Below are 137,668 nucleotides of genomic sequence, written 5' to 3'. Positions count from 1 at the left end.
TTCTCTTCTCTTCTCTTCTCTTCTCTTCTCTTCTCTTCTCTTCTCTTCTCTTCTCTTCTCTTCTCTTCTCTTCTCTTCGTAGGCTGGCACAAGGCAGCATCTTTAATACAAGAGAACAAAACTCGGTACTGTGCTAGAAAGCACTGCCACAACACTTTTAGATGTCTCTCAAGACATTTCCATGTTTTTGTCCAGGAGGACTCAAAGTGCAATGGAATAAGCACAAACATTAGAAAATGCCTGATGACATTAGTACCCACATTTGCTGATGAAATTAATTCATACAGTTACATCTTTGCTGTATGTTTATATGAAAAACTCAGAGAGCTCATTTCCCAACATCTGCTAAACGCTGCTTCGTACAGTACGTCAAAACAAAATGAAACAGACCATCCAGTTACAGGCCAGCTAGTATATATGTTTCTATAATGCTGGTCTTGTTTTAATTATAGGTTCCTTGGGGCAGGGACCGTATCTTCATCTTTTTTCCAAATACGAACAACGAAGGCAGAGACATTCAGTATGCAATAGCCTAAAGCTGTTATTAAAAGTGGTTGAACGATGACAGGAAATTGAAGTAGACCTGGTGCAAATAACCAGAGATACAGGCACATGAAATCTACACATAAAACAGCGCCAAGTAGTAAACTCTTGGTGTGGGGTACAAAGATGCAGCTGCCCAAGTGAATGTGACGTTAATAGGAGTTGCTAGGAGAAGAGCCCACAAACCACAGCGCTGTCCCTGTGAGTCTGACAAACCCACGTTGGGAAATAAGAATAACATGTGCCAGTATTTCTTTTTCTATATATATTTAGTAATTTAATTATATGGCATACCAGTTAAAAATACCTAGCCAGCTTTTAGCCTAAGTCCAGAGGTGGCACCAGTCCTGAGAAGCTGAAGTGCTGTTTCTGTGTCTTGTTTGTGTCAAAACTGTTAGTACTTAGGTGATGTATGCCTGTGAGGATCTCCGTCTGACTATGAAAATCCCTTTCAAAAATGGCATGTAGCTGTTTCTGAAAATGTTTCAAGTAGAATGTATAAAACCATTATATCCTCAAGCAGAATGACAGCAAGAAACTAGTGAATAAGCAAAACTGTGAAAAAAAGCTAGAAGTATCTTTCCTTTATAGGCAACATTTAATAAAGCTTAAAACTCCTAAAATGCTATTTAGCATGGATTACTGTTACAGGGGCTCTAAAAAATGAAACACAGCAGCCTGTGAAATCCACATTGGACAGCAATTTCTCTCCTTCCTCCCTGGTTTTCAACCATTCCTCTCTTGCCTGGGCTTTCTGTCTCTTCTATATCCTGAAGAAACAACTGAGCAGTTGTTTGGGGAAAAGTTTAAGGTTCATCAGACTTTCCGGTCTTTTTGCTGACAATTTTGGCAGCACCAGTTCAGCCAGAACACCCAAGATGTATTGTAGTTTTGCAAGCAGCCAGTGAATTTAACTGAACGTGAAAAGACTCATATTTTGCCATATAAATGTATATATACACATGTATATACATACATACATATATAAAAATAGAAATGAATTAGCATTATGCACACAAACCCATCCTAGGTACTTCAAAGCTGACACAGCAATAGCATGTAGCTCAGTGCATGAAAGGGACCAATCTCTCCTCACCTAAAAATGTTCACTGGTTTCTTTTGAAACTACCTGAACTAATTAGTTCTTTCAGCACAATTTTGAACCGTCCTGGATATATTCATACTCAAGCCTGCTTATAAATGAGTTCACATCATGTGTTAATCCAGAATAACATTCTTTCTACACTTCATGTTTTCATCATGCCCTCCTTTTTTTCCATCCCTTTCCCCTTTCTGCTTGCTGCACAAATCCAGTTGACCTCAGATTCTACCTGTGGCTGAGACACAGAGACAGGCCAATGTACGAAGCTGAGCTCTTTGTTCCTCCTAGACCAGACTCTTTAGAACATGTTGACATGTTGAGTAGACAACCTCTGTGGTCAATAATTCATAATTACAATAAAAGCGACCTTTAATCTTAGTGGCTTAAGTTCTGTGATAAAGCCCCAACATATTTGTTGTGTTTTCTGAGTTTGCTGCCAAAAGGACAGACAAAATTTGTTCTTCCAAACTTTCTTACTGAAATGCCAACTGTGGATCAAACAAGGAATTCTGGCAAGATTGACCATATTGAACAGAAACAGCTATGGCCAATAAAATATTTTTGACTGGAAATCAAAAATCAGGATGTTATTTTTTTTTTCCCCACCTCTTGTGGTATTAGCAAGGTGGTTTTTCTGGAGCCCCAAGCGGATAGATACAATAGAATCCATCAGCACTCAAATTCTTTCACAGAACGGGCAATTTGAAAGAGAATTAAAGAGTGTGTCCCACCCTGTTGTCTGGAGAGGGGAAACCAAGCGGGATAAAAAGGGAGATTGGGGAATTAAACTGCAAACCACAGTTAACCCTAGCCTAGCAAGTTCTTGAAGAAAGTGGTCAGCTGTAACATCCTTGGTGAGCCCAGAGACAAGCATCACAGAATGAAGAAGTCACCCAGAGAATGGAGCTGCATGGCTTAACAAGTTCATGCTTATACCTGATGAACCTTAAACTTTTCCCCAAACAACGGCTCACTGGTTTCTTCAGGATATAGAAGAGAGAGAAATAAAATAATAAACGATAATAAAATAATAAACCACAAATCTTACCAAAAATGGGGATGGATTAGTATTCCATGTGCGTGGTAAGTTGATATATCTTGTGTAACACACTGTAACTGCCTTTTGCTTTTGTGGCACCATCTTAGACTGTCAATCACAGTAGATAAAGAATAAAGAGACTACTGAAGGCCAAGAATCCTCTACATTTGATCACTGAATCTACAGTCACTCTTTCAAACAAAGTGAAAACCCCTTCCATTTCCCCAGCTAATACAGGTAACAGTATTCTGTTCCACACTTGGTCATACCTTTGTCATGTACATTTTCACCTCCCGTTTACCATATCTATGCTTCAGTGTCTCTGGCTGATAAGTGGGCATAACTCTTCCCTAAAGAAGATACTGAAAATAGCTTTGTTTTGTAGGTGCTTATAAGAACCCCACAGAAATACTGCAAAGAAAATGTTATTATTGTTCATAAATGTCCTGGCATTCTAAAACGTACTATAAAATGTCTTCGTATATATGTGTTGTCAGATCACCCCAAATTCTGCATGCTTAATTAACAACAGAATTGATAACTTCCATCATGACAAAAGTTCTCTGAATCAGTTCTCTTTTCCCCACATTCCTTTGTCAGACACAAATAACTTTTTGTTAAAAGCAATTCACAGAGCTATCTCAATAATTGCAGTACATGACCTCCTGTAGAGCATAGCTTATTGTTCTCACTGCTCATTGAGAATTTTGATGCTTCCAGAAGTTCTTGTATTTCAACGTTTTCCCCTGTCCCATGCTAATTAATATCTAACTGTACATATCAACTGGTAATGTCATGTTAGGCGATTATGGAATTTTGTCCTGAAGTACTACGTGTTTTCTAACAGTATCACACTTTGGGACTTGTGAATGGTTTCTACAGAACACCAGACTTAACACAGAAACACCAACACAAATTCCTGCTTCCTATGAAATTAGCTTAACAAGGATTTGGGAAATAACCATATCATCTAGGCAACCACGACTGAAAACAGAACATTCATTCATGACAAAAAGAAAAAAGGCAATGTTGATTTCTACCAGCCATTGGGCTTGCTACACAACACAGCTGTTAGCTGTTTGGTTTTAGAAGTGTTATGTACAAGTGGTGAACGTTTTTTGGTCAGCCCACATCGCATATAGCAATTATAGGTTTTCTGTAATAATGCAAGGTTCGTATTGTAAAGAAAGATGTTGTCAGAATTAGTATAAATACAGAATAATGATTTATGTTTCAAGTTATTCTACAATGTAGAACATAACAATGTGCTGAGGTAGGGCAATTTTTCTAAAGAAACACTGTAATTAACTGAGGACAATTCTCCTGCATAAACGCAATGAAAGGAGTATTCATCAGGTGGAGTTCTCATGCCTGCTATGAACAGCCCCATTGGCCAAGACATGCGTCCTGAGGGTGGGACAGCTGAAATGAAACTGGCAGTGAAAGAGTTCTTAAAGAATATGGAAAACTTTTCCATGAAACCAAAACTACAGAGAAAAAGAACAAACTAAAGCTGCTCAGAATGTTTTTTAGACTTGCAGGGCTATCTGTCCCTGGGAAAATCTGATATGACATTAAGCTTCTGCAGGTGAACAGATGTTATTCTCTCCACAGAAATACACAGCAGCCATCTTTCCAATTTAGTGGTCAAATATAGCTATAGTTATATTCTTCAGTAACTGTCTATGAAGTTTTGTGTTGATAATTTTCTCCCTTGTTGATTAAAGTTAAAAATGTTCACATGAAAGAGTGTTTTTAAGATCAGTAAATAAATAAATCTTTGAAACAGTTAAATATAGTTTGCACATACAGCTCCCGTTACTACAAACAAATCCAATATGATAAAGCCACTGGTCGTGGAATACAAAGTATTGGGTTTACAACTGTGAATTCATTGTCTATGTCACATTTGCACTTTGAGAGCAATCAGGGCATCACCTGGGGAATTATTATCAATAGCTTCACTTGGTGAAAGAAAACAAACCATTAATGCAGTGCTTCTATTTTATCCAATTTTACCGTTACATTACATTCTTCCAATCCAGAAAAACATTAATGTAGCATATGAATGGATGGGCATGCTTTTGAGAAAAGACAATTGAATAGAAACATAGCTCCTCAAATTGGTTACAAGAGTATTATCTGTTGAAATAAGGTCAGCTGCTGTACCCCAAACAGTTCACTGCCGCCGTGGTAAATTGCACAGAGCAGAATAAACATTCCAAAATGCTCTAATTAGCTAAACTACAAACAGTTTTTTGTAAACTGTATTTCTGATTCAGCTGGACACAGAGCAGCTCTTCTAAAGTTTTATTCAGCAGTTCAGCTGTTCACTCTTGGTGCTTTTTAGCACACACATCCATTTCCAAGATTGCATCCACAGCAAGGGTGGATGGCCTGGTGCACGCAGAGGGCTGAATCCTCCTGTCCCTCTCCTATTCTCATTTCCATTTGCTAGAGCAGTCTGAGACCTACACAAGTTCTTCCCTCAGTGTCAAAGAAGCAAGAAAAGGCAATACTTAAAAAAAATAAGGGCCTAGGCAACAAGATGGTGGCAGAAATTTCGTGTAGGTAAGCGTGAAGTAATGTGTAATGAAAGGAACAACTTGAACTATTCATATACACTGATGGTTTGCAAAATCACTCAAGAAAAGATCTAGGCGTGACTGTGGACAGCTTAATGGAAACTTCTGCTCAGTGCACAGCAGTGGTCAAAAAAAGCAAACAAGATGTCAGGCTGTATTAAAGATGAATTGGAGAATAATGCTGGAAATAATAACAATACCATCAAATACATCAATAATGTATTCTCCATTTTAAGAGTAGCTTATTTTGCTTTCATTCTATGAAAAGAAATATCTTTCACAGGAAAAAGGGAATTAAAAGGGATTTAAAAGCACAGATAAACGTCTATAAAATGAAAGATTTTTAATTATGTCAGAATTGTGACTTCCTTCAAATCATCCTTCCCTAAACAGCTTACCTGCTCCTCAGTTCACTGGTTTGTAAATAAGGACAGAGGGAGGCACTTACCTTCGTCATATCTGTAGAGATGAATGAATGAAAAGTGACACAAAGAAAGGCCTCTTTTGGGCACAAAGATGTCATTTTCCTCTTATTCCTGACAAAAAGAGAAAGGGTCAGTTCCTCTCCACTCTCCCCTGAGCTCAGTACAGGGCCCAATCCAGCACCACTTCTCATCTTGTTCAGACTCAGCTTGCTGTACCCATCACCTTCTATTCAACCTTCACCTATTTCCCCAGGTCCAGTCCAGCACCTTAATGCGAGTCCTCCCCCTTTTCATCCCTTCTGTCTCCTCCTGCCCCACACCCAAAGCTGACCTACCCTCTGCCGCTCCCACCATCTTACAACAATTACCCCACTGCTCCGCACATGGTTTTATGACCCATTTTCCCTCACTGCAGGCACCGTTCACCACCTTAGCTCTCTCAGCTCTGCTGTCAGGATTATCAGCACTGTTGGCCATCCATCATCAACCTCCCCTGCAGCATCTATGTAGCGAGCAGCTGCCCCATGCTCTGCAGACCACTGACAGATGGGCACGATGTGGTTAACGTCATCGTTTACTATTGACAGTAACTTAGAAAAAATAAAACCAGAGGTTAACTTACAGCAGAAGAACCCTCCCATGCACACACCATCCATTCTCAATGCATATATTGTTTAGGTATTAATTAAAGCAGAAGTATATCTCCTAATGACTTGATGAGCCAGGCTGAAAGCTGCCCTGTGAATTACGGACATGATATACCTCAGCCTCTGTGGTTCTTACGGTAGAGTGCTTGCTGAACATAGATGTCAGATTTGGTAAATTTAGCATTGTTTAGTCTGAGGATAAGTGAGGAAAATGGGAAACTCATCTGCCCAGCAGCAGGAGGGTGTGGAGTGAGGCAGTGTTGTTTTCTGCAGAGGATTTTTATGACTGGGCTCTTGAGAGCCTGAGATGTCACTAGGTCCTTGGGCTGTGAAACCAGCAAGGGAAAAAATGAACTGATGCAGTTTTATATAACTTACAAATGCGTTTAGCATTTTCTGTGACAGAGCGAAGGGAGTCAGAAAATTTAACTGTTTCCTTTGTGAACTTTATTTTGTTTATCTGGAAGCTTGCACTGCATCAGCAGAATTGGCAGTGGTCTCATCCACAGCAGGAGCAGGGCATTTTCCCACATATTAAAATAAATTCTAATTTCAAGAAAAAGGGGAGAGAATAAAAAAAAGAAAAAAAAAATGTTATGCTGTGAAATGGCATTATTACCTCTAACAAAAAGCATATGGAATAGTAGCTTGCACATAGGTCTGGGAGCCAGGAATAAATCAGTGCTAGTCTAGACACGCTGATTCCAGCTGTGGTCCTGAAACAAGCTGTTAGTGCGAGAATTTAAGTCTAATCATAAAGATGCCCATCTGGATGATGAATGAAGGCAGAATAACTCTGTCCCATCAGAGCTGTGCTAGAGGTACTGGTATTGTGGCTGGGATGGAGGCAGGGAAATGAGGGTTACCCATTGTATTTCAATTTCTCCCAGTAAGTGACTGAGTCCACAGCCAATATCATAAGTCAGTGTGGTACATCCTACGGCTCTCCCCAGTATAGGCAACGGAGTAGAGGAAATGTCTTTACTTGGTTCTGATCCCCACTTCTAATTTAGTACGACCCCCAGCCATGATCTCTCTTGTGCTTTCTCCACAGTGGCTATAACATTTAATTAACTCATATTTATATGCACTCAGAAGATGGAAAGCTCTCTATATTATCTATTTAAGGTAATTACCTCACAAAAAGACATAAACTAACACTGAGCAGTGATGTAATTTCAGAGCGCAGAGCACTGGCAGGGAGTTGGGAACCCTCACAAACACACCTCCTCCCTCCTGCCCTTCTCCTTCTGCCTCCTCCCCTTCCCCAGAAGAGAGAACCCCTCTCCAAAGCAGTCTGACATGAAAACCATTTGCACCTCCTTCCCTATTATCTTCCTTTCATGAAGCAAAAGTGTCCTGGTTTACCTTTGCTTTAGCTTAATTTCTGTCATCCTCAACAAAACCATTTGCTCCACTACACAGACTGCATTCACCCAAGACCAACCTCCCCAAGCCCTTGCAGAGCTTATGAAAGGCGTTTTCACTCACTTGGGTTAAATGAACACTGTGTATTTTCTTTCTTCTTCCCCCCTCACCCCCCCCTTTTTTTTGGGCTAAGAGTAATAAATGAATCATTTCAACTTTGGGCAAGGAGTTTAGGTGTTGTATTTGTACCATGCAACTACATAAACACAGAAAGAGCCAGTTAACCAATGAATGGCAGGAATTAGAGGTATTGAGATGATCTAAAACATTTTAACACATTTTCCATATATTAGCCTTTGGAGTAGTTGTGTTTTGCTTTCTTACAACAGACACAAGTCAGTGAAGTCCAAAAGGAAAGTCTGAGGTTTTACATTTCTGTTTGTGGTACAGGAAAAGGGTTACGATCTCAGTGGTTGATTCAGTGAAATAACATCTCTTTTATACACATCTGCCTCGCAAGTAGGGCGGTAGTTGGAAATACCCAATCTAAAGCATTAAAGATTTGCTGGCAAATAGCACGGCATTTTCTGCTAGGGAAAAATTGTTATATTGAGTAGTCACTTAGAGTGCTCAGGAGCTACAGTCAAATATCCAAACACTGTGGAGTTGCACTGCATTCATTATTTTGTCAAGTGTTTAACACGCCGGGAGCTGACTCTGCTGTGTATTCCATGCCTAAGAAGGGATGATAATAATGAACTTAAATAAGAAGATACTTGGCAATGGTAAGTGATATTTTCTTCTCAAATTCTTTGGGCATCATATAGTCAACTGTTTTTACATGTCAGCGTGTATCATTTTCAACTGTTTTTATTTGGGAATTTAAATGAGGAGAGTACTCAGATAAGACATAAAAGCAGAGGTGTTTCACAAACTATATTTTTGCCTTTCTATACATTGTCATGGCTGTTTTGTTTTTAAGTTACGTGAGAAATTTGAAGGAAGTTGTTGAATGATCAGCCTTACTGCTTAGATGCTGTGTATGGAAGTACCTTAGTTCAGGACACATTTACTTTGCTGTATAATATTTCTCCTATTTCTCCTGACACACATAAAATCAGCAGACTGTACCAGGGAATTTTGTGAGCTTGCTGCTTCCTGCAGTTCTGAAGGCCTCTCTAAACGTGCTGTATTTGAGACAGACAAGAAACAAAATCATAAATCAAGCGATTCATTACTCAAATGCATTTAAATCTTCAAATTCTCCCTCAATAGCAATTAATCTCCATAAAAAAGATAAAGGAATTAATTTTGAAGCAGGATGTAAAGAAGAGGATATGTGATTTTTTTTTGGCTTTTACTGAAGTTCATTATTTTTCAGAATTGTTTCTAACCTTTTTGCTCATTTCAAGAGCTCTGTAGCTGCAGGCAGTACTCTTTAAATCTTTAATTTTCCTTGAAGAAGCAATGCAGAAACATACATTTCCACGAGAACTGGACAGGAGCACAATGTAATCCTCTGAAAACACACACAAATTTCCAATCCATTTTAGAATTAAATATCAACATGATTAGTGTTTCAAAACATACTTCCAAACAAGACATCCAAGTGCACTATTTACTTGAATCTCTGTATGAACCAGCCTATGCAGGAAATCAGTAAATTAGTCCAGAGTCTCAGCCTCAAAGGAGATGCATATTTGTTTAGTCATATGCTATAAATAACATCTGTAGTCTCAGGACCTTGCCAACATTATTAATGGAGAGTTCACTTAATAGTTCCCTTTATTATGGGCCTCATTAGTGACAGATTCATGCAGCATGAGCCTACAGAAAAAACATGCAGGCTGGTGTAACACACGGACACTGGTGATATATGCCCGTGCTGCCCGTGTAGCCTCATTCTTGAGCAGCTGGCATGCTCAGAGCCAAGCACACACCTCCTGGCCAGCAGCCCCAGGGGAGATGCAGTCAGCTGTTATGTTTCTGGAATTATCGTACAAAATGAACTCTGTATGCCATATATTCTGTATCATGAGATGGATTGATATAGGATATCATTACTTGACACAAACAAATACTTGTTTTCTAAGAAGAGTTGCTGTTTTATTGTCTGTCTAATTAAAAGAGTTCCATTTAATTCTCTTATAGTACTTTTTATCCCCTCTCATCCAAGAAAGAAGGTGATAGCCACAACTCGTTTCCATGGATAAGGACAGAGTTTCTGAAGTGGAAGGGAAGTAAACTTATCTAGTGTCAAATATTCAGGGTCATTATCAGAGCTGGAAGGAGATCTCCAGTACAGTGCTCTGTCAAAAACTGGGCTGGGGCAGAGTGTGACTGTTTTATGGGGTGAGTGGTATGTATTAGACACGGTTGATGAGGTTCAGTTATATGTACTTTAAGCAACTGCCAAAGATTAATGGGGAGCTCAGACTGATATTGCTAAAACCTTAGCTTCTTTTCCTCTATTTTATGCATAAAGGTCCTTCATTTTGCCCATAAACTGTGGCCCTCTCCTTCCCCTGCCCCACAAAAAATCCCCACAAAAACCAACAACCAAAAACCAACAATCAAAAACATGCAAACAAAAAAACCCCAAACCTTTGAAACTCCTATTTTTTATATGTAACCCCCTAAAATCTGGGTATCCTTACCCCCTTGAAAATTTATTTGAGTCACATCTTTTAAGGTTCACTTCCCAAACTGAAAGATAATATTTATCATCAGTTTAGAAGATGTTGAAGAAAAAAGAAAGGGAACCAGGCCAGAAATCTTGGGTTCTGGTGTTGGACAATTACTTGGGACTCAAATACCAGAAAAGACTGCTTCTTTTGGGAAATTCAAGCTGAGACAAAGGATTTTGTATTATTTCTTATAGAAAGAATATTAGATATTCTAATACTCTAGATACTCTAATACTCCTACTAAAAAGTGAGCACACGTGAGGAAAGGACACCAGAAAATGTTGCCTACATCAGCTGCAAAATTAACACAGTAGCAGTGATCTGAGTTATAACTGCTTCTTATGAAATAAGGCAATTCTTCCTAATGCTGTGGAGCTTTCCTACCCACTATCTGGTAGCCCTGGACTACAGACACTGTGAAACCAACAGTTATTTTTCAGTTAAAACTGAGAACATTACAGAAGTACAAAAATAATCAAATGTTAATAAATGCAATAAAGCTTCATGACACCTGCACCTCCTCCTCCTCACTGATTTAAAAAAAAATACTGGGGAAGTGATCAAGGTCTTTAATTTGCCATAACACTGATTTTCTAGCTCTTCAGGACAAATGTTGAAATAAGTGTCAATAAGTATCTGGACACAGAGACATTTAAAAGAAACAGTAACTAACAGTCTATCTGTGGATAGAGCAAGTTCTCAAGACTGGTGAGATAATGTCTTTCTTTACATCCAGATTTGATGCTCATCCTAAAATAGATGCTTTACCCGAAGCAGAAATTATTGCCATCGATACAGCAATTACAGGTTAAAGTTCTCTTTGTTGGATTGATGAGACCAACTCATTGTAACAACATATTCTGAGCTTTAAATCTGTGATTCTGTAGGAAAAAAAAAAGTAAGCCCAATGTCAGGAATCCTCAGGAGATCTCTCGGCCACTGTTATTTAATATCAGATGCTGCTCTAAAGGTGTAGGCTTATCTCAAAACATGGGAGAAAAGCTGTCTCCCCAAAACATGAGATTCCAGACTGCTTAGGATGCTAAATCTGGCTCCTGCATCATCTATCACACCTACAGGCAGGGTGTCATCAGATCTTATGAAGCACCAGAGTCATTCTGTCTTGTGTCTTACCAGGGAGCTATTTTTTGCGACAGATTATACAGTTTCAACCACAAGAAACCTGTGAGATAATTCAGTCTCATCTTGCTGTCAACAATAATGCTTGTGAGTAATGGATGTGGTGCTCACTATGACTCACATCAGTGTTAGAAGCTACAGCACAGCAATGAAGAGCAAGACAGCTGCCACTGGAGCTTTATGCTAGTATCTTCAATGCCACAAATAAAAACCATCAGCTAAGCCTCATTCTAATTGTCACAGCCTTAGTGATAAAGTAAAGCAGCAGAAATGTGAAGGGGCTTCAAGACTTTGTGCAGAGAAGTGGTGGCATTAAGTAGCTTTACCCCTGCCAGGCATCAGGAATGACAAATATTCAGAAGTGGCTTCTGCTAAAGCCTTGCAACAGAAGTGACAATCTATAAATGCAGTAAAGTCATCTTATTTAGGCACAGAGATTGTGTAATTCCTCATCAACAACTGAAAAGGCTAAATTAAAACAAAATTCCCCACCAAGATCCATCAAACCTAGCAACCAAGACACGACCATACGTGCTACCTATGGCATGCTAAGGGAAGACGAGGCTCAGACTTCAGTGAGACTGAGATCAGCTTTTGAAAGTGGCAAAGACGCAAATTCTGCTGCTAGTCCTCAGAGAGACTAAATATATTCATCTTTTCAGTACTTTCCTTCATTCATACCTGGCTGCTCAAGGCATAAGGAAAAATGCAGTAGCAACAAATATGACATAACCCAACACAGACTCACAATAAAATGGAAGACCAGACAGACCTAAATACACCTTCTAATACAGAACTCATGAAACATTTAGAGAAAATTTTCATATGATTTTTGTATGTAAAGTAAGTTCAGTTTTCTTCTGCCCCTTACTTTTTTGCTTGATGAATCATAGTTTTGGCAATTGATAATTCCCCTTTCATTCAACCTAAAGGGCCCCTTATTTCAGCTTACAGTTCAGGGTACTATAAATCAGAAGGAATGCAAAGTCAGATGAAAAAGGAACATTATGTGATTGGAAATGCGGAATGAGGAAGTCAAGTCATAACTTTTAAAAATATTTGCTTTAAATTAGAATGACAACATACAGGCGAGCTCACAATGTTTTTACTACTCTCGTGAACTCTGTATTGGTCAATGGCTTTACCAAAAACGGACAGACCTGGTCTTCAGTACCTGATATTCAGCAGTTTCATAGTTCAGACACAAAAACCATGTGGTATTTCTCTAAGATCAACATAATCACTTATGCATAGTCTATAGACCCAATACAAAAATATTAAAATAAATAAGCACAACTCAAAACACTTTGCTCAAAGGGTACTATTCTTGCTAGGCCTCATCTACCATACCATGGCTACAGTCAGTGTTCTTCACACTGATACTGCTGTTACTGCTCAGTTAGATATGATCTTATTGCAGTATTTCTTTAGATCACATGGGATTCTTTTCTGTAAGCAAAGCACTGGATGTACAGAATAACATATTCTGCATAGAGAATGTCAGAGCGAGTGAGAGTGTACATCATGCAACACACACAGTGGGGAATACAAGGTCTAGGAACCTTTATTAACTCACAGGGAGGCATTTCACTTGAAAACAGAAGGGGCTGCAAAGCTGGATACCATTACGAAAGAGTCAGGTAACAAAGCTTGCCAAAGGAAGTGGGCTTTTAAAAAAGGATCTGAAGAAGAAGGAGGAGATCCAAATGTATGAAAGCAGCATGTCACTGAGGGAAAGGAGGGGCAGAAGCAGATAAAAGTACGTAGGAGATAGAGGATGACATCAGTGAAGAGATCAATGAGAAAAGGATTCTACAAAGACTTGAAGAGCAGGGCATTTTTCCTAGAATAATCCTAGAGGCAGCAAATCTGAAACAAGCACAAGGAAGTATATATTTACGTAACACATGAAACTCATTGCCTCTGGATAATCAAAACTTAATGGGACACAGAAGTGTATAAATTACAGTTACTTAACACAAGATTCATTTCATTTTTAGAAGAAAATTCTTTGTGCTTCCTGGCAAAAGCAGGTACTAAGTGATGAAAGGAATTAGAAAGAGATTTACCTAATTTGACACACTGAACTACTTATCCATTATGGGCCTTGCATAGCCTCTGCTAAAACAATGCTATCCAATCATAATGTAAAAAGCTCCAGCAATTTTGGAACACACACAAAACCTCAGGGTGCCAGCCTCTTCTTATCAACAAGGCACTCAGAAGAAACTCTTCCTGAACATTACCTCTTGATTATTTTTTTCTAAGCTAATTCTATTGAAGCAATTGCCATTAGCCTTTGCTGGAAAAAGACACTGGATGAAATGTGCTTAGAGGGTGAATAAATATACCAGTTCCTACACTGCTATGTTTTGACAGATGGGAGGCAGTGTGAAAGCTTCACGACCCAAGACAGTGACTAATCCAGTCCTGGCTTAGCAGCAATGAGAAGATGGACCGTCTTGTGCAACATAACTGCTTCCTGGAATAGGCAATGTGTGAAAGTTGTGTCTGTGCTTAAGATAAAACTAATTCTTGTGCAACCAACCATAGGAAACATGCCTTAGTAGAGGGCTGGACTAGAAAATCTCCAGAGGTCCCTTCCAACCCCTAGAATTCTTTGATTCTTTAATTCATCAGTTTGCAGAGCAATGCAAGGACAGGACAAAAGCTAGCGTACCTCAAGCTATTGGCTTCCTCTGCTATTATCACAAGCATGAGGTTGGGTAGAAATCAGGCCTGAGGCAAAGTTCCATCATTACTTAGATTTACTTTGCCCAGTGCAAAAGTTCTGCTTAAATTTATATGCTCCTTTTTGGAAAAGGTTATCACCAGTAGCAACAGGCAAAATATTTAGTACCGAATAGTCTGCAAATTTGTCCTCTAGAATCCAAATCTCTGGATTTGGGAAATAATTTCAGGGGAAGAGGGATCAGCTCCTGTATCTGCTCTGGTTCCAGACACATCTTGATTCTAGGCAAACGAGAAGAACTCTCATAAGAAATATGTTCAGTGGCTCCTCTATTTCCTTCTCCCACTTCCATCAGAGACTAACACCAGATGTCAGAAAAGTGTCTCCTAACCCAGGGCAGAAGCATCACTCTACCTGGGAATGGTACTGCTGGACATTTATTTTGCGGCAAGAGTTGTTGCCCCTTCTGCATGCTCTTTTCCTTTAACTGCAGATATTATTTTCATTTGTTCATCTCTTGGGGTGAAATCTCCATCCCGCTGAAATCAAAAGCAAAACAGCTAACTTCAAAGGACTCATTTCTGCTAGCTTCTTGTTCCACATATTAACTATGCTTTAGATTTCAAGTATTTCCTTTTATTTATTTGAACTCTTCACTTTATTGGATTTTTCCTTTCTTGTCCCTTACATGAGAAGACAGTAAAGAAACCCAGCTGACTTTCCTTATAACAACTATTATTTCATAAACCTTTAACAATTCAGCTCATTTCTGTAGAAAGAGTCCACATCATTTCAATCCTTCCATAAAAAATTTGAGCATCTGATCAGTGTTTATTGCCCCTTTCCTGGTATTATTCCTTTTAGCTATGTAATGAAGATTGACCACAGGATCCAGTATTAAAGCATACCATCGGTACAACACAGCAGGCGCAGGAGAGGCTCTGTCTCTTTTTCCTTATGGCTTCTAAAAACGTGCTTTTCTGTTCACTGCTGGGCGCTGAACAATTACTGTACAGAGAAGATGGAAAAAAACTGCAAAAGGTTACAGTGAAACATCATGAAAAAAAACAGCCCCTCCTTGTGATATTTCTGCTTCTGCTGCTGGCTCTGGCAGAAGTCCAGATTCAGAATGAACAAAACTCTCAGTGGCTTAGGGACTACAGAATTCAGCCCATAGTCAGGAAATGCAATAGTACATGACAATGGGAAGAAATAATAATAAAAAAAACCTTTCCAATCCTTTCGAGCTTCCGGCTCAATCAGCTTGGATCAAAACATGGGGACTGCTGAGAATTTGCGTGAATGAGTGCTCTATTGCTAAGCAAAAACGTGTGTGTTACAGTGCAAGGCAGTTAAACGGTAAACAGTACGTAGCTCTGCTTCCTGATTGATATTTCAATTTTGTGGTACTGACAGTATAAAATTTCATTTTATTTACAAGGCCAATATTCTCTCTACTTAAGCTCTGTGAGGAACTGTTTGCTAAAGCACAAAATCATATCCCTATTTTTCCGCCTTTCCAGGAAAGCCATTTGATATCCATTGTACACTACTCAGCATCAAAGTCGCGGATCCTCTATAGGATTAGTATTCAAGAAACAGTGCTAACATTCCATATTTACTGTCACCCAGGTTAAAACTCATAGCCTGAAAACCTATTTGTTGGAAAAATAATGCCAAACTCTCTTCATCTTGTAAGCACTTTAAATATAAATAAGCCACAATTGTATTACTGGGGCAGAGAATTTCAGGGCTACAGTAGGTGCTATAAAAAGCAGAGCTTTCAGCTTCACTTTTTGTCCCAGTATGCGATTCTCACAGAGCAGATGCTGGCCTCTACTGCCCACATTTTACCTAGAATTCACAGGAGACCACTAAACATGACAATGCAAGCAAAATTTTACAACCCATTTTACACTCTCCCCTTTGTGAATTTAGTGATAGACCAATAAAACCAGAATCTTCAGGCCACTTAATATCAAGGGTAGCAGGTGCTTAAACACTCTTTTGTTGGCCATTTCCATAACTGGGCAGGGCCACGTGTACAGTTCAGGTTTTTCTCTACACTGTTGTGGAAAGTACAGAATCATAGAATCATTAAGGGTGGAAAAGACCACTAAAATCATTCAGTCTAACCATCATCTCACCCCTACCATGGCCACTGACCATGTCCCTCAGTGCCACATCCCCACGGTTCTTGAGCACCTCCAGGTAAGGTGACTCCACCACCTCCCTGGGCAGCCTGTGCCAGTGCCTCACCACTCTTTCTGAGAAGAACTTTTTCTGAATACCCAACCTAACAGCCAACTTGTGCAGCTGATTTCAATGGAAGGTAGGAACAAGTTACAATAGGGAGTTCGTAAACTGCTAAAAAATTCTCTGAGACAGCTAATGCTAATTGATTGAAATAGGGACACCTCTTTGGAATGTTCTCTTAATAAAATATAAATCCTACTCAACTCCCTGAAAGGAGGTTGTAGCAAAGTGGAGGTTGGCCTCTTCTCCCAGGTAACAATGGTAGGACAGGAGGTAATGGCCTTAAGTTGTGCCAGTGGAGGCTCAGATTGGGTATTAGGATTCTATGACTGAGAGAAAGGACATTTTAGTTGCCACTGTGCAAGAAGAGCTGGGAATTGATAGGTGGCAAAGAGTAGACTCTTAACTGATGAGACACAGCTGATCATACCCAGGGACATGGCAGAAAGGTGGCATTGACAGTGTGTACAATTCAGTGTTTTGTTGGGGGGAGCTGACACAATACCAGAATGGACTGTGAACAATTTGCAGCAAATTAAAGGTGTAATTGAGGCACCTGGCAATCTGTGGCATAGCTCTCATTTCCCAGATGCTCTGTGGAAAGAGCAACAATTTTCTTAGTTCTTGATATGATTGGATCACAAAATTGCAGTCCAGCACATAAAGGGGAAAATATGTAAGAATTAGTATGTTAAAGAGACCATGCTACTTCATGGTAATACAAAGGATTGGCATTCAGAAGTACCTCCTGGAACAGAAACTGCTTCTGAAATTCTTACTGGCTTCACGTTTGAAATATCTGCTAAAAATTACAAGAAACATGCTTGCCTTCTCAGCATCCAGCAGGAAATCCTGCATTTGATTAGCACAGATTCCCCCCCACTCCCCAGTAGGCTCAGCATGCTGGGACCCCATCAATGCTAGGACCAGAAAGCAATGGGTAAAAACAAATTACACAAACTCCTTAAATAGCCTTGTCATCTTTGGGTAGCTGGGAGCTCACTGGAAAATTTCCCCAATACTGCATCCCATTGCTTTTGTTTATCTATCCTTGCTGACATTTTCTTCAATTAGGAAACAATAGCCCCGTTCCAATGTACTGAGCAGAATTACTGAAACCAAACCACGTGACACCATCAGAGTGTGTTTTCAATTATTCACTCTGTCTTTTTTTGCCAGGCCTATGAAGAGGAACAGCCTTCTGCAGGAGTCAGGTTTGTCTGCCTCGCTGTTGTAAGTTCCTCCTTTTGCATCTTTATTTAAGAATTAGATTTTTTTTAAAACTGTAAATTCAACTCTCAAGAGTTTCTTACTCTTTTATTAGAGTGTTTCCAAATCTCTGTCTCTTCCTACTGCCTGGAAATCCTTGGCATCTGCAACAATTCAGTTCTAATAGTACTGCTCAGTAATGAATCTGATGGAGATCACAAGATCTAGATTAAAATAGGATGCAAGGTATCATGCTGTTAGCACTTCGTAACATAAAACTCATCTTGCTAGTAAAGAAAAGTTCTAACTTTCCTCCTGTATGGTTAACAGCAGTGCATTCCCATTCAGTCTGGGAGCTACATCAAATTATTTACATCTTGTAAATGCTTGGTATAATATCCAACCAAAAATTTGAACCAAATGGGCACTGCTCAAATCATTTACTTTGTTTGCAGAAGACAGACTGAGTTAAGGCTTTTTAGACTCAAAGCTGGAAAAATAAAGCTTGGGTAAAAAAAAAAAAAAGTAAAAGAGAAAGAACATTTGGTTTGCATTACAAACCACAGACAACTTCCATCAGGCATGCTGAAGGTATAAGAATGGCAAGAGAAAATGACAAGCAGTGAGTGCGCAGGAGGAAAAGATGAATGATTTGGAGAACTGACTTTGAAGTAATTGTCTGCGCCCATGATACCTTGAATTAAATTTGGTGGAATATAGCAATGAATCATAAAGCTTCTCTAGCACTTGCGATATTGTTTTCTGTGTAAAATAACATTTTTGGATATTTTTATTGAAAAATGTACATACTACATTTTTGGTGCCTCATGTATTTCTGTCACTTACGAACCAGCAGCTTTGGAAAGGATGCTGTTTTAGTTAGGACTTGGGCTATAAACTAGAGCAAAAGCAAGTATTTAACTGGAAATCTCCAGGTCTGCTGGAGATTTTTCACTGCAGCTGCTGGCTTTCCTTGAGATACCTGGTAAGTCATTCAGGGTTAAATGTGGACTTGGAGCTAACAACGCTCTGATGGGGGTGAGGGAGAGGGTAGGGGAAAAGACTGATGCAACATGGCAAAAGGGATGTTCTCGCTGCCGAGGGTAAAATTTTGCAGGAGCATTGAAGGGGGGTGGGAAGGAAGAGAGCAACGTTTCCTTCCCTGTTTCAACAGGTGCTTCTATGTGCCCTGCATCCCAGGTGCTTAGAAACAATCAGAGACACTTTTTGAAGCACTTACTACTGATGGCAGTGCTCAGTACTGATGCTCTTAAGCTCAGAAGCTTCAGGCAGAGCGAGGAAGGGCTCTGCATCTCTCCCCATCCTTCACTCTAGCATACCAGTCTCCAGAGAGCTGTATTTTGACCATTAAGCTATTAAGCCCTCTGCTTACCCATTGCTTAATGGCTCTTTTAAAATTCTCTCTCTTCAGGGAAGCAAGAGTACAGTTAATGTTTGTACAACACAGAAATCCTTGAATGAAAAATGCTATTTCTTCTAATTTTCCCCCAAAGGCAAGATTGTTTAGGTCTGAATGTACAATTCAGGCTCATTTCTGACACTGTTATTGCTTGTATCTAATAGTGATTGCCAGAACCACAGAAGGATCCACAATCTTTTCTGTAGACTTTCAAGTGATGCATGTTTCATGGCCAGTTAGCTTTATTGCTTTTTACCTAGAAGCTGAGGAGAGTTACTTGCAGAAGTTACCCCAATATGTTAGCAAGGTGTGAAACTCCCCTCATCTTGACCATCCCATTTTTTTTTCCAACTCCACACTCTGGTCTAATGGGCCAGATTTCATTTTCCTCCTCCTCTAAGATGCCCTCAGACATGCAGGAAATGCAACACCAACTTTACAAGATAAACAGCTTTCATAACTCAAATGTTGAAATTAGATACATACATGTTATGGTATACTGAAGTTTTGAGCTAACCAAAATGCTAAAAACAGACAATCAATAAAAATCTGCAAACCTTGAAGGTCTTTATGTATTAGCAGTGACAAATGTCAGTCAGCTTGTAACTAATGCAATCAATGAAAAAACACACAAAAATTGCAAGCTTGTGATACTGAATTACATCAACAATTTCTTCAGTTCTCAAAATTATTGTAATTCATTGCTCTTTTCATCTCTGCATTTCAAACCAAGCTTCACCACAGAGGCTCTGAAAACAAGCTTCTCTCAATAGTGCAGAAAGGGAGATTAATCCTAGAGAAATAATATCGCAAGTGAACCAAAAAGACCATGTGTTAAAGCTGAGCTCCATGTCAACCTCTTCCCCATCCCCTCTGCCCTCTGTATCCTCACAAACAGAGCTCATGCTGAATAGGACATCTGAGCCTACATCCCAGAAAGGGAGCGCTGGGCAGTCCTCCTTCCACACTTGTGGTTGCATTTGGCCAGGGTTGCAAATTAAGTTATTCATAAGAAGAGAGCGTATTCTCTAAAAACAAGCAAAAGATTCTGTGCACTGAAGAAAATACATTATACATTTCCTCCTGAAAAACCTACATGCAATTTTTTACTTTTATAAATCCAAACAAACTCTGATTCACACCAAATTGTGTATTTCTCCAGCAATGCCATATAGCTCCTTAACCCGGGTACTCAAGTGCATAGTGTTTATCATTTATGTATATATTTCTCATTGTAGTTACTTGTACGAGAAGATAAAAAGTGAAAAATAAAATCCTTTGGATTTCTTATATTGGTCTGGTTTGGTAAGAACTCGCAGGCCTATGTTACTTGTCACGGCTGTAAGGAGCCTTTAGAAAGTCTGCCTTCTGTTTCTGTATCACCAGTGACATTTTGGGTACAAAGTGCAGATGCTCCTACTTAATTCAGCACAGAACCAAAACCAAGCAGCCAACCTCTTTGTAAAGCATTGTGCAAACTTTCCTCACTGGTATACTAGAAAATGTCTTTTTAAATTACATCCATTTTCAGTTTTCAGTATAACACTTATAGTGTTCTTTGATTTACACAAATCCTTTAGTTTCAACAGGTAGCAGTCAGGTACTGTGAACAGAAAAGCTCTTGCAACAAATATGAATCAAAATCAAGCCAGGAAGTCAAAGTGATTCGTTTAGACTTGCTCGTGTTGAAATTTTCTTCTAGCACTGACACACATCTAACAAAATATTTCTGCAAAACTTTTGAGAAAAAAAGGAAGCCCTTTTAACAAAGCTCCCCTTTGTTATCTTAACATGCTCATTACTGTTTTCATTTTACAAAAGCTCCAACCTCTGCCACATTTTGATTGTACAGCATTTCTTCCACTTTCTCTTAATTTGGTATGCTGCATCACACACCGAAACAAACCGTTCCTGTAATGGAACACTTTTTGATTGATGTATTGGAGCCATATTCCCTTATAGAGTTCAATCCCTAATCAGATATTCACATCTAAAGTGCTTCACTGGATCTCTATATTACTGTTAAATGCGAGTCTTAAGTGAGTTCTGGTCTGCAAAGGTAGGAGCTTTACAGCTCCGGACATTCCTTACCTTCTCATGGCTAAGATCTACTTTTGCTAAGCTACTTACAAATCAGATGTGGCAGGCAGAGAACTTAACCTTGACAATTTGATTAATCTTCTTTGAATTATAGTGGTTTTGTGAATTAAACTTCAGAAAGAGCTTCCTCTTTTCAGATAATGTTAGCTGGATAGAATAATGCTTTTAAAGTATCTTCCTTTTCAATCTGGGATTTCAACATGCAAATTCAGCAGAAGCCAAAAGGAAGCAGCACAATGGAAGCATCAAAAACATTTATTAAAAGCACTCCATTGTGCTTGGGGAGCATGTGAAGAGAATGAAAAGGTGAAGGAGAATTTAGTAGAGCACTGCACAGAAACAGAATTAGCAAGTCATGAGCTATCACGTGGCTGTTAGCAGACTGAAAGGCTCTGTTGATTCGATTTATTCATTAGGGCTTTTCAGTAGTGTAGGTTATTAAGTGGGGATATATTACAACTTACATTTTATATTTCCTTTCCTGGAGGATATTTAGCTACAAAGAAGCAGAGAAAGTTACTGAAGGTATCATGCCACATAAATGGGAGAATGATAGGAAAAAGAGCAGCGCCACCAGCTCTCTGAAGATGGATCGAAAGAGCAATGCTGGCAACAGGAAGTCAAGAAAGTTTCGCTCCATTTCAAGATCACTTATACTGTGCAATGCCAGAAACAGCGATGATGGGTCTAGTCCCGATGAGAAATGTCCCGACCCCTTTGAGATCTCCACCAGCTGGGGTCAAGAGGAATTTGACTGCTGCCCTAGAGCACAACTGCCAAGCACATCAGAGACAGAAGACAGCCCACCTGATCCTCCATGTGTCATCACCAGCACAGCCCAGTCCAAGGCGGCAGCAAATGAGAACTGCAACAACATGAGAAGAAAGTTACTCATCAAGGTAGGCATTGCAGTGTATTATATTGTAAGGTTTTCCATTGCAGTAGTTACTAGATGTGTTAATTCATATTTCTCAGGAACACAGGATTCCACTCAGCGTTTTCAGAGCTTATGAGGTTGCAATGTTTCTGCTGTGTATGAGCTGCATGAAAATGTATTGGCTTCCTGACCAGGCTGTTGCACCCTGCTGATTAACGTCGCAATGAAATGAGTGGCTGCTAGGCCATTCACTGATTCAGACTAGCACAGCTGGTGCTTTCTACTTGCAATATGTATTATGCTCAACATACAGAACTGTCACTATAGAAAAATGTATGCGTAAAGCATGATACAATGAGACTTCACAAGCTACGCAAATATAAGTCATATTAATGCTATGAAAGACACAGGAGATTTCACAGGCAAATGTTCCTTCTCTCTGATTCAGGAAGGAGGGAGTGATGGCTCTAAACCAGAGATGTCACTTTCTCCAGAGATGTAAATACTACATTTTTCTTTAATCCAGAACCAACTATTTTAACCCCAGATCTCTGGCCATTTCTCAGTCTAGGCAATATATATCAGAAGCCTTTAGAAAGGCTTTCTTCTCTCTGACATATCCTAATTGCTCAGTTTCTCTCTCCCTGTTGGCGTGAAGTATAAGGAGACATCACTGTAACTGTGACATGACTTTTAATACAGTCTGTATCTTCATGGCATCTAATACCGTTCTAATACCCTATATCATTTGCTTTTTACTTTTGCAGATAGTGGATTATATGTCTTACATTATATAATAGCGCTTATATTTCTTTCACCTACTTTCTTACATATTCTATTTTATTTTAATTACCTTCAGTTTCTTACATATTCTATTTTATTTTAATTACCTTCAGTAGAAATTGATGAAACCAGACCCCTACATCTAAAGACATGGTGCCACTGAAAATCTGAATCTCTCCTTACTCCTTGAATGTCTTATTAATGATCACAGCATGTAGTCCCACATTGCAAAAAATTGGGTGATGATGTATTTCGGCCCCTGGGCAAATCTGCAGAACAAAGACAAAAAGCAAGCCAACTTTCTATTGCATTCTGATAGAAAACAAAAATAGGTGGAAATGACTGAAGTCCCAAAATACACCTGCAAAACCATAGCACCTCCTCTCATTTGGAAACAGCCAGTATACACTCTGCTGATTTCCGTCTGTGAGTAACTAAGGAGCTGGCCTCTGTCACTCTCCCTTTTCTCTTCTTAGCACAGCTGATATGTTTTCTTGTCAATTCTCGCAGCCTGCTTTCTCGTATACCTCCAAAACATGTCAGGATCCAAAAACCATTGTGAAACTCTTCAGTATCTCACTGCAGACTGTAAGTTATTTGCTTTTCTAGCTGGCAAAGAGCTCAAATAGGGATCAGGGGAACAGATTAAGTCTCATACCTAATGCTGTTGTACAGTTAAGTATCATTGGTGAGGGAATCAACCCCCTCTTAGGCTGGTGTGTTAGTGTCACTGAACGGGAAGGGTCAGGAGCCTGGATGGATGGTGACAGAAATCAGTCAGAATTAGGCCTTTAAAACTGCAGCTGGGTTGCTCACTGACACTGTAGACAACACGCACGTTGAATTCCCTTTTCAAAGCTCTCATAACAATACAGACTTCTTCAGATGCCACTTGCTAATATTCCTTCCTTCCACAGTAATGGATCAGTGGCTGTGAGAAGCCTTATCTCAGCATGCTAAATAGGACGAACTTCGGTAACAGCTACACTGACCTTATCCTGTACCACTGATGCTGAGACTTTGCCTTATATTACGAAAGCAGTGATTTCTATTTTCCATATGGCACAAGCCTGTCATAATCTTTCTGTACCATATGTCTTATCTTAAGCTTGAAAATTCTCTGTTTAAGAAAAGAGACAGCAAGTATTTTTCAAGTCTTAATGTATGACACTCTCTCTTCATCTCCACGTGACACTTCAGAAATTCACGATGTGTGATTCAGAGCTGAAGGATCCTTGCCTCTGTTCAAGAAAATTGATTCCATTCTTTCTGTGGTGTTGTTGAGGTTATCCCACTGCTCTTTTGCTTTCCATTCCCTACAGTCTTAAGTATGTCTCTGAAGGTGCTAGTAACTCTCATGCAACTGAACAACTTCATTTTTTTTTTGTTATACATGGAAGGAGAGAAGAATGGTTAAAAGTGCAGCATGATTTAATGCTCCCTGTGTGTCTCTTCCTCAGAACTAGTGGAGAACCTGGAACATCAGTCATCCAAACATTAGTTCCACTCTTCTACTTAAAATCTTAAGTATTTCATGGGATCATAGAATGGCTTGGGTTGGAAGAGATCTTAAAAATCATCTAGTTCCACCCCCTCTGCCTTGGCCAGGGATGCCACCCACTAGATCTCTCTGAGCCGTACCCACTCAATTGCATGAGATTCACTATTACATAAACCATAAGCAAAACAACATTTTGGGACTTCAACATATGTGTTAGAGGCACATATTTTTCCTTTTCTGCCTCCCAACTGCTCTTTTTGCCACACCAAAAAGCTATTATTTCATGGACTTCCCAACCATCTCGTTCTTTCTGTCTGGTTGATTGTACAAAAAGCAAAAGTAGTAAATAATACATCACTATGCACAGCCAGGCAAAGAAAACCTGGACCAAATCTTATAGTATGTAACGTATGCATTGCAAGATGTTACCTGGGAAAGAATTTCTCAGTCTGATCCATTAATCTCTCACACTGAATACTTCAGTGCATGTCCGCTACTTTCATTACATATTCTAAATAGCGAGGATTTATTTTCCTTCTCTAAATGGACTGCTAGCACTAATGAGAATGGTTTTTTAATTCATTTGGTTTCCGTGTTCCAAGATTCGCTCATATCGACTATAGCTCATTGTGCTTACAGCATGTGACATTACTTGGGCATCATCCATCCAGCCAGCTCATGGACCACTTAGCTTCTAAGATGAGGTGCACTTACTCTAGCACTGACAGAGCTGGGAAACCAGCTTTTCTATGTATAAATAAACAGATCTCCTTTATAGTTTGCTTCTCACAAAATTAGCAGTTTTTGGGTGGCCTGAAAAGAAACCAAAAAACAGCAAGCTATGTCTGATACCTGATACATTTGACAAAGAAAACTCTGTTGAAGACAGCCTTGCCTGTTCATGTCATTACTAAATCTGAGGCTTTATAGTTTGTCAGATGGACGAGAGAATATTGACTCATTCTTTGGAAAGCAGCAGTCTCACAGGGTTTGAGAGATGCTTCCAGAAGCATTCCTTTTCAGTCAAGGGCTCTCCTCCCTGCACCGAGGACAGCCTGGGAAGCACCAACGGTTACCAGTGAGTTTGGCAGAAGTGGGTGAAAAAACCATCTAGAATAAACTGTAAAAGGGAAGGACTGGTTCGTTACATAAACACTCGATCCAAGCTGATCTGCACTGCTCCACTCAGTTCTAGAAACTTCTCCTTCCTTGCTTCCCTTTGTTCCTGACCCTCTGCTTGAAGGAGAAAAAAAGCAAAAGGTTATTTTCTCCCTTGGTTGTCACAAGAATTATTTTTATTAACTTGCCTTTGTGCAGAAGCCAGTTAGCTGGCTCCTTGGTACCAGGACAAGTGTTATGGCAACAGACTGTAATGTCTTGAACATGAGCCTATGGCAAGGATGCAAAAACAAAGCAAGTAGAGGAGACTCCATTTATTTGGACATTTCTGTTTTCTCCTCCCTTTTTCTGTTTGTTCTGTCCATCTTCCCAGCCTTCTTGCTTTTGTGACATCAGGGCCATGCTATCCCCAGAGCAAGTTGGGAAAGAGGCAATAACGTTAAGACAGTGCATGCAGCAAAATGTGGGCCAGGGTACAGGCTCCCAAAAAAAACAAACTGGAACCCAGATGATGGGTGGAAAGGTCTGTCTTAAATATCTGATAAGCTGATTGTGTATCTAGGACACAACCTGAATCCCTTGCCCCGATCCCTTGCTTCATTCAAAGGCTTTCTGGCTTCTACCATTTCATTAATTGCAAAGGGAATATGCTGCTGGGAAAATGAATTACATCTACTATAAATATTTTGGAAGGACCAAGGCTTTGGCTGAGGCATGTCAGAATCAGTGGAGTCATGTCAGTTTATGCCAAAGAGACTCTCTGTTAGAAATGATGCAGGAAAAGAGGTTTCTTGAAGAAAATCCCAAAAGGCTGTGATCTCTTCATCTTCCACTTGGAAATCCCAGCCATTTCACAGCTGGGAAGGCAGAAAAGCCAAACATTTAAATTCACCATTGTACTGTTTTAATTTTTTTGCTTTTTGTGTGTTTTTGGCCTTTTTTTTAACCAGCAGTCAATCAGCTCATTGTCATATGCTTAGTTAACGGAGTCAAAGACCTTACGTGAACCAGCCTTGTATAACACTTCATTTCAGACAATCTAACTAGTGTGTCTTATGTTAAGAGTGCACAAAAGTTTTTTAGTTTTTCACAGATGCCATGGTTACCCTTACTTCAAAACAACATCTGGAATGAGATGTTTTGAGACAGGACTCTGGGCTCAAAATGTCTAATGAGAACATGAAGGGAAAAGAAATCTCTTAAATAGCAGATAGAAAAACATCCTCAGAAATTTTTCATTTGGCATGACAAAAGAAGGGGAGCAGGAGGAGAGAATTTGTCTGGACTTGCAAATTACTTTTCCAGAGCAAAGCACATGAAATATTAATTTACTCTCACCTGCAACATAAATGCATTTAGGAAGACTCTTGAACTCCCCCTTTGATTTTAATGTTTCAGCCAAACGGCTTCAGCTTAAAGACTAATTTTGTTTATAATGCACTCCTGCAGACCATCTTCACTTTGGTTTCACGGCAATGGGCAATGCAAACACAAATTTCCCCAGAGTCCTGAAGTGCTGGGTTGCAAAGCCCCTTGTAAGCAGATAGATTTTATTCACTGGCAGCAAACATGCGCTTAAAAATATGCACTAATAACGAGTAGGCAAAGTTGACCTAGAATCCACCTGCCCATTCCCTCCCTCCCCAACCTCCCAACCTTACTTTAGCAAATTTTCAGCGTTCGCTACAGAGCTATAAATCACTGTGGAAAAACAGCAGGGCACGTTAAAAGGGAGGAGAATGAAAACAAATACTGCCTTTACTCTTGGAACCATCAGCAATATTTCTATGCATATAATAATAAGTGAGACAGGAAATAAAAGACATTAAAGAACAAAACCCAAAGCAAATCGACTGCTGGCACGTGAAGTGGTCAAGTGTTTATTTTTCTACAGAACAGCTTTTCTTAATTTTCTGTCATGTTGCAATAACTTGGATGTGAATACAGCGATCCATATCCAGGGCCCAAAAGAAGTGCAAACACTGACAACATACAGATACTGCCACGTGTCCCTCCAGTCCCATAAACCTTTTTTTTTTTTTTTGAAGTAATTCACATAAATGTGTTTCAAAAACTATTGACACACAGAGCCTATTTGAAATGTTGCCTGACTTGGTAAGATGACGCCAGAGTTAAGGAAATATTGTTCCCAAGACTTCTCTACAATGCACAATGGATTTAAGTCCTTTCTTTCTAACTAAGTGCATGCAACTGATTGCTCTTGGGAATAAAATTCATATAAGTTCTCATTAGTGTCATTTCACACGTATGTCCCAACACAACCCAAAATTTCCAGCCTTGCACTTGTCCCATCCATTGCACAAAACACCTTCCCCAAAGGGCTGACACGGTGCCGCAATAAACAAACTCAGAGCCAAACACACTGCACCTCTGTGATGTCCTGGGAAACTGATGATAGCCAAACGCCTTTCTGACAAATAATTACAAAGAGTTTTATAAATACTATGTGCGCAGCAGCTGTGCACTAAGAACAAGTTCTTGGAAGGGAATAAGCATGAGAGAGGCTGGGGGTGGCCTGAAGAGGCCCACCATTAAATGAAAATTAAGACGGGAATGGACAAGAAGAACAGTTACATGAAGTTCTCTGTGTGCCTGACCAGCAGCAGAAAGCAAACATCTGTACATTTCAAGGGAGCAGAACACAATCACAAGGGCTCCTACCTTTAATATCTATCTTACATCTCTAGTGTTTCACAATTAGCACACCGTTCTTCCGAGAACCCTGTGAATTTAATGGATGCTTCACCTATGCCAAATGTGGTCTGTAATTTCTCACTGATGTATAAAACGATATTCTTTTTTACTCAAGATTGGACATTTCAAGACATCAGAAGTTATTTTGTTACCATGCTGAAGACTTTAAAGCATTGCCATGAGATGGAAAATAACATAACACAGTCCTGATTTCAAGCATATATTTCCCAAATATATTTAACCTTGGGTGAAAAGTAAATGCAGAAGTTCCAAAACCAATACTAGAGTTCAAACAAACTGGTTTAAAATGAAATCCTGTCCATACTCATACACTTACTTATTACTCACTGGAAGCACTCTTCAGGAACAAAAGAGCTTCGTAAAATTCAGACGCTCCTCATTAATGGCAGACAATCTGGAATGTAAGCAAACCCACAGAGTTAGCAAGTCAGTCGATACAAGCATAGCCCTTATCCGTTACCTACTGAATTCAGTCTGCAGTGAGTCTAGGGCTCAAACTCAAATACTTCATTCATTAACAGCCTTGGATTTACTCTGGCAGGTTTCAGAATGGGAACCAAGCTCCAGCGGCCAGCTGGGATGATAATGACCTTTACTGAAATTGCTGCAAATTCAAAGTTTGCCTTTGCTGACAGTTGGGTATAATGTGATCCCTATTGATCTGTGGTGAAAGGGCACAGTAACCCTCAGGGCTGAATGAACTCTGCTTAGGGGAGGAAGAAGCTCTAGAGATGCTAAAGAAGGTGGTTATATAGCTTTCCTTCTGCTGTCAGAGAATACAAATCACTGGAAATTGTCCATGACACTCTGAGAAGTGGACCCTGGAGCAATACAGACAGCTGACCACTGCTGTGTCTGGTGAACAAGACAGCACTGCTGACCATGGCCTGTCCTGATGTATGAAGTGTGAATCCCTGCTATCCATGCCTCAGTCATAAAGCTCTGCTGGGAACAAGCCTGGATCCAAAACACGCTGAAGACCTTGTTCACTTTGTGGAGTTTGGGGAGGCTGGTGAGGGCAGGGAAGGTGGATTTAGCTCAGAGAGAATGAATACTTGAAGTAGGAGGTGTACTGAGAAGATGGAGAAAAAATTCTGCGTTAGCTTTCCAGCTTTCTTTGTCTTTTCAGATTAAGTGTTCAAGCGTTTGTGCTGCAGGACTGTATTTCCTAGACAGAAGTGTTGTCCTTCGTATGCTTAGTCAAGCCATTCCTTGCTTTATTTACTCATGTGATTTAAGACTATTTCTCTTTCTGTATGCCCATATGCTAATGATTCATAACTGTGTTACAAATGTGCTTACAATTAGGCCTCCAGATGCGACACATAGACTACAGCAACCTCAACCAGACTGGGGAGGACAAAACCTTCCAATGTTGCAGTCATCTTTGCTCCCCTGCCCACTACTTAACAAGACAGCAGCCAGGGTGGAGCTCCTAGTGTTTTGTATACACTTATTTTTCATTCAGAGCTATCATGTTTTTTGGAGTATTTCCTTTTCTGGTGTATGTTTACTTTTCCTCCCTGTCTTTTCTTATAATAGTCAGCATAAACAAAATTTAGCCAGCTGCTATTACAAATGTACTGTCAGTTCTCTTCCCCTCTATGCAGTGTTCTTCCTCTTCCTTCTTTTATCCAGAAGCTAAAGACAACAATTTTTTAAAACACTGACTTAATCATATAATTATTCCTTCACAATGCACATCATTAAAGGCCAATTCCTGTTCCTCTTGGAGGCAATCTGGTTCTAAGATAATTTTCAGCATTTCTTCACGAGACACAATAAAAATGAATGTAACTTTTAGCATCCTTGGTACATTTTCTTTAATGCAATCTTTCATTTTTCTGAATCAGGACAACTGCATCTGCAGACTGTGTGCAACCAGAGGGAACAGCAGCTCAGGAATCAAGCTTTCTAGGAGTCCAAACTGTGCCTCTCTCTGGAAAGGTTTCTCAGGCTGCCAGGTACCTGCTGGAGGCACAACAAACAGGTACAGCACATGTGGAATCAGCAAGCTTGTTAGGGAACTATTTGTCTGCACTGATTTTGCACAACCAGCATTTAGTGACAAGTTTGGGCTCTTCTCTGCTGTTGCAGTAACCTGAATGCAAGCCCTTACTCCTTGAGCATCTACCTACATGTAACAAGCTGGCCAGCATGGGAGCTTCCAGCCAAGGAAACACAGAAAATGGGAGGGATTGTCTCACACCTGAGCTCTGTCCCTATAGATAGCACGCATCTCAGTGGCTTGAACCCTTTGGCACTGAAGACTTAAGGCAAAACAAGAGCCCTGATAGCAAAGGCAGAGTAATCATAGCCTAGGAATGGGGTATATACCCTGAGATGGAGTATATAATACATTAAAACATGTCAGAATAGCTCTGTTCAAGGCAAAGGGGAGATTGCAGTTGACTCCTCAAGTGAGGCATGTAGCACATATTTTTCTTTGCCTGTAAAATGATATTCATTAATTTTCTTCTTCTTTATTTCTTTTTAAGGGATGGATGTCTGAGTCCAAGGAATGAACTGTTAACACTAAATGGACAATCACTTAAAGACCTGTCCAGCAAAGAGGCTGAATCTCTCATTCAGTCAACAACACAGCTGGTGAGCATGGTGATGGCTAGCAAAGTAAGCATGAAAGTTGTGTTTCCCCCCACAACTATGGGGTGATTTGACAACATTTACTTGAGAGAGAGAAAGGGAATTTGTACATCAGACATTTGAAGGACATGGTTTTGCTCTTTTTGACTAAACCCCAAACCTCTTGTGGTCAGACTGGTAGCTCTCAGCATAGCTTTTTTTCCCAGATAAACAGAGGCTATGGAGAAGCCAAGGCCCTGGGAAATTCTAGCAAAGTCTGTACAATCCCTCCTTTTAGAAACACATGGCTTGCCAATGTTCATTTTCCCTTTGGAAGCTGAGAAAAAGAAGAGGTGGATTAAGGGAAGATCCACGAACCCAGAAGCCGGAAAGCAGCTCCTGTACTGAAGTAGGGTTTGTTTTTTTTTTCTTTTTAAATCTAGGATCTGTAGCTGGGTAGTTCTTGTGATAAAGGTTAACAGAATCTACTACAGAGAAAGGGAAACAGCAGGCATTACAGGTCAGCAACCCTGGGTTATCACTAAATCTTTCAGGGAGAAACTCTTGTGATCTGTTTCTTTGGATTAGACCCTTTTCACCACCCCAAACCAGATGGCACTAAAAGTTTTCCACTTGCAAATGTTGGAGGTTTGTCCCCTACCACACATTTGCCACTTTGAAGACAATAGAGTTTAGCCAGAGGTTTGTTGCAGGCTTAGGGTCTTGATCTTCAAGGAAAAAAGTTACCATCTAGTTGTTGTTGTTGTTTTTTTTTTTTTTAAATTATTACTATCTATAATAGGAACACATAGAAAACTCTGGTATAATCCTAGACTGAGGAAGTATTCCTGACTGGATCTGCTATCTGGCCTGGGTGAAGTGTATCTCCTTCCAGGACTGCAGAGTTGTGAACTGTCTCACTCAGATGTCTGCATGGTTCTGCCAAGATTTTTCCTTATTTTCTCTCCCTTAAGCAGCTGAGCGGCCAGAGATTTGTCAAACTTCTGTAGCACAGTACCACCTTGCAATGGCAGGTGACCTGTGCAACTAAAGACAAGCTTGAATCAAAATACTTAAGGGTTGAGAGCAAAGGCTTTTCAAACAAGCTAGCTTATAAAAGAAACGCTGCAAAACCAGTTCCACAACGCCTCTTTGAGGACGCTCTCTGCATTTTTTATTCTCAAGATTTCACTAGGAGGAAAGCTCTAGTATGATTCAGCTACGTGACAAATGCCTCCACCTGCTGTCAAAGAGGAAAATTACCATTTGTCCGTTCTTGAGAGAGAGAAAAAAAAAAAAAAGGCAGTACTAAAAATTTGGCTCCTAAAATTTGGAAGAAAGTATTTGTCCTGGTTGGCTCCAGACACAGTAGAACATATGGAACTGACTATGAACGTTCTCTGTGTCTTTCTTACCTCTGCAGAATACTGCTGAGCAAAACCCTTTTATATCTGGAGTTTTACTAAATCAATTTCCCTACGCTGTCAGCACCCAATAATGTTCTTCCTTTAACTGTGATTCCTTCATCATCAATGGCATTCCCTATGTCATAACAGAAACAGGACTATCAGGAAACATACACATCCAGGCATTATGCCTTACAAGGAACTGTTATTCAGAAGTTAACATTTATTTATTATCATTTATAATTTATTATTTAGTTTTTGAAAAATACTCAAGCCTTGTCCTCAGAGTTGCTAAATACACATATTTGGGCATTATTCTAGGATGAGCAGGAGTTAGACACCCATTCACTATTATAAATCTGAGCCTGAACATTTTTGTTTTGAAAATAATGCTCCTCTAAGAAAAAGGTGCCTAAAAGCACCAGTCATCCTCAAAAATTAAAGTGGGATGGCTACACTTTATCCATACATCAAAACATTAGTCTGTCTGAATTGACTGGCGATGTCCACTAATTTTATGTCCATTCTGACTGAAGAATCTATTTCTACCTTATTCCTTTGGCAAATTATAATCAAATTTCTTTGACAAAGCTTTGAGCTATATTCTACATTATCATCGTGCGTATTTTAAGTAATTAATTTTGCTCAATGGTTTCAATTCAAGCTACAAGCCAAATTAGGAGAAATTTTGTTTTTAAATTGAGATCACTTTCAAGAGTTTCTTGCATAGTATTACCCTTAGTAGAAAAAGTCAACAGATGGAGGTATTCTATTTAATATATTCTCGGGTCTTTTGTTTTTTCACCTCTAAGGAAACGTCAGCCTGTAAGGAAAGGCCTTTGGAAATACAAAATGGTTGTTTTCTGCGAAGTAAAGCCTTGTGTCAACGGACACGCAGTAACTCAACCAGTAAGTTGCAAAGAAATCATCTTTTCTCTTGTGGTGTTCTGGGAGTGTACAGCACAGCACTTTGTTTGCAGTGTTGGGAGATAGCACAGCTGCTGTCCAGACAGTCTGAGATCCTCAGCTAAGAGCTGCTACCACATAAAGGCATCAATGTTTTGCATGTAAACATTCTATTTTATGTTTATCAAGGTATATTCTAAATAAGCTGATGCTCTTCTGGTAGGGAATGTTTGTTTTTAATATAATTAACACTAATGACTATTCCCACAGTTAGAATTAAAAAGATTGCTCCCTTCAGAAAGATTTACAGCTGGAAAAAAACTGTTCTAAGGGAAATTTACCTGATCAGATGAACGTGCAGAAATTTCCAAAGCTAGGAGAAGTAACCTGGTCCCTCTCCCCATGTCCCACAGGTGTAAACCCATACTGGATAGGAGACATGGACTGCACAGCACCCCGGAAAGCTGTGCCCTTCAGAGAGCGGCAGCCCCACGCCCTCCATACCAATCGGAAATCACTTTCCCAACAGCTGGACTGCTCTGGAGGGAGAACCCCAGTAAGCGCTTTGGGAAATCACCTGAAAAACAGAAAATATACACTGAAAATCTCTGATAGACGTTGGCAGCCAGCCTTCTCATCAGAACATACCTTCCTCTCAGGCCCAGTCAGGGAAAATGGCACCAGAGGCACCACCTGTTTCCTCTCACCTGTTTCTCTGGCACACCTGTTTCCTCTCCTCCATGATGAGCAGGAAAGGCACTACACCATTGAAACCCCATTTCTTCAGCAGCTTCTCTCTTCCCTTGCCCCGGCAGGTTTTACAGTGCGTGTAAATCCCCTCCGGTGGTTCACGCCACCTTGGTAGCCACCTAGAGCCACTTCAGAGCTCACTGCCGAAGAGGCCCCTACCCCGGCCTTGAGCCTCCTGGCTCCCCTCCATTGGCCCAGATATGGCCACATGGTGGTATGGGGTCACCTCGTGGCTGGTGGTCACTGCTCCCAGCCACGCTGGCTTCACAAGGCTCTTGCTGCTCTGCTGGGAGTCAGACATATTTCAACAACCCTGATAATGTACACCCGTTTGCTATCTAAGCAATCCGCAAGCCAAAGGAACAGACAGGGTAGGGGGCATGTGGGCTTTTGAGGTCCCATGTGGTGGGCGGTGCCCATCAGCTCTTTGGTGGTATTCCAGTTCTGGGTACTGTTAGCCACCACACACAGAAACAGAAAGCACAGCTCACACAGCCGGAAACACAGGAAATTTGAAAACTTCCACTTTCAGATTCAGGAGGCCTGCAACAGGGGAATAAGCAATGACAGAGATGTGGCAGAGGTTTATGTACCAGAGAGTATATTCTTGGTCTTGCACAGGCATCTTCCTCCTCTTATGTTCTCAACATGATGTTGAATTAATAAGCTTGTTTGCATGTTAAGATCGCAACTTATATTATAGCATATGTGGAAGCTGAATTTTTGACTAATGTTCCACACCTGTTAGTTTCACTTTACTGCAGAAAAAAACAGTCAAGTTGCTGGGACTTGTAATGAGTTCTATTAACTCTGGCCCTGCTAAATTCTGTGCACAGTTAGATTCAGGTAATGACTTTTTTCGATGCTTGAATTAGTTTGTAATACCCAATTCTATGTTCAGTTCAGAGGTTTCCATTAAATATTTCATTAAATGTTCATTAAAATGGGTCAAAACTCAGGGGATGGAATGAAGAAATCCACTAGCTGAGGCATGGATTATTCATTATTCAGTAGCAAGATGAGGGAAGGCGTTAGAATTTCTTGTTTCTGAGTTCAGTTCTTGGAGGCAAACACAGCAATACTTCTTTAGGATCCCTAATAGCCACAGATGGGATTTTGGCATGGGGAATCAAGTGAGAGCACAAATGTGTCTTTCTGTACCACCACATAACTTCAAAGGCCAGCATTCTGGTTTTGCTCTATTTTCATCACTACAGGACAATTTAAGTGAGCAGGACCTCACAGTTCAATTCAAACCTGCATTTAAAGAAAGCATAACAAACCACCAACTACTGAATGTATCACAGAAAAGATCTGTTTTTGCATAAAAAGCCCAAAACTCTGCAATGTGGTCCATGCAAAGTGATTAGCGGAATAATATCTGGTTTCTGAAAATGAGAAGGATTTTTTAAGCCTTTAGTAACATCGGCTGTAAAGAAGAAAATTTAAAATAAACAAGTCACCCTAATCTGTGTCAAAGAATGGCTGGTTCTGCAGGAAAATTATATTTTTTATGTTCCCAGGCAATTTCAAGGCCGTCTAGATCACTAAGTACAGCACAGCTGGTGCATGCATCTTGTGGCTCACAGGCTTCTGTAATCTCAAACATCGTGTTGATGAAAGGACAAGGGAAGGTGAGGCTGGCTCTGTTGACATACCACATACAGTGTTTTGCTTCATTTCTCACCTGTAAGCTGATAATGACTTCAGGTATTCAGGTTGCTAGTTGCAGACTACTAGTTTGTAGCAGAATACAGAGAGGATACAGAAGATATGAATTCAGACTTATACCTTTTGAATGTATTGAATCAGGTTTGATGTTATTAAAACTTAAGTGTTTCATATTTTATCTACAACTATTTAAGCTGTGAGATGCCTCTCAGAAGTTGTTACATGAAGAATGATAAGCATCATTTACAAAATCATCACTTATTGTCTGTATTTTGTAAGCTCGTAAGGACACATGAGCATAGTACTTTCATTTTTCACGGAAGGAAGTTTAGCTGGCCCCAGAGGTATGAATTAGTCTCACAAAAACCTTCTGAGAGTAATAGATAGTTTGACCTTTTAAATAAGGAGGAAGGGCAAAAAAATAATCAAAGAGAAGCGTCTACTTACAAGGATCTATAATCATTGCTTAAATTTACAACACACATTAACCTGTTTGGTAGAGGATAAGAGAGGGATATCTCCACAAGAGCTTCATCTGAGTGTCTGAAGTTAGTTGTAAGATCAAGAACTTCTATGGTTGTTTTATCAGTGTGATTTACGGGAAAGTAAATCGAGAACACAGATAAATGAATCTCCCAAGTCACACGTTGGCCCAGGGGCAAAATGAAATGTAGGAGCCTTCCTATGTGTTTATAATGGGGAAATAATTGATTGCAAGTGAATCATGAGAGTATTCAGCTGAAATTTTCATTCACTTTTACTACTGGCATGTGGTTGACTATCTTTCATGGGTTATACTATTTGGCTTACTAGTATTTTCCATGTAGCTAATGCTGGTGACACTGCAAATAGGATATGAAAACTAAACATAGGCTCTCACACACCATTTTTCTTCCATAAATTAGGGTTTGGGCTTCAGCATTGTTGGAGGGAAAGACAGCATTTATGGGCCAATAGGAATCTATGTCAAAACCATCTTTCCTGGTGGAGCTGCTGCTGCTGATGGAAGGCTACAAGAAGGTGAGAAATCCATCTTTTCTCCCTTTTTCCACTCCAGACTCCCAAAGAATATCTAAAGGAAGGTTAAATGAAGTTGAAGGTTAACTGAAATGAGCCATAAGTGACTTTTACATCTGCATCCTTTATTACATTTGCAAGACTCCTTCTTTAGAACATGCATGTATCATACAACTTATTCACAATACAGTAATAGTAACAAATTAATTTTTTCTTTTGAAAAACAGGTGATGAAATCCTAGAACTGAATGGAGAATCAATGCATGGATTAACACATTATGATGCTTTACAAAAATTCAAGGTTATGTACTCTCCTTCCAGAACAGTTTCAGTCTTTACACGCAGCATGCATGAGAACTCAACCCATTCAATCATTATCTTTTCTTTTCAACAGGCCAAAAAGGGTCTTCTGACACTCACAGTCAGGACAAGCTTCAGCACCCCTCATTCTGCTTCCAGCTATTTGTCACCCCACTTGTGTCAGTCACTGAGCTCTAGTATATGCATAACCAAAGAAAACAGCTCTTTCAGTTCAGAAAGTCCAGTGTTCTCATTAAATGCCACAAAGCCCAATGACAGGGTCATAATGGAAGTTAGCCTAAACAAAGGTAAGTGCTAAAATTAATTTAGCACTGACAAACAAGGCATTGATTCGCAAAACACCACTCGTGTGCTATCTGAATGTCTTTCGTCACTAACTTGATTATTTTCCTGAACTAAGTTTTTTAATATACTGAAGTGGACCTCAGTGCCTAACAACAATCTATCAGCAGTGGCTTTTGAATACCATCTGTCCTCAAGAGTTAATTATACCATTTTTTCACTCAAGTATTGTCACATTCATATCCTCCAGATGAAAAAGTAAATCTCTTAGCAACAACTAATTCCTAAGCAATTCTTATCCTTAATTATTCAAGTAGTTTGTTTCATTCTTGAGAAGGCTTAAAAAGAAATAAAATACATATCTATATCTTCCTGCATTTCTATCATTCCCACTTCAACTTTTACCTTCTCCTATTAATGAGCAATAACTGAGTGAAATAAGTTTTTAAACACAGGATCAACAAAACAATGAACATAGCAAAGTCTCTGTGAGGTGACTTACCAAATAGAATGGGATCTGACATCAGAGTGTGCAGAGTAAAGAGATGTACTTGCAAAAATCTTGAGCTGTATTGTAGAAAACAGAAAGAGCATTCAGACTATGCATCAAAAAATGACCACACACTTCTGAATTTTTGGTCTTTTTTTTTTTCATTCTGACTCTTTGTAGAGTCACTTAAATTCCACTGTCATGAAAAATATTTGCAAAATAAACTTACATTGCATCCTATGTGTAATATGTAGAACTCATGAACACAAGAGTAGGTTCCTGGTTTGTACAGAATAAGTTAAGTAAATTAAAAACAGTGTTTTAATTTAAAAGTATTTTCCCCAATTGTTTGTTTTGATCATTTATTATGCTTTTTAAATTATTATTATCCCTTTTTTCAGAGCCAGGGGTTGGCCTTGGAATTGGGTTATGCAGCATCCCTTACTTCCAGTGTATTTCAGGGATTTTTATTCACACCCTCTCACCAGGTTCTGTGGCACATATGGACGGGAGACTCAGGTAGGATGAGGAAGTTTGTCTTATGAGAAAATTTTTCCATTGTTCTGATATATTTGATGGCTTTATATCTGACCTCGCTGGGCAGGAGGTCAGTGCTTTCTGGAAGTTTTGGGTTTACAGCACATGTGCTGTTCTGAGGGTTTGAGAATGCAAATGTGCGAAATCCAGGATTTCCAGAAACATCGCAGCCCAGTGGGAGTGTTGTCCCCTGTAGATACATGGGTGGCTGTGGAAGGTTTAGACAAGAACATAGAATTCATACTGGGGAATATTTCTAAGTGAAACAATGAGGACATGTTTGGAAAAAAAACATAATACCTGGTATATTCTGGCTTGCATGGGCGTTGGATTTTCCTGATTCAAGTTCCTCAGATTCTATCTCTTCTTCCTCAATAGAAATGCAATTTTACTGAAATGAGCTCTAGTGGAAGTAAAGAAATTTACCTCATAAGATTTATGGTCAAGTAGTCATGTTGAGCTTATTTATAATTGAACAGAACACAGCATTTTCAGCGAAGCTTTAATTTAGGTTCTCTCTCTACATGCCTATGTACTTAGCTGAAAGAACAAAATGGTTGCACAGTATTTGAAAGTTTGATATGAATCAGTGCCTTCAGAAGGCTTCTTAACCTATGTGGGTATTTGCAGTGAAGCAGAGAAGAGTGGACAGATTGGAAAGATTCAGTTCGAGTGTCACCAGGATTACAATAGTTTGACACTAGAATTTTTGTGTTAGCAAGTTATTCATATGTAGCAGAAATATGAACATCCTTTCTGATCTGAAATAACACTAGCAAGCCATAACAATGTGAGAAGTGAAGCGTTAACCTGACAGGACGGAAGGACACTATAGGTGGAAACAGCAGCTGAGCAGCATACAGCAGAAAGATCAGAGACACAAAGTATGCATAGCTAAGCATGAAGTTCATAAGTTGCACACAGCAGTGCAGTAAATCAAAGAAAACTTGTCATTCAACTCATCCCCATTCCATTTTCTGTAAGGGGAACAACGAGACAATGTAATTCAAATCTGTGATCAAATTAGAGGTCAACCACGTGAATCTGCTTTTTGCATATTTTTGCATGGGTGAAACAAAGATGGGAGAAAAAATATTTTATTCATACTTTTAAATATCTCTGTAGGTGTGGAGACGAAATTATTGAGATTAATGAAGCATCAGTACAAAATATGACTCTGAATGAAGTTTATGCTGTGCTAAGCCATTGTGATCCTGGTGCAGTGCAGATTATTATCAGCAGACACCCTGAACCACAGGTAGCACTCTATATTCTGATTTTCAGTAAAACGTAATGATAAGCTAAGATTAAGAAAAAGAGGAGGCGTTTATCTATAAACAGGTACAAAAATGTTGATAACAAAGATGCTGATCTCTTTATAAACATTACTGCAAGTATGAGACTGATTAAGACATAAACCTAGGATACGTTCTTGCATTTAATCATACAAGATTTGAAGATTGCTTCAAAAGTTTATGTGCTGTGACCACCTTACACTGACAAATCTAGTATTAAAGTTCTAGAGAAATATGCAGAAGTACATTTATCGATAGGTCCTATTTTACCAAAACAACCAATATAAATACCACCTGCATAGAGAAATTTCAGCTGTGTTAGTATAGATACCCATAAAATGGCATGCGCTTGTTTACCTTTAAGATTGATACAAGATATAACTAGGTCTATTCATTTCAAATAGAGGAATTACAGGAGTTGGAAAGATTTGTGAAAGGAATAAAGGTTTAAATGTTAATCACCACAGAGTAATCTTGTAAGAGTATAATGGCATGATATTTCCTAGGTGTCTGAGCAGCAGCTAAAAGAAGCTGTTGCACAAGCAGTAGAAAACAACAGATTTGGAAGGGAGAGACATCAATGGAGTACAGAAGGTAAGAGGACGAGTGCATTCATTGACATGTAGTAATTTTGATTTTTGAAGAAAGAAGGACCAAAGAAATAAGCAATAAACCGTACTGCTGATACAGATATATTATAGGGAAAACAATATTATTTTGAAGTCCAAAAATCTAACTACTGACGTTTTCTCACAGGCCTTTAACTCCTGTACTGTGTGATGCATACCTTTGTGTCAGCTGATGGTGGCAGATAGCTGCAAATCTAACCAGCTGGATCATAGAAGTAAGCCCTTTTCACATATCTAAATAGACATTTTGATCGTGTTTCTTATACAGGTGTTAAAAAACTAGACACGAGCTGGCATGGAAGACACCCATGTGAAAAACATATTGAAAGGAACACTGCTTATTGCAACCGTAAAGCCCAGAAGGTGATGACCCGCTCCAGCAGTGACAGCAGCTACAACCCCAGGTCCTTGTGTAGTAATGGTGCCGCATATCAACTGAGTGACTTGAAAGAAAGGGTACACAGCATAGATGTACCAATTACCAGACAGCCTGGCCTGCTGTACTCATTGTCTGGCAACAATTTTGAGAGAAACTCCCCTCTTACTTGTAGTGAAGGAGGTCAACCCTTGCAAAACGCTAAGAAATCAACAGAGATTCTTGTTAGAAAACCTAAATCATCGAAACCCAAACCTCCACCAAGGAAGTATTTTAAGCAGGACTGCACAGGAACTGACCAGTGTATTGCAGACAGAAAAGAAAAGCTTGCATCCGAAGTGACTGAATCACCTTCTGCAAACGTGCAGGTAAAGCAAAATCTGTGTGTGCATCTGTGAGCGAGGCGGGGGAAGGAGCAGGGCAAAGAGAAAAGCTGTGTGTGATGGCAGGAAGCAAGTCAGGGGAGAAAGAGAAGTGTGTATGTGTTTGTGAGCGCTGGGGGAAGGGTTTGAAGGTCTTCAGTTTTGAAAATATTGCAGTAAGTCAGTTGAGCATATATTTGTACATTACTCAGTTCCTTTTCTTACCTAAGATAGAATAGAAAGTGTTTCACGTTGGCACGAGTGCAAGAGACTGTGAGAGCTGCATGCTGAAACAAAGCTGTGGCTTGTTTAAAAATGGAACCTCTTTCCCCAGGGTTTAGCAATATGCCAGTAAAAATGAGCGGAACTCAATGCAATTCAGAACATTTCCTAAACTGCAAAGGTCAAAATAAACTTATACAGCTTAGAATGAACTCTGGGTATAATGTTAACATCCAAGAAAGTTTCAATTTTCATCAACAGCTACTAGAAAATTACCTACCAGAAGTAAAATTCAGTGCAGTTAAGTGATTGTTGGACTTACCACTGCATACAACTCATTATCATTCACCCCTCGGTTATTCCAAATAAGGAGAAAAATCAATCTTAAGATCAATAAACTCAAAAGCTTCTCTATTAATGAAGAAAACCTCCTCTGGAAAGAGTGTCTGTATGTCTCAGGGCAATATTTCTTTGAGGTCCAAGAAGAAAGGGTTTCTTGTCAGAATGCATTTTACATCATGAAGAGAAGGTTTTATTGCTGCTATAAGTGTGGAGAAAGGTTTTCTTAGCATAAGAAAGTTGTGTAACAACCACCACCACATTACAGAAAATTGAAAGAATTCTTCAATTACTGATGTTTTTCAGGACATATACTGTCCTGCTTGGTTTTGCTTCCTATTAGTAATTCTGTAATTTAACTACATAGCAGACAGCACTTCCAGCACCATAGGATGGCAACATGGTGTCACTGGTTACAATGGAATCAAGTAATTCAAGAGCATCTGTGTGTAGTGTTGAGTAGCATTCACTGCAACCTCAAAACAATCCTCCCACTCTATTTTTCCAGCCAAAAAACAAGAAAGGGAGAGTTCTGAAGGTACAGCAACGATTTAGCTTATCCAGCTTGTCCTTAAGTTGGTTTATGGTGTTATTACCACTGACTACATTTTTGAGATGTTAACGGCCTTTTTTCAGTCTGTTTACAAGTGTACCATAAAATACCATGCTGCCTCTCTGGAAATAGAGAAACAATTAAGTTGTATGAGGATTACATCTCAAGCAGAAGTAAAAACTTGATTCCTATTCAAGTATTTTTTACCAGATTACAAACAGGTGAAACTATATTTTTTCTTCAGATTCATGTAGTGTGGTTTGCATAATTACATTCTGACACACTTCTATTTCCTGTTTGCTCAGCAGGAAGTTAGAAAACCAATGCTAGAGGGACAGCAAACAGACGTAACTCACAGTGTCTTCACCACTTCTCCTACAGCTTCTGAACACATAACTGCTGTTCCAGCGGGCAGAGATCAAGAGAGAAAACCAAACTTAGGTATGTTCAATATGATGCTTCCAGCTGAAACTAGCATTCTTTAAATGTGGGCTTCACCCATAGCTGTAATTTTTGGGGTGAAGAGAAGAAATTTCAATCCATCAATCAGCCTTTGACAAAGCAGAAACTAAAAAAGATTATATTAAAAGAAGCATACTAGAATAGATGATTTATTGTAAAAAGCGAAAATGGACAAGTATACTATTACTGTATTTTTTTCAAAATAAATAAACCTTTCCTTATTTATATTGAAAAAAATGACATTAAGGTTTTACTTCAGCATCTCCAAAATAAATTTTTATGTTTAGCCTCAAGGCAAGTATTGTAATGGTACAAATCAGTGATATAAATTACTATCTTCTTGTGCTTGATAGAATGAAAGAAGAAGTATTAATGGAGACCTGAGTGTGGTCTCTCAGTATTTAGTTGGGGGCTGTAAGAAAGAAGGGGACTGACTCTTTAGCAGGGTCTATTGTGATACGAGATGGGGAAATGGTTTCACACTAAAAGAGGGGAGATTTAGACTGGATATAAGGAAGATTTTTTTACAATAAGGGCAGTGAGGCACTGGCACAGGTTGCCCAGAGAGGTGGTGGGTGCCCCGTCCCTGCAGACACTCCAGGTCAGGCTGGACAGGGCTCTGAGCACCTGATCAGCTGTAGATGTCCCTGTTCAGTGCAGGGGAGTTGGACCAGATGGCCTTGAAGGGTCCCTTCCAACTCAAACAATTCTATAATTCTATGTACTAAATGATCTCAAGAGATTCCTTCCAACTTAAACTGTTTTATGTAAATCTGTAACTTCTTGTTCAGATCACTAAAATAAATGTTTACTTATATACTGTATCTTTCTTTACACTGATGCAGATAAAAATTACCGCAACTGTGCAAACAAAAATTTGCTTCCATTCATCTCTACTGTACTAACCTATTAAACATTAAGATGCTATACCAGTCTGTGATGTATAAAATATTCTGACATTAGAATTCAGTTTGTATTTATCAGAAAATTACAAGTAGAAAAGTCTGCGCAAATTTAAGGAAGCATAAACATTAATCAAAAATCTTTCATAGGAGAGTTTGTTTAAAAGCAGAATATAGGTAAAATATAGGAAACAAAAATGAGCTTTTAAAAGAAATTACTGTAACACCAGCTTCTTTGCTGCAGTACAAATGACGCTGCAATTTCAGCCACCCAGTTTAACTGCTGTAGCCTTGCATCATGACTTCAGCACTATAGAATTTCAGGTTACATTTGGAAGTTACAGGACCTTTTATAAAAGGGATCGTGCCTCTAAGCATGGAAGAGCCTTTATTTTTCAGTTAATTTCGGTGTCAGGAAACAGAACTTGTAGATCAAGAGTTGTGAATTTAAATAAGGCTTACATTTTCTAGAAATATTTTCAATGAAATACTTATTAAATACTTGTCAGAGACAAATGAAATTCAAATTTAATGAAGTACTAACAATGCATAAGTAAAGGATGGATAAGGAGAAGTAGGAGGCTGCTTGATAATAATGTTTCTCTAATACAGGAGCTCCAGTTTCAGCAATACGAAGGCCTGTCCTTAAGAGGCAAGCACGAGTAGATTATACTCTTGATACTACAACAGAAGATCCTTGGGTTAAGATTTCTGACTGCATAAAAAGCTTATTTAATCCTACCATGAGCGAAGACAACAGCCACTTAGATTTGCAACCTGGAGTCGACACAAACGAAGAACATGAAAATCGAAGCAGCTCAGAGGCAGTTCTGCAGACATCAGAATCAGAAATAGTCAGTTTGAAAGTGTTAAAATCAGATGAAAGTGACACCGTGAAAAAGGGCCCTCCTGTTGCACCTAAGCCAGCCTGGTTTCGCCAAAGTCTGAAAGGACTGAGGAAAGCGAATTCAGACCTCAAACCACAGGCAGATCAAAGTCCTTCTGACCTTCAGAGTGTTTCCAGCAAAGAACTGCAGTCCAGTTTATCCCGTCTGTCTTCCAGGGGATCATCGATCAAGCAAAGAATAAGCTCATTTGAATCTTTGAGTGCTCCGCAGTCACCTGAAAAAGTACACCGAAGGCTCAGCCCAAAACCATCAGTCCAGAAAGAACACTCTCCCTCTGCAAAATGGTCAGAAGGGGCTCCAAACCATTTCAACCAAACCTTTCTCCAGTGCTCTGAAAATAGCCAACAACAGTCAAAGTCATCTGTGGTTACGGGTACAAAGAGCCTAGACAGATCTTCCTGTCCCAAGGACATCCTTGCAGCCAGCTCAGAGAAAAGCAACGATGCCAACACCAAAAATTCCCCAGGCCTCCTCATTGCAGAAGCCATTGCAACTTCCCATGTAGCACCAGTAGCAAAAGTACACAACCTGAGATCACGAAGCTTTCCACTTACTGCTACCCAGTCTTGTGAGATGATGAAGACATTTGATGAAAAATATAGCAAAATCTATTCCATCAGTAACCAGGTGTCATCTGCTTTAATGAAATCTTTGCTTTGCCTTCCTCAGTCCCCAGTCCCTTCTGGAAATACTGCATGGGAAGCTCTGGACACATTGTCCCAGACCTCTGTGGAAGAGGATGGGACTTCTCTCCCATCCGCAAGTGAGAACCACCACCTCGACACTGGATTTTCTCTGAAGTAAGATACTGTATTTAAAATCAGATTTGCAGATCAGTATTGATGAGTCTCTGTGCTGATTAGCTGATAAATTAATATTCTCAGGCAGGAGCACACAATAGTAAAGAACAAATAGAGATTGGCTGGATGACTCACGTGGCTGGTAAATTTGATTTGCTTTACATAAGCGTAGACATGTTTTAAGCTTCCTTCTAGTTCAAGAGGAGTATTTCTAGTATCTCAATGGTAGAAACAGAAAGTGAAACAGGCATCATCACTGCATTTAGCACTGAGGAAGCAGAGAGATTTTAGTATGATACTTCCAGACGATGTGAAAACCTTATGATTTCCCAAAAATAAACTAGCTATAGCTAGTCGCTGTGATGAGATAGTGCAAACATCCTGATGCTCCTAACATTTGCCTTAGGTTATGCTGCATATAGTTGAAATAATACTACTTCTGGCCTAAACAGAAGCAGGTCTGGCTCAAATACATGAAGGTAATGTAGCCAGAGTGGGGCACAGGCATTCCCCAGGATGGAAGGCACGAGCAATACTAGGCTTGCTTCCTGTAATGTTTTCTATGCATTTTCAGTTAGTCAAAGATTTGGGGAAACAACAAAATCAACAGAGGTAATATTTTTGGCAAAACATTTCAAAAGCACATATAAGCTTTCTAAAATTATTTCAAAACTCTACAGATTTAAAAAAAATAACAAAAATGTACTGTTTGCATTCTCAAGGAAGATCATTACAGTTTTATTAACAAAACAAAACTTACTCCTTTTGCCAGAGAGTGACAGACTGTGATGCTACACAACCAGGGATCACACAGCGATCCAGATAAACCCCAGAGTCTAAGTGCCCATCTGAATCTCTTAAATCTGCACAATCTGAACAGCATTTTCTGTGTCTGATTAAAAATGCTGTGAAAATTGCCTCTTAAAAAATGAATTTGCATACATGTCTATGGGTATTTTTTTCTTGATTAAAAAAAAAGCCCCAAATAAGGACCCACCTCTTTATCTTTCCAGCCTTAACTGGAAAGCACAAAAATCAGATGAGAATGAGAAACTGAAAAACAGAAACAACAACAAAAACCACAGATACATGTATTTAGATCCATTTTAGTCTGGAGCCAAGAGATGATTGTTATTCGTCTATGTGATTTACTCTATTTCTGCTAGGCTAATATAGATATATGGATGTATTTATAATACTTATGAGAGGAACTACCTCCCCAGTGTGGGTAAGATCGAAAGATGACTGCTCCAGAAGTGTCTGCTCTGTGCTTTTGTATGTCCTTTCATAACTCAATGTCACTTTTTTATTCTTTTCACAATGGGACAGCCTCTCTGAGCTGAGAGAATACACTGCGAGCTTAGGAGATAGTGAGAAAGAAGAAGAGAAACAGGATCAAGGCTCACCTCAAGCATCCGCTGTGTCAGGGCAGTCTGTCATCTCTCTGCTTTCCCCTGAAGAATTAGCAAAGCTCATAGAGGAAGTCAAATCTCTAGACGAAGCGACCTTAAAGGTAAATCAGCCTTTGTTTGGTGTGATTTTCAGAACGTGGAGTGGACGTGCCTGGTTCATCTTTGCAACTTTATGTTATCGCAGATAAAACTTGGAAGAAATGTTTATGCTTTTTCTATGGGAAGTTACTTACATCATTAAGTATTTTATTTCCATCGTACTCTTTAATTAAAATTATAGTTCAGATCTAATTGATACGCATTTACAGAAACATAACAGTTTTAGACATAATAACATTGCGCAGTATAGGTAATTGATAAGGAAAAAAAAGAAAACATGTCTCAGCATTATGCGGAAATCCTTAAGTCCCATAACAAAATGCTTAGTGGACAAATAGAAAATGTGTGGATTTTCCAGTCAACTCGACATATATATTAGGATGTTCTTGACACAATTTATTTCTCTGTCTAGGAATTAGATGATATTCATGTTACAATTTTGCATAAAGAAGAAAACACTGGGCTTGGATTCAGCCTGGCAGGGGGCATAGATCTAGAAAACAAAGTGATAACAGTAAGTAGCATCTTTCTCAAAAAATACTCTGAAAACAACTACTCTATCTAAAAATACATGTAACTTACTGGTTTTCTACTACAGAGGTTGGCTTTTGGCATAATTAAAGTAGGCAGCTGTTCACATAGGGTCAGAAAAATCTTGGTCTTAAGTGAGTGAGATCTTTCTGCATAGAGCTGTCATCTCCGGGTAATTATTGGCAGAAGTGTCCTGTTTCCTTGGGTACCATCCTCCTGAACAGCTCTTAAAGCCAACAACCCACAGCCTTCAACAGCGGGAAGCAACCACCTGGCAAAGAATGGAAAATACACATGGTGAAAACTATTAACTGAGTAATTTGCCTTTTTTTCCCCCCCTCTTTTCTCATGTTCCTGTGTGGCAATGGGGCTTTTCAATAGGTTCACAAAGTGTTTCCCAATGGACTAGCATCTCAGGAAGGAACTATTCAGAAAGGAGATGAAGTACTATCCATTAATGGAAAGTCTTTTAAAGGGGCGACTCACAATGATGCCTCAGTAATCATGCGACAAGCTCGACAACCCAGACAAGCTGTTGTTGTCACTAGAAAAGCAAAAGATGGTGAAAGAAGTCACAATGCTTCAATTGGCTCTAGCACATCCTCAGTTGCAAGTGATGCCTCACAAGAATCGGGTAAGTTCAGTGGCATTACCTCGCAGCTGTCACCTGCTCAGAGTTTAATCAGTGTTTGATAGGACGAGAGGTAATGGCCTTAAGTTGAGTCAGGGGAGGTTCAGGTTGGATGTTAGGAACAATTTCTTCTCAGAAGGAGTGGTGAGGTATTGGAACAGGTTGCCCGGGGAGGTGGTGGAGTCACGATCCCTGGAGGTTTTCCAGAATAGGGTAGGCATTGCGCTGAGTGACGTGGTCTAGAGCAGTCACGGGCATGGGCTGATGGTTGGACTTGATGATCTTATTGGTCTTTTTAACCTTGATTATTCCAATATCATCACCTGAAATCCTGGGTATTCATGGAAGTGCTCAGCACTGGCTGGCTAAATCCGAGAAACATGATCAGGGACAACACAGTTAATGAAACATTCCTGAAATAGATATTTGGGATAACTTTGTTGGAAAGGGAAAGAATTAATGGATTTCTAAAATAAATGAACCCTCTGAAAAAAAAATCAGACTGAACCAAACCAAACAACCAAGTGTGAAATCGTCAGTATGAACTTCTGAAAGCATGCAAATATTGTTATTCTAGTAACAGGCCTAACTGCAGCTGTAATAAGAATTCAGTGATTCCGAATTCTAATGTTTCTAATGTGAAGTTTTCACTTTACAAGACTATTTTCCTTTGTGAAAGAGTTATTGGTTTAAACAACGTGCTACTGGTTGATGCAGCAAGGGACTACATCCAAAACATGGCAAGGACAGATTTTTGCAGAACCTTTGACCTTTCTAAGATATTTTTGTGTTCTTTTCTAAAGCATAACTCAGAGATCTGCATCTTTAGTTATGTCCTGCAAATAAAAAATTTGCAGCTTTGTGGTTAATAAGAATTTCAAAACTAATGTCAAATCAAGTATGTTTATTGCAAATTTTGTTCATTGAACAGATTTTTTTATTCAAGGAAATACCACTAGCTTTCATTTTTAAATTTCTATTCTGCTATGAGTTCAAACATAACATTCTCTGTCCAGCTTCCCAGAGGGCCGTGCAATCAAAAAAAGAGGAATTGAAAGCTCTCATTTCAATTTGGCAGTTTTTAGTGCCTTCGCAAACAAAACAGAAGTTCTTTTTTTTTTTTAACAAATCTTCTGGCTTTCCAGATGTTTTTGTGCCCACCTGCTAACTTTCCACTTATTTCCAGCAACTGAAGACACAATCTGCACTATAACTCTAGAAAAAACGGCTGCTGGTTTAGGATTCAGTCTGGAAGGAGGGAAGGGCTCTATTAATGGAGATAAACCCATCATCATCAACAGGATTTTTAAAGGTAAACACACTTCAGTGCGTAGCTGGCAGCTTCTTTGTTGATACAAAGCAGTGTAGTTCATAACTGACTGCTGATTTATGCTCATGAAAAAGGGATTTTTTGTAAATGCAGCATTATCCCATTCAGTGCGAGCAATTTTTCCTCCTGGGAACAGGTGATTTATACCAAACATGATGGTGAACCTTAATGAGTGAAAGATTAATTAAAAACTCCCCCATAGAGATAATTCTTACTATTTTTTTCCTCCCCCTCAGGGACTGCATTGGAGCAAAGCAGCCCAGTTCAACCCGGTGATGAGCTATTACAAGTGCACACCACAGCCTTGCAAGGACTCACTCGTTTTGAAGCATGGAATATAATCAAGGCATTACCTGACGGGCCCATCACAGCAATCATCAAGAGAAAGAATCCAAGCTCGGTTACCAAGAAGGCATCTGAAACTTTGTAAGAGGAGTAATTAGACTACTGCCAATCCTACAAATAAAAAGGGATGGTGTGGTTTATCACTTAAAGCCATCTGGCTAGCATGGCAAGATAGAAACTGTATATGAAAAGTACATACAATTTTACTGCCAGTTAGAGAAAGCTGTTTGGGATAAAATGAGAAGATGTGAACAAAATGTACATGACTATTGTTTCAGAAAATTGTTTCAGTGCTGAATGATAACAAAAAATGACTTTATAAATAATATACTGGTTGTAATAAGACATGAAAGCGATAGTACTCTTATTTTAAGCCATTCTTTAAAGACTGGGAGCACATTCTGCAATGAAGTATTCACTTCTTTACTCGTTTTGCTCCCTGCCTTATCTTGCCAAGAGGAGGGAATGTACACACCTACAACGAAACACATTAACATAGGATCTGTAAAATGCAGAGTAAGTAGGATGCAGCTTAGCGCTTCAAAAATACAACATGCCCTGAAAAACTCCAACTTCTCTATTCAAACTGCAGAACAGCCTAAAACTGACTAGGGTAACTTTGTACTAGCAGCTTAAACAGCCATTTTGACTCCAGCATGCAAACACTAGGGACAGAAAAAAAATAAAGGGAGCATCTCATGGTATTGCAAGGGTGAGGCAGGAAGCTGAGGGTAATACAGTGAAGGTTCTTCCAACCTTCATTTGGTCAGAGATCTCAGAGGACTAGAGTAGGAGAACAGCAAGGCCATCTAGAAACAAGGCCACACGTTATTTTGAAATATCTTTGTGTTATTTTTGTAAGGAAAGGTATCACTATAATTCAACCTTCTGAATTCAAATGTTTACTCCGGAAACACTAAATAATTTGGACACAAGTCTATGCTTCAAATGCTGCTGCCTGTATTCTCGCACCACTCTCCATATGCTGTATGGAGTTCCCCAAGCTGCACATACATCTCTGGTAAGATGGTCTTGTGCTCCCTTTAGACCTCTCTGATCTACTTCACTAAATGGAGAGAGACAATTCCAGGATAGAAGTACTCCCATGCTAGCTGAAAGCCAGAGAGCTGCTCTGGTCATGGTCCTTGGATGTTCACCTCTCCACAGTTTTGGAATTTGCCACATGCCTTTGAAGTTACTTAACTTCACCTAAACAAGCAACAGATTCTAAACTGCAGCTACTTCAGAAGCTGCTTTCATTGGGTTTAACTCAACGTCACAGAAACTGCAACTGGGAGAAAGGGAAATCAGACACACATCAGCAGGTAGTGACTGGATACAGGCACATCACCAGTCCTGCCCTTTGCGCACAAGTAACTCTATGGTAATCCCAGAAAGAACGTTCTTGATGAACCATCCACCTCCACAGCTCTAGGCCTCTTTCCCAGCTGAGCTATCTTTTCCAAAAAAAAACAAGCGAACAATGCAAAGCCCCAAATTTCTACAAACAGATCAGCAACTAAGAGAGGAGGAAAATGTGGAAGAGCAAATCTTTATGTACGTTATCATCCACCACCTGCATGAAACACCCACTTGATTTTGGTGGGGGGGTGTAGATTTTTTTTGTGCTTAGTTCAATCAGTGTTATTGGCTTAACAGTCTAAGTAAATCCATGGTGCATATCAAAAGTTCTAAGATCTTTCAACCACTTGCCCATACCACCAATATATGAAAAATTTGAATGATTTATGTACGGCAAAGCAGGGCTGAGCTCTTTTGCACTGTTAAAACTACTTTGTGTAAAAGACAGATTACACTTTTTTGGTCCACTTCACAATTCTAACAGAGACTGTACTAGGTACAGCCATGGCACAGAATGCTTCAGATTACCTCAACATCATTTGCCAAAGGTGTTCTCACCCAAAACAATTTAAAAACTGACACAGAACCACCAAGGTCAGTTAGATCTTTTTTTTTTTTTTTTCCCCTCTTCCAGCAGTGCTTTTCTTACCTCACTGTCGGTGTTTCAGTGTTTTTTCAATTGCCTCTATTTCCTGGCATCTGTCAGGGTCAAAAGAAGTGCAAACACACTGTGTTAGAAGCAGCACATCTCACTGGGGGGCACTCCAAGATCTTACAGGATGATCCTTGCTAAGACATTTGCATCTCTGACTTGGCTGACAGAAGGCTGAATGTTAAGTGCTCCTAATTGCTTCTGTATAGAACACACTGAGCACCCAGAAAAAGGATCGTGAAGTTATTTTAATGAAAAGCCTCAACCACCACCTTGTTGTTCAGAGTATTATAAAAATATAATAATAAAGAGCTAATTAAAAAAATCCCACTATCTGCAAAAGCTTTACTTGCAGGAACAGAGAGTGGGGACTTGAGCTCTACTCATTGAGCTTTTTGCTAATTAAATTAATCATAATCTTGCAAAGACTTGCCCAGATACTTAACCCAAGGCCTGACTAAAACCTGTAGTATGAGGGAAGTATGAGCCTCTGTAATATCACGGCCCACATCTCTCCTCATTGAATTTGTTACCCTTCTTTAAGCACAGAAAGCAGTGAACTAAATAGGAAATAAGGACCAACCACGGACAAAGAAGTGGAGAGCGAGTGCCCTCACGAAAACATTATATCCCCACTTAGTGGGGAGGGCAAATTAAATGGAAGGCTATTCCCTGCTTCGTTGCTCTGAATTCTAGAGATGCTGGAGGTCCAAGCGGTGCTTCAAGGTCCCCTGTGCAGGGGTATGAGGAACAATTTTAAAGAAAAACAGGAAGATGTAGCAAGAAAGACAACAAGATATAGCAGAAAAATATTTATTTCGTCACCCTCATAGAAGTTTTTACATCTTTGTACACAAAAGGGACTGAATTAAAAACTGCTTCCTTAAAAAAAACTATTCCACAGGGTGACAACTACAGTGAAAACCTTTGTATACAAATCTATGCCCCATACCAACATCGAACAAATCCAGGCATGAAAAGCAGCGCATATTAACTTTGTTAAATAATCAAGTTACAGCATTAAAATCACAACCCACATTTAAATTGCTAATACAGTGATTAATTTTCCTTTTGTAATTCTGTGTAACCCATAGCAATGTCTGACATTCCTGCGGTAACCAGCACCATAAATGTTTTTAAAAGCTGTGCACATCACTACACGCTTGACCAGGAGCTGATTTCCCAAGATAGTGCTGTGAGGTAAGTCAGTCTTAGACAGAGAAATGTCCTTATGGCCTGCCAAGTCATGACTGAGCTACAGAAAAGATGATTTACCCGTTAAGATCACTCACTACAAGAAATTGAAAAGTGTTTGAAATACCTGAGTATTTCAAGTGCAGTTTAAAAAAATGGCAAGTAAAGTGCTTAATCCCCTTTATTTATTGCCACTCTGTCAGTGCAGCTTGGTTTGACACTGTGGAAATGACTGGTCTTGGTATAGAGGGGAAGGAAAAAAGCGTCTACAGTCCAACCCACAGACCTATAAATTGATTTGCACTGCTAGACTTTGATTTAGGAAAAGCAGCACTTAAGCCATATTTACCACAAACATCTACGTCCGTGGGAACAAGCAAGTGGGATCCTACACGCGATCCAATTCATTCTGATTTTTTTGAAACATCTTAGCAGCTCTGTGAGGGCTGGCACCAGAAGAGCCACCTCTTCATCTGGGGAAGGAACACTGTTCCCTGGGAGTCTACACAGAGCTTCAGAGATGAAACAGGGCTCAGCTGCACCTGACTAATGCTGGTAGAGTGGATTTTAGCAATGCTATAATCATAGACTCTGATGAACAGATCTAGTATATCCATCTTCTCCCTCAGTCAGCCAGCAGTGCTGCCTGCAGGATTCTTCTTGCCTCTGGTGTGACATTCTTCTAATTATGGAAATGAAGGATATCCTATTAGAAAAGTATGCATTACTTTGAATAATTTCATGTTTACCAAGAATCTTTGCCAGCAGAAAAGTGTTACAGGCCAAATTCCTATTTCCCATGATTGTTACCCTCAAACTGCCAGTTCATTTCCTGCCCTCAGCTGGTGATGTCAGCGTTTGGTCTCATCATGCTGTTAATGTCTTAACAGCTTTGGTCAGATTGCTGTAAAATTCAGTTATGCTAGCTGGAATGAAGGAATCCACGACTGTCCGGGGAAGATAGCCACCGGGATCGGTCTGAAAGAAACTGAGGAGTTGAGTCTTGTCTGGTTCCCTGAAAGACAATGCAAGTGATTTTACAGCCAGTGGTTTGGAAGCATTAAGGACTTTACAATGACTCCCACATATGAACTACATGCTGATAGATACTTCTAAGTTTTTTTTTTTAAACAAACAACAGACATAAATTCTAAATTTCTATGAATGTGGCTATACCCACAAGTCAAATTACAATTAAGCTAGACCATAATTGAGTATTCGATTCTGTTTACAAATTATGACAATGTAATAAACAACTAGATACACGTTTACCAAAACTTAAGACTATAGTCTATGTTCTGCTGAATCTTCATTTAAGAGAACGATGACAGTTCCTGTAACATTCAAGACTTCTCTCTAGGAGAGAATAACAGCACAAAAGAGAACAAAAAAGGCACTAAGTCGAACTACAGATTACACGTAGCCATATACACACACAGACTCTGCACAATGGGTAAGAAAGGCTTCAGAACACAGTGGTCAAATAGATCTCTTCTTACCCTGGAAGAGGTATGCAGAAGCAGCCACAGGGATAATTATACCCTCTCACAAAATTTGGTTGAGGGGGACACAGTGGGTGTTCCACATTGGTAGCTATAAGAAAAAGCATTCAAGAATTATGTTATTTTCACAGGAGATGGGAAAGAGTCCTTTGTACTCAAAGCGGCAGCTGAGAAGCAAATTCATTCTAAGAAAACACATTTGAAAAGAATAAGCAGCATAACACTCCTATTGTTGGGCTGTGTCACACAAGCACAAAAAAGACCATTAAGAAGAAACTGCTCTGGCTGCTGACGTGAGAAATTAAAGAAGTGTTAAATTTAGAAGTAACTGTTGCTGAGCTCTGAACCAAGTATTAGGATGCTTTGAGGCTGTTTTATTGAAACTGTGCTGCGTAAGTGCACTGCTGTTCTCTGGAGGTCAACCAAGTTGCTTCCAACAAATCCATACCACAGAGGTATGAATCACCCGACTGCTAAGAAGCAGCACTCCAGCAAATATTTAAATCCCTGGCAAACCATTCCTGAACGGGATGGGAAAAATGGGCAGCTGAACAGAGGAGCGATAAAAGCAGTGACTTGCAACAGGCAAACAACAGTGTAAAAATGAAAAAAAAACAACCACAAAAGAACATGACATGCCTAAGAACAATGCAAAGAGACCACAAATATTTTATCTTTTAATCAAGATCACAGCACAAACACAGGCATCTTACCAGCAGACAGCATCGTCCCATCCTCATATTCCCTCATTAAGACCACATCCACAAATTCTCTTGGTGAAATAATCTTCATGAAAGCCGAAGAGGTTGTGGTTCTGCATACAGAGACAGTCTAGAAATTATAAAGGACTTTACGTCAGTTGATGCTTTCAAAAGTATAGCACAGAAGTCCCTGTGCTTTCTTATACTCTTTCAGTTACACTTCAGAACTTATCAAGGAGTTATATTACATCATTCATTGAAAAAAAAAATGCAAACCAGCACAGGCATAAGGCACCAAAGTATGTTGACAAAATACAGTTTAATGAAGGAAAACACACTCACGCTGCATTGATCTCAGGTTGTTTAAGGAAAGATGCCACAAGAGATGCTGAAAAGCAAATCTGGCAGACATACACTTGGACAATAAAGCACTATTCTTTTTTCAGGACTATCAGGAAGTTATCTTCTCTGTAATATACTGCTTAAGAAGGCAACTGGATTCCCACATCTGCTGCGCTGCAGAAACCTTAGTGCTTCCAGCTAACTAAAAGAGGGGAGATTCAGGTTAGATGTTAGGACAAAATTCTTTACTCAGAGAATGGTGAGGCCTGGCCATGGGCTGCCCAGAGCTGTGGGTGCCCCATCCTGGAGGTGCTCAAGGCCAGGTTGGATGGGGCCTTGGGCAGCCTGAGCTGGGGGGGGCACCCAGCCCATGGCAGGGGTTGGGGCTGGGTGATCTTTAAGGTCCCTCCCAAGCCATTCTGTGATTCTCTTGCCACAATTTCTAGCATTAATGCTGCAGTGCAAGACCTTCAACGATGTAAATTTACTTATCTTTAAAATACATCGTGTTTAGCCCAAAACGTATAGCAGCTCCTTTCAGAAAGATAAGCCCTTTAAGTGAATAGATGCGATTCACTCCAAACTGTACCGACACGCACGCAGATCCCTCTCGGCTCGGGCCGAGGCAGCCCAGCTCCGCCAGCCCCTTCCCCGCGCGTGACGTCGGCTGTTTCATAAGCGGCAGAAACAGGAACGCCGAGTCCCCAAACCCACGCTCGGCGTCCGCGAGGCACTCACATCGCTGACAGTCTCCACCACCTCGAAGTCCTTCACGTTCTGGTCCCACTTGGTCCTGAGCCCGCCGGCCACCGGCTTGATGCATTCCCAGACGTGCTGCGGGCGGGCGGGCACGGTGCCATCGGCGCGGTACCTGGGGCAGGGCGAAACGAAACCGAGAGCGCTGCCGCTCCCGCCTCGCTCCAACCTCCCCCCTTCCGCAAAGCTCACTTACACGTTGCCGGCGAACTCGGCGGACGGCCTCCAGGACACCGCGACCTCGCCCTGCGGGCAGGGAGAGCCGTCAGCCGCCCCGCCAGCCTACCCGCTGCACGGCCCCGGCCGCCCCGCGTCCCCCTGCGCTCACCGTGCGGCGGCAGCTCTGCCAGCCGTCCGGGTCCCGCCGGTACAGCCACATCTTCTCGGCAGTCGCCTCGGCGAGCCCCGCGTAGTCCATGGCTGGACAGGGCGGGGCCGCCGCTCGCACGCCGCCTATGAAGCGCCCGCGCCGCTCCGCCCCCGTGGGCCGATGGCGGCACCTCCCCCTCACTTGACGGCTGCGGCCTGCCGGTGTGGCATGGCCTGGCGCGGTGGAGGATTAACTTTAGGGAGTTTAAGCCTCCATAGAGAACGAGCAGAAGACCTGGGATAAAAAGAATCAGGGAGCACAGCCCTGCCGAAAAATGCTTGGGGGTACTGGTGGGTGGCAGCTGGGCATGAGCCAGGAATGTGCCCTCGCAGCCCTAAAAGCCAACTATGTCCTGGGCTGCATCCAAAGCAGCGTGGTCAGCAGGGCGAGGAAGGGGATCCGCCCCTCTGCTCTATGCTGAGACCTCACCTGGACTACTCTGCCCAGATGTGGAATCCTCAGTACAGGAGACACGTATCCCTGGTAAAGCACGTCCAGAGGAGGGCCACAAAAATGACCCAAGGGATGGAACACCTTCCCTGCGAGGACGGGCTGAGAGCTGGGGCTGTGCAGCCTGGTGGAGAGAAGGCTCCGGGGGAGACCTGAGAGCAGCCTCTCAGTTCCTAAAGGGGCTGTAAGAAAGAGGGACAGACTCTTTAGCGGGATCTGTTGTGATAGAACAAGGGGAAATGGTTTCAAACTAAAAGAGGAGAGATTTAGACTGGATATAAGGAAACCTTTTTTTTTACAATGAGGGCAGTGAGGCACTGGCACAGGTTGCCCAGAGAGGTGGTGGGTGCCCCATCCCTGCAGACACTCCAGGTCAGGCTGGACAGGGTTCTGAGCACCTGATCAGCTGTAGGTGTCCCTATTCAGTGCAGGGGAGTTGGACCAGATGGCCTTGAAGGGTCCTTTCCTACTCACATGATTCTGTGATTCTATACTGCAGGGAGCAGTTCTGTGTGTAGGATGGTGGTTATCTGCTGCGTGGATTCAGTGGGAGCATCTTTCTGCGTCCATGTCAAAGACAGCCTTGTCTGACACATTTCTGCACAGGTTTATTTCAGGTGCCCCAAATACATTGCTTTTGATTTTCCAGTAGGTTGGTTTTTTTTAAACAGCGTAACGTGTAATAAAGGGGAATGATATCAAAGCAAGGTACAGTTAACAGTAAAACACAGGACTAACTATACTTTTCCCACCTTGAATGGCTGCATGCAGTTGTTCCAAAGACTGTGGTAGTTATTCTAATGGACCTCAAACAGCAAGTGCAATGACTGCACAAACGCCTGTTCTAAACACAGAAAGGCTGGGGCACTTTCTCAGACATTTGAGCATACCAGTTCATTAGGCTCAGACATGCTCAGTTCGATATTGTTTTTTGATTTCTTTTTGGCGAGTTTTGTCCCTGGTTTCAGGTACTTGTCCTTGCTATGAATGACCTGGATGTATTGGTCGTTGCTGCTGTTCTGTGGGTCACTGCTGGATTCAATGGAAATGGAATCAGATTCTGTTAGTGATTGCTCCAGCGTATGCTTCGTTTTAGGTTTCACATGTGGCTCAAGATAGTGCTGATCCACTTCAACATTTTTCAGGTGCACTTTCTTGTAGGCATATGGAGGCCTGTCCAGGTCTAGCTCAAAACCATCATCCCAGGATTTGTAATGCACTTTGGCTAGGTCTTTGCTTGTAAGAACGTGGCCATCAGCACACTCCCCAATGTAAAATCGTGGTGCTGGGCGAAGGTCAGATAGCGACCGAGGGCGATGGGATCTCTTCACATAGCGTCTCCCAAGTTCCTCTTCGTCCTCCTCATCTTCACTGGCATGAGGAGAATACATGCGTTGTGGTGTTTGAACCACGTATCTTCTGATGTTGCGTGGATACAACTCAATAATATCTTCCGGCTCTTCTATTCGGAATTGCCTTTGGAGTCGAGAGGTAGAACGGGCTGATTTTTTGCGGGGTTCATTTTCATTAACAACAAAGAACCTGGTAGCATGTGGTCTGCGTCCCACAAAAACAGGAGCCCCTGCTCCAAAGGCATCTGGATTTACCGGCCTTATGCTTTTTCTAAAGAGAGGCTCAGAGTGAACATCTTCAATACGCTTTTTGAAAGTCACTGGTGTGTAGGACTTCGTTTTACAGAGCTCACTTGCACTCCCATGCACAACACTTGGGTACCTTTAGGAAAAAAAAAAAGGGAAACAAATGTTAGGAGATATGCTTATCAGTATAATTAAAACAGAAGAACTTCAGATTGTTACCAGCATTCTGAATAGTACCCATAAATGACTGCCTTTAAAAAATTCCCAAGCTGTTGCACAAAACCAAACCAGTCTTGCCTGTTAGTGGTATGGTCGTTTCTTGGTTTCTGTACGCTTGATACTGAGGGAGCTGGAGTTAAAGAAGCTGAAGTTGTGGGAGTGGCGTTGACAGGTCTTGCTACATCAGTCGAGGGCACGGTGTGGGGCACAGACTGGGAAATGGTTTGTATTCTGGTGCCTTTGCTCACAGGAGATTCAAAGTTCAAGACACTGCCATTCTTCCGTGGGGTTGAGGCCCGAACAGAAGACTCCTGGCTAATAAGACCACCATCTTGGTCTGGTCTTTTGTCACTCCCATCCAGATTCTGGATTCTGGCTAGAAAACAGAATTTATCACAGGAACTGTACAGGCCTCTAGATTTAGAAGTTGTGTAAATGCACTGGCTCAAATTAACCCACAAATTGGAGAATCTAATACTAATAGAACGTCACTGTGTTCAGCAGAGAAGAGATGGTGCCATGCTGGGAGACATGGTGATAAAAGTGTTTAATAGGCATACTGCAGTACACAGCAGACCTACACTGAAATTAAACCTAGAAACTGTACTATTGCACAATTGTAAGAATCCAAAATGGGCACAAAGCCAACTTCTCTATTCAAGAGCTCAATTTTAGTTCACAATGTATATGAAGGTGGACAGATTCAGCAAACTGACTCCAGCAACTATTCTGGTCCCAGCCAAAAGCTGAGTTTGCTTTCTGTAACAAAGGAAATGAAACTAGTACGCATACCTCATTGCCCTTTATAGTTGCTCATCACTATATTGCTGTACACATCAAGCATTTCTCCATTTTTATGTCTCAACTATAGTGATATACAGGGTCAGGAACATTAAGATCCCCCTAGCCATAAGGCCACTGAATCAAGGCTTACCATCTTGTTTTAGCTTGGCAAATTTTTACTCATTACTTCACTGGGAAGGATGAGAAGGACTTTATCCTTTCTGTGGTTTCTCATTGCTAAAATCTGAGAGGTAAAAGGTGTAGTCACAACCCCCCTCAGTCACAGTAGATGATTAATTCTGAAATCTCTTCATTGCAGATAAAATGTTAAACCTAGAGAGGTCAAAGAAAAGGGGGCATTCCCTTTCCCCCTTTTCTGCTTACTACCCTCTGAATAGACTCTGCAAAGCCTGACATGATTAGAATCATCAGGAATGCCTACTAGGTTCTGTCCCATGGGTGGTAAAAGCAGGAGAATACCCAGCACTAAGATCTCAGCAGGCTTTAGGTGTATACTACAAGCCTTGGCTTTCAGTGCTGCCAAGATTAAGTCAAGCTGGGCTCAAAAACCATCTAAAAGCAGGACTACATGGGATACAGTTTTTTTTCAAATATAGTTGAACCTCCCTGTGTGTATGGGAAATCAAAATATCTTCATGTCCAAATCCCTTATTAATAGTGGAATTTCCTAAGCTCAACAACTTACCTACTGCCATCTGAACCACCTTTTTCTTATCTTCAGTTCTTTCCTAAAACGCATTCAGGAGAATGAGATGGTTATTATGGACTAGAAAGTAAATCCAATACTGCATACAGATGACAAATGCAGGTTGGATTTACGTTATGAAATACTGAAAGTGACAGTAATTAGGATAGCACTTTCCTGAAAACCCACCAATTTCTATGTGAAAGTACTTTGAGCTGTGCTTACTGTTTGGATCTTCATTCTCAGCTGATTGTTGGTGAATTTCAGTGATCTTGCAATACTTTGTAGGTAATAGATCAGCATGCTAGAAGTGAAAGAGGTGATTATGAGTCACATGAAACTTTCTTGACAGTTTTCTCTTTGAAGTTTTATGAGCCATCAAAATGCTGAACAGTCAGTCCTTGTGTTCTTGCATTTGCTTTGTACTGTGATAATGGATCATAAACTTTCTTTCAGGCAGTCATATATGAAAGCGTAAGAAATAAGTGACACCAAAAACAGATTTAGCTGCAGGTCTAATTGTGCCTGTGATTTTTACAAATCTTTTTATTGTGCATGTAGCCCTGTGTGCATTTCTAGCTTATTCTGTTTCAGTTTTGGACACACTCAAAATGAAAATTTTGATAGATGCTTTCTCTTCTTTTTTTTTTCTTTTCTTTTTTATTCCAGCCCAAGGTTACTGAACTACAGCTGAGTTGCAAGCTCATTCCACTGTCATTTTGTTGGCTGGCAGGAATAACACCTTGTCATAATAACACTGGCACAGCTGACATCAGATCTGGCCTGACAATGGCGACAGTGGCTTTCAAATGAAGCAGTCTTATTGCTGGACTGGATAGCATAAACATTTATGTAGGTACTCAGTCATTGGTTTGAAGCAGTCAGTAGACTTACTTGAATTTGTAAATATGACCTTAGAGGAAAAAGCTACAAATAGTAAATATTGCTTTAGGTCTTTTCAATTCATCTGAAAACCAACCTGGTGGGACAAACTGCACTCATCTGTAGTTTATGGGGAAAAAATGATAGAAAGGCACCTGCAAAACAAATGGTACTTCACAGAAGCAAAGTGAATTTCCAACAGCTTAAAGTAAATATTAATTCCCAGCTGTGAACAATTATTTAGAGACTGGCGTAAGAAAGGACTTCCACTGGATGGTCTGCAGGAAGCTATATTATATTAACACTTAAGAACAGACCTTCGTAATTGATTTATCTTGTCAGGAATCAGCATGACTGGGTAGCTTCTTTCAGTGATAGACTGAACTCTGTTCACAGGCATAAGCTGAACTAATCACCATGAGGAAATGGAAAATTAACTTCTGAGGCACTCTTGAGAGGGAAGAAGGATCTTAAAACTTCCTGGATCCAAGGGCGTTGTAAGCCTTGACACAATAGAATGAACTTCCTTTAACACAGTGTCCCAGAAGAAGTAGCCTTTTGAAAGTGACAGTATTTTTTACATACTCTCATTCCCACCTGATGCTTATACCATACATTCAGTAAGGTTGGGTTTTTTCTTCGTATGTGTTTAATAAAATTACAGTAATGCAGTGCTTGTTCCTCACTATCAACATTTGACTGTCCAGAGATAAAATTAATATTAACACAATCGAGTTAAATTTCCTATGAAAAACGAAGTACTTACAATAGAAGTAAGAGTGCAGGTAGGACCACCACAGGACTGCTGATATAAGTAATCACAGTATTGAACCACTGGGGAAAATCATCTCGAATTGTTTCAGAAACAATATCATATATTTTTTCTTGTCCACTAGGGGAGAAAGAAAAGAAATAAATTGTAAAAAATCCTTGGTATGTCCAATTTTTAAGCAGTGTTGCATTGAATAAAAATGTTTCCTCTAAGACTGTTTACATACAGTACACTCAAAGAAAAAATGAAACAAAACAAAAGATAAAGCCTACTTGTTCATTACTTACACTTTAAACAGATTTACAAGAGGGCAAAAGCATTGACCAGGCTTGAAGGGTGCCAATCTGTGCTAGATTTCTTGATGGCACATTATATCATTTAAACACAAATTAATGGAACCATGTATATAAAGCAAAATGTGTAACCTCACTTAGGATTATGACATATTCAACTAATTAACTCTTAAACTGGAAAGTACTGACAGCATGAAAGCATTGCCCCACCCAAAAACTTTAATTTATTGATAATTTGGGTATTATTAAACCTGATTAATTAATTGAGAGAGCACAAAATAAAATCGTTGCAATTTTCATTAGTCCATTATAACTTACCTGAAGGGACCACAGCTATCAGATGGCTTGTATCGAGCAATAGCAAAAATTGTTGGTAACATGCATAAAAACAACATGAACAGCAACATGGCCAAGTAGAAATTATTGGATCTGCAAGAAGGCATAAATGTTTCAGATTACCCTAATCAGAGAGAAAAACAGAAGCAACATGAAAGATGCAGGTCTTCATCTACCTAACAAGTTCAAGATCTACGTTTCTAAAAGATCAAAATCATTCTGTTCTGATTAAAAAGTCTGAACAGAGCCACTTTAAACAGACCCTTAATGGTCAAAATTCTATTTGTACTGTTTTCCAGATACTACTGCTACAGCCAGATAACTGTTTATAGCACTCTTCTATCAAAACTCTCTTTACTGTCCAGTGTTGTTGGGGGAAAATAAGAAAGAAGCAGCAGAACTTGATTCATCTTCAAAACACATTAGAAAGAATAGATTCTTAAGATTTAAAGATGCCCTAAGTTATTAACAGTTTGAAAAAATAATTCTGATATTCGTCCTGATAGCATTAAAAGGGGGAGTTCTATCGTGTGATGCGGCAGAGAAAATAAAATACTTAATATTTTTCATAAAAAGAAGCATCAAGATATAGGACTTGCAATAATTTACTGATGAAGCTTATTGTACTTAAGCAGATTTGTATGGAAATAAATCATCTGTGTCAGGCCACGTTTCCTGGTCTGGGAATATTCCGTGACATATTACTTAGTTTGATTTCTATTAACCCACAAGCTTTTACAATAAAAAGTACTTTTGTTGGTGTTGGCTGATTTCCTCTGTGGAATGACACACTCGCCAGTGAGTCCTTCTGCCCTGGATACTGCCCATCAAAACTCATTCCTTGCCTTTTTGGAGACAGTGTCCAAAGTTTTCAGTACAATCACAAACCAGCCTTGGGCAGTTCATTCCCACTTGAGTCTCTTTTGTGTATATCTAACTATCCTGCTGTAACTCCAAACCCTCCAATTTCTTGGTAACTACTTTTTTTTCTTCACAGACCTTTGATATCTGTCCATTTTGATTGTCAATTTTCAGAACTAAAAGCTCATTTCATTTTGTTTCTGCACACAGAAGACATTTCCATTGACTGCATTTCATTTATTCTTTATCTTACACTCTTATTTGGACTAACCGAGAGGCTCTGAAAACCTGCTGATGTGGTACATTACACGTTAGCACAGCCCAGCTCCTCAGGTACATGAGTCCAATCAACTTGAGAACATTGAATGCCGGTAAACAAGGTGAAAAGAAGGCTCCCATCCTGGAAGAACAATGTCATGTCAGTGCTCAGTGTTGCCACAGCGATTTTAACAGCACGAAGTTGTATGAAAAAAAAGTAGGTAAGCAACAGATCACTGCCAACAATCTCTTACTATAGTAAAGTAGAAAAGAATGCATTACGAATATCCTGCTTGAATCCATTTTGTTGGGAATTGTCATACTTCGTAATCAATCAAATCACTTATGGATTACATACCAGATCATTCCTTGATTGTAGACCAAATGCAGTACATTCTCTGCAATTTTGAATTCACCATATTCTGGCTGTAAGAAACAGAGTGTAGGATAAATGCTTAATATTTTTTTTTTCCAGATCACTTATTAGAATCATTTGGCTGATTCCATTTTCAGACAGCACACAGCCTGAAATGTCTGGATCAAATACCAGCTTCTGGCAGACAGTGGGAACCCAGTAAAACCTGCCCTGTATCAGGGGATTAAATAAACTAATTCCTTTCTAGTTTACTTCATTTACTTAAGGACAAAGAACAGACTTGAGCCTTTCATGCCAACAACTGCTTGCTAACCAAATACTACAGTAATTTCCTTAAAGAGTTATATGCCTTTGCTTATTGCTTCTTGAATCACTATCTCTATTTTGGACAGAAAAGAGGATGTGGGATGCAACCCGTTCCCTCTGTTTTCTAAAGGCCAACAAATTACTCATCTTTTTCTCTGGGATTGTTCCATGATCTCATTCTGGGAAAGACAAAAGTTTGCACACCACAGCCATGGGAGTAGGCTTGAGAAAAATACCCAATCTCAGCATTTATCCTGTACCCTCCAAATAAAACTCAGTGGGATTTATGCCTTTATGGATTGCGCTATGTAGAAATTATTTCCTTATCCAAAGGCTTTCAGAACATCCAGTACTAAGGCAAGGAGCCTACCCACCTCTGGCATCCTAGTTTCATAAAATAAAAGTCTGTACTTACGAACTTGCTTTCTAGGTCCCAGCACCAGCAATCACTTAAATATCGGACACACAGTCCACGGAAAAAATCAATTAGCAGGATGCTCGCAACTGTGAAAATCATGTCGATGATTGACAGCTTTAGCATCTCCTGTAATACATATTGTTCCAACACATTGAGTCATTCTGGAAACAAACTGCCTTGCATACAGCTCTTTTGCATTTATACTTGCATTTCATATTTTGAATCACTCTTAGTACCCTGTTGAAGTATGATTTTATACATAAATTGTTTCATTATAAGCTTTTCCTGTTTGACTTTTCCCTTACTTTTCTTTGCTCTAACATAAAGAATGAACATAATCAGACTTCCAGTGTGCCTTCTACAGTTTGCTGCAATAAAAATCTGGGCATGGTGGTTTTAACCTTTCCTTCTAATGACCCTACTGCAAATTTATCTAGATAAACTGGAAGCAGCTACTTATTCTGTTGTACCCAATCCTTTATTATACTGACTCTTGTAATGCATGCTTTATAAGTGCTTCACAAGGAGAAACGCTTGCTGTTCACACAAAACCACAGCTCAATGACAGTAGGGTCACCAAGCCACAACAGAAATCTGTTTAGTGCTTACTCCTTAATTAATTGAGCCTTGAAAACATACAATTAAGTAGAAAAGATTATCTAAAAAAAATCTCTAACTCATTCTTTAAAAAAAAAAAAGAACAATTAAAAAAAAATACCTGATGCCTGTGTAACAGGGAGGGCAGCAGGCAGAACAGAAGTCAGCCTAATAAACCTGGAAGGGGATTTGGCTCCTGGTGATCAAACAGGACCGTGAACGTTGCTCACTCTGGTACAAGGAGCTAAGCAAGCCAGAAGCGTGCTAGCATCATTTTTCCTCTAGTGGCCAGGACATGAAACAAGTGCAGCACTGACAGTGACCAAAGTACACCAGGATCAAATGACAGCCTTTGTATTATGCAACCCATTAAAATGCAATCTATCTGCATCGTGCATCTGTAGAGGTCTGCCTGTGCGGAGCTGAAGGCTGGCTAAGGACACTTGGACAACACTAAACACATTGTATATACTGAACAAAAAACAAAGCTCTTATGTGTGGCCATATCAGTTTGCACAATCTTTACTCTTTCTATACAGACCTTAGCTAAATCTCTGGAATTTACACAAAGAAAACCTCTAAAATTGAACACAGCATGACATGGTTTTAACTTCTGGTGAAACAGGAATTGGGAATAAATTGATTAAATCATAAAGCAATGACATACTTGACCAACATAGGTCTCCCAGCACTGATTCTGGGTGTAGGCAGGGGAAACTGTGTTGTTAACCAGTGAATCAGGGGCTGGCAAGCTTTGAGTGTGAGATCTGTTGCTCTTCATTTGTATATCAGAAATAGCTGCAGAGAAATTGTCTTCTTTAAGAGGAGTTCTGGTTGCATAGGAGGTGGTAGAATTACTTGAATTGTTGTTAACCTGAAAAAATAAATGTCTTGAAAGCTACATTTTCACCTGTACTTTCTCTCTCTCATACATGCAAATGCCTCATGCCTTCAACAAGGCATACATACACATGGAAACATTTCTTCATGTGTTTTCAAGCAGCAATTTGGTGACTTTCACGTAGCTGCCAAAGCACAGATGCAGGTGGAATTTTTTTTTAGGACAGTGATAAAAGCTGATTTTAGGTCGAATACCTCCAACTACCTAAAGTGCTAACTTATTTAAGTAGTTGAGGAATGCACATAAGTATATTATTTCTTTATTTTATCACACGTCAGCAATCAAATGGATCCAGTTACCCTACATGACTACAAGTATTCATAAGTGAACGTTACAAAATAAACTTTACAATCCTATCAAGCTGTAGTGTGCTTTAATACTTGGATTTCAAACTAATTTTCCCCTGACTTGATATATACTATAGATGGATTTTTTTTTACTGTAAAGTCAACTCATTTTACAGATCAGCAAATATTAAACTTACACTGACATTCATACTGTTCACTTTATCCAGGAGAGCAATGATCAAACTGTAGAGATTTCCCAGATAGAGAACAAGAACTCTGAAAACAATAAGGCATAGGTTATCAACACTGATATCCCGTGGGCTTGTAATATATTCTCCTGTTTGGTGGAAATAAAACACAATCAGAACTTTCTTCTTCCTCCCTTGTTCTTCACATTCTTTCTACGCTGCACAGTGTCCATACCTGGCAAGCTGAAAACGAAGAGTGGTCCTCGGGTGGTACATCTCTAGAGCTGCCACAAGTTCAAAAGCAGAGGGTGCAATCATGGTAATCAGTGACACAACTACGCTGACCTACAGAACAGAAAGGCATGGCTCCGTTGTAGCTTTGCATGCTGATATCCTACAGCGCCTTGACTGCTGACTGAAGTACTGCTGATGCATGTGTTTTTGTGACTGCTTTTCTTGGAGAATATACTTTGAAAAGTTATTACTGACATTAGTAAGAACTGCAGTGAGGACCCAAAATTAAAGACCTGGAATATCACCCAGGAATCTTTGCTGTAGATAGTTATATTCTAGCTCTAAAATTATTGGTTTATTAATATCACAGTTCAGCACGTTGGAAATATAAAGAAAGCATCTTCTTCTTCAATGGATAAATACCTCTCTGTACCCATTTACTTCCCATTCTCAGCATCCACTCCTTTCTCTGAATAAAAATATTCACAGAACATGCAGTATTCTTCAGCTGACATCAACAGCCATTGTCAAAGCTGATGCCTTTCTAACAGTTCTTCCTAGATCTTTGGCTGTGTTCACTCAGCTCAATCATGGGCACAAAAAAGAATTCAGACTTTGTCTTCATGAAGTAAGAGCCAGCTAGAACTGCGGCCTCAGTGAAATAAGGACTTGCAGCACCTCCCTGCCCATGCCAGCTCTGCTGACGCATTGGTGCACAGAGGCAACAGGCATGCAGAGCTCCAGGAAACCGTAGCTCAACACTCCCACTGCTCATTTCTCCATGCTCATCACTTGCAATTTACACCTCAGTGCACACCATCACTACAGAGAGCCCTGAGACAACAATCCTGCTTCTAACATAGTGGGGACAAATATGGTGTACCTCATTTTTTTCCCAAAGGGTCAATTCCATCTTCTTGCTCTCTAACTTTTGAGATCGATCCACGACAAAGTAAATGATGTAAATACTTCCAGTGAGCGAGAGAAGCACGAGGATGTTTGCAATAATCCTTAAGCTTATTGTCACTGCCCTGAAAAACAAAAATCACACAGCCAATATAGCAGGCTGCCTTATTACACCAGGGCTCTTTTCTAACATGGTTTTTACAAGCGTGAAACAACCACAGTAGCCCTGCTGTCTGCATTGAAGCAGTGCTTTGGAAAGTGCCTCCAATCTTACATACATACAGGTTTTTGCTTTTCTTCTTTTCCTGCTCTTCCAGTATAGCTTCCTTGAAAGAAAAAAATGAACATATCACTTTTTTAATATCACTTTGCAAAAATAATGCTCATCTTTCATAGAAGGTACCAAGTATACTAATAAAAAACTTGCCAGTATTGATACAGCTGTCGGGTACCCCCAGACCATTTATTATGGAGAGACAAAATATATCTGTGTTTTTACATTGTTAACACGATTTTGATTCTACCGCTCAGTGAAACTGCATACAAGGAAATTTGCTTCAATTTTTTTTAGCTTCTTGTCACACATATGCTGGCAATAAACAGAACATATCCTGAGAACGCCACAACAGCCATGTAGGGACAGAAGAGACATATGAAACAGAGTGGCAGTGTCAGCAAGTGCAATGTGACTGCAGTACCACATGGAGGTGTGACATCCTCCCCCAGGCAAACGCATCCATCACTAAACACCAAGAAACAATAAGGAGTACAAAGAAATGAGAGGAAAGGCATATTTGAATTCCAAATTACCAAAAAAAAAAAATTTATAGGGAGGTTGATTACCCGTATGCTGTTAACTATGGCAGCAGCTTTGCTCTCTGCAGCCTCAGGGTTTCCTATTAAATAATCCCAGGCGCAGAACAGTCTCCAGCAGAAAGTGTAGTTTTCATCAGAAGCACTTGCTAAGCTCATTCTTGAGTTCTTTGCCATTCTGTGAAAAGGAAAAAAAGCGATTGAAGCTGATGTGTGAAGATGTATCTCAAATCACCGGTATGGTTCATGGCTTTCAGTTTCGTTGTAGATGCACAAAAAGTTTGTGACAATCAGTGTAATTGCTGGCAATTTTATGAAGAAAATAAAAGGGGGTGAGAATAAAGGGTTCCAAGAATGAACTTGACATTTGCTCTAGTGCAGAAGAGACTCACTGATTGCATTTTTCATACCTGACAAATAAAGCAAGTACATCTCACTACAGCCATGAACTTCAACATTTATAAGATCACCAGGTATGGTTCAGCTAGAAGATACTGTAACATAAAATCACTGTTACTGGGATTATAAGCCAATCTGGAAAAACTAGTGATCATGCAGAAGATGTGCTTTGTTTTCTGTTTGTTTTCATTCTCAAAATTGTTATTATTGTCAAATAGAAACAGTGATGTTTTACAGACCCTGGGAAAAAGGAAAAGAAACACCTACTCGGCTCCAGCAAGAAGGCAGAATGTTGTAAAGCCTAAGCAATGAAGCAAAGATTAATAGCTTATGAAAGAAAGGGCAGACAAATGGACAATGTTATAAGGGGAACAATAATCAGGCAGGCAAGAAGTCAGTGGGCTAAATGAGAAAGAGTAAAGCTAATCACATCCAGAAACTGCAAATGTGTAAATCAGCGTCAAGCACATCAGTGACCTTCGGATCAATCTAGTAGGTAGAATAAAAATAAATGGAAAGGATTGGTTTTGAAACAGAGTTATTACAGACAACACTAAAAATTGCCCTAGACTGCACTATACCAGATAAATAGGCATCCGGAAGGGAAGGGAAAGTGGATCAAGAGGACGCAGTGACCTCACCCCCTCTAGACACAGCACATTCCTTGATTTATGGCCAGCACTTGCAGTCTTGCTCTTCCCTAACTCCTGGCCTTCAAAGAGCACATGAATTAAGCTCAATGTGAATGGGATGCTACCTATCATCTGAAATGATGCGAAGGCTATTGCATCTATGACACAATTTTTGTATTTGTATTTTAGTAGATTAGAATAGTAACACTGAAAGCATTATACTTAAAATCTAAATCTCTGTCAGAATAATATTTATACTAGAAAAAAAAAACTGAAGAAACTTATGCCTCACACTATACAAAAACACAAACCACACAAGTCTGTGTTGCCCTCCTTCTATGGAGTGGGAAGCTGAAAGGAGAACCAAGATGAACATCAGCAAGACAAAGAACAAGCTAGAATTAAACTCCATCTGCATCCCTGCCATTAGCAGACATGAACAGGTTAATAGAACTGTGCAGAAGAAATGCAGAGGAAATGGGATAAACACACCATTAACGTCTGCCTGAATGTGCAAGCTTATGGACAGCCAGAAATGGGAAATCTTACTTTTTTAAGAGGATGATGAAGCTGTAAGCAAACACTGCCATGCCAACCAGGAAGTAGGCGAGAGGCAGCCGGTATCCTGCTGTCCCAATCTTCGTAGCATTGCCATAGTAGCCATAAAACAAAACAGAGTACTGGAGGTAGCCCTGCAGAGACCAGAGTCTATAAGTAAGAGCGGTAACGAACAGTTACAACCAAACAGGGGTAACAGAAAGGAGTGGTTTTAGCCTTGCCCCAAGTGACCAGATGGTGTCCAGGTCCTGCGCAGTTTTCTCGTGCTCCTGGGGAATGGTCTTGCGGGAAGTGGTGCCGAATGGCGTGCCGGCCAGTAGCTGGGAAGAGGAGAAAAAAGGACTCCAACACTGCATCAAGCCATCTGACCCACAAAGGGCAGCCTGCCCGGGGCGCTGCAGGATAGCCCAGTGCTTGGTCATTCCTTCTCCTAAGCTAGAAACTCTGTGAGAAATCCTGCATTCATTTTACACCAAATCAGATGGGTTGTTTTTTTTTTTGTTTTTTTTTTTTTTGCTGTCTGTGGTCTGCTTATGAGGTAATTCAGTGCTCTGTAGACACCTTCCAAATGGTTGGAAAATGAAAAGAGGTCGAGTGAAACCATTAACAAAACATTTTAAAGCTATCTGCCCGTTTTAAGTATTTTTCAATTAAATATGACAATGTTTCATCTCAAGTTTTTTTTAAATTAAGACTACTTACAAAAGTGAAAAAAGAAACTGAGTACATTCATGGCTTCAGTTTGCCTGCATTTTGATTTAGGGGCTTTTTATTTTTTGGCTTAGACAATGAGAAGAAAAATCAGATATTTACACGTTCTGATAACTTTACTGAAGCACAGGTTACGTGAGGTAAAACCATATCTATGAATTATCTCACAAAGTTAATGAATAGCCTTATTTGCATGCAAGACCTAAACAAAGTTGTGGCTGTTCAGAGTTCTAGAAAATGACTTCTAATGGACAAGACCCTGGAGGGAGGCGTTACTTTTTTTTCTGCCTATAAAGCACATTTGTAAGACCTGAACATACTCAACACCAACTGCAGCTTTTAGGATTTGGTTCTCCATTTTAGTAATCGGATACAAACATATTCTGTAAAAGCATTGGTACTATGTTGGCAAAATACAGTCTCTAACACTAATAGCAAAATTATCCTTTGGCAGAAAAAAATATAACCCTCTTAATAGTGGCATTTATTTTAAATAATTCATTTGAAATTGTGCATTTCAAATTGATGTACGCCTTTAAGTGTGGCATTTGTTTAATTCAGAAAGGAAAGCACAACGGGTAAGCATGTTTCTGTAAATATTAGCAATGTGTTCTTACCTCTGGTAAGACTACAAATGCTCCTGTCATTATGGTAAGTACAATATTGATTCCAAATAGCCATCTCAAGAAGATGAAGTAAGAGGCAACTCCAGACCCAAAATGACCTTAAACCATAGAAAATAGTTATCTGAGCAGCACAGCCTATAACAGCTCCCATCATTTATTCACGAAGTACTACCTGAAAACTAAAGCACAAGAAAAATCTGCCTTGTTGCTGCAGTGTGAACAGCAAGGTAGAGAGAACATTGACGTGTCAATGAAGAAAATACAATTACGCCACAAACTCTGTTGGACAAATCTGGTGATTACCAGCAGTATTTACCCAAGAAGCTGCTACACAGGGTGACGTAATGCAGCAATTCCCTCTGCTGTGGAAGCACAGCAGCACGACCTAACTGCTGATGTGATATTCAGGGCTGCCCTGATTTACTCTACGACTCTGGAGGTGCCTTCACACTGCTTGGTTCTGAGCTTGGCCCAAAGATGCTGTCCCACGGACTGTGATGAACAATAGCCAAAGCAAAGTCTGATTTTTTATTTCTATATTTACTCATTTCTTAGTTATCCCACACTAAGATCATCAGTGAGAACTGTGCAGTGCCTAAGGCATCAGGAAAAGTAGAAAAAGCAAAGTTCTCAATCAAAGTCATACTGCTGGTGAAAGCTTGCATTTAACACTGCCTCCCGCATACTGTTTGATTCAGTAAATCCAAACATAAACCTTAAGACCAAGCATTTCATCAGATGCTTTACAGTTCCGTCTCATTAAATCCTTATACTTACTCTCAATTTTTTTAATTCGCATTTCCCAAGGAATAAAAAGCACCACAAAATTATACGCCATTCGGAGAAACTTCCTCCAAAGCTGAGGGAAAAAAAAAAGCAAAGAAGGGTGACAACTTTGCATGGAGCGAAAAAAGAAAGGGAAAAAAAAAAAGAAATGCATCAGTGCATTTTGCTCACATCTCTCATCTGGTACTGCCAGAAATACTGGCAATGCTCTTTATCATCACCTCAGACCACGTCTGTGGTGTGGAGATGGGCATGGTGGGTTTTAGAAACACACAAAATGTGGGAGGGCTCCTTAGCATCAGTTTTTATCAATAATATTATGAAAGGCTTTTCCAGTTATGAACAGGGTGTACTCTCCTAATTTTACAAGCTAATTTAAAAATATATACAAGACAGCTGCAGTTACCTTGGGACTGTTGCCGACATCTCACAGGTTGATGCACGCGTTTTATTCTTAGTGCAGTTAGTGCTTGTTTTACTGGGGTGCATTTTTGTCTCCTTTGTCACATTAGTTTCTAAGAAAATACTTCCAGTCCCAAAAGCAATTCAGTCCATTCTAGTTTTCGTTGTTGCTATTCATTTTATTTTTTTTTTTTTGACCTAAAATAAAGGCTATACTCCCTAATTTGTGCTAAAAGAAAGACTACAGTTACCCTACACGTAATGAGTGGTGCTGATTAACTTCTGAATTATATCCCTGCGCAGAATATCTTCAAGCAAAAACATGCGGAAGAGGTAATTAAATTAGATACAGGCTTAATCATTTTGAACTCTAAGATAAAAGCCTTGATTTTGTCATAGGAAGAGGAATATGAACAAGAAAGGAGCCCAATGTCTGATTTACTGACACATACTGCAGCCCTTTAGCACTTCTCTTTCTAGATGACATCCTAGTTCCACTGAAATCCAAGGCATAAAACAGTATTTATTTTTACAGCATCCTACTTCCACTGCATTTGCTATACACAAAGGCAGAACAAGGAAAGATGACAGTTACGCGTGTGGCCTTTCACTTGATCGCATGAATAAAATGCATGATGTTCTATTTTACCATTGCAACCCTTTTAGACTTTTAGAATTGACATAAATCACACTGTGAAAAGTCTGCTCATTGTGATGACACAAATGTTATTGACTGCTTAGGTGACCAAAGACCTCTTCTCTGTTGGTTGTATATTAGGAACAGTTTCCTGCATGTTATTAATTTCTAGTAATTAGGGCCAGAGTCTATTTTCAATAGTGTAAATAGATTTGCTAAGATTAGATTCAAATTCTTTGAATACGAGGCAAGCAGAATCCTTCTTTAACAATGTATTTACAACAAGCTACTGTAGGATTGTCTTCTAAACTAAAAGCTAGACACATTTTTCATGCTCAGCTATTGAGCTGTGGCCCCACAGTCTGCTGAAATTGCTCTTCAGAGAATACTAGCATCATATTGTGAGTATCCCATTCCCATTGCCCTCTCTGGCAGACATCAATATTCATATGATTTGAGAAGGAAGCCCATACCGTGTTAACATAAGGAGATTCATCCCTCACACATCTAATTAGTCTGCAAAAACGTAATGACTAAATTCACATTTGGAAAAAAAAGTCAAAAACCAAGCTTTTATCTGCTTCTTCTTCCGTGGTAGAGTTCTCAGTTTGGAAATCAAGATGACATAGAAAACATGTGTCTATGAATAAAGACTTCAGATGACTATTGGTATAAAGAAATATTTATTTCTATCCATCATTTAGGAAAAAGCAGACATACCTCTGCACCAGCAGCTTGGTAACCTCTGGTTCTAGTGAGCCTCCCTTCGTACTTCAGCACGATTTCCTTTGCCTGTCTGCACAAGAAAGTGGAATTTTGTTTGACACTGAGCCCACTGCTCTGGGCCTCTAGTTCAGCACAAGCAGCAAATAGCTGCAGCAGAATGCTCTGAAACACTGCCATGGATTAGGTTTCCCCATGAAATCCTTAAGCAGGCAAAGCTTTTTTCCTACTGAAGATTTACGATCACATTAAAAACACTGAGAGCTTTCCCTGAGAAAACTTGACATTCAAAACTTTTATTGCAGGGAACGTTGTCCTTTTATTTTTTTTCCCTCTGTCCTTTTAACCCAATACAACACCACCAAAATGACTAAAATAAGATTGTCGTAAAAGCGTGGTTCATGTTATGTGGATACAAAACAATATGATGTAGAGCTCTTGCAAGATTCAAAGGGGTGCGTATTCATCTGATCCTACTTCTGCTCATACGCAGTCTTTGACCTCAGCAGCAGTTGGATGGGGACCACTGGAAACTCAAGGACACAGAAGCTGTGGGGCAGCAGGAAGGCAGTGAGTCACAGACTGCGTAACAGAGAAAAATCATAGAATGTTTTAGGTTGCAAGGGACCTTGAAGATCATTGAGCTCCAATCCCTTGCCATGGGCTGGTTGCCTCCGCCAGCTCAGGCTGCCCAGGGCCCCATCCAACCTGGCCTTGGGCACCTCCAGGGATGGGGCACCCACAGCTCTGTGGGCAGCCTGTGCCAGTGTCCCACCACCCTCAAAACCTCTTTGCTTCCAGGATTAAACAAGGACTCTGCTGGGATTTCCTCAGGACTGCAATGCTATCCTAGCATCAGGCAGCTTTTAAGAGAAAGGTGCCAGATGAAGAGGAAGAAAATAAAGTGATCCCAAACATACAGTGCTGTGAAAAACACAACAGAATTTAGTCCAAATGTTGGGCACACACCCTTTGCACTCTGCATTTGGCGTTGTTACCTGAGCACCCGCAGCTTCTGCCTCATCGGCCACGGCCTGCAGCGGATGTTGGACATGACCTCCTTCTGGTACTGGATGTTCTGGAAGATTTGCTCTGGGTCATGGCTGTCGGCCTTCTCTTCACTGATATCCTCATCTGAGTTGCTGAACACCCCATGAGAAGAAAAACAAGACAAATTATTCCCATTCAGATCCCTATCACCTGTTGGTTTGTGCAGTATCCAATCCACAAGAGCAATCTAACAGCAATAAGTGAGGGAACTCACACGACCCTATTGTTTCAAAGTTCATGAATAATCTGGGTGACTTCCCCATTGCTGGGATGCACCTCTTCCTTCCCACCACCTGCTGCTCACTAACTCATCCACGCTCCCCCGCTGAATTCCAGTCTTTCCTCTGAGTGCTTCCAGCTTGCACACCATGCTAACAAGATCTTCTACGTATTTTTCTGGAGCAAAATGCCATCTAAACTTTCCCATCAAGAGCACTTAAAATTCATTTACTTGCCATGCAGTGTTGGCCTTTGATTTTGATTTTAATAATGATAAAATATTTTCTTGTAAAACGGGATGTGGGGGGGGAACAAATGCTTAGCACGTTCTTCCCCTTTGCTCCTGTTCTCTGCTGGTGGGGACAGGAGCGTGGGACCCCAGTGCACCAGGAATTACACTGTAAAAATTCCACGTGCTCTGATGTAGATTTCTATGGATGATTATTAGATCTTCTCTTCTGATGCTGGCACCACATTCACTTAGCTGCAGCTCTCATTCCATTTGAAACAGGGAATTTCATATGAGCCAGCAGCAATACTCCCCTGAGTGAACAGAACTGAACACCTCCAACAACAAGCAGCTACCAAGTTTTCCAATTGCATCTCTGAGTCTTTGTTGGGAAAATTCTCTGCAATTTTGCTGAAAAAACAACGCTGCCTTATAAAAATATTCAGGGGATGCACTTGGCCAGACTGCAGATCCATCAGCCCACACTGCTGGCTCTGACCTTCGGTCGCTGTGGACGTTCAAGGAAAATGCATAACACAAAGGAAAAGTATAGAGATTTGCTATCTTGCTATACTTTGGAATTACAGTGAAGATGTTTACGGTGCAGCAGGGAGTGTGACTGGTAGAAAGGGAAAAAGGAAAAGAAAAAGGGTTAAAATACGTCTAAACATAGAGAGAAGAGTGGTTTTTCTCTCATTCTTTTTCATGTTACTACACTCTAAATGAAAGACAAACGACAAGATCTCCCTTTTCTGCTCAATAAGGAAGACCTGCACTTCAGGAGAGGGGAGTATCCCTACCTGTGGGGTGGCTCCTGGTAGGTGTAGATGTTGGCGTGCCGCTTCACCATCCGATGCTTCTTGCCGGACTTCGCAGGTTTTGCTGGAGCAGCAGCAGTGCCTGGTGCTGCTGCCATGGTGGCAGCTGCCCCAGCACCAGGTGGAACTCTGCTACGCTGGGAGGAAGCCTTCAGCTCCCGGCCAGGCGTCTCTGAAGCAGCCAAGCATTATTGAGCAGAGAGCAGCGAGCAGTCCCTAGCCCTGAAGCAGAAGATCTCGCCCTGTGCTGCAGCAGTGGCAGGACCTGAGCCTGGAAGTGCATGCACGCCTTAAAGTGGCAGTGCACAGCAGCTCCTGCCAGGCTGCTTCTAAGGGAGCTTCCCAGGAGCAAGGCAGGGATAGAGTCCAAGGGTGGGCCAGCTGCAGTCCTTAGCACAGAGCCAAGTTTTCCCTGTAACATGATGGGATCCCTCCAAGTGCCATCCCACTGCACTGGGTTGGCCCACTCTGGGTGATGTTTCCACTGATATCATTGCTTCACATGTTTGAGCGAACATTCCTGCTGACGTAAAGCAAGGATTGTATATTACTGTATAATTTTGAACATTTAATTTAAGCATGAGTTTACAGAGTTTTCACTTGTTCCTAACGTGGTATTTGCTCCCCCTAATAGCTCTGTGCACAATGTGGCAAGATTTTCAGTTACATAAATCAACGGTGCGTTGTAGCTCACTTTTATTTGCAGCCTCTCACAAAAAAGAACATTAAGTTCTCTCTGCTAAATCACACAGGCTGCTTTTTTCCCTCTGCCTTGGGATAACCAAAAATACTTCCACTCGCTGAGAATTCTTACTTTTCCATCGTTATGGTTCTGTCTGTTGTACTATTCGTATTTAGCTAAAAAATTGAGTGTCGACTCAGTAGTCACAAGCCTTATTACCATGCTAGTAACTTTCAGACTGTAAAGGATGAGGCTTGTGAAGCCCAGAGCCCAGGTGTATCTTGTCTGAAACCTCGCCAAAAATCTGGGACAAAGCAGAACAGCCTCAGAACAGTAAAGAAATGCCCTGTCCAGAATTCAGTGAAAACAGGCAGCTGTACTCTGCACCACTCCTTTCATTCCTCCTTTTGTTGTATGCACATGGTGTGTGACACAGTAAAAACCATTGGTGGAAACACCACTTTAGCCTTGTTCTATTTACTATATAGCTTTTTCCACGAATTGACCTTGTTGATCCCAACCACATTCTGAACATCTTCTATACACACTGCCCTTAGACACAACAGAGACTCCAGTATTCACCTTCCCAAGAAAAAAAGGCCACAATAATTTTACTTTTTCTGTGCTGCATGTTATTATTTTTCATAATGAATCCATAGAATGGAGGCTGTTAGAGCTCTGCCTTAGCAGGTTGTCTGTATATACTTAAATTTGCCAGCCTTTGGAATGGACTTTGCTGTTTGGCTTCAAATCCATGGGACAGAAGAAACACCCTAATGTCCTTTCTCCATGTCAGAGCATCCATCAAGTGAAAGCAAGCAGCCAAAAGGGGCATGTACCAGCCCAGAATCACATCTCCATTAAAGGGCTAATTACTTCTTTCCATCTGGAAAAACAAACAGGGAAACAATGCCAGAATTTTCTCTGTCTGTGAAAAGCCCTTTAAAGCTCTGATATTCAGACAGTGCTGTGAACACACCCATCTCACCCTTTTTTTGACCTGCTGCACGATATGCTTTCAGGTTTATAATTCAAAAGCAATAAAATGTTAGTTCAAATTATTTTGTTGGTTGTAATTAGTTATTTGCCTTTGCATTGTGGCCAGCGGCACAGCTTTAGGGGCAAGATTCTGCTGCTGTGCTCAGGAAAAGAAGTGCCTCTCTATTCAGGCCAGCCTGCTCAAGGCCATTAGTTTGCTGCTTATTCCAGTTATGTCTACTCATTGCTCTCTTTTAGAAAATTGAATTTTTTTCCATAGATGCATCATTTCAGGCAATGAGGAGTGGCAACCTGTCATCTAGATGGCTCTTTGTCACCCTGTATCATATGGAAATAATATTCTGGACCAGAAGAGCAGAGCATCTAACAAATCTGTCCCATCAGGGCTAATTGACTGTGTTAGACCTAACTATTTCTCCCTCTGCCTTACTGTTCCTAATTCCCAGAAGATCCTGGGCTTCCAGATGCACTAGTTTTTACCTGAAAGAACTATAAGTAAAACTTATCATCACTGGTAGTTCCCTGTGATTATACAGATCTCAGAGAAAGCAGTGTCCTTTTATGCGATGATGGTATAGCACCAAAAACATTAAAATGCTGACATTCCTGATTTACATGGATTTAAATTAGCTGACATATCTTAACACATCAACAGGGAATATATTAATTTTCTTTCCCTTTGTTAGAAGAAAGCCTAAAATCTTAAAACAAGGTGACAATTTAAGCCTGACATTTATATGGCTCTAATAGTGCCAGTGCTAGAAGCTCATATGTCATGTGAAGTTACTACCAAACACTAACAGCACAATGAACAGCTGGAGACTCATGAATTCAGAGCCCATCTGACAGTAGGATGCACAGTGCTTATTAAGAGAAAATAGAAAGCAGGCTCCAGGAGCTTATCTCTGAAGTTGGTGGCATCCTCCATGACCCATGACCCTTGCAATATCTGCTCTCTACACAAGTCAAGGATTCACTCAGATCAGCAACAGGGCTTTGGGTTGGCTTTTCAACTCAGCAAACAGGTTAGCAGCCACAACACGCAGCTGCCTGTTTCAATATGCGCTGCTGAATCCAGAAACATACTGGGGTTTATTTACTCTGAATGAATACTACAGTGGTTATAGATTAGACTTCAATTGTCATTAAGTGGATGTAAAACAGGACGGTAGCCTTTTACTGCAAGATGTATAGTGGCAGCTATCTGCGTGTAATGGGAAATCTCACGTTCGATGCATAGGACCATTTTGCATTTTCAAGCAGTTAGCCATGAAAAAAACACAACTGAAGCTAGTAAACTATACTCATTGAAAATTCAAGCAAACAGGAGGTTTTTTGTGCCTGTTCATTCCCTTACAGACTCAGTTTAAACTTCCCATCTTCCCACCACTATAATTTAATTTGGACCTTTTCAACATTTCCCTGCTTGGGAAGTTCAACTCCTGGTACTAAAGTGAAAATACAAAAGTTACAAATGTTTTCAGTTATCTCTGTAAAAAAAGAGTACCATCCATCGGACAGGACAAAGGGTACTAGCTTTATGTTGGGCCAGAGAATGTTCAGGTTGGATGTCAGGAAAAATTTATTCTCAGAAAGAGTGGTAATGCATTGGCACAGGCTGCACAGGGAGGTGGTGAGGAAACCGTCCCTGGAGTTGTTCAAGAATCTTGGAGATGTGACGCTGAGGGACGTGGTCAGTGGGCATGGTAGGGGTGGGCTGGGGTTGGACTGGGTGATCTTAGTGGTCTATTCCAACCTTAACAACTCTGTGATTCTAGGTCATTAAGTATGTTAAACAGGCAGGAAAATATTATTTGGAAACACTCAAGAAGGAAACTTGCACATCTCTAAGTGAAATAATTGCTGGTAGTGCTAAAAACATTGAACCCCACAGAAACCAGCGACAGATAATGATGCTGTTCAGCATCCAGTTTTGTGCAATAACACTGACACTGAGGACATTTACTTTTAGAGCTGGAAGAACTACGATCAGAATTCAGCCCAGCTGGACTTCAAAGAAATAAGTGCCATTCTCAAATCATAATCTCAGTTCACCTGTTCAGCCCCTAGAGATATTTGAGTTGAGCAGATGGATTAGAACAGTTATGGGATTTCCAGGGTAACAATGCCAAAACTATTTTCTTCGCTACTGAGAGAAAACCATTCTACTGGACTGTATTAAATCAGTGCCTCCCCATGAGTTTGTTTGCACAGCTTTATTTCATACAGCAGGTTTACTCTTCAGTTTCTGCACACTTGTAGCCCTGGATAACATATATCAGACTTGAATCAAGGGGAATATTCCCACTGTGGTTCAATTTTCTTGTGAATGCACATCCCACATAAAAAATCTCTCATTTAAAAAGCTCTTAGTGTAGTTAACTGCTCTTACATCATCATAATAGGACTATTTTTATTCATTAGACGATTGGGCATGACTTCTAAAATATACATTTCAGTGACAGTACAAAGCACAACAGAATAAATCAAATTTAAGAAACCATCAAGAACAAAATCAGGTGAATGCTTACACACGTATTTTACAGCCTGGCACTAAGAATGCTGAGGACAAAGGGATTGGCCACGCTCAGAGCCAAACACCATGGTAGGGTAGAGCACAACCCATTAGCATCCACAGCCAATGCAACCGAGGCACATGGCCTGCAGCACAGCCCCGCTTTGCCTGGCACTGCAGCTATAACTAGCAGCTTTCTACTTTCAGGTGGCACGAAAGTAAGTCACTAGGAACCTAAGAAAACTTACTTCTCAGGTGTGGTAGGATGCAGCTATTTCTTCTATGAGGGAATCTGTGTTTTATGCAGCTTTGTCTAACCAGGAGTATGACGTGCATCCTACAGACATATTCATTTCACCAGAGACCTTTCTGAAAGCACTGTAACTAAATTATTTTCCAGGCTTACGTGAGTCATTACAAGCCAGACCTAGGGAGTCACTGAAAATACAGAAGACAATTTTAGAACGTTCATAATAATAATAATAATAAAAAGAAATCCCATTTTAGGAGAAAAGAGAGGAAAAGAAGTTCAACAGTGACTGAATAGTCAGGTTTTTTTTTTGTTGTTGTTGTTTTTTGTTTTCTTTGTTTGACTGAGATGAAAACCTTGAATTTGCCCAGTTGCTTCTAAAAGTCTTTGGGAAAAATATTTTTCCATTAGATTATCTCATTTTTGCCCAAGATGATGACACAAAGAACTGCCAGTGTTTCGGTTCAAGCTGGTTTTCATTGTCCTCTAAACATTAGAATGTGGTTTTGCACCATTTCTAATATTCAGTAAAAACACAAATTCAGTTTTGCATCCCTTTGCAATGGGATAAAGCTCTTCAGCTAGGGGGAGCTGAAACCAAGCAGTTTTTCAGCAAAGGCAAGGACTTTGGAGCACCATTAGTAAAGCCTCTGAACTTCCTCATAACCCTCTGAGATCAGAGCTCACAAAAAATCTGGAAAGATGAAATCCATACTATGAACCAGGAGGATGCACGGAGTTGGGAGGGCTCATCCCTCTTAAAGTATGGTAAATTTATGTCAAATGAATGATAAGCAAAATAGGTAAATCAGTCACAGCTTTCAGTGGCCAGCATGCTCATTGGTAATGGTCTTGTGGCCCATTTGTTTCTTAGCAAATGAAGTATATGGTGAAAATACAATGAAAGGCGGCCAGGATATACAGAGTTTGTAACATTCGGCCAGGATTCAGAAATTCTACCTAGACCAAGTCCACAAATCATCTCAACAGTACATAATGAATAAAGTATCCTTTGCCTGGAAAACAAATCCATCTCGAGGTATAATTTGGACCAGGCTGGTGATGAGAGGAACTGGTAGCATAATGATGTATTTAGAAAAGTTTTCTAAGAAAAAAAAATCACACTTGGCATTAAGAAATATATTACTTAAAAAAACCAAACATATGTACACCTAGTACCACTACCAGAAAGGAAACTTGGAAAGCATAATAAAACAAAATACCAAAGCTTTGGAGACTTCAGAACATTATGCACTGGCACAAAACCATTCTTAGTGTCTTTACACAAAGGAAGCGTGCTACAGGCTAAATGCCACGATAGCTCAATCAGATTCATCATTCCTCCTTACTCAGCCCGTAAGACACACCTCAGTTTATAGGAATAATGATGTTAAGATTGATGTTGATTAAACGTAGGAAAATGTTTTTATTTTATACAGTCTCCCAAGTGCCGTGCTGCTTGAGCTCACTCATGTTGGATGACCTTGGAAGTGCTTGAGTCACGGTCAGTTCCAGCTGCAATCTAAACAACCATCTTAAATCATACACATTGTCATGTTCTCATTACCTGGATTTTGTACTTTCCTACCATGGAAGGGTTTTCACATAAATTATAGAGGAAATGAAGTAAAATGTAATTACAGTGTCCAACAGCTCCAAGGCAGATAGATATCACAAGGCACAGAACAAAGTTCAACAGTCAGCTTTCAATAACTGTCACCGGGTAGCAAGGATCTGAATGCAGCATACATCACTAAGCCACCTGCTTCAGAATTATATCATAATCTCATCTCAGGAATAAGGGGTTATAAGGTTATGGCAATTTCAAACAATCAGCTTTAAGCAGATTTCTCAAAGGGACTTTCATTCTTTACTTTTATGCATCTTCATTTGGACTTTAACATATACTAGAAAATTCCATTATATCATATTAAATCGAGTTATCTCAATGAAAACATTTCTACTAAGGTTAACCCGGACATTTAATTCCATTAGCACCCTCAGTTTTTCAGTATAACAAGTTTTCTCATGATAGCTTTTTATTCTCAAAAGGAAAAGACACAGTTATAGAGCTTTTGAGTATTCTGATGTGATTGAGCTGAACAGATGAAAGCTACAATAATGAACAAAATCACATTTTTGCCCTTGACTTCAGGGGATGATAGATCAGGCCCAAAGCCTTTGCATTAAATGTTTGTAACCACCTTACCCTTCCTAGAAGGGAGCACAGAACACTGTCCCATTTTCGAGGGGAAATGATGCAAACGCCTGCACCTTACGCTGCTACCAAATTAAATATTAGTGCCCATGTTATGGAGGTGGAGTGAGTGTAAAGAATCTTGGTGGTAGTGAGTCTTATTCCCTGCCAGCACACATTAAAAACACTGCTTATCTTATGTTAGTCTGTTGTGTTCACTGGTCTCATGGTATTTTTATATGCTTAGTAGGTGGAATGTTTTGAGAAAGCCCCTTACTGGACAGTATAGGCTTAGCTAAATTACATAATATGTGATACGTGCTCTACAGATACATATATGCAGACACTAAGGCTCAGCTCGTGCAAAGCAATTTAAGCCTTGGTAATATAAGGATTATGGGTCACAGTCTATCGTTATTATTTAGTTTTTTATTGATGTTACGCAGCAGAAGTATAGCAATCAGTTTCACGTTTTGGTCTCCTTCCCCTTTTCCTGATGATGGTGAGAACATGAAGTCCTCCTGTACTCACAAAAATTCATTTCCACATATTTTTAAAAAAGCCTATGTTCTCAAAGTCTTAGGATACCCAGATCTCTTTATAATTCAAGAATATATTCAAGATGAAGACTAAATATAGAAATTATACCAATGGAATTAAATAGTTTTTTTTTTCAAGTTAATTTAATAAGTACAATCTCTTTATATATTTCTAAATCAGTTCCAAGTTAGTTCTGGTAACCAGTTTAAATATCTAAAGAACTAAACTGAATCAGCTCCAGGTTAGGGAGTTATTTAGCTCAGCCTGTGCAATTCGTACATATAGACAGACCTGGAAATTTGCATTCCAATTTAAAGCACATGAAAGAGAGAGTGAGATAATATAAAAAATGACAGTAATCTTAAAAAAAAAAAAAGAAAAAGGAAAAAGACAGAACATCAGCCAGAGTTGGTTCTTTATAAGTAATTTCAAAAAAAAAAAAAAAAAAAAGTCTTACTTTTATCAGCAAAAGGATTTTCCTTTGAGGCTTCACTTCCGTTATCACACAATGAATCTTCTGACATCAGAAACACAGATGTTCATTTAAGTCTGCACAAATGCCAAAAGCTCTTTGTCTTAATATCCAATCTGGAAGGACTTCTTTGCTAATGAGGACAGATTAGCAATTTGTTAAGTAATGCTCCTGCATCTGCTGCTGCTCCTGAGCCTTTCCCTTCAATGTGGTCCAAGTCAAGTGCTATACAAAAATGAGTCTGGAAGAAGCAAAGTGTATAACAAGCTTCTTACAGGCAGAAACCCAGGGAGGAAACAGAGTGAGAATGGTGTGCTGCAATGGTTTGTAAATTTAACAGTATGTATCTGAAGTTGACATGTCTGGCTATTAAAAGTAGAGCCAGGATCCCCACATCTGTATGCAGCAGTAGGCTAAGTGCAACCATCACGCTGGAATTTGTTGGTCTGAATTAAGCCCAATGGTAATTTCACAATTAAATGCAGTTGCCAGAGCTGAAAACCAGCCATGCACACTTAGAGGGAACTCACAGGACTTGGTATCTCCCTCTTTGCGGAAGGAATCTGGCAGTCAGCTCTTCTGCCCACTTCTTGCAGAGAGAGCACAAGGCTCCACCGCGTGGTCAAGTCGTTCCCTTGTCGTAATCAGACTGACAATCACAGCTATCGAACCAGAAATCGGTGTGATTCGGGACTCTATTGTCCATATGTATAGCAATGGCCTTTACTTTACTGATGTTATTCCTCCTCCTTTTGCTTTTCCCATAACTTACTTGTACGACACTTGTGATGTTCCTTGCTGATAAACGACTTCATCCACTTCAACTGCACACCGAGATCTGGCGCTGGGAAGCTAAGAGAACACCAGGAATACTAAATGTACATGACATTATTGTGGAAGTCAAGAAACAATTAAACACCTATGTGAAATCCAGATCACCATTTAAAACTTAAAGGCCATCCCTCAGATTCGTTAATAAAAAATGGTGAATAATTAATTAGGAAAGAAAAAAAAACACTTTTGTAACATACGTTTTTCTTTTTTTAATACCTTGTATTTACTTTACATTCTTTTTTCCTCAGCATAAATATTCCATGCCCTGCTAAATACTGAATATCTGCAGCTGTCTAGAGAGATGAATATTATTTTTATTAACACATATCAATGGGAAAGCTAAGTGATTGGATTCTTAAGCTCTGATTAATAGCATGTTGAAGGTTTTTGGTAGTTTTTTTCAGTGCTCTCTAAAGACTTTGAAAATACTCTAGATATTATCACCACTTCTATAGAATTAAAACTCCACTTCCAATTAAATTCCCATTCTGGAGTAGCAGAAAATGTGGGAATGGAGTGCAGTTTTCTTCGAAGTCTGATCCCACACTCTCTTACCTAGAGAAAATTGATATTTTTATCTAAGAAACATCCTCTGTAGAAAGGTGAAGTGCTTATACTAAGTGAGATGTTTTTGGAACAAAAAGAGGTGTCTGATTCAGATGAGTAATGCATATTCCCCATTTCCTAGAAATATGTAATGTGACTCTGTTGTCTGTCATGGAAAAAAATTCTTCTCGTAATGATGAATAATACAATGAACATACTGTAAATGCCAGACATAAAATCAGTCAGGATTGCAGAACACATTATATGCCACGTTCACAGAAGATTTTGAGGAAGGTAAATGAGAAGGTTTTTGGGAACAAAAATGTCATTTCAGCTGGCAGAGCACCTTTCTGAAAACTCCTTTCTTGGTTGTTAGTTTAATCCACTGTTTACATACTATGGAAAAACTCTTTGAAAGAAAGTGATGCATCAAATATCATGTGGATATTGGAATAGATAAATACTGCAAAGTATATGTTTGTAAGTACCAGGTCCAGACATCTAAGCTGTTCTGTTTAAGAACAAGAAGCTAATCCGATTTTGTTTTAATCTGATTTGGAATTTGTAACATGACCTAATGTGAAGAAACCAGATCAATGAGATTAGCAACCTACACCTCTCTAAGGAAAAAAAGCCAATAGAATAATCCACAGACATGCACAGAGACAAAACAGTTGGAATCTGAGATGAATGTAGCAAATCAAGATTCTATCATTTGAGATGACAAGCAATCATTTCCTGGAACATTTAGCATTAGTATGATGTAGATCAATTAGTATGCTGTAGATCAATCCGGAATCAAGAATACCTGAAAAGGTGTGGCTGATGTCAGTGGAAAGCAAATCTGCATTTTAGAAGAAGATTCTCATGCATCTATTACTGACAATACATTCTCACCCTGGCCAGTGCAGCACCTAGCAGGAATTTCAGGAAAGAAATGGCATAAAAGCAATGCCTGAAGTGTTTGTCTGCTGATTAGAGGAAGCATCTGCAAGATAAAATGTTATAAAATTGGGAAACGTAGCAATTTATCAGCTACCAGGCAGCAACAGGAAGAACTGGGGTGACAGGTCACGTAAGACCTGGAGTTCAGTTTTGGATATAAGGAAGAGGTTTTTTACAATGAGGGCAGTGAGGCACTGGCACAGGTTGCCCAGAGAGGTGGTGGGTGCCCCATCCCTGCAGACACTTCAGGTCAGGCTGGACAGGGCTCTGAGCACCTGATCAGCTGTAGGTGTCCCTGTTCAGTGTAGGGGAGTTGGACCAGATGGTCTTGAAGAGTCCCTTCCAACTCAAACAATCCTATTATTCTGTATTTCTCAGTTATTCAGGACATTGCAACTCAAAATGATATATCCAAACCAACCTAAAAGGAATTCCTTTGTGAGTCCATTATGATAAACAGCATGTTGTCATCTCTAAACATGCCAGAAAGTCCAGACATCAGAATATCTAAAAGCTCAATTAGCAGTGAGTTTCACTGGTAGTTCATGAGCCATCAATGTTTCAGCAAATATGAAGATGAATTATCAATTAAGACAAATTATTGAGAGGTTCCTAGGAACAGAAGTTACAGGGAATCATGGAGATGCCTGAAGATTTTATTTCAGTAATAAACATCTGTCAAAACCTAGATAACCATGTAGATAATTATTACATTCTGGTAATTAAACTTTGATTCTGCTCTCAAATCCTATTGCACATCTCAGATCTGGTTGACAACTGCTTAATCAATTTACAGTGCTTTTTTCCCCAAAGGTAGATGGTTTGGCTGTTTAATCCTTTACATTGCAAGATCATCTGTTGGGAGTAATTGTCACTGAGCATTTAAATGAGAGCAACAATAAACTGCAATTTCCTGTTCAAATAGCAAGACAATTTCTTTTGTTTTAATTCTTTTCTGTGCACACGTTTCTGAATCACAGCCAACAGAGCTACCCTCAGTGGATCAAAGCCAGGAGGAACCCAAGAAGGAAGCAAAGGACGGAGCCTCTCCAACTACCCATCTCTTCATGATTTTCTGGTCAGGAGACTCTTGTGGCAGTGTTTTGCCATAGCCTCCCAAAACTATGCACAGATAATCTTGATTTCCAGTGCAAAAAATGTCCCAGTGATAGACCAGGGGTATATTTAGAATAAAGGCATGAGTCACCACCAAGAAACCATTTCCACCCTCCCCACCATAGAAGGAAATAAAGAGATGAACCTGAGGATGGAAATCAGTAACAACATCAGCACAAATCATAGAATCATTATAGATCAAGTCCAGCTGTCCACCTACCACCAACATTGTCCACTAGACCACATCCTTAAGTACCGTATCTCCATGGTTCTTGAACACTTCCAGGGGAGGTGACTCCACCACCTCCCTGGGCAGCCTGTGCCAGTGCATCAGTGCTCTTTCTGAGAATAAATTCTTCCTAATATCCAACCTGATCCTCCCCTGCTGCAACTTAAGGCTGTTACCTCTCACCCTATCACTGTTACCCAGGAGAAGAGGCTGAGGAGCAGGAGAATAGCAGCAGGTGAGCTTGCTAGAGATCTTGAGGAGATTCCCTTAAGGAATTTGAAGAAAAATGATATGCCTTATATGATAGTTCTTAGAGAAGAATTCATTAACTGAATAATCTGCACCTACATGCCCTGATAGTGTTGGTCAATACAAATCCATTTCCAAAGTAAACTTGCTCGGTCTCTGCCTTCCTATGAGGTGAATACACCAAACCCTCAGGGAAATGAATGCTATTTCTACTAAGCGAGCATCCTTTGTTTTGCTGGTTCGCAGAACAAAGTGCCAAGAAAGAACGGAGGGGAGGAGATTAAAGCAATTATGAAAAGAAAGGAAATGCCATCCCCAAGTTGAATGCAATTGGCTGAGGTGGCAGGATAGGAACAGTAAGGGTATAATCAGAGAGAATGGGAAAACAGAAGGCATCTAGTTGATGGAAGCATAAAATGGACAGGGTCTGTTGAGCCTTTCAGCCTGTCTGTAATGCTGCTAAAGCTGTTAAATAGCAGTCCTTCCTAAGCTGCTTAGGGAAGCCAGCAGTGACTCTGACAACAGCTCTGCCACAACACAGTGCATGTAGCTTTCTATGAAGCTGAGGCTTCATCACAGCACAGGCTTTCAGCTCTGCAGCCCCAAGCTCCATGCTCCTCCCTGTCAGCCTGTGGCAGATGGAGAGTTATTTGGGGCCTTGTGCAGGGCTGAGGCATGGAAACAGCATGCAGGCCTGGAGCTGTGCAGCAGTGCATCCCTGCTAGCAAGTCTGTGGTGATTAGGGGGAAAAGTAATACTCCACAAAGACTCTGACCCAGAGTCAGAGTTCACTCTGACCCAGACAAAATTTGCTGAGGCAAGGAAGTAAAGCTTGCAAGCCGGCTGTTAGCAGCCAGTCACTGCGCAGTGAACATGCCCAGAATCCCCACAAGATGGCTGCAGAGACTGCGGCATTGCAGCTGGAGCTGTGCAGTCCCAATCCCAGGGCTGGAAGCTTGGAATTTGAAGCACACAGATCTCACCGAGATTTTTCAAAACCCTGTGAGAAAGGACGAAAAATTTAAATGTAACAACTCTTCTTTTTTCAGGTGTTTTGTTTTCCTTTTGCATCAGATTCAGTTTTGGTTATCATATGCTGCATAAACACATTTCAAATCATCAGTGTCACATTGCTTTTCTTTCTCCTTTTTTGAAATAAATGTTTTTTTTGGAAGATCTTATGAAACCATTACCTTTCTTTCCTCTGCAAATAAGCTTTTTCTGTTGATTGCACTGATTGTCAAACTTGTCTTCTTTCTTGTAATGGCTGTCATTTAGCTGTTCTTATTATTGTTTGTCATCTGTGCTCAGTATAGCTGCTGTCTCTTTGTATTTTATGATAATTGGCCCTTGCACTGCCTAACTCGACACTGGCTGTGAGACTTAAGCACGAGTTCAGCCAAGCACACAAGGACAAATCCAGATATAAGCTTGGGTATGAAAAGCCTAGCCAGTCACCTTCCCCTGATGAGGAAGATCAGCACAGCCTCAACAGAAACCTAAGCCGAGGATATTTACTCAATCTGTCTTAATGTGAACAGTTGCAGTCCACATTCCACCTCATCCTACCTCAAACTGTTTTAGCACAGGCACTGCAACAACTTCAACCCAGGAAGATCTACATGTACTTACATAACTCTATGTTTTTGAGGTCTGAAGGACATAACATTGATTTTAGCCTGGGAACATCTTCTGAAACAAATATTAAATGTCATCACAATCCAGGATCTCGTTATAGCCCATCACTAATTGCAGCCTGAGTTTATAAAGTCCCACAGTGAAAGGCTGCACAAGAGTCTGATAAATATGTCTCTATCCTGCCCTTGGTTGAAACCTAGCACTTTCCAAGTTTCTCTGACTTTCAGAGTTCTTGTACTTATTCAAATCTATTTCATTTCTCGATGCTGGAGGAAGTTTTTGTATAACCATTAAAGCAAAGAGAATTGGGCTTTAGGCATGATTACTTGTAGGTTCACACGCCCTTATCGTGTACCCATTTTTCAGTCTGGTTCATGTAAGCTTAGTCAAAGTGCAGATGCCAACCTCAGCAACAGCCTCATCAGGAGCCAGTTACTATTGCTGGCCTTGATTTCCTTCCAGGACTAACGAGTAATGCTAATGTTATCCTTTAAATGTGACCAACCATCAACCATAATCCCTACCCTCACTCAAATACTTAGTACCTTTGGGTTTTATATCCCTCTTCCTGCCCCAGCAGCAAACAGAATTATTCAGCATCAGACCTCCACTGACCTAGTTCATCAGAAAAAAAAAACCCAAACACACACAACATTTCAACAGAAATCAAACTTCATGGCTTCATCTAAACCCAAGGCCTTAATTTTCATGATTACAGGGTATGCAAAGTAATGTGAGTCACACAGATATCCATTTGGATATGACCATAAGACTTTGTTCTCTGAACCCTGAATGTGCACATTTAACCTTCTGAAATCAATTTATATAGTCATTACTAGCCGTTGTTTCATGCTTGCGGATCTGAGGCTTGGCTCTTATTGAAGAGTTGATTGATTAATTTCAACATTGCAGAAACCTCATTTAGCTAGGGGGACATTTCTGGAGTTTAATTTTCTAAGTGAAACACAACCATAAGAATACATTTAAATTATCTAATTTTGAAACTCTGAAGCTTTTCATGAGAATTTGCATTTGGACATATGTTACTTGTTTTTCAAAAACACAGTCATTGTGTCACTGAAATTGGACATATGTATGCATTTACCCCTACTACTTATCAGGGAGTTTGAAAGGGCCCTTCCTGTAGCCTGTCTGCTTTTTAAAACTTGTAAAAATAGTGAGAATTATATATCCCAAAACAAGGTCCATAATATGCCATGTAGAAGTCAAGGTGCTAGATCTGTACAGAAGGAGAGATAAATGCAGAACTGGGAAAAACTATTTATTTATTTTAGAACTATCTCATTACTAAAGCAGAAAGGACAGTTAATCACTTTGTTTCTGTTACCTTGGGAAGCTGTTCCATTAATGTAATTTCTCACTAAGAGAAAATACTGCATTAATATTTGATTTGAAATTAAATGAAATTAAGATAATTTGAAAAAAAAAACAATTGAAAATCAATTTCTGTCTCCATTTTCCCTTCTTATTTAATTCAGTATGTGGTAAAGAATCTGTGAAAATGAGAGGGAGCAGCTCTTTAAAGCCACACTTCACAGCTGAGAGAAAATAATGGTTAATATAAAATGTTTGACATCTTCAAAAAAACAACATGCAAACATGGAACGCTTTCATTCACAAATCATAAATCATAGTCTTTGAGGTAAAAACAAAGCACAGTGCAATAGAATTTGTAAGTTTTGTCCAGGCTTAGGAACAAAGGAAGTTGCAAAAGGAAGATTCTTCAATGAACACATGAAGTTCAAGAAGTTGTATCATCAGTTGAATTACTAAAAGAGAATTACTTTCCCTGCTCATGAAGTTGCTGTTTTCTGTCTTTCACAGAAATACTGTACTGGCTTGGTCACACTGCAGATGATTAAAAAAAACAATAACACCACAAGAAAAAACCTGGTAAGAAACACTTTTAAAAACTGATATCAGTTAATACATAACTGTTAGAAATGTAAAACATTCAAGAAATTAGGCAACATACTGAAGCAGAATTAAAATTCATGCATTATCAGCCAAAAAAATGTTAGCATTAAACTACCATCAGTATTCTAATATAACTACTGACTTTATATCCATTCGTTTCAAGTCACAATTTCTACTGAATATGTTTCATTTTTTTCTATAAATATGAGATACAGATTAATAGAAGTGTATCATATCAAATTATGGAAACAAATTAAAGGTACTAAGAAATTGTATGTATTCAGATGATTTATGCCTGCTATCCGAAAAGGCCATGTCAGATATAGAGGATAAACTAATCAGGTGTTGTAGGCTAATTATGCAACAAAACAAGCGACCCTAAGAACATGTATACTTAAAATGGTCTCACAGTATTTAATATCGATGAGTTTGTTGTTCCCATCCACTGCTGTCCAGAACTGGTTTGCTTTTTTGATTCTGCTGATTTTCTTTACTCCTAATGCCTTCCATATGGTCCAATGATTCTGCACATTTGAACAGCCTCCGCTGATAGTTGACTTATTCATACCTTTCAGGGGGCAGAAAAGCTGAAGAGCATTACAGATGCCCATCGGAAACATCCCTTACAGAAAGGACATTTCATGCCCTAGAGAGACATATTTATTTGTCCACCCATACCCCTGAGGCTAAAGACAAATTACTGAGAAATCTTGGGAAAAGCCTAATTGCTTAAAGGAGAGCCAAGTGGCGATCAAAAGAGACTCTTCGATTTCACGTAAACCTAGCCTCGTAACCACGGACAATCATCTCTTTCCAGACTCCTAAAAAACTTCCAGACAAAGCTGTCTTAAAAACCCTTATCTTGAGGAAATTCAGGGTAGCTGCACTGTGGGTGTGAGGAGTGCTTTACAGCAATTATCTCCTATTAGCGGTGTTTAAGTAAGAAATCAACATTTAGCTCTTCCCATACATAGACAATAATGTCCTGGAGGCAGCTAATGCATAAGATCAAAGAAGTATCAGTACGTGAAATAGTGAAGCACAGTCCATCCCTTCTTTGGCTAATTAAGCAGCAAACCAGTATTAACAGCTTTGAGAAAATCTAAGATAAATTTAAGCATCTGGTACTTTCCACTCATCTCTTAGACCGGGCTTTCTTGGCATATGAGCTGTCTTTTGGCTGATTTCCACTACAAGAAGAGAGCTTATATGATAGGAAAAGTCAAGAAGAGTCCTCGCTTTCCCACCATCCATCCTCACTCCTCTCCAAAAAAAGTGATAAGACCAATGCAATCTCTTTGGGCATGGAAGGACACAACACTAAATTATTTAAAAAAAAAAAAGTCTTATATACAGCTCCAATATTCTTGACATATTTTCCCTACACACAAAATGACTTGGGGATTCTTGATGACCCTTTTGGTGACTTCCTTTCTTGCCACCCCATCTGCTACAAAAGACTGCCTTCCTGGCTGTTGCTAGCTGAGTTTGTGAAAAAGCAGGATTGCCAACAAATCAGCCAAATAAGAAAAAGCTTGTAACTCTCCTCCTCCTCAAATACTTTCATGTATCTACATTCTGTAAAAACTCTGTGTTCCCACATTTACCAGGAGCTGCAAACATTACTGAAGAAGGAAAAATGCACATAGCTAATCTTCAAAATGATACTGCATGAAAAGCAATCAGTCTTCTCCACAGAGTTTGACCTCTTTTATCAGGAGTTTACAGCAGCTGATGCCCAAAATAATTAAACCCTATTTCTTGCACATGATAAACATGGGTCTTGAACACATTCTCTCTAAACAGTTCCAGCTTTGGTTAAAGCAAGGCTACAGTGAAATGTAGTTTGGGGTCTCATATATAACACCAGAAAAGAAATCACAGCAGTATAAATTACATTTTGATCTCTAACATAGACAGTTTAATAGGCCAGATTCAGCAAAGCATTTAAGCAAATGTTTAAATCCCATTGATTTAAGTGGGATTTAAGCACACATTAAGTACTTAGTTGAATTGCGGCCATACTGTGAAGGGACTCTTAGAACAAGGAAAGCACAGTAGGCTTCGGGGATCTTTATTTACAGCTCAGATGTTAACTTAGCAAATTTAGCTTAGGAACTTGTATAATGTGAAAGGAGCCAAGGACAGACTGCAAGAACATTTGGCTGCCCTAGGTCACTCCAGGATAATGCAACATATCAATACGGGGTGGATTTAATTTCTAAAATACTTTTATCTTATAATTTACCGTGTTTAATTTACAATTAAGGTGCACTGCCTTAATGCGTCATTCAGTGCTTTGTTGTACATACAGACTTCAGAAGCTGCCAAATTTCTCGTGCTCTCAGTTATTCAGCTCTTGTTCTTCCCTCCCACTTTTAACCCCAGCCTTCTGGTTACAGGGTGAGGAGGAGGCAGATGACACTTGCTGTTTGACAGTCAACTCTCGCTGTGCAACTAGGAAGGAAAAAAAAAAGGAAAAAAGTTAACAGCATCAATCCGTCATCCTGGAATATGAAGATGTGAGGTATCAAACCAGACATTTCATCTCAGTTAAAGGAGTCATGCTAAAATTGTGTAATTTCTCTTGTAGGTATCAAAACTATGTTTAGTCTATGTGTAATTTCCAAAATATTGTACATGTCACAAAGAATTATTCTGCCTATAGGATGACTTATAAGTATTTCTTTATCTTCCCTTCTTGACGCTAGACATTATATAAGTTTGCTAACTCTACTGACACAACTGCAGATGGTTGAACTATTTCTATTTATCTTGCAGAGTAGGAGTTAGCTTTTTGGGACATTAATATTCCTCATTGTCAGCTTTTCTTTTTGGGAAGAAGCCTATTTCTGGGGAAGTCTGGGAAGCTTGGTTCCCTCGCTCTAAGAATAGCCCAACAGGAAACAGAGCATTATATCATGTCCAAACACTAACATTTGTAGTGAAATTAGGACTCGGGGTTTTAAGAAGTCACCTAATAATATTTGAAAATGGATTCATTTTGAAATCATTTTTTATTTAGCAGAATGCTCTGAGGCTTACCAGAATTTTTTCTCTGTGCTATCATCATGGCAGGAGCAAGTTAAAACATGATCAAATATTAGTGAGCTTAATAAAACAGCTTGATTATATTATTCAGGCTTATTTCTAAAACATTTCATTCTATAGATAACACTGTCAAAGTTGATAATAGTCACAATTCCCATAAATAAGTAATGAGGATGATTTAATGTTAAATAAAAGATGAGCAATGTTTTTCAGGCATTTAACTGGGCTGGGGGGAGGGATTTGAAAGTAATCCCAGACTTACAGATAGAATCTGCAGATTTCTGCTGAACAAATTTGTGATATTGATAGAAGCGACATCTCACCTTTCCTGCTTCCTTCCAGGTGGGACATTTTCAGAAGACCTTATTTCATTCCAGGGAACGATGCGTGAATCTACTCACAGTGGAGACACTGCAAATACAGTATAGAGAATAATTCAATCAGCTCACTGAAAAATCTTGATAATACACTGCAAAACAAACTTAACCATATGATAAAACGACTTCTCTGTCATTGCATGCATTTGTAGTTCTGGTAATTAAACTCTGATGAGGAAGTTGCATTAACCAGTAAAAATACTGACCTTCGTGAGCACGAGCATGGATGAGTACACATAGTGCTGAGCGTTCAAAGGACGAGCCCTACTTCTTCTAACCTGACTATGTGCAAAACAACCTCATTTCATCACTGAATTGGTCTGGATTTCTTTGCTCTGTGCTAATCCCAGCCTGAAATTTAGAACACAACAGTCTCTGAACTGAGGCCAAGCGTGATTCTAGCGATTAGCTGATAAATTAGGAAAATACTCAGCCTATTAGAATGAGTACACACAAAAATATAATGGAATGAAATCATTTGTTTAACACTGATTAAAACAGCAAAGGGGCACAAAGGTTTGTACTCTGAAGCACATTACCTGACAGCTCATACAATCTGTCAGAGAATGAAGAGTAACTCAGTTTTAGCGACAGCACTCCTAACATTATGACTACTAAAAAAATGGCCACTGTAAACACTTACCCCAAAGCAAGGTTTTACATTACTAAACAGGCATTTACAAAGGAAAGATGTTTAATTTTTCTTCATTCTCTGCCGTGACAAAACATATCGGTCTCATTTACCTCCACAGCTGAACCATGTCTGTTCCTCTGAACACTACAGAATGGCTACAGAAGTCTGCTGCAGGAAAAAGAGTTAAGTGAACAACTTCATAAGAGTGATTTTTTTTTTCCTCTTAAAATACAGTAGAAGTTTCCAATACTTAGTGTTATCACTTCCCAAAGAGTCTAAATTCCCAAGCAATAAGCCACACAGCTTACGTGGCACAGCAATACAATATGTTCAGGTTGAACAGGGAAAAATTAAAGATTTTTCAATAAACTTTCTCTATATTACTACATTAAACTGATGTCAATTTCATTCAGAATTTAAGTTTAATGTATTCTATCCCAAAATAAAAACTGAAGAGGTGCTGTTCTCATTCAGAAAACACAAATCAATATCCCATTCAAGTATTTATTAAGTAGGAAATTCAGGAGTCACAGTGGGTCTGAGAATCTCATGTCTCTGGAGTTAAAGTGCTTTAAAAATCCCCATTTTAATTCATATGAGTATGATAGAAATGAGACTAAGAGGGAAATAATATGATGTTAATTGACTAGCTAAACCATCAAACTGACACCAGTATCCCCCCGAAATATGTGAACAACAAAACTCACTAAAACTGGATTTATTTTAAAAAGTTAAAACTTGGGATAGATTCTGCAGTGAATTGTGACCTGCTGTTATTCTAATTGCTTTATATGCAGAAAAGCAGTAATGCACACTGACCTTTATGTAATTGGTTAGTCACATCAATAGGACAATACCCAAGGGGGGAAAATGGGGGTGGGGAGGAAAGAGGAGAGTGAGCCTGGATTTTTCAAAGGGAAAAAAACTGCTGAAACTTGTGGGCCAGGGTTGGCATCCCTTACAGGAAAGGGAAAGCAAAGCACAGTAGCCCCACTCCAGCTTTTTTTGTTGCTGTTATTTAGCTTTGTCTTTTTATTATTATTTTATTAAAATGAACATGCTTTATGGTTTAGGATGACTGTCAGTATCTCTGCTCAAAAGAGGAGAAAGACTAGGACTGCTGAGCTATAAAACCCAAGTTCTGCAACCATGTTCTGTCCTCTGCCTCATTAATGAGTGCCATGAATGAAGGGTTAACATGGCATTTGTAGGTTATGTCTTTTTTCAAAGTGCAGGACTCCCAAAATACAGAAGCTAATGCTGCACAGGCCTGCTTGAGCCTTGATAGCCAGCCAGCAGTTGCAATGGAATGATTGAGAGATCAACTGCATCTGCTGCTTGGGCAAAATATCCTGCTTTAGAGTCAAATAGCCCATTCTGACCTCAGACTGGTAAGAGGAGTTTCTGCTACCAGAATGATGGTGACTGTACGAGGTAGGAGCATCACCTTAGGCAAACCACTCTCAGTGGTGCAGCATGAACAAACAGATCAGCATTTGCCAGTCAGGCAAGGATGCATGTTGTCACCACCACAATGCTTTAACACAATAACGCATCTAGAGGTACTCAACCCATGATGAGACTTTAAAGGAATGTGGTGAAAACTCAGCATGCCCTGGAGAATTTATTGAGGAGTCATTGTGGATGAGGAGGGAATTTACTGAAGGGATCATCCAAATGAGACTGGAAGACTCTAAACAATGTAATTGGTCTTGTGAGCATCTAGGGGATAAATTATCCCTCAAATGGAAACTCAACTCAGAAGAGGGGAAAGTTATTTGATGAACTCACCACAATAAACCACAGAGTCATCTCAAAAGCAAAGCTGTTTGCAGGCCAACAAAGAGATACAGATTTTGAATTCCCGGATATAAATATTCAAAATCTTCTAGGAAGCCTTTCTAGATCTCCTTAAATGTGTCCAAAAGCATAGATTTTCCAGCTATTACTTCAGTTTCTGTAAAGTTGACATTGGATGAGGTGGTTTTTTTTTTTTTTTTTTTTTTTTTTTTTTTTTACCATTTCCCGCAGAATTCTTTGCCCTGTCCTCAGGTAATTCACAGCACATGACCCTGTAAAGCTGCTGAGGAGCAATGCCACAGACATTTCTCCCTGTAGCTTTCTTCTGTTTTCACAGGTCTTCCTTTTTGGTTTGAATGTACTTAGGTGGATTAAATTGGCAATTATTTATTGCATGTCTTACAAATTTTATAGCAGAGCTCTGGTTTTATTATGCAAACATTTCTGCTGTATCTCAAATGAAGCTGTAGCTCTGCAGATAACAGAGTATGGTCATATGAATTCCTACTAATAGTTACTTAGGAATGCAAAGCATCTTCATCAAATAATTATCTCTATTATCAAAACCACACTAGTCTCCATAATTATTTTTTTTTCTCTTTTTCCTTTTATATCTTTGGTACGGGAGCAAAAGGTCAGGGCTTCCATCACACAAACAGGAATCAAGAAAAGAGAATAAGATCAAATATGTTGGTTTTTCCAACAACTTCTTGGCTCAAAGACTAGCAAGCATGTGGAAAAGTCTATACACAGAATTTGTGGGCACCATTATATCATTTCCTTCTGCTTTTCCATGAATTCCATGATCATTTAATGTAGCACTTGCAGGAAACCCATTAAGAAGATCACTGAATGCAGCACTACAGCAGTGCTATGACTTCAAATGAAAATACACACCATCCAAAGATTGTTCCCAAGAATGGTATTAAAAATATTCATCTCAACAAATTCCAAAAGCTTTGGGTGGGTGGGTCTAACAGGTACCCGTACGCTTTTCTGGAAAACCATTGCTGACAGTAAGATCACAGGAAGAAGAATCCCATAAATTAGGCCATGCTTTTGGAGAAATACATGAATTGGTACATAACCATTATCTGAAGAACCATGCAATTTCTGGGAAGGCAACAGAAGTGTTGCAATAAATGCACAAGAATAAAGAAGCATTGACTCTGGACCACCCATTTGGGAGGCACAAATCATTCATTTTTCCTTTGTGCCCATTATGCTGTAGAGTACTGATCTTGAGGTATAATAATTTCAAAGATGTACTTTCATTGGTCATTAACAAGTCACCTCTGTATTTTACCTCAGTATATCCCCTACACCAGTCTGTGACATGTAGAAGCTGGTTGCATCAGCTTGGCACGCACTGCAGAAACTCCTGTATCTACTGGCAGTGAGGGAGGGCCAATATTTGCTGCACTGTAGCAGCAGCAGAAAGCTGAGTGGCAAAACCAGCTCAGGCTGTTTTCATCAGGGTTTAATTTAACTCCATGCTAGCATAACTTAAGCTGTGCTGGTGTCAGCTATCACTGAGACTTATTAGAAAAGAGTGTACATGGAGCCTTAAAACAGTATCTTCTGTTTGAGAGAGGAAAGTACACAGGATTCCTAAGAGTATGCCCAAATATACTCAGATTGTAACAGAACCCTTTGTTTGAGGACAGTTTGAGCCTTTGGGCAGTAGGTTTTATTAGAATCAAAATGTAGGAGCTTATTTTTAGTACATCTCAAGCACTAGGTAGAAGGGACAAGATCCCCTACTAACCACTTAGTGGATGGATTTTTAGTGGAAAAACTTCTTCCCCAGAAGATTGGTTGGATACTGGAATGGGCTGCTCAGGGAGGTGGTGGAGTCACCATCCCTGGAGGTGTTCAAGAAACGTGGAGGTGTGGCACTGAGGTACATGGTTTAGTGGGCTATGTTGGTCGTGGCTGGATGGATGGACCTTATGATCTTAGAGGTCTTTTTCAACCTTAGTGATTCTTAGATTCTGCGATTGGATTAGTAACAATGATCTCACAGTCCTGCTGCCCAAGAAAGTGATTACTCACAAAATTCCAAGTTGTGAATACTGACTGAAAATACTGTCACCAAGTGAGAAATAACTCAAAGGAAAACAATGGAGATTAACAAGAAAAAGACTTCAAAAAGTTATTAACCTATAAAAAGAAGTCTGAATGTGATGAAAGATAAAGCAGAAGCTTTTGGAGAAAAGCCTACATGGGAAGGCATCAACATTCTATTAAATTATCTTTGAAAAACACTAATTTTCCTTAGCATATACTTTGGATAATAGAACCCACAATGTACAGACCTGTCCCACGCTACTTATTTTCAGAGGAAGGTGAAAAACTTGTAAAGGGCAATTATGGGACAAAGATCTAATATCTATTATTATGGGTATCAAAGCATCTACGTTAGAGATGAGATAGTGCTTGTAATATTTATGTGTCCCCTTGCAAATGTACTCTAAGATCTCATTAGCTCTCTTGACAGTCGCTGCCAGAGGTGGCTGCACAATGCATCCACGCATCTCACACCAGGCTCCTTTCCATGAACCTTAATTCTGCAGCTGCTTACACCAGGTTTCCATTAGCATCAAAATGACCCAGCATTCTGCTTCATTTCTTGCTAGAGATTGTCAAAATGGGTATAAATCCCTAATTAAAAGTAAAAACAATAAAACTTTGTTTCTCTTATACGAGAGAACTTCCATCTGATGGATGGGGAGGGCTGCAGTCATCAGAACTGGCAGCCTATTTTCCCTTTGTCTCTGTACGTGCTACGCCCAACTTCGGTTTTCTCCTGACAAGAGACTCAAGGTGGCAATAGCGAGCTAAAAAAGGCGTATTCCAGGAAAGTACTATAAATATCCCTTTTGTTGCTTAATGTGTTGATAAACCTCTTGCTAGAGTGGCCTCTGGTGTTAATCTGCCCATCAGTCTCTCAGCAATTCCCGTCTAAAATTATCAACAAATAGTTTTGTCAGTAGAGAATGTTTATTTGAAGTTGCACAACTCCCAGTTTGCTGAATATTAGCTGCTTTAAACATAAGCTCACAGCCACAGTCTAGAAAAGCCAGTGCTGTGAAAGCTAATTCGTAACTGTATTTTGAAGTAAATTTAACATTACAAAATTTAGCAACATTTCACATACTTTGGACACATTAAGTGCCTTAAGGGCAAACATTTTATTTAATTTCAATGGTACTAAAAATATATGTGATTTTAAGATTATTTTAGAAAACAAATGTATATTATTTTCCTTAAATAAGTAAAAGAATTCTATGTCCACTTGCATGGCATCACCCTGCAATGCTAACTGGATGCAGAGCTGCTGCTGTGTGCTGCTTGACAGCTGCTGCCAGCCATCCCAGAGGTGACAGCATATAGATAATGAATGAACTTTATTCATACGTAGCCATCTAATATACATAATGTACATCTGTCTAGATGTATGTACACAAATTTACTTTTGTTTAGTAGCACTGGAAAGACTCCCCCAAAGTTGGTAATTTTAGAATTGTCGCTTACCAGTATTTCCCAAGATAAATATGTGCAAAAAAGTAATATTTTCGACAAGATTATCCTTAATTAGTATTTGTCCCTTGAAAATCTTATAATACTATGCTTCCACCAGCCCAAGTGGCTGTGCTGGCCAAAGAACTCACTGCGTTAAGGGCTGGGCCAGAGCTGATAAGGGTTTATCTTTACTTCAGTGGACTCAGATCAAGCCTATGGTTCCTGCCAGGGGAGAAAAATGTTTTTTGTAAGTAGGAAAGACAAATTTCTGCCTAAGCTCCTGTTTCTGATCAGAGCAAGTGTTGAAGGCTTTAAAGCTTTAAAGCTGATTACAAATTAAAATATCTCTGTCCCCAGATGCTTGTCTAACTTCAAACAATTGGCTGCTGAGCTGCAGCCGCAGGGACAGGTATGCTGAGAGCTGACACCTATTTCAAGATCAGAAGAGGGCACTCGGGTTTAAGGTACATTCAGAATAAGCCCAGACAAAGAGAAAAAAAACTGAAGTGTGTTAAGAAATAGTCTCTTGTTATTCTGGCAGCAGAGATGACACAACGACCTAGAAGACAATATAATGAGTTAAGTTTCCTGACATTCATTCATGTTGTCACCAACGAATGAGATTCATTCTCACCCCACACAGAAGTCAGTCCTACATAAGGCCACAGGTGGAATACTATCAGCTGCAGCTGGCTCGGAGGCAGCAGCTTGGCGTTGTCTGCAACACCTCTCCACTCATTACGTTCATTCCATACCGCTGAATATGAAACATAGCATAATAGAATCACATCATCATTTGAGTTGGAAGGGACCCTTAAAGCCCATCTAGTCCAACTCCTCTGCAATGAACAGGGACATCTACAGCCAGATCAGGCTGCTCAGAGCCCTGTTCAGTCTGGTCTTACATATAAATACGCCTCCTGAAAGTCTACATTCATCCAAACCAGCCCCATAGGTGTACCTAGATTTACGCTTTCATGACTTGGAGAAAACCCAAGGCCAGAAAACCCTCTGAGAAGAGGAAGATATTTAAGAGAAGCTTGAGAAGACATTTACACCTTAGAGTATAAAATGGAAGAGTCAGGTAGAGCACCAATGTTAGGAAACACTATTTGTGAAAGTAGGGAAATAGATGTATGTATAGCAATCTTCTTACCAGAGATAACAGCTATCCTACTGTGTAGGATCACCGTATCACACCTTGGCATTGGCCATAGCATATATTTAAAAAATTGGAAGATATATTTGGTAGGAAGGATGCATTCTAAGAACTTTTTCTAGCAGAAATTTTTAAGAGTAGTTTATTTTTATACACTAAAAGAACAAATAATTTTTTATTAATTCTATTTCAATCTAAACAAGACTGAGTATAGATTGAAATAGGATTTCTTAGTGTTAGCTTGCAATGGGTGAATTAAGCATATTATATATATATTTAAAAGACATAGAGAGCAAAAAAAAATGCATTAAGTTTTATATTATCTGGTATCTATTTCTCTGTACAATAGAAGTGAAAAAAAAAAGGGCTAATGCCTAGCAAGATGTTCCAAGCCACCTGAGAGGAATCCAGATTGCACTACTAACAAGGAATTTTAAATACAAGTGTCCATCAGTCTTTGTTTTTCTAAACGCCGCCTGTCAAAACATGAGATCCCTAGCACGAGTTTTTCACTTAAAAAAAAATATTTTTATGTTCTATTAAAAAGTCATAAAAAGCTTTATTTCTTATGCTGTATGTAAGACAGGGACAGAAAGGCACAGGCATAATTCTGTGCAAATTATAGAATAGCTTTAGCAAAGAAATAAATATAGTGGGTAGAACACACACAAAATTTAAACTGGGGAACAAAATATTTGGGTTTCAGCAGTCTGTTGGTGCAACCCATGCCTACAAAGAGACTCTACCAACATATACAGTGCATTGCCTATAGAAACTGACCCTATAAGAGATTATTAATATGCTGTTTTCCAATGTATTTGAGTCTTGTGTGCCTTTTGAAACAGAAATAAAATAGGATTACTTGATTCTGCTGTACACTCACCTTTGGACTAGGATCTTTAAAACTTATTCTGCATCTTTTAAATCATCTTCCAAAGGAATTGCTACCCAGACATATCTCCTCTGGTCCTGTGAAAAGATGCTCATATTAATCTTCTAAAACCTCAGAAAAGCATACATCATTGCCACAAATGTCAGAACGCAAGGAATCCATATCAGCTTGAGAGGAAAGAAACAAAAATGCTAAGTTACAGTTTTCCTGTGAGGCAAAGCTTCTGTACATACTGTACAAATGGGGCTTGCCAAGACACCTAAACAACCTATGTTATTCAGCAGATGAATGTGTGTGTGTATGTAAATGCAATGCCAAGTACAAATCCACGGCCTGTGCAGAATTCCAAAAATATAAATTTGATTTACAGGGGGCATCTTGTCAGAATTTATTTTAGCTGCTGTCTTCATGTTTTCTCCTTACAGCTGACCCATGTCTCCACTGGGATTTTCTTGACCGGTGCCAGAGACTCTCTCTTCTCTGCAAATGTTTTTTCCTCTTCTTTTTCCCTTTTTTTTTTTTTTTTTTTTTTTTGGTTTTGGTTTTGGTTTTCAAACTCAAGCAGTTGACTGAATAAGCTTGAAATGCAGATTTACACACAAACAATATTATCTTTCTTAGGGCCCACCACATGCTTACAGCAGGCATGACCCTTTACCCAAGGGCCAAAATAAGAACCTGTAGCTTGCCAGACTCTTCTTGGAGTCAGCCAGTCATCATGTCCCCAAATAAATGAAGTCACAAGTATGGTATTGCTGAAATGGATTCTGTTACTGGACAGCTATTCTTTTCATGCATAGTCCCAGCCATGACAACAGAAGAGAGTCTGATTTCATAGATTAAACATATGATCTGCTACAAAGAACTAAGAAGGTAGAAACACCCACAGAAATCTGCAATACTCATGAGTCAGGATTGTAATGCCATTGTCATGGAATGTCTGAACATTTTACCACAGACTGTGCAGGGGGCATACACTATCAGAAATACCCAGAAGTTTTCCATTAGCCAAGACAGAATAAGAAAATACTTTTGACCATAAGCAACATCATCATACTGAGGTGCAGATATTAAAATGCTGAGATTTGGTTCTCTTCTCCTCTGGTGTATGGCTGGCATGGAGTAGAAGGATCCTTGATTGTACCCCAGGAGAATGAGGGGTTGAATTTGGGCTTAAGCAGTTAATTTATGGCTAACGATAGCAGCAAAAATGCACGCTTATCATGAGAATTAAAAATTTCAAGGGCAAATGTTCACAAAGGTAAGCATCAATATAGCATTAATGAAGCTTGAAAGTAAAGGGACATAAATGTGTATTAATATTTTTTTAAAAAAGGAGAAGACCAAAATTATATTAATGTATATGCAGAATATGACATATAGCAAATGGAAAAATAATTAGGATAAAAAGAGCAGCAGTTTAGTGTGATTGATTTGCTATTTGAAAGTTAATGATGAAAGACACTGCCTTGGAAAGGAGAAACAGGTCTGCTTAAAGGCAGACACTCCTCACTTTATTTACAAAAAAACATAAAATACTGAGAAAAAGCTGAAAGCTAGGGATGTGTTTTGGTGAATTATAACATGTCCTGGATGTTAAATGGGAATAAAAACCAAAAGGGAGCAAAAAGTGATTTCAAACTACTGAGACTTTTAGAGGAAGGAGATACATATGATAAGGGAACTACCCTTTTCTCTTGGAAAGAGGATAATGACTTAACAGATCTTTAAATAAGACCTTTGGTATTTTCAAGTACCCAATACAGCAGCAGGAAGGCTTAGGAACAATACTGCCAGCTTCTCTGATCTCATCCATTTCTATCTGATCAAGCCAGTAACAGACTGGACACAAAGTGATCAGCTCTATACGAAAAAAGTGCTGCACAAAGTTTAGTTCCCTGGTGTTATGATAAAATGGTGAAAACAGCACAGAGAAACCAAGGAATACCTTGAAACTGTTTGTAAATGAAAGGACTTCTAAAGGACAAGATAAAATTGTGCAGGAATTGCTTAACTCAATTAGGCCTTGAGGCTCTTTGTCCCTTAGCGGGAGCACACTTTGCATTGATTTCCATAGGGTAGCTAAAGATGCAAGTATTGTTATTCCCCATGAAATCCTTCCTGCTCTTGTTAAGGTGAGGGAGATACAAGGCCATGTCATACTCCTTTTCTTATTATCCTCCTCCCAGGGCACAGTGGGGATTTGCATTGAGGGTTTAGTTTAGTTCCAGCTTGTGCACAGCTCTCCCTGATAAGCATACAAGTGATGAGAGCATCCCAGGACTGTGCCTATTTGATTATAAAATTCTGAAGTGAGAAGTGAGACAGCCCCCACCCCTCAATACCAAATAAGGACCTGGAGAATTTTGCATTCAAAAATAAAAATATAGATGATTTCCAACAGATCAGTGCCTGTCCTTCCAAGTTTAGCCTAGCAACACATCACTTCTCCATCGCAGTTAGCACCACTGTCATTACCACTCTGAAAAAGATCACAAAAGGATTAGACAGGTGCCCATTATTGTGGTCCTTCACATAACATCTTGACAGTGCTTATTTACAATGATTAGAGTGGTGGACTAATTTGCATGCAAGGTATTAAAATATTCTACAATTTATAATCTTACACTTTCATGGAATTTATAAATAGCATTTTCAGGACAGAACAATTCATTTCAGTGCTTTCATTTTTATTTGTTTTTTTTGGGGGGGGTGGGAGGGGGAGCATCATTTTTTTAAAAAGCTCAGCTGAGAATATCTGAAGACTTCAAAGATTCTTCATCATACAGCTGTATCATCTATATTCCAACATTGCAGGTAGCATAAATAAAAGCTAGAAATGTAAAAATACTTCAGGAAACAAAGTTATGTACCACATCTTGCATCAACCACGCACAAGGTCCCCATGCTTATCTGAATATGCAAAGTACAAAAATGCTGATGCCCAGTGACCCCCTGGGAGTTGCTCATATCTGTTCTGCTTTTCTATTTTTGGAGAATAAACTCAACTTCTGCTTCTCTGTGGTAGATGTTGAGAAATACAACACTTACACTGTGGCAGTCACAAGCGTGCAGACCTGTTCCACACAAACAGCATATAGAGCACTTGGCACAACTGAGCTCAGGAGCACACAGGGTCTTGCTCAATATGCTCTTCCATTAACCATGGAGTTTACTGCATGTTACAACAGCTAACAAAATTTTAAATTGTGGTTTTGCTGAAATGTACAGCTTAACCGACAATTCTCCTTTAAGAAAAGACTGATTACACAAAGCTATAAATCCTCTCAGAATAACAAAGAGCGCATTTAAGACTTAAACATCTTCAGAAAAACAACTGGGAAATCTCAGCGAGGCCTTGGTGGAACTAAGACCATTTTATGAAGTGATGACCTAAGCCTGAGCCTGGAACAGAGCTTGTCTGGAAGGAGGGCAGTCAATACGACTAAGGGACATGGTTAGCAGGCATGGTGGTGATGGGTTGAGGGTTGGACTAGATGATTTTGGTGGTCTTTTCCAACAGTAATGACTTTATGACTTCACACTGCTTAAAAAACTGATAAATTGCTCTGTTAAATATCTGCATTTCCATCTCATAGATTCCTGCAGCAATCTCCATGGCTCAGAACGCACCGCAGGAGGAAAGAAGTAACATCGTGGGCTAAATTAATGCCACATGAATAATAAGAACTTACTCATTAACTAAATGCTAACATTACCCTGCAGCCCCATGAGATGCTGGCAACACCTGTGTGAGTTAAACGTCAAAATGGAGATAAAGTCACCATATGTCTATTCCCTGGAAGGGTCACCTTTAAAAAATACATGTAACTGCTGTTTCTTTACTGGGGTATATTTCACTGATGCTAGTAAATAACACAGAAATACTCCAGCAACGTGGATCTCCTGCAGCTGAAACCATTGCTCCACCAACCCTCATGCTGTATGCATGGCACTTTGTTTTATGTTTGCAACGTGATACTCCAAAAATGTGAGTGAACTTGACCTCACCCTCAGCTCTGGACTTGCAAAATGATCCCTGCTTGAAACTTCCTCACATTTCCTTTCATGTGCCAGATCAAGACTGAGACCAATCAGATAAAGCAGCATGGCTTGAAGGCTTGACTCACAGCTGTCCAGACAGTTAACCTTTGCCATGGAGGGGAAAAAAAAAGAAAAGAAAACAATCAGTTTTCTTTGCAGACTTAAAACGGCCGTATCACATCATGTGACATTAATTTCCCAACAGTGTACGCTTTGAAGCTGACAAGTGTTAACTCATGATTAAATATTCCAAATTAATATAAGTGCCCGTCACTGAGATGGGTCTCTTGGTTGCATTGGCGACCACAGGAAATCGGCTGGGACTCCATCTGTCCATGTAAGTAGGAGGAAGGTGCTGCAGGAGACCTAATTATAGAGGGGGATCAGTCAGCTTTCATAGCACTTGGGGATCAGACAGAGAGCTGACTCCCAACCAGCCTCAATTAAAGTGAAATTTGCTTGCAGTTTAGCATTAGGATAAAGGAAAAGATAGTGTACTTAAAATAGCAACAACAAAAACAACCCAAGGGGGTGGGGAAAAAAATTCATGGGAAATCATAGAATCATTAATGTTGGAAAAGACCTCTAAGAGCATCAAGTCCAACCATCTGCCTATCACCATTACTGCCCACTGAACCATGTCCCCAAGTGCCACAGCTACACATTTCTTGAACAAGTTTTGCATAGCAAGTTCCAAAAACTCACAGGTATATTGTTATCAGTTTTATTAACTGATTAACTGAGGAAAAACACTTGTTTTTTTCAAATAAACATGTATCCACAGAACACACACCAAGAATACATGAGTTGCAGTAGATACATAAAAAAGTATAATTGGGCAACATTGAGTAACAGTAAGAGAAATTGTGACAACTGAGGGAACCTGACATTAGGGAATAGTGACAGCCTCTTACAGAGGCTATGCCTTCGGTAAGTATACTGCAGCTATTGCATGTGCTCTGAATATGCGTTTACAACTAAACAAATTCACTATGCCTTGTTAGCAGGACATAAGATTGAGCTTTTTTTTGTTCTTCTGATTAGTCACTAATTCCAGAACCTTTTTAGAGTAATAAATTCACTTTAAGTAAAATACAGCTAACTATAGAGTTTGTTAAATTGCAATAAGTGTATATTATAAACATTAAATATCAAGAAAACACGCCTAGTAGGAACACTACAGATGATTTAAATCAAGAACTAACGGCTATGAAATAAATAGAAAAAAATCAAAATGTTTTCAGCAATTAATAGTTACAGGAAACATTCAAAATAGTTTTTTAGTCTAGATTAAATCCTTATTCGGGACATAATAGACTAAAAAAACAAATGCCCTCTGGTGTCCACGTGCTGGCATGCTTTCATGATAGGAAAAGAACAGGAGGAACGTGGGAGAGGAACGCTACCATTTTACTCCCAAACACATACTTGTGTGAATAATTTTTGCTACATGAAGAGTTCTGCTGAGTTCACCAGAAATGTTTTTGTAAGGAGTTCCTCACGGGCATCATTCACAGAATTTAAGCCATTAAAGGCTGTTAGCTTTCCTCATTGCTAATAAAGTTATTTACCTAGTTTCCAATCAACAGAGCCAGTCATTAAGAGGAAATAAAGAAAAGATTGCACTGGACAATAAATACATTTCTTATAATTACATTTATTTAATTTTTTTATGGTCAAAGATGTCGAGTTGGCTAAGCAACTAAGAAGCTTGGAAACAGTTGAAACTTGCAAAGCACTTTTTTGTTTGTTTGTTTGTTTTTTAATGTTGTAGAAACGTCATCCCAAAAGTAGAAAAACATCTTGGACACAGTAAGAATCCACAACTCAGGAGTGCCTGCTTTTACCCTCAGTGCAAAGCAGTTCTCCGTCCTTACCCACACCAAGCGGTGAGACACCCAGCAAAACATTACAGAGCAGACTCCTCTCTCATTTTGGCTCACAGATGCTACACTAATTGTGATGAAAACAGGAGCTAAATGTTAAAGCAGTTGGCCCTTAAATTTGTGGAAAATAAGTTTCACTGCCATAACTTTCTCAGTTCTCCGTAAAAGTTCATGACGGATTCAGTTATCTGAGGAATTACTTAGAGCTATCTGTATTTGCACATCCATCTGCAGTAACTTCTCATGTCTTTCAATATCTTTTTCTCCGCTGAAATTGCTATTCGTCTCCCTCAAGTGTAATGGACATTAAGATACAGTAATAACAATGCCAAAATTGCTCACAAGAAGAAATTAGTAAATTGTTGGAAATGTGACACTGAAATGATGGCACTATGACCACTGAAAGACTTAAGTGAACACGATCACTGTAATTTATACCTTGTGTAATTACAGCAATTTGAAACTATTCATTAAGGCACGTATAAAATCTGTTACCGTGTTAACTTTATAAACAAAATGATACACTTCTACTTAATGAAGTGAAATTCACCCCAACTACATTGCTCATTTCTTGTCACTTTTGTTGCACAACTACAACACAACCACAGAACACAGCACCGCTGCTGAAGTAATGAGTTACCTGGGTGGGGTTAGGATGACCTGTTGCTGTGTGTTTCTGGTCCTGTTGGTGAAGAACCTCTTGAAAGGTCTTCTGTATAAGCGACATGACTTTCTTCTCTTGACTTCTCTTGTCATTTAAATACTGCATGAAGGAATGTGCCATCCATGCCAATATATCCCAAGCCAGATTTTGTTCTCAGATCCACTTGCTTCCAAACTACAGGGGAAAAGAGCATTTCTGAAGAATAAAGTTACTGAGCAAGTAGAATGAATGTCTAGAGGGGAACCTTGCTGGGACAGTAAGATAGTAGATTAAAGATTACAGATAAGCAACAAAACAGAAGCAATAATGCCACATACTCTATGCACTGAATGGAATAGTAACAGCAAGGCATGCATTCTGTTGCTAATTCAGAGCTGAGGAAGGTGAAGCAAAGATGAACTAAAAGTCTTTAAATCACCCAAGACTAGAAGATGATGATGATTATCTTTAAATAAGGAAATAAGAAACATGTGAGTCTTAAGAGGGCAACAACAGAAACACTTGGAAAAAGGATGGAATATGTACCAGGAAAGAATGAGAGTAAGTAGAGTTTTTCAGATAGCAAAGTGAAATGCTGAGCAGAAATCTCTTCCTTATTCTTTCAAGTCTCCCTGGGACATAAGAGCTCTCCAAGCTCTCTCTTACCCATATTCATGAAAGTAGAGAGAGGCTGCTGACGATCAGCTCTTCAGTCCACTTACTTTTAACCTCCTAGCTGAAGTTTAGCACTTACTGCTGGACAAGCTTTTCTCCTGGATTCTGATGATGATTCCTCTCTTTGGAGAAGGAGGCGTAAGTGGTGACAAGCACTCAGGTCAGATGAGGGGGTAAGGAAGGAAAATAACAAACCATAGAAGCATGTTTGATAAAAAGGTCACAGGCAAAATAAAGTGAATTTAGCAGCTGAGAAAAGAGGGTGGGGGTGGCAGAATGCAGTTCCAAAACCAAATTACCAGTGATTAGCAATGCCTGTTTGATTGCACACAATCAAATTCTATTGATCTTCCCTAACTTCTAGCAGACCCCAAGGCAGAGGAGAATCGAGTTTCAAGAACAGTTAGGCCCCAGGGCCAGGCACATATTCCTACCTCCTTTCCCTCTTAGGTCCTTGAACTTCTGTGCAGGATTGAATTCCATCCGTTTCTCATTAATCACCATTTAAATGGTTTACATTTACAGTAGCAGGCCAGAGCTAACAGCACTTCTGCTTGTATCTGAAGCTGGCAACATTTCAAAATGCCCCGCCATAATTTCTCTGAACAGGGCAGGGATGGACTTGGCTCGTATTTACTACTTATACCAAAGAGACACTGTCCTAACACTAACATACATCTTAAAAAACAAAAAACAAACAAACAAAAAAAAACCCACAACATAACACTGTTGTGAAGGGTGCACTGCACAGCGTAGATTTTTAGAGTTGGTTTCAAGCAACCCACGTTGTACATCGTTACATTGCTCCCTGGTAAGAATCGACCAACAATGCTGAGCTTCGTTGTGGGCTGTCTGGAGTATGAGTCATGAGCATCTGTATTTTTTAACTTAAAAGCCAAATCAGAAGTAGTATCTGACTCCAGATACAGCATTTAAATAAACCTACATGGTTGCTATAACCAGTTCCAGAAATTATGTGCAGAGGAAAGTGCAAAAGTTAGTTCATGTTATAATTTGTGACAAATTGCCTCTTGCTTTAAAGAATAAAAAAGGTGTATTTTAATAAATGTGTTGTGTTTTTTTTTTTTTAAAAAGCCTCCTCCTGTCAGGAATTTATTTCATATGCCTTTCTTCATACAGATCACATAAACTTACATGATTTAAGTGTGTTTATGTGACACTTTTTGGAAGTTTTCAAGAATTTCCAAAAGTCCTTTCAACAGATTGTCAAAGAAGGGAGTTATCCCTTTTAAAAGAAAGAGTGGGTAAAATACTTATTCATGAACTTCCAGACAGCGCCTAATGCTTCCAGACCTTTCTCCTGCAAAAAAGGCCATGTTATTTTGCTGTGTTCCCAGCTGCCCAACTTCCTGTAACACATCCTAGAATTTCTCGGTGCCTCCTCCTCCATTATTTATGAAGGTAATACCTTCCCTGGAGCAGAGACTTTGATTACTTATAGATGTACGCAATATCTACAACAAAGGGGACCTAAATTAATAACAGAAGATTTAATCACAGTAAATCAAATAAATATTATGGAACACATTTTACAACTAGGTAAACAGAACGGAATTGACCAAGGTGATGGAACAAAGTAACGGCAGACATGGAAATCAAAGTAAGAAATCTTATCTAGTTGCTTACTTTAACTAAGCCTAGTGGATACAAGCAGTGCACATGCCTTCCCCTTTTATTGGAGAGAGACTCACTGCTGTCCAGAGCATTACTTGTTGCTTAATGTCATCTGCCAACACAAAAGTCATCTCCCTTGCTGGAAATGATGAATGTGCAACAGAAGAGGGGCTGTATAAACTACAGATATTATTATTTTAATACTATTATTTCTTTTAAAAGAAGGCCCTACAGTATGACTCTGTCCTGAAAACAATAAAATACAAACAGCCTGCAAATTCAGGGTAAAGCCTTTTGGTGTTACTGCTTATATCTCTATTGCAAATCACTCTCAAAGGTTCAAGGACTACTGCTTTTGGAGTCTGCTAAGCAACTCTTGAAATACCAGTACATACCATATGACAAGAAATAACCTCTACCTCCATATTTCAAGACAATGTCTCCATCGCCCAGCTCCCTCAACTCATCTGTGCTACGTCACTTACAAATTCCTTATGAAGGTGGTGATACTGAGACTGTCTTCTTCCCCCACATACGTACTTCATCAGAGCAATCAGTGCTGTTATACTCATCATGTAACGACTGTAAAAGGTTCACAGTCTCATGCTAAAAAAAAATTGAATAATTAGCAATTATATCTTTCAGTGTTGTGTTAAAATTATTCTGTATTAAAACAGAATACGTCATTGACTTATTCTTGTTTGTTTAGGAAACATTATTACTTAAAAATACAATATGCAGTATATTATATAATATACTAATAAAATTAGATAATATACAGTAAATTCATCTTTCATAGGAGGCAAGTAAAAGCCAACTAATGTTTCTCACTGTTGCTGCAGGTAAAAAAAAGCAACTAAGATCAGAGTTGTGCCTTTAGGTAGATGAAATAACCAAGACAAACATACTAAAATTCTGGGGGCACAGAATTGCCTTGATGAGAAAAACAAATAGCAGGACAACTTCAAGGCTGCATATAATATATACTGAAAAAGTTAAATGACACAGGAAATTCCTGGCACTGTATAACTTGCAAACAACATCACACATTCTTCACTGCAACAAAAAGGTTTTCTTCAATGGAATCGTGAACCTTCATTATGGTTCTCTGATTTTCTACCTTTAAACTAATGGCTATACTATAGTACACTAAAATATCTACTTTTTATTATATATTCTACAAAAAAAAAAAAAAAAATTAAGGAGGCCAAAAAAAAGAATAAGGACTAGAAATGGATTTCATATTTGTTCCAAGCAAACTGTTACCAAATTGTTTATTTTTGTGCCAAGTACACCATTCACAGGGAGTCAGATCATGCCTCCTGTCTAAAGCCTTGATGGGTTGGTGGTGATTTAACTCTCCTAGCCCCGACAGAGCTAGCCTAGCTCAGCAATGTGCACCTTGAAAAGAAAACCACAGACCAGATTGAAGAGGTTTCATGAAAATCTGATGAAACCCGCAGGACAGCCAAGACTCCAGGAAGACTTCCTTTACTGCTGTCCTCATGGGACTGCTCACGTGTGTCTGGGGTAGACTGGGACACTCTTTCTTAACCAGGACAATCTGGAAATGAGGGGAAAAAAAGAAAAATATTCTAAACATTCAGGCTCGCACGTACTACAAAAGAGGCAGGAAACCAAACAAGTAATACAAGTCATTGTTCCTCAAACATTTGCATGAAATGCTTGACTTCAGGTGTGAAACTTAATTGCACTGAACTGAGACAGAAAAAGCATAGGGCTGCAAATAAAGCTGATAATAGTAATCTAAGTTTCATCATTTTCATTTCACATGATGTAAGCTGTTAGCAAGACAAATTTTTTTCTAAAACCATGCAACACTTTGTAACATAGCTATATTTTTCATTGTGCATCCTTCCCAGTATGTAAGAAAAGACTCAAAGCTCAGAATATTTTTGTATCAAACATTCTGGTGTTTTAACCCTGAAGTCAACGATCAACTGAAGTGCTAGAAGAAACATTTTTTTGAAACAGTCATCTTGTTGAATACTAGTATTGTAATATAAATGAAAATACCTTGATTTATTAGTATTTTAACCTTAAATAAAAATGAGCAACAGGCCCTTGCATCAGAGCAAACAATAATAATAATAATAATAGATCAGTGACAAAGAGTTTGAGCATCAAAATATTTCTTAATTCAGAAAGTCTACAATGTTAATAAACACCTGTAACTCCTGTACTTCCCTGCTAATGGTCGCTCAAGACATCTGCCCCTCGTAGAGAAAAGACCCTATTCTGGTGGGTCAGTGCTCACTGCTTTCCACAACCCCTCCCAGATTCTCTCTCCAGATTTTAGTATTTTCCTTTATTGACTTGAAAAGCACAGACTCAGTCTACCCTGAGAGACGAAGAAAACAAAGGGACACTGTTCACAGAAAGTTCTTCACATCCCAGAAACTCCCATGGCTATTACGGTTTGAATTTTCATGGTGAAACCAGGAACATTGTGAGGACAGGGTTTGCTTTCCTTGTTCGTGCATTGAAAAAAAATTGCTCCTCTTTGCAACAGTGATCAAGACTGGTATATCTTTAATGTAACCAAGCAACTTCACACAACCTGGTTAGGCTAGCAACATTTTGTTGGAATTATCCAATATCAGTGAATGCTTTACAGTTCAAGAAGAGTTACTGTTCAGTTAAACTCTCATTACTGTTGCATATAATTACAATACAATCCTCAGATTTTCATTGCCTGTATAAAAAAAAGAGTAATATTATGTAGCAAGGTCATAAAACAAATTTATCTTACAGAAAATGAGAGATTCACATGTTTAATATTATTATTTCCTCCTTGGAAATGATTGTCCTCTATCTTTTTAATAAAAACCAGAAGTGTTATAAGATGGTTATGAAAAAAAATCATCACTGCCAGATGAAAAGGATTCCGGATAAGTAGCACTTCCATTTTTGCAACTTATAAAAGCACAGAGTTGTTTGAAGTTGGAGAACCATGCAGATGACAAACTACTTTCAAATACAAGCTTACCTCCTCACTTCCCAGCTGCCCTTTTCGGGACTCCTTCTATAAATGTGACAAGATGTTAGACTGCCAGCATCACTGATTAGAAAATTTCAAGTCCTGCCATCTACTAAGAGAATCATTTGGTCACAAACTGTCGGTATTTCAGATGTTTTGATGATTAAGTCATGGGTGGAATCACCCCGACACTCCCATTTATAGCTCTTTTGCTTCATTGTAAGGTCTCAAATTAAAGGTAAAAGTCGTCTTCAGTTCTTTTACACACAAATGAAAACCGGGTGAAATAAAGCCAGTTCAGCTGACTATTCAGAGCAAAAGGAAATCAGCATTCACGGTGCTGTCTTTGAACAGTGAAAGGAGCTTTTTTTTTTTTTTTTTTTTTTTTTTTTAATAAATATCATGTTTTATACAAGTTTTATAAATATACTTGGCAAAGAAGTTTCACCCGAATGTTAGCAATTTCATATCTTTCACTTACAGGATATTGACCCAGTTGATTTGTAATTAATTGCAGAGCTTTTTCTCGTTAGCTTATCGATTGAGGAGTCTGCAATGCATTCTTGGCCATATTATAAATTACCGCTCTGGTTCCAGGCTACATTTGGTCACAGTTAATTCCAGTTGTCTACATTTTTCACACTGTAAGAGTTACCTGCTGTACATCTTGCCAAACTATATCCTTTACAGCAGAGGACTACAACTCCTTTGTTGTTGTAGATCCACTCATATGATTTATAAGTCCAACTTTCTGCTTATTCCGATTTAAGAAAGCAAGAGTGAGAAATGAAAAAGCCTCCATTTTCCTGCTCTCAAAAAGACCTCATAATAAAAATATCCTTTACTGGAAGCCCTGTAAATATACAGACATTGTCACCATCAGCAAAAACCTCGTGTAAAATAAAAGCCAAAAAAGTCCAGGGCTGGTTAGGAAGGGAGCAAACTCCAGATTCATTCAGACAGATGCAGGCATTAGGTAATAGCATTCATAGACACTTGCTATTCAAGGTAAGTGCTCTTATTAAAACCAACAAACCCTGTGCTTAAAGAGCACTTACCTGATTTCACAGCAGTGAATTCAGTAATAAACATGAAAGTTAGCATGGAATCAACATTCTATTGACTAAAAACCCAAATAATTGAAGAAACTAATGCCTTGCTTTTCCATCCAGCTCTTCCATCAAGTGAGATAGAATTAAGCTATGGACCATAAACTGATTCCAGCTGAAAAAAAAAAACCAAAACAACTTGCATCAGCACAAATCTCTGTGCCAGTATAGGCTGAACTAATTACTACAACAGAAGATAGTCCAACATCAGAGCAGTATTTTAGCACATTTTTCTTCCAAGGTTTTTGCCAATAGACCTACACTAGTTCCAGGCCCAGTTGCTTTGCCTCCTGTGCAGCACAGCTACTTTGGCAGCAACTTCTGAGCACGTGTGGAGATTGTGTTAGCAATGGCACCGCAGGCAGGTGAATGCCACCGCAGTGCGGGGGTCGAGGGCTCCTGCACATGCACCAGACCCAGAAAAACTGCATCTGCTCTCCGGGTTTCTTCTAGCACAGATCTGCCCAACAGGGATTGAACTTCTTATCAAAACTGTCTTGACATTGCTCTGCCCAACAACATCTGTAGCATAGACATGGCCTAAACCCACTGCTCTGAAGGAAAAGGCCACCAGCTGAGTTGCTCTCTCCTTTTGATCTTTTTGAATGCTTTTATCAAAGCGATGCAAAGGGTCTATGCTGAAGGGATTCTGTTACTGAACTGCGAAGGAAAAAGCTAAGACACAAGAGGAGAAGGGGGGAAAAAAGAAAAAAACATCTTCAAAATGGAGTCTTGGCAATATTAATTTTATTGTAGAGGCCTGTAACTGGATGTCTAAAGATCTGCTCTGCTGCTTGTATAAAAATGTCTGACTGCATCTGGCTAGGGTTTACACATCCATCTGTGCAACCAAATAATTAATGAAATAACTGATTTCTCTTCTACCACTCATCAAGTTATTTCAGTTATAACGTTTGGACAGATGGAGTCTTCCAAGGACTAAATATCATATACTCAAAGCAAGCAACGTGGAACTACCACGGAAGTGCATGATTTTAGATCTATGCACCTAATTGTTTCAAGCTCTTGAAAAAGCGTATTGTTTTAACCGTACTTTATGAATGGGTTCAGAGTGCAGCCAGCACAAAATCACTGCTCAGCCTGAACCCACTTGCCTGGTTTTGACAGAGGCCAACATGCTCCCTGATGGGCTGTGTGCAGCATCTCCCTCCTCAGGTGGAAATTCCAGACCTGCTAAAGTGTCTGCTTGCTTTGCAGCGTGGGGGCTGAGACTGGACAAAGATACGTTGAGATGCGTGCTCACACAGCCTAAAGCAACTTGAAATAAGGATTAATACATGTGAATGTCAGCTCACTATCACTCAGGGATATTTGTTTACCTAGAGAGCCTCACTCTGTGAGCCTCACTCTGCCAAGGCACACTAGCCAGCTAGCCAAAGGGATGGTGACCTTAGCCCATGTTAATCTGACAGAGCTACAATCCCTGCTGCTATTCCCTGGAGGAACCCAATAGCACTGACCACAGTTCCTTGGGGGATGCGCTGAATATCTTAGTAATGCCCTTGGAAAGCACAACACTGCTACAGCCCAAGTCTTGAAAAGAGATCTTTCAGAAGTAGAAAGAGCAGACTGACTGGGTTATTTTTCTTCCCCCCACTGTTCCACGACAAGAAAAAGGACCAGGCAAGCCCCAGCTGTATCACAGGAGGGGGGCAAAAACTCTTCATCTATTAATGCAAATAGTCAGAAAGTTAGAAAGCCCCAGAGGAATTCCCTTGTATACCTTTATTAACGAAACTAATCCTGGCCTCCTAAATTTCTGATGATGCTTTCAAAGATTAAAAGGAGAGGGTTTTGCTTTCCTGGCAGCTCCACAGAAAACTGCCAAGAGAAGGAACAACTAAAGAAGGCCATTTTAATACCTGAAGCAGATACCTCTCCATTCAAGACTTTCAGAAAGTAAGACAGAGACGACCTGAAATTTAATGTGCTAGACAGAGTGAATTCCCCAAGTAAGCTAGCTCTGAGCCATTTTGCTTCTGCCTTTCATCCTTTTTCCTCACCAGTCTGCTCTGCCTGCCTCTGTCCCTGCTCCTGGCCATTCCCACTTAGCCACACCTGCATCCATCCATCCATACACCCCTCAGAAAATAGAGCTATCTCCTCTGCATTGCCAACCATCCAACTTGCTTTGATCTGTTGACTCTTGCTTGCCTTCAAAACCTCTTTCTTCAAACAGACTTTGTGATGTAGACTTGTGCACACCCTAACATAGGTTTACACAGACCTAGATATCCTAGCCGTGATGTATGCAGCACTTACTAGAGGCTAACAACTCATGCTTGAGAATAGAATGTTCTGATACCTTATAACTGGTTATTTTTGCTATGAGCTTTTATTTACAGTGTCCTCATTGCATTCCTACGCACAAATGGTGAATGATTTTCTTCACTTACAGTTCCTATACAGACAAGCTGGCTACTGATGAGCAACGTTAGGCCAGGCCTCCTGGTTGTGTAACTGATGAAATCACCATTGCTTGGGTTTCTGTTTACAATTATCCTATATTGACTGAAGGAAAGGAGGAATTAGAGAGACTCACTTTCAAGTGACATCACTCAAAAGGATTGCAAACGTAGTGCATTAGGTCAACCATACCATACTAAAAAGCAAGCACTTACACTTTACTTGTGCTCACAAAAGTCAGTCTGATGGATAGTTTTAGCAGCAACAGTAGTATTTATGCACAGAGTGCATCACAAAGGATGCTATTATATTGCCCAGTTTTGGTGGAAGAAACATTCTTGTCTAGAGAATGGATAATAGTTAATGTTTTGGTTTTATAAACCTAGACATAAGATTAAACTACACCCAGTTGAACTGGAAAGTCAACACACAGCACGTGTCACTAGCGATACGAGCCTTACTTCTCCAATGGATTATGAGTGTAAATATCTACTGGGCAATTCTTCAGTGTGATGTTTCTGCCATGACTTTATCCAAAACAGGGAGTATCAGCTATCAGGAAACGTGCCACTTTCTAACACAAAGGTTTCAAAAGACTCTTCTGCATTTTAGATAGAGCAAGAATTTTGGTGATAGTTTGAGTATGTAGCTTGCACAGGATTTTCTCTGCTAGCCCCATATCATCAGAGAATGGTGTCAAAGTTGAGCATGCCATGAAACAGAATCAGTCTGCAAACAGGTTGATTTGTGCTTTCCCTACAAGGCCAACCATCTGCGAATTCAGCAAGAAGAAAATGTAAGTGGCTGAACATAGCCAGATTCTTTTCACTGTGGAAGAAAAAATGAATCTTACCAAGATGAAACTGGAGCTGAGGGATTTAATTTCCTCAGTTACATATCATTATATTCTCAAACAATTCCCATAAAACAGAGTAAAATGAAGACAGACAAACCCTGACTGCCATGTACCAAAACGTACAAGCCAGTTTAGCTGCCTCTAACCTATCTGCCACTGTTTTTTTTTTTTTTTTTTTTGTGGCAACAGGTATAAGTCACCTTAATGTCAGGAGTGGGTGTTTATCAGATGCGTGGATTAATTGCTTGAATCAGATGAGGCTTCTGCTAGGAATCCTGGAGTCTATAAGATGATTTATGTAACTAATGTCAACTAACTTGAGAGTGTATGTTTCAAGGGCAAACTGATCAGACTGTCCCTTGCCCCATAACATGTATTTATGGTCTTGTGTCGAGGAGGAAGGCATTAGGTAAAGGAGAAAACTATAAATACTAATAGGCAAGACATCCCAGCAATTTCTTCTCTACCAGGCAAAGAAAACCAAGAGTTTTGTGGTCAATAGTGCAATTGGTCCACATGCTTTAAAAGAAAAAACTATTTCTTAACCCTCACATTATCACAGGCAAGACCAACTACTGAGGAGGAAATGCTGGCTCTTGTAGAGGGGGCCATTTTATCACACCATTAACAGCGGTGATTTTATATGGCAATCTAAAAGGATTTAAAAACAAAATCCTGCTGTTCCACCATAATGGCCCATCTTAGTCAGATATTTTTTAAATTACTTTCCACATTAGAAGGTTTTGCTGATGAATGGTGTAAGAACAATCATGATTTGCTGTGCCACCAATTTCAGTCTTACTAGGAACAGACTGCAGTGCACTTTGCCAGCATTTATCCGCAGCAATATAATCTAATATAGTCAAACCGATACCTCGAGCACATTGACTCAGTCTCCTTGCAAAGCAAAATGATCTCGTTTCTTAACGACAGATCCCCGCCAAACTCCTGTAGGAGCACAGAGCATGGCAAGAACTTGACCCCATAGTGCTTAGATATTTAAAGGATTAGAACTCAATGGCAGTAGTGTAGCAGTAACCAGCCAATCATGCAACGCTCTCTTCACAGTCCCTGCCTTGGGTTATTATACATACTTGAAAGAAAAGAGAGCAAGAATTTGGAAGCCTAGAATGCAAAACACTGCAGCCAAACCTTTGCACATTGTTTAGAGCTGACAACCTAAACAAGATGCATCTTGGTTGCAGCTGAAAAGCTCAGCCAAGCGTCTGGTGCACTGACCAAGGTTAAAAGTTCTTAACAGCAGCTACCTTGAGCAGAATTTTTCCACAAGTCATCTGAAAATACTATCCAAGAGGCTTTCCTACTGGAGCCCGAACATCTCAGATATCTCACAACTACCTGAGGACAATTTGTAATTTATTAGACGCTGTTAAAATAGATGACACTGAACTGGGCTTTGCTGAAATGCAAGTAAATTTGATAACCAATTTAAAAGCATATCCACAATTGCTATTTGATATTGACATAAAACCATTCACCAGTTCAGAAAAGTTAATCCTACACAGAACAAAGCTTTTATAACAGCATCTCAGAAGCATATGACATGTTCTCATCATGCACACGAACAAACAGGAAAGAACGGATTTATTGTGAACTGGGATTTTTGCTATAAATTAAAAGGCCATTCCCTTTTATATGTCATGTGTATTTAATTTCACTCCATAGGGTAATCCTCTGAGAATTAAGAGAGTGCCAAGATCTACTTTCCCCATTCCTTTTATTTCCTTAGGCAAATATCTAGAATTAGAGACAGAAAAGATGAAAAAAGGGAAGGCCAAGGGAAATACAGAGCTCCAAGAAAGAAAGTAAGAGCAGTCTAAACAAGGATTTTTTTTCTGGTCTATGCAAGCAGCAATGATTATTTATAACAGGGAAAGGCATCTGTCTTTGATTATGATTTCATGTATACTGTGGATTGTGGTGAGCTTACTGTGTGCCAGACAAGACTGTCATCCTGCAGCACAAAATTCCAATGAGACGAACTAATCTCTCTTTCAGGGAGAGACTCCTACCTTTGACTAACCGAAGGACAGACGGAAAGAGATTTTCTGCCAGGAAAAATAAAACCAAGAGCTATTGTAGAACGCAGGGAAATCAGATTTAATTTACAAATGAAAGATAGAGTCAAAGTGCATGAATGTTAAGAAAATATACTTAAAAGTATAACTGTTCAAGAGTTTCAGTCTATATTTTGCAACAAAACTTGGGAATGCATAGGTTAAAGATCAGCTTTCCTTTCCGTGAATCTCTATACAATAGCCTTCAGTTTTGTGTTATTTGAGAAGCACATGCATGCTGCCTTCAGGGAATAAAAGCAGCTTATGGGCCCAAGAAGGCACTGGTTAAATGCAGTACGCGGATGTACAGAAGACATTTGTGCACAAGTAAATCTACAGAGCTAACCGAGAAAGGCACTCTACCATCTTTCAACTCATGACAAGATGCTTCAGTCTAACAATTACGTTGCGAGGTAAAATATTAAGCCTGCTGAATCTGTGTATTATGCTCCCCTTCTGTGCAAACTACAAACAGCTGGACTTCCCCAGCCAAGGCAATTCACAAGATGTGGAGATAACAGCAGCCAGAAGTACCCTGCAAGCAGGGGATTTTGTCAGAACGGAAAATAGATGCTATTTCAATGCAGTCCCTCTTGAAAGGATGGAAAAGTCAGATAATAAAATGACAGCAGTAAGAATCATCAACACGTGACATCCAGCAGTCTGAACAAATGCTCCAAGCGTTGATTTCCTTTTCTAGGGCTGAGAGAAGCAGCTTCCAGTTGTCCATTTTTGTCATTGAGGACACCCTAGTCCTATCTGAAACCAAACAAGCAAGGAATGAAAGTCTTCAGGGCTTCCTTTCCTCTCACTGCCAGATTCCATTGACAGTTGAACTTACAGGTCTTTTCCAAACCTTAATGATTCTATGATTAATCAGAAAGAAACTTTTCTTGTTCCTCTCTGTTACATGAAGACCATAACTCAGGCCTGTGTTACAATCAGATTATCTTCCTGACTTTATAAAAAAGCCACCAAACAGCCTAGCTGCACTACCAACGTTGCCAAAAAGGACATCTGCTGCTTTGATGGACGAGATACAGTTCAGAGTAGTATGAAATCTGTACAGCTTGTCAGGAGGCAAGGAGCTGACAGCATTTTGTTGACACATTCCCTCAAAGTAGCGCACAGACTTATAGATTTGATTTTAAAATACTCTGCATTTGGACGTTGCCAAGCGATAACAACATGTCACAGGCACTGAAACTCCACCTTATCTGTTTCTCATCTGCTTGAGCAAGTGAGGAGTCTAGATGAGATTTTTTTTTAATTGTGGTGGCAGGGTAATTACTGAAGTTTATCCACTGGAGCAGGATGCTGTCCAAGTAAAGCTGTTTTACTGATTGAGTGGCTACATCTGGTAACACATTAGATCAAAACCCTAAAATCACACTATATTAAACTATTTTTCTCATAGTAGCTACTATCTTACAGTTCCTCATTTAACACACTACGTTAAAAAACAGATCATAAATCCAAGGTACAATAACAGAACTACTGTCACCAATCACCCCTGGATTTCTCAAATAGATCTTCAAGCCTGAGCCTACATGGTTGACGTGACTGGGATTTTTGCCATTTCTGTGCCACTGGAATGGGACTTGGTTGGCTACAATGATAATTATAATGAATGATAATTTCTAGTAGGCGGCCTAGGTGAGCAGGGAAGGCTGTCACATTTCTTTATGTACCTGACACTGTGCTGAGAAACTACTATTGCTGCATGAGCTGACTGAAAGCAAGCTTGATAAAAGGAAACGTCAAACTGAATCCAAACTCTTTGCATATTCTCCCACTTCTCCTCCCTCTTTAACAGCTTGCTTAACCCCTCCGACTCAACTTGTAGACCACAGGCTTTCCCAGCCCCAACATCCCTGCCAGTTTCCAAACCATTCCCATTGTTTGTCTTTAATTCTGAAAATGGAGTAAGAAACTATTTAGAGGATTCATAAGGGACAGGGCATAAATACTGGAGCCAAGATTTATTTATCTTAATTAGCAGTACTTTCCGTGAAAGCTGTTATACACCCAAAAATCCCAACTCCTGAAGAATTGCTGTTCAGTAATTGCTGTTTCAAGACTATTGGGTCCCTCCAAGTGCCCCATTTAGGACGCTTACCGTTTAAGGCTGCAAAATCCCCATTGCCTTCAAGTATTCCAGAGAAAACCCAGCATAAGCACATCACTTTTGCTTCGTGCATTTTCTAAATCTTGACTTTATACTACCTCCATTGATTTTTGACCGAGAGGAGAAACCAAATGAAGGATCTGATTCCTTCTTCAACACAAAGTCCCAGCAGGAGAAACACAGCATTCATTTTTAGGAAGGCCTTTGCTGAAAGGCTTTTATCATTCTGGGTATATAAAAAGATCCCTTCTCAGAGGAGACAGATAAAATTTCAAAAGCAGCAGCACTGGCTTCTCAAACAATAATGGGCACCCCCCCTTGCTGCCCCAGGAATTCAGTCTGCTACAGTCTTGCTGCATGTGGCAAAGCTGAGTACAAACACAGCTTCCAGATCGAAAATCTGTGGCTGAACAACTTAAGAGTTAAATGTCAGTGTCCTGAGAAAGCAAAAAGTTCAATTGTGTTGGAGCACCTTCCTTGCTGACAAAGTACAATTATGAGGTTGTAGAAGAAAGGAGAAAAATGAAGCAACATTATCAAGCATTTAACACACATCAAGCAAAGAAATTTTCTCCTGCTTGTACTTTTACCTTAATAATGTCTTTATTCATTTATCCTGGTGACTCAGTAATGTGGCAAGGTGTAAGCGACAAAAATCACAAAGTTAGAACTTGGTATTGGGAGGACAGTTTAGATGCTGCAACCCTTCAGAAAAGGCCAGGCTTGGGTCGCTATGGAAGATGCAATTCTGGTTTCTCTGGACATGCACCTTTAAGCACCACAGCATGCAGCAGGAGGATCAATCTTGAGCTAAGAAGAGCATCATTGGCCAAGATGGTGGCAAGAGCAAAAAGGAGATGCTGAGAATTGCAGAAGCTGAGATCCCCAGCCACAGGCTCAGCGAGCTGCTGCTGCCCAGGCACCAGACCTTGAGGATCTTCTCGGGGGTCAGACTCCACCACTGCTTTAGGATCACAGAATCATTAAGGCTGAAAAGAACAGTAAGATCATGTAGTCCAACCATCAAGCCATCACCACCATGCCCACCATGCAAGCTTTCTGCTTTCCCAGAACTCTGCTATTTCAGTGACGTAGCAAGGGATTTGTTACCTGCTGTGGATACTACCTGAGCCCTGGAGAAGCTAAAGTTCACTTCTTCATCACCATGTCTGATCAGCATCCAGGATCCCAAGTTTGGTGCACATGCACGTCTCTTGACTCATGATTCTCGTGACAATTTCCTCTGGGTGAGAGAGGTATGATTGATGACCAACACATTAGGTGCCTTTTCATTCCCTCTCATTTTCCTTTTCACATAACCTCTGACTTCAAGATTCCCTCAGCGAAATATGATGCATTTTCTTGAATGCAAAAGTCTGGAGATATTCCACAGGTAAATGTGAAATAAATGTGAACTCCAATTCAAAACTAATTCTCATGCTTACTCATATGAACTTATAAACCCCCTATTCATTATACGATCCTTTATTTTTATACAAATACATGAGTAGGGATGTCACCAGACTCAGAGTTAACTAGTGGACCTGAAGCTATCCGCTTGATCACTGCAACTCTAAGGACTACTGCATTACTTCTTGTCTGAGCACTTAAGAAAAAATATTTTCAAAGGTGTTTTTTTGTTATACCAGTCTCACTAGAATAGGAGGTATGGTGATAAAATTTCCATTCTGCTTAAAGGCATCAGTAAGCAGTCAACAGGACAGGAGAAAAAGAAACTGCATTTTTAAGCAACATATTTTAGTTATTGTTCATCATCTTTAATGCAAACTTTGTGCAAGAGAGATAAGAAAGGACATACAGTTTTGGTATCACGAACTATCATGGAGTTGCAGAAATACAAAATAATCGCCTAGTAACTCAATCAATTTTAAGTTAAATAACCCTACGTCTTTGAAAATTACTAATTGCATTTAGTAAAAATATCATTCAAAGTCTGACTATGCCATAATGCTCAGAATTAGGTGAATTGTTTTAAAATTGGGTGAATTTTTGTGCATGAGTCATAGAATCCCTGCACATCAAAGCTAGCTATGGAAACGGTGACATAGCTACAGTAGCATTTCAGTTTCATCACTGCCATAATGAGCTTTAATTATTTCACCCTTCAACTGATTTGCACATGATGTTCATGATCCTAGCAGCCATAAAAAGTAACATATGAGGAATGACGAGGCTCTATCCTTGCAACTGGATGTCTTTAAGCAGGAGGAACAACCAAAAACACTTAGGAATCTCTGAAGTCTTAACGCCGTTTTCCTGCTCGGTCATAATTCTTACCGAGTTCAGTCTCACACTTTCTGGATACTCTTTCTTAACAGGATGTACCCCTGCAAGGCTTGAGCCCGATTAGCTGTCCACATTTAGATTTACTGAACTCTCAGAATTAAGACTATCTTTGCTGGACGTGGAAGCACGCAGACATTGGAACCCCAATTTGAAGTTTAACAATGAATAGAAAACAGAAAGAAGAGATACTTCCCATTGCATTAGGCATATTGGAAACAGAAGAATTACTGCACACACGCTCTCTGGAAACGATCAGTTATTCTATTTAGTTTAAAAAAAAATCTCTTTGTAAAACAAATCATTATATTTGCATAGAATCACACTGCCACATGAAAATAAATTATATTTTCTGCTTGCATTTCTGTTACAGATTTAATTGATGTAACAGTGCAGAAAACTGAGACAAAATTTTATTTCTTCTGCCTTTTAATTACCATCTGCTAACATAAGATTACATTTCTTAAAGTGACTGGGTCTACCTGCCAGATGAATTTTTCGCCTGATTTCCTCAAGCTCTGGCAGCTGCCTTCATTATTGGTGAAAATGGCATGGCAAAGCTAGCATGAAAAATGAGGCTAAGCACCTGTCACTTCATTTTTCTGCAAGGAAATAAAGAAAATACCTGTAACTCAATGCTTTGCACCATCTATACTCAGCAACAACTTGCTGCAAAAAGAATAAAGCATCATTTTGTTCTTGCATACAATAAGAATCATGACATATAAAGGAGTTCCAGAAAGCTACGTGTTTATGATAATCAGAAAAGATAAAATTCCAGACAAAAAAAACCTACAAGGAAATAAAGACAAGAGTGCATAAAAATCTCCCCCATAATTGCTGAATTTCTTCTGTGAACGTAACACCCTCTACACATGGGCTGTTTGGGGATAAGAGCTTTACCAGGGAACTTCACCTAACAAGTGACACAGTTGAGACTCATTAATTTTCTTTACAGTAAATAGAGCCTCTCAGCAACTCTGTATCAGCCATGCACTAAACCACTCTAATCGCACTGTGGTTACAAGTGTTTGGATGCCTTCATGTTTTCTTGAATTGGTCCTCGTGGAAGATGGCCAACATTTGGCGTTTCTGAAGCCGATGCATGCCAAGAAAGGTGACCTTCTCTTCCCATCAGAACCAGCTGTTCGAGTATCCTTTGAAATCTGTCAGCTTTCATGCACAGGAGATCACACCTGAAGAGAACCCAAGGAAGGAAACTATGAAGGAAGACAAAGAAAAAGGCATAAAAACATGAATTACAACATCTCGTTTATATCAATTTTTCTGCTTCATCACAAAATAAGAATGGTGTTGTCAGCTGTTCTTTTCCAACAGCAGAATAATGAGTTCAGTATGCCTAAAGCAGTGCTGATGCAGTTAAGCTACAACAAGGCTCAATGAGAAGTTGCATTCCAAGTTACCCAGGACCACAGAGTTGAGGGTAGGCACTGAGCAGTGTGTTATCTTCTTGACCATCCTCAATGTACAGATCAACAGCAGCAGCTCTGATTGCCAGGGAGGAACAGAAGTGGATCTATGAGCTAATTCCCTTAGGTGAGTGGAGAAACAAGATAGAATACAGGTAGATTCTGTGATGGCTGAGTTATAACCTGCTTTGTCCAGTGTGTGGACTATCCAGAACCACCTGCCACCTGGAACAACTTGCACCTCTACTTCAACTATAGCAATTGCATGCTGGGAGGACTTTAGAAAATACACTACACAATAGAAAGGAACATACAACCCTTAAAATGGAATTTTCTGGGCAAAAGGTCTCAGTATCAATGGACCACAGAGGTGACTAAACTGTGACAAGATCTTACTGATTTTACTTGGAGATCATTTTCTGTTGGGCTGGATGTATGGAGCAGCATGGTCTGCTTTGCACAGTGGCAGTGGAATCCTGTCAGTGGGGAAAAAAAAAAGCAGAATGTAGATTTGCTATTTCTGCAATCATTTTTTTTTTCCTGCTTGTTCTCCCCTCACCCCCATTCATGCACATTATTTTATTTCCTATTTTGCTAAAGTGACACGAACTATGCATGATTTTCATCTTAATGATGGTCCAGCAACTGCCTAAAGGAAAGACCTTCAGTTTTCAGATGCAGAAGTTTGCTTATAAAATATCACAAAGGCACTATGATGCAAATATGAGGAAACACTCCTAAAGAATTCTCAGAGCACTTCTTCCCATCAGAAAGACTCATTGCTCCTATTTTAATCAGTATTGCAGTATCTTGTTTTCTAGCATAGGCATATAAAACACCAGGCTTTATATTCTGGAGATATTTGGGCCAGTTTCACACTATTACTATACTCATCCTTAAATCCAAATGATCCATGGGAATACAAATTACCAACTTTGAACAAAAAGTTTGACGTTTTACCTGAAATTCATCCAAAATAGTCATTCGGTGAGATTCAGTTTTTCTACAAAACTGAAGTTGTCCTGTTTTCCTTTGGACACATGCATACTCATATCCAAAGATGAAATTTTCCCCTTTTCTTTGCCAAAAGAAATATTTAGTAGGAAAAAAACACAGAAAGATCTGCAATTGAAGTCATGCTGGAATAAAGAATTTATGGAATAAATATATATATTATTCCACTCATATTTATGGAACGATAATTGAATTTATTTGCATGAGAGACTTTGACAAAATGCATTTTAGTATCTAGGAGGAAACACAAAAAGTTTTATTGTTTTAATTCTTTTTAAAGGAATTTCTAATTTTTATGAGACTAAGACTGAAATAATGCATTAATTATTAGCATATTTCCAAAGAAATCATTAGCAGTATATTTTGACTTTTATAGCAGTAGAGAGTTCAAATCAGGGTCAGATAACAGTAACATTATGTGGGTTGTTACTAGCTTCATTTTTATTGCAGTCTTTTATAATTATCTTGTTAAAATACAAGTTCAAATGTCCACAAAGGAGAAAAGGACTGTGTTTGCAAGTGCCACAGCACAGTAATCTCATCCACACTGGGAACATTACATTTGGAGATGTCACCTCAATGCCTTGACAATGCACATTTCTTACAAGAAGCAAGACAGGATTTGGTCAGTATTTTGGGTGAAAACTGGCAGATACATGTGTCACGGAATAGAGAACTGGTAGTTCAGTAGATGGCACTCTTCCCTTGAAGTTGGTACTGTACCAAAGCACCAGCATGTTATTAGGGACCAGAGACATCAAATGATGAAGTAGGCACTGAAGGGAGAACTTTAATTGCACAAGGTCGAAGATCGCATAGAGTATTTTCTAGAATATCCACGCTAAGTTTTGTTTTTGATTATCACAGCCCACAGTTGCTCCTGACACTTCTGTAGGGTAAGGAATTGTGTAGTTTGTGCATCCTGATGCTGCAAGCAACAAAAGTGTTGCGTTCCCAGAGCAAGTGACATCTGCAGCTCAGGTTGTTCAAACCAGGACAGTTCTATCACATCACCCAAAGTATGGAACCACTTCCAAAGCTTCACTAACTCTTTCATCTAGAAAGAATTGAAAAGAGAATTTCATCACAGCTTTTCCTTAGGAGTTAATACCTCCTTAATCTTCATGTGTAAAGCAACAAACTTAAAGGAAAGTCATTTAAGTCTTGAGTCTTTAAGGAAAAGTAGCTTAAAAAATAGAATGTTTACTTTTTTCTGTTTGGAGGAAATCATCAAGTTCAGCAAAGATTCAGGCTCAGCAAAGCTCTGATACATATAACTATTATCTAGAGGCTCTACTACATCTGTGTTTGAGCATGAAAAACTACATTACTTATCTGGAATGCACAATGTGATAAATGTGCAGCAAATGCAAGTGAAAAATAGATGAAGTTATTACTGGAATTTCAGCAAGAAAAAATTTGATTTTGCTAGAGTAATTTTCTGGAGCAAATACAGCATCAGTTTGTATTTTATTTTTTAAAAATTTATTTCTACCGTGGCCTCCCAGTCATAAAAAAAAAAAAAAAAAGCAAACCACAACACATCTCCTAAGTGTTAAGGCCTAAAATTCTGGTTTGTTCCTTTTTGTGTTTTGAAAATCTTTTTCATGTTTCAAAGAATTAGTTTATGAAGCAGACCCCAATGTCAACATTTTTCCCAGTCTTAACTACAACTGTCCATACTGCACACACTACAGAGCAAATCTCCAATTTCTTCTCATGCTTCCATCCTGCTTACCCTGCGAGGCTTTCATTATCCTCTGGTAAATCATTTCTTTTATATGATTGCTTTACCCTGATATTGGCCAAGGCTCACTGCAAGACTACAAGGTTCCAGAAGTAAGATAAATGATGTTTTCCACATTTCTATGGGAATACATCTTGGATCTTGGACTAGCAATGCAAGGGAACAGAAAGCCAAGTTTTTACTTTGCCCAGAAGATGGGCAAGGCATTCTCTAATTCTTTTTCTGGATGACAAGAAACTCAAGGCTTTGTTACTTTGAGTAATATTAGAGGGCGTTCTTACTTGAACATCAGATGCTATATCACTACTTCCTCAAACCAAGTTCCTAAATTACAAAAACTGACATAAAGCATTTCAAAGAGACATCAAGAAAAAAGCTGACCAATTTTCTGATGTGTTTCAGGTGCAGATCCTTTGGGTTAGATAGGGAATATACAGATATATTTACAGAACATGCTGACAGTACAGTATGAATATCAAAAAGCTGAGGAGGTCTTTTAAGTCATTTGCTGTCCATATGAAACATCATTAGCTAATATCAACCCAGTCTTTCCCAGAGAAATCAATATTAGACTATGTGCTAAGTTCATATTTTATTAACTACCCTGTAAAGCAGAAAGCACGTGTATTCATCTAAGATCAACTATTTAAAGTCATTTAAAGGTGATGAAATCTTTTAGATATAAAACCTCTCTCAGAAGAGAATCACAGGGAAAAGACCTCTAAGATCATCCAGTACAACCATCAACCCACTCCTTCTGTGCCCACTAACCATGCCCTTCAGTGCCACATCTCCACAGTTCTTGAACACCTCTGGGGACAGTGACACCCCCACCTCCCTGGGCAGCCTGTGCCAGTGCCCTACCACTCTTTTGGAGAAGATTTTCCTAATATCGTACCTGAGATATGATGCAAAATTGCCCAGCTAATCTGAGAGGATAGCATTTCAAGCAGAAAACAAGGCTTATTATTTGTCCCCTGTTACAGTGAAAATTTGCATCACAGCCCCGTACTCTATGTAAAAGAATAGTCCATCTCAAGCAGCATAGCTGTAAAACTTTGAGTAGCAAACCACATTTAGTGGACTGCTGGGAGGTCTGTGTAAACCATTATAATTTGTGTCAGGATTTATCTTAAGGGTCGTTATGTTTTTGTAGTATAATGACGTTAAACAGTTTGACTTTTTTTATTAGTAGATAATATATTAGCAATACTTAAAAGCTAGTTATATTGTAGTCCTATGACAAATTCAGCTCTGGAAAAAAACAGAACACAATGGTCTAAGATTTCCTGCCAGTTCGTTTATATAAAGGCAATTTAGGAGTAAAACAACAACTGTAATTCAGACTTATAGCATTCTACACTGCATATTAAGGTGCATATCAAAATTTTGCAGAGAACTATATACAGATGTTACACATCTCATCAAATCAGAGTGAAGTTACCCTCTAAAGACAAATCTTTTCAGAGCCGAGTGGAGGTCAGCAAAGAGCAACTAACCAGCTGGCAATTTCTGTAGCAGGGCTTCCCTCCTCTCCATCAGAGAGATTTGTTTACTCATTGCTCACAATGGATTGATTGCATCTCATCAGAAATCTTGGTTTACTTCTAAAGATGCTAGTGGTCTGGGTGGGAGGACTTCAGATTTTCTTTTAGAATTAACATAACTGTGCCTAAAATAACAAAGTAGAGATGCAATTAAATTAACACAATTATGATCATAGCATAATTACTCAGGTTACAATAGGAAGCAATGAGTCCTTTAAAATCTCTTCTCCATTATACCATCATGCTCAATTTTCTCCATCCCTAACGTCTCTCATCATTTCTTTCGCTAGCCCTTTCTCCTCACAACGTTAACATGCCCTTAACTACCCGTCACCAGTTAATTTCTTGTTGACCAGCTCTAAACATCAATGGAAGCGATATCCTTCTTCCAAATGTCATTCCCCTCACCTTGAATCACTTTTATTTTTATTTTTATACTGAACATGGATTATTCTCTCGTCTAAGGCAGCACTGATTGTTTAGTCTGTCCTTCCCAAACCTTTCCAGTGATCTGCCTTTGATGCTGTCCTCAAAGAGCAGACTGCATTTGAAGCTTTTTTCTATTTTCTGGCTTTGTATCTTCTTCATTTTTCACTGCTTAAGGCTCTGTGCTTTCAACTATACGTTTTTTTTCTCCCTAATCTATGCTTGTTTCAGCCTGGCCCATCAATTTTATGCAATTAATGTAAATGTATTGTAGTCCTCAACTTAGGTTTGGTCTACATTAGAAGTTTTGTGCCTTCAGCTAAGGTAGGTCAGGAATGTGATGCTAAAGTATATTGACTTTTCTTAGAGCATTTCAAAGGTAGAATATTCTTCCAGATTCTACTGCTACCAACTTCATATTAAGAACTCAGTTCTATTTCTTGACTACAGTTCATGAGGCACAGATCTTACCAAAATCCATTAAATCCCATGATAGGAAACTCTTGCTTTGTTTTTGCAGTGCTAGATACTGCAGATTGAGAGAAAAGGAGAACATACCACGTCCTGAATGAAAGTGAAACAATCTGGGAGTAAACACAGTCTCCAGGATACCTAGTCATCGTGCCACGCACATATATTGATTTTTCTCCTTGCTTCCTTGCCAGAAGGCTTATGATGATTTCAAAGAATCACAGAATGGTTTAGGTTGGAAGGGATCACCCAGTCCCAACCCCCTGCCATGGGCTGGTTGCCACCCACCAGCTCAGGCTGCCCAGGGCCCCATCCAACCTGGCCTTGAGCACCTCCAGGGATGAGGCACCCGCTTATCTACACAACCTGTTCCAGTGCATATTTCCATATTGTCACTATGACCCTTGCTCAGACCAGGATTAATTTTGTCTCAAATGACCCTTCAGAGCTTCCTTTCTCATTTTTCTTCATTCACACAGTTTAATCATGCTCTCCCTTCAAAGTTCCTCAGCAGGAACTCTCAGTTCATCATCAGGCAGAGGCTATCATACTGTTTTCACCTTTCCATCCTCATATTGTTCCTCTTGTAACAAATTTAGAAGCATGCTGTTCAATCCTGATAGTATAAACTCCCATAATTCAAAATATTATTTAGCACAAAGTAGCACCACAGTGTATACAGAAAGCTTTATTCTTCTAGTGCTGACTTTTAATACAAGCTAACATTCATACAAACCTTCTCCGTATGCCCTTCAGATCAGAATTGCTGTGTATTTATACTACTACTGCTTTTAATTTGCAGTTCTGTCTTCTCTCACTCAAACCCAATCTCTGCCTTGCTTGCTATCTATATGCAAGTCACTTTACACAGTTCTGTAAAGCATTATCTCATTATTCTGTCTCTCACTATTGAGCATTTTCAGACCCTCTGTGTGAAAGATGAGATATAAAAATAAATTGAATTGGAATACATGATGCTATGTCCTGAACTTAAACAGACTACACTCACAGTGCATATGTAATTTGACAGCTACAGGCTATGCTTTCGTGATATACACCAAAAGGATTTATGTAAGTGATTTAAGGTTCTAACCATTCTGGGTAGTTTGACCTAGACATTAAACTCATGGCCATGTAATCCTGAGTTGTTGTTAACCAATTTGACAACGAAAAACAAGTAATTATTATGATGATTAGTAGTTACCAAAGTCAACCTTCAAAGTCCAGTGCTTCTGTAAATGTTCTTCCCCTGCCTACGGCACCCAGGTAGCAGCTCTGGCAGCTGACTTCATCAATACAACATGAGAAAGCCTTGGTAAAACATATAGATTTTTGCCAGACAAAATCAACACCAAGATGTTTTGGAGAATTTCTAAACAGGAAAGCTGTGTAGTATGGAGCTCAGGGTGTTGACTTTGATCAAGCTGGGCTAAGTAAGGGAGGAAACGTTAGTTACAATTTTCGTTTACAGGAGCAGCAAAAAGGGAAGAACTGAAAATGAAACTCGACATAAGGAAAAGGCAAAGCGCCATCTGATAGTCTCAAAAAATCCACAAAATTCTCTCTTTTTTTTTTTCAATTAGCATTTCAAATTGTTTAAATTAAGGGCGTAAAGACAAAAGAAACTTTATGCATCTGATCCTTTAAATGTGATTACTTGAATATTGTAAGAACAGAAAGTATTACATCCTACATCAATATTTAAAAAATTAAGATATCTAGTTTCTCTTTGAGGAAAGGCAATAAAAGAATACATCATTAGAAGTCATTCCAATTGCTCTAAATTTAGCTCTCAGTGTGCAAAAGTTGTGGTTTTGCATCTACATCTCTCCATGTGTTTTTTAAACAGAGAAGTAAACAGTCAAGAAGAATAAATAATGAACATGTCCCACCTTATTTATTCCTTAAGAATAAATAAAGCATTATGATCTGAATCCATGTGATCAGAATTAAATCAGAAATGCCTAATTAAGACTTTATTTTTTCAATTAAATAGCGAAAATAAACATTGAAATGGGTAAGAGTGTAAAATGTGGACAAATAAGACTCAGACACCAACTGAGACTTTTGTGGATGCTCAGCTCCACAGCATACCTTTTCCTCTAGTGGCCATAATAATGGTTTAATTACACATTTGCTTATTAGTCTGCAAAAAATTCAAGCACTGAGATCTACATTAGGTCTTGAGTGTAGCGATAATTATTTTGACTGTGGTATAGATCAGAAACATGGTCACACATTTTTTTTTTTAATTTTCAAACACTTTGAAGAAACAATATTCAGAAACCCTTTGTATGTTCCTTAGTAGAGCCGCAGCTGTACTTTATTTCCCAAAGCCAATCAGTCTTATGAATCTAATGACCTGTTGTGCACAATCCGCTGCGTTGTTTCCTGTACATCAAGAAGTATGACCAGGAGTTCTTTCACTTGAAGATTTAGATTGTAAAGTAAGTGGTTTTTCCTGCATAAAAATATCCCTTGTTTCCACCTTCTTACTCAGTACAGCATCAGTAAATTATGTTTTGTTTTCTTTTTTTTCCCCCTCCAGACTTCAGTAATATTGGTAAAGCTGTCTAATAACATCCGAAGAATTTAGCTAAGAGCAAAAGCCATTTTGAAGTGGATTCAATCCTTTCATTGAATCTCCAGTAAAAATAATTTAACTGGGGTAAAACTTCACATTTTACCTCAAGCCTTCATTTAAACGTTATTTACCCACAAGTGCAGATCTGAACTCTTCATAGTACATATTGAGTGATCCAAAACAGAATAAATATTTTTTTAAAAAAGAAACAGATTATGTATAAGCTGGAAGGTAGAAATATTCTAGGAATATTTATTGTAATTATCAGCCAATTTTATATTTCAACGATCTAGCTTTAAATTAGAGAGACGCGTAAAACATGCTATAAAAAAGCAATTCCATATATTCCACTAATAAGTTGCAACCTGTTTCTGTTTTACAAGAGTGCACATAAACGGATTCAGTTAACATAAATTATGTATGCATGCCTGAATGTTCATGAACCATTCCTAATGGCTTCAGGTTATTGAAAATCTGATATTCCAAAAGTTATCCATAAGTATATATGTATGGAAGCAGAAAATTCAGCCCTGTGCCTTGTCTGTTTCTGCTTAAGAGTGTCTAGGAAAAAAAAAAACATTTGAAACTTAAATTCTGGCCCTGCAAATGGGTGGTCTTTTAGTTTGCCCAAGGGCTGCTTTGAGCAAGATGGGATCCTCCTTCAGAGCCATGAGCACCACTGAGACTTGTCCTGCCTGCTGGATTTCCATAACCATCTGACAGCTTCCCAGGGAGATGAAAGGCTTTGAGGACATTTAGATAAGGAGAAAAGATGGTCTGGGGAAGGAATATGATAAAAGAGCACTGTGCTGCTTGGACAAGTTATATTAAAATACACTTGGGAGTTGTAAATAATGAAGCACAACCTGATCCAGTTAGTTTCTAGACACAATATGTTAGTATTATCGTCTCCCTTTTAAAAATTCTGGGTCATTTATTTTGTAGCTTGAGTGCTGAAAAGAGATAGTTTAAAAATTCACCTCTGCAATGAACACTCAAGAAAAAGTATATGTATTCCTGGTCCTCAACTGTGCCTTGGCAGGTAGCTGCAGCTTCAGGGTTTTACTCTGTGCTGCACGAACCTCTCTCACAGCCTGGCCATGGGTACGAACAATCCACAGAGCTGCTCTGCTCTCCAAGGAGCAGATTGACAAAGTGTTCACAAGCAGCACGAACCTCGGAAATACTCGACCTAGAGTCACACCCTTCCCTTTTGCATTTAATAGTGGCTGGGATGAACAGCAGAGTGTTTTCTCAAAGCCAAAGAACACCCACTCAATCTCAAACAACAGTGGATACAGACGGACTCAAAAACTGTCAAACAAGCAATTCCCATTACAGTCCTCCTCGTACTCTCAAAACACTTGGCCATGGAGATTGTCCCACTTCTAGAATGCTTCCTGCGCAGGAGGTGTTTTCTTAGTGTTTGTCCACATACTAGCAAACAATTTTTATCACTGTTTAAGAAAAGAAATACCAATACGGAACAGACTATTGTAAGCAATACTCTTCCTTTAAAACACAATAGTCAAATTCCTTTACTTAAAACAAAACCAACCAATCAATAGAAATAAAACAAAACAAAAACTCCCTCGATTCTAACACACATCTTGTCACAGGCCAAAGCAGAAATATGAAAGACCAGCGAGGAATTTGAATTATGCAAAAGCAGATTTGTTTGACTGGTGCGTGGGTGTGACAAAGAGGACAGCAGAAACATCACAGACGAGCAGATTTGTAGAAAGAAAATCCAGATGCACGCTGGGCAAATGCGGGATGAGGCACTGAGAGAAGCCCAGACAGAGCTGTCGGTCTGAGTACCAGCTGAAAACAATCTACTGTCGTTTGATCCCCCTGTGCTCAAAGGAAAGGTGCTTGGCGCATCTCTGTAAGTAAACAAGATTACTTGAAAGTCGTTTGTCTCCAACATTGAATTCTTCTAACCGGAATGAAATGGTCAGACTAAACTCTTGACTAACTAAAAACCAGTTGTGATAGTTTTTGGAAAAGTCTTAGGATGTTCTCATTAACAACACATATGTGCAGTCAATTAGATGGTCACTGTGTTTTAGTAGTTCAAAAATAAAGTTTCAAATTACACTTTTTACCAGGAAGCATTAAATACACACATTCCAAAAGTAACCATAAAGTTTGATAACCCATTGCATTAAATAACATTTCTAGGGGCTAATCCATGCTGATGACTCAAAACATACAATCACTTCCCCAAAAACCTGTACTGCAAATAACTGCACAGCTGAGGGCTATATTGACTCCAGTATTAAGTATCAAGAAGTTTTAACACAAGATCACAGTTCTAAACAAGCAGCTAGGTATGTTTAATGTAATTCGAACAGTCTAAAGCAAAGGCTTGGAACCTGATGATTCCTGAGGTCCCCTTCCAACCCAAGCTATTCTATGATTTTATGATCTCCTGTGTTCGAGGAACTTGGATGAAGGACAGATCCAGAGCTATACTCTAATACACAACCTGTGATGTCTCTAGGTAACATGATGGATTATACAGACAGAATTCTGAATTTATTGATCATTTTACATGAAAAAAGCAAGATTATTTAATGCCATGGACTTCAATTGATAGGCCAACTAACTAGCAAATACACTGGCAGGTGTGTTTTGTTGTATGAAGAACAAATAATCGGATTGCAACATCTTAATGAATGAAGATAAGTGAGAGGACTGATATCAACAATGCTTACTCCAGAAGAGTAAGCTTTACATGTTTGCGACACAAAATACATGACCAAGTCACCTGCCACTGCAATGCCAACTTCATCAGCTTACGAGCAGGACAAGACAGGCAATGCCTGGCT

At 39.5% G+C, this 137,668-nt stretch overlaps 3 protein-coding genes and 3 long non-coding RNA genes across 8 annotated transcripts; 1 reads left to right on the top strand and 5 right to left on the bottom strand.

Annotated features, from left to right (window-relative positions):
• IL16 (interleukin 16) lies at window positions 17,595-49,733 on the top strand. The gene is given in 23 exon segments (XM_021407519.1): window positions 17,595-17,717; window positions 21,701-22,112; window positions 30,083-30,219; window positions 30,728-30,860; window positions 33,031-33,127; window positions 33,538-33,680; window positions 35,398-35,508; window positions 36,451-36,565; window positions 36,790-36,863; window positions 36,957-37,170; window positions 38,057-38,174; window positions 39,318-39,450; window positions 39,994-40,081; window positions 40,385-40,860; window positions 42,274-42,409; window positions 43,945-44,511; window positions 44,514-44,550; window positions 44,552-45,040; window positions 46,370-46,553; window positions 46,964-47,065; window positions 47,464-47,716; window positions 48,900-49,025; window positions 49,280-49,733. Coding segments are annotated over 23 exon segments (4,389 nt in total). The 5' UTR covers window positions 17,595-17,667; the 3' UTR covers window positions 49,474-49,733.
• On the bottom strand, window positions 21,997-33,665 carry LOC110403816. 2 transcript variants are annotated; one of them, XR_002441841.1, is made up of 4 exons: window positions 33,466-33,665; window positions 28,546-28,623; window positions 22,981-23,142; window positions 21,997-22,078 (listed from the first exon to the last, which is right to left on the bottom strand). It is a non-coding gene; the product is annotated as an uncharacterized LOC110403816 (long non-coding RNA). The 2 variants fall into 2 exon arrangements; XR_002441842.1 differs by lacking the exon at window positions 22,981-23,142 and having other exon boundaries at window positions 22,021-22,078.
• Window positions 52,200-56,378, bottom strand: STARD5 (StAR related lipid transfer domain containing 5). The gene is made up of 6 exons (XM_021407520.1): window positions 56,226-56,378; window positions 56,094-56,143; window positions 55,880-56,012; window positions 54,812-54,929; window positions 54,096-54,189; window positions 52,200-53,611 (listed from the first exon to the last, which is right to left on the bottom strand). The coding sequence occupies exons 1-6, from the start codon at window positions 56,313-56,315 to the stop codon at window positions 53,464-53,466; spliced, it is 633 nt and encodes a 210-aa protein (XP_021263195.1). The 5' UTR covers window positions 56,316-56,378; the 3' UTR covers window positions 52,200-53,463.
• TMC3 (transmembrane channel like 3) lies at window positions 57,190-77,545 on the bottom strand. Its single transcript, XM_021407740.1, has 23 exons — window positions 76,224-77,545; window positions 74,924-75,067; window positions 73,923-73,998; window positions 72,155-72,236; window positions 71,369-71,475; window positions 70,262-70,360; window positions 70,032-70,174; window positions 68,482-68,629; window positions 67,921-67,964; window positions 67,616-67,763; window positions 66,734-66,843; window positions 66,508-66,586; window positions 65,790-66,020; window positions 64,523-64,651; window positions 63,784-63,851; window positions 63,439-63,567; window positions 62,289-62,399; window positions 61,672-61,797; window positions 60,249-60,327; window positions 60,027-60,066; window positions 59,702-59,773; window positions 58,613-58,910; window positions 57,190-58,451 (listed from the first exon to the last, which is right to left on the bottom strand). Exons 1-23 carry the CDS (start codon window positions 76,337-76,339, stop codon window positions 57,590-57,592), a joined length of 3,441 nt encoding a protein of 1,146 aa, XP_021263415.1. The 5' UTR covers window positions 76,340-77,545; the 3' UTR covers window positions 57,190-57,589.
• Window positions 93,511-95,146, bottom strand: LOC110404047. The gene is made up of 3 exons (XR_002442037.1): window positions 95,026-95,146; window positions 94,766-94,853; window positions 93,511-93,848 (listed from the first exon to the last, which is right to left on the bottom strand). It is a non-coding gene; the product is annotated as an uncharacterized LOC110404047 (long non-coding RNA).
• On the bottom strand, window positions 125,071-132,338 carry LOC110403895. Of its 2 annotated transcripts, none has more exons than XR_002441894.1 (4): window positions 132,251-132,338; window positions 131,306-131,478; window positions 127,442-127,521; window positions 125,071-126,835 (listed from the first exon to the last, which is right to left on the bottom strand). It is a non-coding gene; the product is annotated as an uncharacterized LOC110403895 (long non-coding RNA). The 2 variants fall into 2 exon arrangements; XR_002441895.1 differs by having other exon boundaries at window positions 125,071-126,811.

Source organism: Numida meleagris, chromosome 9 (assembly GCF_002078875.1).
Source record: "Numida meleagris isolate 19003 breed g44 Domestic line chromosome 9, NumMel1.0, whole genome shotgun sequence".
Taxonomy (NCBI): domain Eukaryota; kingdom Metazoa; phylum Chordata; class Aves; order Galliformes; family Numididae; genus Numida; species Numida meleagris.
The sequence above is the reverse complement of the archived record's forward strand: the minus strand, read 5'-3'. Positions and strand labels throughout refer to the sequence as shown.

Bases quoted from the DNA above. Each gene is read 5' to 3' on its own strand.
- STARD5 (XM_021407520.1), bottom strand. From the start codon at position 56,315: ATGGACTACGCGGGGCTCGCCGAGGCGACTGCCGAGAAGATGTGGCTG. The intron at 56,013-56,093 runs GTAAGTGAGCTT...GCCCTGCCCCAG, and splicing joins GCCGAGTTCGCCGGCAACGT to GTACCGCGCCGATGGCACCG. The intron at 54,190-54,811 runs GTAAGATGCCTG...TTTTTCTTATAG, and splicing joins TGGGACGATGCTGTCTGCTG to CTACCAATGTGGAACACCCA.
- TMC3 (XM_021407740.1), bottom strand. From the start codon at position 76,339: ATGGCAGCAGCACCAGGCACTGCTGCTGCTCCAGCAAAACCTGCGAAG. The intron at 61,798-62,288 runs GTAAGTTATAAT...TTTCTCCCCTAG, and splicing joins GATAGCTGTGGTCCCTTCAG to TGGACAAGAAAAAATATATG. The intron at 58,452-58,612 runs GCAAGACTGGTT...TTTTTCCTAAAG, and splicing joins AACGACCATACCACTAACAG to GTACCCAAGTGTTGTGCATG.